Source organism: Osmerus mordax, chromosome 4 (genome assembly GCF_038355195.1).
Source record: "Osmerus mordax isolate fOsmMor3 chromosome 4, fOsmMor3.pri, whole genome shotgun sequence".
Lineage (NCBI taxonomy): Eukaryota > Metazoa > Chordata > Actinopteri > Osmeriformes > Osmeridae > Osmerus > Osmerus mordax.
The window spans coordinates 18,123,848-18,245,743 of NC_090053.1; the positions used below are offsets into that span (position 1 = coordinate 18,123,848).

General features: G+C 40.6%; 4 protein-coding genes across 5 annotated transcripts in view; 3 read left to right on the top strand and 1 right to left on the bottom strand.

Annotated features, from left to right (window-relative positions):
* Positions 1–1,910, top strand: part of si:dkey-106n21.1 (solute carrier family 23 member 2) — a 13,381-nt gene extending 11,471 nt beyond the window's left edge. Inside the window, exons 10-12 of the mRNA XM_067234801.1 lie at positions 209–317; positions 1,484–1,579; positions 1,714–1,910. Of these exons, the coding sequence (XP_067090902.1) occupies positions 209–317; positions 1,484–1,579; positions 1,714–1,910 (402 nt within the window). The remainder of the gene's footprint in view (positions 1–208; positions 318–1,483; positions 1,580–1,713) is intronic.
* A 19,669-nt stretch (positions 1,911–21,579) lies between these two features.
* kitlga (kit ligand a) lies at positions 21,580–43,199 on the top strand. The gene is made up of 10 exons (XM_067235351.1): positions 21,580–21,794; positions 35,089–35,196; positions 36,783–36,839; positions 36,965–37,117; positions 37,312–37,507; positions 38,348–38,392; positions 38,951–39,054; positions 39,303–39,412; positions 39,641–39,694; positions 39,787–43,199. Exons 1-9 carry the CDS (start codon positions 21,780–21,782, stop codon positions 39,669–39,671), a joined length of 819 nt encoding a protein of 272 aa, XP_067091452.1. The 5' UTR covers positions 21,580–21,779; the 3' UTR covers positions 39,672–39,694; positions 39,787–43,199.
* Positions 43,200–59,061: 15,862 nt separating this feature from the next.
* Positions 59,062–89,831, bottom strand: tmtc3 (transmembrane O-mannosyltransferase targeting cadherins 3). 2 transcript variants are annotated; one of them, XM_067235051.1, is made up of 14 exons: positions 89,775–89,831; positions 77,773–77,986; positions 77,189–77,407; positions 75,025–75,124; positions 73,658–73,773; positions 73,163–73,335; positions 71,307–71,559; positions 68,112–68,260; positions 67,748–67,868; positions 67,393–67,504; positions 65,920–66,023; positions 64,933–65,102; positions 63,769–63,995; positions 59,062–62,853 (listed from the first exon to the last, which is right to left on the bottom strand). In XM_067235051.1, the coding sequence occupies exons 2-14, from the start codon at positions 77,959–77,961 to the stop codon at positions 61,985–61,987; spliced, it is 2,802 nt and encodes a 933-aa protein (XP_067091152.1). In that variant the 5' UTR covers positions 77,962–77,986; positions 89,775–89,831; the 3' UTR covers positions 59,062–61,984. The 2 variants fall into 2 exon arrangements, with proteins under 2 accessions (XP_067091152.1, XP_067091151.1); XM_067235050.1 differs by having other exon boundaries at positions 67,393–67,531.
* Positions 89,832–93,190: 3,359 nt separating this feature from the next.
* Positions 93,191–117,082, top strand: cep290 (centrosomal protein 290). Its single transcript, XM_067234374.1, has 52 exons — positions 93,191–93,287; positions 93,434–93,511; positions 93,713–93,782; positions 93,951–93,997; positions 94,343–94,486; positions 94,610–94,663; positions 95,161–95,307; positions 95,653–95,835; positions 96,685–96,774; positions 96,986–97,108; positions 97,500–97,623; positions 99,771–99,943; positions 100,149–100,311; positions 100,446–100,546; positions 100,630–100,696; positions 101,161–101,270; positions 101,495–101,579; positions 101,864–101,997; positions 102,551–102,721; positions 103,217–103,366; positions 103,525–103,640; positions 103,789–103,891; positions 104,056–104,286; positions 104,502–104,675; positions 104,803–104,914; positions 105,054–105,259; positions 105,441–105,592; positions 105,676–105,787; positions 105,902–106,357; positions 106,508–106,672; positions 106,838–106,945; positions 107,145–107,279; positions 108,127–108,396; positions 108,476–108,583; positions 108,686–108,885; positions 109,132–109,345; positions 109,490–109,627; positions 109,779–110,000; positions 110,279–110,410; positions 110,525–110,670; positions 110,782–110,940; positions 111,267–111,390; positions 112,850–112,984; positions 113,207–113,293; positions 113,398–113,562; positions 113,796–113,918; positions 114,214–114,383; positions 114,527–114,668; positions 114,867–114,934; positions 115,031–115,134; positions 115,500–115,558; positions 116,007–117,082. Exons 1-52 carry the CDS (start codon positions 93,192–93,194, stop codon positions 116,193–116,195), a joined length of 7,335 nt encoding a protein of 2,444 aa, XP_067090475.1. The 5' UTR covers position 93,191; the 3' UTR covers positions 116,196–117,082.
* The last annotated feature ends 4,814 nt before the right edge of the window (positions 117,083–121,896 follow it).

A 121,896-nucleotide genomic window follows, 5' to 3' on the forward strand; every position in this document is an offset into this window, starting at 1 on the left:
GCTAAATGACTAAATGTAAATGTAAATGTATAATTACATGGTATTAGGGTTTGATAGTATAAGTTACAAAACCCATACTGTTGGTGTATGACGATTCCTTTGTATTCCTGTATTGTTGTCCACTACAAGTATTGTCATATAGTTGCTGAATGAGGAAGCTCACCCTGACTGACATCTCTATCATCTGTTCCTCTCTGACCTCTCGCAGTATGTGGATCTCAACTCCTCAAGGAACCTGCTCATTTTGGGCTTCTCAACATTCAGTGGTCTCGTCCTTCCAACCTGGTTTCACTCCAACCCAGGCATAATTGACACAGGTGATTGTCACATGCGGAAATATATTCTACCCAGACGCAAGCACATGCACAGATGTGCGTACACACACGCACACACACACTCTATATCCAATTAGGAGGTCGAAAAGAGCCTTCTTTAATACTCCCAAAGTCTAAGCAATTGCACTAATTCTCATTGTTTCCTTCTTAGTTAAACAGGTTGAATGCTTCGTTGAATAATTAGGTCATCAATTTATCCATGGCTCATTATTCCACCAGTCATAACTATAGCTGCAAAAAAAAACTAAGGATCCAAAAATGTAAAACATTGCATAAACCTCTCCCAGCCTGATCCTGCTTGATAAGTCATGTGATATGGACACTATCCAAGAGAAGGTGTAATCTTACGGGGTAGAGGAGAGGTTACCAGGAGATGAAGACTTGTCTGGCTTCCTTAGGTCTAGGCTGCTTACTTCTCCAATCCTCTTGGCTCGTCTCATTGTCACTGGCTCTAATGTGGCTGTAAGACTCGGCTTGGCTCAAGTGCCCCCCGTCTATCTTTAACAAGCCTTGCCCTATCTTCAGCCCTGTGCTTCTCACCTTTGACCCAATCCCTCCACGTCCCCTGATTTCTTAGGTTGTGCTTCTCCTACAACAAAGTAGCCTGTCTGTAGCATTGATAAACAAAGTGATCGTCATCCTGAATCCAGTTAAACATACAAAGTACAACTCATGGGAATTAAAAAGCTTAACTGTTGCTTGAACTCCTGACCGTTGTGACGGGGTTGGGGATTGGGTAGATGAGGGGTGTAGCTTATTCTGCAATGAGTCTCATACAGATTGATGTGGTTGTTCCTTGATGTACTATAACAATGCCAGGATTGTGACAAAACCTTAAAGGTGCTGTAAAGCAAATTCCATGATTTGCTTCTCAGTACATTATATACGTGTGAAATGAGTTGCTGAAAGCATGTGCAAAGCTCTAAAACTCTCTGAAATGTGGAGTTAGACAGTTTCTCACCCGTTTTCAGCTCAGGTTTTGTTTAAGCTTTAATTACACTTTAAGCAACTTCCCTAATCTACTTTTGGGAAGGAAGCTATGAAAGCAAGCATCAATTAGCTCCTAAATGAACTGGTACATTATACTGTGCAAATGGGGCCTGTGTTCATAGTAGATTTACTGGATGATTTCTTACTTAACCTCACAGGATCACAAGAACTGGATCAGGTGATTGTTGTTCTCTTTACTACGCATATGTTCATTGGAGGATTCTTTGGATTTGTGCTAGACAACACAATTCCAGGTATGCAACTGTTTTCCTACTGGCACAATTATAGTATTTTAAAATATTTTGTTGAATGTGCAATACTCATCAAATCACTAAATATTTTTCTGGTCAGGTTTTTCTCATGCAGCTTTTTCTTCCTGTCCCCATAGGAACAGAAAAAGAGAGGGGCATTAAGAGTTGGCGGAACAAGGTAGAGGAAGGCAGTAGCACTCAAACAATGGACGAGTCATGCTACGATATTCCATTCTGCAAAGGCTTTCTAAAGCGATTCAAATTCTTTCACTATCTACCTTTTCTTCCATCTTATAATTGTCCAGAACAGACAATGCCAATAATCCCAGAGTAACTAATCTACTGTTACCAGCACCAATCATCATCTTTTAAACCCTCCATTAAACAATCAGTCAATCTGCCACATTGCTTTACGTGTTTACCTGTACATGTTAAATCGAAGTGAAAGGTCTTGTGAAGTTATGACCAGGGCACCATGACTGTGACACATGGGAACAAGGAGAGGGTCCAATCTGAGCTTCTTCCCTTTTACAGAAAGAAAAAGAAAAACAATGCAATAGTTACATGGCCTACCTTTCATTCAAGAAACAATAGTAAACTTTAAATCTCACATGCATGGGGCCAAACTGGTAGATGTATTTCATGCGTTAGAATGTGCGTTAGAATGTAGGCTCCATTATAAATAACACTGTTATTTAACACTGGAGTCATCGCCAGGGGAACTGTTTAAGACAGTCAGCAATATTTCCAGGTATCAAAGGAATGAAAATATATGGCATCTACAGATTTATGGAAATAGTGTTGCTAACTTTTGCTAATCTTCTTATAAACAAACAAATTATAATTATTTTGTGTTTGTTTTACAAACTTTGTAAACAAAAAATGTATAGATAAAAACATTTTTAAGTTATGTTGCAGTTATTCTTTTTTTAAAGGGGTGATTGACTGTTTTTTGGGGGGTATTTCACACTCTTCCTTAAGGTCTCCGAATAGGGTATGTAACATTGGTTGGGCTGAAAATGGCCAGGATGCTGTTCTATGCCCCCTGATGCTTCCAGTGAATTTGTCCCATCGAAAAAACGCTAGGTTTTCTCCTTTTATGGTATGCTCATGAATATAAAGATGAGCTGCGTGCTGATTGGTTGGTTTACAACGAGTGAAGCTGCAGAGTAAAGACAAGACACTGCCAACAGCACTGAAACAAGAAGGTGGACACTTGAAATAAAAACTTATAAATAAATCTATTGTGTCTACACAACACTGTTTTAACAGATTGACTAGATATCATTTGAAATGATTACGTTAATTGTTTCCACTTCTGTTGTCGAAGCAAGCAGGATCGACTTAGGTGGGTAACGTTAGCGCTACAGTTTAGCAAACAAACTATCGTGATTCAACTTAGCTTCAGTTAGCTGTAGCTATCTTGCTGCTATCCAGAGGCATGATGTACCCCCTCAACCAGCACGTACAACCCACCCCCCCCCCACCCCCTACATGACAACACAGGTTATTTATTTGAATGAAACACAGTCAGGAACATGAAATAACGTTAGCCCCATTGCCAATAAACCAAATCATCACACATTCTACCGATGCTAGATACAGGCAGGATAAGTTAGCATTGGTAATAACTGTTAGCGACAACATAATACTACAGCTTGCGGTTGTGATGAACATAAGGTCGGAACAGGACCTTTTTTCAGCAACAGCTTCATAGCAAATCATGCTTTACATCGTCCCAGATTTTCAAAACTGTCCTCTGTGAAATAGTTAGAGGAAATGTGTAATTGAGTGTCGAACTGCACAGGGTTCTTCTCATAGACAAACATCACAGCCCGTCAAGTGTTTGGTTCCTTAGGAAGACTCTGAAAAGTGTCAGCATTCCCTGTACAGCCTGGAACACTGCATTTACCACCGTAGTCCATTTTCAATATGCTAGAAAAACGTTCTTCTTTGTAATTCTGTGGAAGTACACAGAACAGCGCGCTGCAAATTTTGGGGCGTGACAAAGGTACAGACCAGAGCCAAAAAAGGTGTAGCCACCGAACTGACGTCAGTTTGGTGACTTTTTCAAAACATACCATTTTACAGCTACATTTTTTAACCCTTGTGTTATCTTCGGGTCATTGTGACCCATCAGTCATTGTGACCCACCGTCGTATTGCGACAACTTTACAGCATACAAAAACAAAGTGAAGCATTTTCTTTTAACCGTTGGGCTGTCTCAGACCCCCCACATTGCAAAGGTTAAAAGAAAATTATTTTTATTTGTTTTTGTATTGGGTAAAATTGGGTAAACACAACGATGGTTCGTTATGAACCTTTGGGTCATGTGACCCGAAGGCAGCACAAGGGTTAATTGTGAGATTTGCATAGGAAAGAGGTGTCAATGGACTTTGGGATTCACTGTATGTCCATTTTACCCACTGAAGTGTGGTTATTCAACTGTGACAAGGTAAATTCGGTTCTGCAATCAATGACCCCTTTAAAGTTTTGTATGTTAAATTAATTGTAATACTTGTGGAAATATAACAGGGTACATTTTAGTCTTGATTGGTATCTTATCATCATTGGTCAGGGCAGTACAATTTGTAGAGCAGTGGCAAATAATGTTTGTAGCCCATTATAACTTTTGGAACATTATACTTTACTCTTTGTGGATATTTAAAATTATAACTTGATGTTATTATTAAATGTTATTTTTTGGCTCAGTATTTAGCTATATATAATGCTGAAATTTGCTGAATTGATCTGAACTTCTGAAATCCCCCTAAATGTATTTTCTTTACATTCTAAATTGTTTATTTGAAAACGTTTTGGTAACCTACAGTGCCAGTCAAAAGTTTGGACACATTTTCCCAGAACTGGTACTGTATTTATGTTCAGCCTTTATAATTAAAAGCTGTTGACAGTCAATGTTTCACAGTCAGTGTTTATTTTACAAAAATATACATTGAATTGTTATGAGAAATCCCTTCATACTAAACCAATTATAATAAAATCTTTGTGCTACAAGTTCACACCATGGGTTACCATAGTTGTTATAATTACAAGTATTGAGCATTGAGCAAACAACATTGAAACGTAGTTGTGGTGAGGGGTTTAGTCTGGTAGGGAGGCAGTATGTTCTGCGGGAAGACTCTGCCCAGACACAGGTCTCCCAGGAAGGCCGCTTGCCTAGAACTTGTGTTTGCACATGCGTCCACTTACAAAACTGGAGTATATCGAGGCCATAAGTTACTGAAGACATTGAAGTAAGAATCAACCAGGAAGGAAGAACACCAAAGCAGACACCCTCTTCCACCAGTGTGTAGCTCCAATGTCTTCAACCACTGAGGAACACATTCTACCACACGCCTGCCTTGTGGCACCTGTCAGATGGGCCACTAAAGACACCATATAACAGTCTCAGTTGTCAGACCCTTCCCCTGCCTCCAGTCCTCCTTCCAGGACTCATGTCCCTGAGTCAGTCCGTTTCCATCTCCTCCAGCTGGTTCACGCCACGCTGAGCGAACGCTCTACCTCGTGGAACGAACCCACTGATGGCCATCACAGGGCTTTCACCCTGTCGGTTGTCTGCTCCAACTATGTTTCGCGTTTTGACCTTTTGCCTCCTCCAAACCATTGTCTGAGCCTTCACTACTACAAAATAACCTTTGCATTACATCCAACTCTGTGCCCTACATCATTACAGGTCTTGTCTTTACTGTGCCAGGTCCAATCTCACCAGTCTGGTACACAGTACCAAAAAAATCACATAATTATCACTGTCATAGGTTAAAAAAAGAAAAAAAAGATGAGAAAGCAAGTATAATGAAATACTTGCGGATATTGTTCTCCAAAGTGATACACAATATCTGTTTTGTCACGTAGGACAATCTCTTGTAGATCTGGAGACTGCCCATGTGAAGAATGTCCATCAGAGCTTTTCTTAACCCTTGTGTTATCTTCGGGTCATTCTGACCCATCAGTCGTTGTGACCCACCGTCGTATTGCGACAACTTTACCGCATACAAAAACAAAGTGAATAATTTTCTTTTAACCGTTGGGCTGTCTCAGACCCCCCACATTGCGAAGGTTAAAAGAAAATTATTTTTATTTGTTTTTGTATTGGGTAAATTTGGCTAAACACAACGATGGTTCGTTATGAACCTTTGGGTCATGTGACCCGAAGGCAGCACAAGGGTTAAGAGGTTAAACCTAAACCCCTGCTCCCAGACCACAGGCATCTCCCTATCTATAGCTCCTGTAAATACCTGGCTGTTTTAGGATTCTCCATTCAAAGACATCAAAAGGACCATAACTCTGTAGGTGATTGTGTGTGTGTGTGTGTTCTGAGTGTGTAAGTGTGTGTAAAGGGTATATACTCGCTGACTCCTTAGACATGCTTTGAAGATTCTTCTGGAGCCAAGTCCAAAAAGCTTATCTTAATTGTTTGGCTTTCTTATTCCACTTTATACTATGACATATTTACAGTCTTCATCCCTGAGATTATTTGTGATCTACCGTTAAGGCATTCAACATTGTTGTCTACAGGTTTGAAAGAACTAAAACAAATAACCAGGACATATAATTAGGATTCAGGTTACCCTACAAGTTCCTTTGGTATGCAGTAACATGCAGGATCAGATAAAAGAGCTTAACCAGTGTTGCCAGTGTTGTAAAAAATCTTAAAGATCCTGTAAAGCAAAATCCATGTTTTGCTTCTAAGTACATTATATACGTGTGAAATGAGTTCCTGAAAGCATGTGCAAAGCGCTAAAACTTTGTCGCACTGAAATGTGGAGTTGGACCGTAGAACAGTTTCTCTTCCGTTTTCAGATCAGGTTTTAATGGGCGGAGCCAAAAAATACCTATCTACGGCATTTCGACCCATCTACGTCAGATCACTGAATGGCTCCTCCTGCTGTACTGTTATTGTAGCCTACATCAGCTAGCTATCAGGATGTCTCCCTCCACCCGCAACTGCATCTTCCCTGGATGCAAGAACTCCAACTGCGTTGAAAGGAAAAATAGGTGGATAGATTGTGATGCGCCACTCTCATGGAAAGCTTCGGATAAACTCCAACAGCCGCCTCTGCACTGAACATTTCACGGCGGATAGTTTTAACATGGACCAGAGACAGACGGGGTTCAGGGAAACATGGCTTCTCTTGCAGCGCGGAGCCGTACCGAGCATCGCCCTCCCGGCTGTTCCTCCTCCGGTTGCACCTGGACCGGAGGAGGAACAGCCGGGAGGGCGATGCTCCGCCAGCAGTTCATCACTCAGTTCTGTGTGCTTGTTATAATTATACTAGATAACTTTTCCAGAGGTATCTCTGCTATGAGTTAGTGCAAACCGCTAACTTGATATTAGGCTACTCGGGGTAGAATGATGGTATTTTGGTGAAATGGTAGCTAATGTGCTAGAAGTCGTTGGAGAGCTGTCTGCTGTCTCTGGTGTCCATTTTTACTCCTGTGTTACAGCTCAGGGGAACATTTCATTGATATGCATCTGTATGTTTCACTCATTGAACAAATAAATTCTAATTCTATACTGTTTTGTTCGGCTTGACGTAGCGTCCATTATCTGGGTCGTAGGTAGCCTACTTGAGAGAGGCGGCGCCTTCCAGCGATGGGCGGAGGTTCAGCTCCTTCAGGTGACACGCCCCCCCAGTCTCAAGCAGAGAAAATTGCTGATTTTCTCACGATTTCAAAACCCAATTTAACACTTGTCGTGTTTTTTTTTTCATTCGAATTTGGATGGGTAGTTAACAACACATTCTTCTGTGGTGTGGTGGACTCAAAACTCGTTTCCAATTCCACTTTACAGGATCTTTAAGAATCATACAATTAAATATGTTCTAAGATCCGTCACATAATTGCTACTCTCAAAATCAGTGTTTTCTCTCTCATCAATGTGGCTTGGGATAGAGAAGGTTGGGGCCCCCTGCTGGACCTGCTCCCCCCCGCGACCCGACTCTAGATAAGCGGTTGACGATGGATGGAAGGCGATGTATAACACCTAAAACTTAGTACAGCGGCATTCTCCATTCTGTCAATGCAATCTCATGCTGTATGCCTGAAATTGAAAATGGCAAGCATTTTGTTCACCACACCCACCCAGATTGTGTGATGGGGTCAACAGATATGCTGGGATATACTGTTCCAAACAGAAAAATCAAGACAGTTTCTTTGTACATTTCCCTACTGTGTGGTTTGAGAATCAGATTGAACACAATTCCGAATTTGCTGCAGATATATTCCTGAAGCTAGGATTTTAGTCTGATTAATTGGTTTACATTCAGTTGGGTCATTGGATGCAGAGCATACATTTAACAGCATTATTTATTAGAATGAGATTGACAGGACTGAGACATATCAACAGATGTAGGGTGAATTAGGAGAAGAGGCTGTGGTCACATCTTAAATGAGATGTTCAGAGCATGAGGTACAGTATTAGAGAAAATCTGTTGGTGCACCACCTGCCAAGCATTGGAGCATGCTTGATTCATTTGGGTTCTTGCGTCACTGTGTAATTGGGAATCATATATTTACAATCTGTCAGTACATTTAACATTTTGTTCTGATGTCCTTAACATTTACAAATACCTTTTATTTTCACACTTTGCCATAATGACAAGCATTGTATTTGCATCATTGAGCCAGGTCGGATGTTTCAATTTGATTAAGATGCATTATTTGGCCTGACAAAAGACTAATTACCCTTGAGGTCTGAAAGTGTTATCTGAAAACACTTTTAATGTGCAGTGCATCACACCCAGCTGTTATTTCTCATTTCAGTGTGAAATAACAACTACCACAAAGTTGTGCATGACACAACAAATAGACCATTGATCTAGTGTCCATCTCTTGAGCCATCTTAAGCTTCAGAATCAGAATCATTCTGATTCTGATTCTAATCTAGTGTCCAGTGCCCATCTCTTGAGCCATCTTAAGCTTCAGAATCAGAATCATTCTGATTCTGATCTAGTGTCCAGTGCCCATCTCTTGAGCCATCTTAAGCTTCTTTCTACAGCTTTACCTTAAGGTACATCGTACTCAATTAGTCTTTGGGCCAGGAGGATGGCAGCTGTTATTTTGGTACTGAATTGGGTTGTGATGCTTCTGGCATGGCTTAAATTAACGTAAGTTCAATTGACTTGTGAAAGTCGTGCAGAATTGGATATAGCAGTGCAGGGGTTGATAGACTATCACTCTAAAGTGATGCTGTTGTAATACTTCAAGTTGTTTGTGCACATGCAGCTGAACGTCCCTGGCAATAAAAGAGCAATACAAAACTTGGCAGTGGTTTATGTCACATGATGATGTGAGATTACTTTTTTGCAAGACGCAATTTACTTTCACCATCAAGTTGTCCGTGTGTGCGTCAGTCAAACAGGCCATCTGTGCTTTAAGAGGGTGTGTATTCTCTCATGTTCAAGCATTATAGTCACATTTGATCTGGGCTCCTAAAACAACATTTAGCAATCAAAGTTTTGCATGGGGGAAAGTCTCCCCTTACTATTCAACCACAACACATGGTTTGCCTCTCTTGCTGGCTGAAGTGCTTGAGAATGTTGTGGCTCTCATGAAGCTACTAAAGGGACATCTCCCAAGTTTGGATATCATCACGCCCGACTTTGAGACTACAAGCTGACTGAAGTGTACCTGTTGTAGGTCAGAGGGAAAGCTAAGTTCAAGATTTTCTCACAGACACGTAAACACAACTTTGAGGAAATAACTGTGCAATGTGACAAACCACAGTTGATGTGTTACATTGATCAACATTATTAATCATCTTCAAACAGACAGTTTTGTCCTGAATCATCGTGCTCCGTTTGCTCTGTTTGTCTCTTATCTGCACTTTTCCTCTGTATGTCTGTGAGAATTGACAAGCCATACTCAAGTCAAGTGCAGTGGCCAGGGGCCAGGAGCCCTTTTGGATGGTGGTCTGGCATGGATCTCTTTTCACTCAAAAAGTGATTTGCTTTGAGGCAATCAGGAACAATTTGTCTCTTTTTTGGAAACCATCCAAATTCAAGCCAGTGAGTTTACGTCTCCTGACGAACTGTAATCCCCTAAGCAGCAGGGATTGTGTGCACTGTACATCATATCATCACCAAGTCAGATCCTGCCACTTATATCTGCCTTGTCACAAGCATTTTCAATTGCCTCCAGTATTCCTAAAGACCTGTTGACACTTCTAAGCCTAAACAAGTTTATCATTTATGGCCACTTGTTTCCCTCTACTCACATGGTACTGCTTATAATTTCAAAGTGCATTAGCCTGAACATTTGGCGGGATGACAAAAATGGAGTGTTTGCTATAGTAAACACTTGAAAATCAATTCCATCTGACATCCTCAATTCAACCCTTATGCTGGTCCATGTGCTTTGAAGGTGACACAGTTCTTTTCCTTCAGTTTTTCAAACAAGTGGGTATTTTTGTAAATGATGTGAAGAGAGAGTTATACCAAATCCTTTAACAGGTCACAGGTCAAATTTGTGTCACACAAGGTTATGGTAAATTTGCTCTGGCCGATTACAATAACATTTCAATTGTAATTTTGTTGCCTTAATTCTATATAATATATATGAAATACAATTAAATTATTGCATAGATTTAATCAATACAAATGATTATTATCACATATTTTTTCTTTTTATGTTTGAAAGTAGGAATAACATAGAGTGAGACAGAGTAAAACACTACATTGTGCTTTTGGACTCAACTGAAGATGCTTTCTGTTAGTTGTACACATTGAAACACTGTACTAACATAACTGGGTTCCCATGCTATGTCATTTGTCAACTCACGGAATTCGATAGTTCAACGAAGCCACGCATAATAAGGCACAGTGCGGCTACTGTACTATGCTGCTCTGGATTTGTGCATGAGTCCAAAGAGGACAGTAAAGAATTGCATGTATCTGTTCATTGTCAAACGTGCCTGCTCCTCTCACACAGCTCATTTGATTGGACGTCTGGAAAGGATCAAGGGTCTGATGCTATACAACTGCACACTTTTCCAGGGGCCGATGATTCACTGTGATCTTGGGGTGGGCCCTATCCCTATGGTGGGTCATACCATAGTCATTATATAGCTTGAACATACTACTACAGTATGTGGCTGCCAAATTAACTTACTTCATATCGTTTTGCAGTAAGCAGCCAAACTGCATTTCCCATCATTTAAAAAAATTGGAAAAACTGTGTAGTGAGTCTCTTCAATTTTAACTTCTAATAAAATGGCCTCAATTCTATTTTCACTACATAAACAAAAAGAAAAGCCAGCCAAAAAGATTATTCATATTTTTGGCCAAAACCCAACCATTAGAGTGCAAACATTGTTCATGGCTCATTAAAGTTACATGATTATAAGCATTTCCTTCAAATTTGGATTTTATCAGAAAGGTGTGGTAGCATAAAATATAAATACTAGTGCTGTCAGTTAAACGGGTTGTTAACGGCGTTAACGCAAACCCATTTTAACGGCGTAAATTTTATCGCGAGATTAACGTTCTTTTTGGCCTAGCAAACTTTGTAGTTTTTTTCACATGCTGTTGCAACAACTACTGACGTTAGAAAAACTACAACACCACACCGGATCTAGCTAGACCGGAAACAAAACAACAGGCACGCTTGTTTGGGCTGAACTGGATGCCAATAAGATTCTGAATGGAAAGTTTACTTTTAAAAAGTTGCCAAATGGTTCCATTGACAAGACCAAAGTGATCTGTGTGTTTTGTCGTTGTGAACTGAGCTATCATCGCAGCACGTCCAGTCTGAAATACCACTTGATGGCCAAGCACACAGCTGATGCGAATTCTCCGCCCCCTCGTCAAAGCCAGGCGATTGTAATGTTGTTTTCAATTAAAATAAAACATTTGCACTAAGCAATCCGATCCACTTTTCCATGTTGATAAGAGCATTAAAATTAGAACAAATAATGGGACAAAAAGAAATCAAGGGACATTTAGAATAGATAAAAATGTGCGATTAATTGCGATTAATCGCGAGTTAACTATGACATTAATGCAATTAATCACGATTAAATATTTTAATCGTTCGAAAGCACTAATAAATACTCAAGCTGTACCATAAGCAGCTGCAGGGGGATATACAGTACCTTACTCATCGCTCAGTGTTGGTCTGAGGTGGAGCTTCCATTATAATGCTGTCATTATAAAACTGTGAAGGCCCAGTTCCTGTAGGTCGTCATGACTTCAAAGTCTGTCCAGACTTCAAAGTCTTGTCAATTATGTTGCATAATTGACAAGAAACTAGTTCGTTGCATGTCATAACACAATCGTTGCCATTTGTTATCCCAGAATGCCCCCGATGCATCCCTCGGCAGTGCAAAGGGAGTACTGTACTGTAGACATTTATGGGATCTTCTTTGCACAAGAGAAAGCAAGCACATGATTAATAAGACTTGAAGCATAATATACATGCAGGTAAGTAAGCAAGTGGGAATCTGAGGGGAGAGAAGGAGGACAAAAAGGACTGTCATAAGGAGGCCAACCTATGCACATGTTTTCATTGTAATCTACCTGAACCTGGAAGTGCTCTCTTAGGATCTATTTAGGGTTTTAATTCTAGTCTGGCAAGTGTCAACTGTTTCAGTCGAGTGTATATTATATGAATATCAGTTCTGAGTTTGTATTGAATGTGCGCATTAAAAAATCCTTACATAAACTCACCAGGTGGCAGTTACCTGTTTTAGAGCGTAATCTTAAAAACATGTAGATAGAGTAGCATGATGAAATCCTAACAATAGCCCATGTCTAGGCAGTGTGGTTTATTCCTGTCCCTGTAATCCTGCATGCCTTTGCTGAAGTCCCTTCACCAGGTTAACAACACTTCCTGTTGGCAACTAAATGTGGGTTAGCAGAAGAATTCAGTTGTGTGCTAACACCCCTGCTAATATGCGCTTATGTAAAGGAGATTAATGGCTAACCCTTGAAGCCTCAGACAACAGCCAATTATTAAGCCAGGCAGGGGCATTCCTATAAAACTCACTTCCTGGTGATGATTTCATAGGGTTCTTGCCTTGCTTCTTGTGCCTACCATCTCCAGTTTTTTTTGGCATTTTGTGTCCAGCAAAGAGTTCGATCAGTACACACAATGTAACTGCTGCTGAAGAGCATACTGTACCTGTCAAACCTTTTACTAGGTTGCTTTGCACTGCCGCCTCACAGCAAGAAGGTCCTGGGTTTGATTCCCTCATGGTGCACTATTTGGGCTGTCTCCCGGGTCTATACGTGTGGAGTTTACATGTTCTCCCCATGTTCACATGGGTTTCGTCTACATTTATCCCAATATGAAAACATGCATGATCGCTCTTCTGACCCTGTCCCTGGCCCAGAGGGGCGAATTGCACCGGGAACATTCTGTAGTATGTTGACCCATTTCATCAATGTTTTATCTCTTGACGGTTGTTCACCAATTAAGCATTCTGGAGGAAAACAATGTACTTTGAGAGGTGCTTAACAACAGCAAAAACAAATAAAGGACTTTGAACTGGAAATGAGTGCTACTCGCGAGATACTGTAGCCTATGTGCTACCTTATTTGATGATCATTGCACTTTCAATTATCTTATTCTGTGAGATAATAAATAAATGAGAATAAATAATAGATATGCTGGTGCATTTTATTTCTGATGTAACCAATATTTTTTGTCTACCTGAAAACAACCCATCTTCTCTTCTAGCACATGGTATGATTCAGAGCAGTCTTATGGTTCTGTTAGATGTATAGAGGTGTTGAGTGGAAACGCAGCATGTAAGCCTAATTATTATTATAAGCAAGCTAAACAGCTAGTCATCAACCACATGTGGAAGCAAGTAATTATACAAAGTGTTGTATTTAAGGAAACTATAGTGCATCGTGCCCATGATCAAATTGATGGCACACACACAGATTCCTGGAATTATAGATGCCTGTACAGCAGCTGATGATTACATTTCTTGTCTGTGGTTTTGGTAACTATATTGCTCAGGTCACAATTAAAATTGTCATCTCTGAAGCAATTGTTCAACCTACGTATCTAATCTAGTCAAATTGTCAATGCTGTGGTAGCCTACATTCATGCAATTGATTATGTATCTTTCATTTGTCTTCTGTTTCCTACGTTATAAATTGCTTATGTTATGTTGATTAAAATGTACTATATTGGTTCTCTGTTAAATTGTCCTACCAGTACAAACATGTAAACATTTAATTCATAACAGAAGTAGTTTAGGACTAATTGTATGCGTAATTCATCAAACAGCCCTTGAATATTAGCAATTTGCTTTCAGTTTTGACATCAGTACACGTAGGCCCAGGGCCGGGGTGTGTTATCGGGAGAATCGGGAGAGTTCCCGGTGGGCCGCTTCACTTTTGGGCCGGTCGAGGATTTTTTTGTTGTTGACATTTGTCACGTTAGTCTATCTTCTCTTAAAATAGGCTACACACGTTCCGCATTCTGACACCTCAGCCTCAGCATGGGTTGTACCATGTACTCCTCTCCCAAATAGAGTTGGTTGGGTCCATAGCCCGTCTTTTCCAAAAAGTTTTCCCAGATCGGCTATCGATAGCTAGGACGGGCGGCCCTATACCGTAACGATACGCGTCAGGGAGGATGGATGGGAGCAGGGCCGGAGTGATGGCATCGCTAGACAAGGTTTTACCAATTGAAAAACGTCTGTTTATTTTACATAAAGCTCAAAAAACTATTTTGCGGTCAAATAATGGCCAAAAGATTTCGCTCGCGCGCTATGCGCGCTCGCATTAAATGTAGAAGTCCATATCTTGCATCACATCAAACCCATACGCCCTAGGTTGGGGCAAAGCTCCTAATGTTTACAACGTCTGGCTCCGTGCCTGATTAACACTCGGATCGTTAAGCAGTCTCAAAAATGGTATCAATATAATCCCTTTCTGTAATCATGATACCCCCCAGAAATGTTCACTGCACCCCCAGTCAAAGCAGGCTGCATCCGGCACTGTTTGGTATACAAAAAAGGGCCGGTCTTGGGCCTGAAACTCCCGGGCTGAAAAGTGGCCCTACTCCGGCCCTGCTAACGCCTGTCTAGATTATCTATTAAGAACTGGAGAATGTGCTCTTGCGTTAGCAAGCTAAACTAGTTTGCAGGCTACAGTAGGTAGTGTAGGTGTTTTCGCTATCTAGCTGTTCTTGCATTCCTTGCAAATCAGCGTTAATAAAAAGCAGATGAGCTAGAGCTAGCTAGTCTAACTAACATTGACATTTGCTTGTTGCTTAATCAGTGATTTAGAAGACGGTACAGTTCAAACTGTCAAAGAACATTTAATGTAACGAACTAACACGTTAGCATGGTCGCGCAGCTAGCCTAGAGTACCGTATTTCTTCGAGTAAACGTCGCCCTCAAATAAACGCCGCCCTCGAATAAACGGCGCACCAAAAATGAACAATGTGTAATAAATGTAACTTTAATAGAAGAAATACAGTAATTAAGAAAAAAATAATAAGAATTGGCGACGCCAAGGGGCCCCCAAATACATTCTGCTTAAGGCCCCATAAAGGCTTGGGCCGGCCCTGGATGAAAGCAATACCTAACGGTATTATTCATTTTATGAAGGGTCATTTATCATTTGTAGAGATTACAAAGATTGAACCAAAATGTATAGTCGGTTACAAAATCATGTATGACCCGAAGTGCAGTAAGCCAGCCAAAATGATAAGAAGTATTCTCTCTTTGAGGAAAAATTCTAGTATTCGTGTCACCCCTAGGGGTAAGTTATTTTGGAATTCACAAATAGAAAATATATATTCGAAAAAAGCATGGCTTTTAGCATATAAATTCTGTATCCCCAACCAAGTTAGAGATGTGCATTTAAGAATTCTACATAAAATTTACCCTACAAATAAAATCGTATTGAAATTTGGCAATAATGAGCTGACTTGTACTTTTTGTAAAACTGATAGTGAGTCTATTGATCTTTTTTTTGAAGTGCCCTCTTATTGGTAAAGTTTGAGTTGACTTATTAAATGTCTTTACCTCCAAATTTAATTCAGATATTGTATTAACAATACATGATGTAATTTGTTATCTGTCTCACTGCAATTATAATGTAGAATATATAGGGAATGTGTTTATTTTAATGGGTAAATACTTTATTTACATTACATTTAGTCATTTAGCAGACGCTCTTATTCAGAGCGACTTACAGTAAGTACAGGGACATTCCCCCGAGGCAAGTAGGGTGAAGTGCCTTGCCCAAGGACACAACATCATTTTTCCTGGCGGGGAATCGAACCGGCAACCTTCAGATTACTAGCCCGATTCCCTAACCGCTCAGCCATCTGACTCCCAACTTTATTCATAAATGTAAATTTTCCTAAACAGTGCCTAAATTTATTCATTTTCTACATGACTGAAACTACATCATTAGAACACAAAAAACAATGCACAATGAAAAAAGTGTAAAACTGGTTGAATTGTATGAAAACTTTTGTTAATTATATTATAACTTGTGCATCTTTATTTTTTGCTGCTGAATGTTTTGTTTGTACATTTAAATAGGCCAATTTTGCCATTTAATTTACATGACATTTTTTTTAATTTTCTTTCTAGTTGTATATTGTTTAATCAGATCTTGGAGATATTTCTCACCCAATGTTCATTGCTGAATTGATTGAACTGTCATTGTATTTGTTCAAATTTTTGCAATACAAAATATATATATATAATTATTATTTTTCATTATTTAATGTTGAAATGCTTATTCAAACAACGTCAGTCCCGGCACTGCACTATGTTGGGTTATAAAGATGACGTATGCAGAATATGAACTTTGTCTGGTTGTGTCTGGTTCTTTAGTTGAGCGTGGGAAACTAAACCCATTCTAATGTGTACACGCACACACACATTTCTGTCATTATTAGAGATATAAATTACTTTCATGCTATTAACTGGCCATTTACTCTTGTTCTGGGTTGCCATAACTTCCAGGTTTATACGTTGGGTCTAACAGTTGGGCCTGTGTTTCACAAACAGTGTCAGGGATTGCTACTTTTTATTCTAAACAGGAGTATTTGCTTTTCCTCCAAGAGTTACATTTACATTAGGGAAACTTCTGATTACTAGCCCGATTCCCTAACCGCTCAGCCACCTGACTCCCAGAGGTATGTCCATAACTGGATTCATACAGTACCTACCTATAATAGATAGGTCAAAGTCTCATGGAGGGTCAAAGAAAAGGTAGTACGAGGGGGAGGTAGAAATGCCAAAAGGGTGCTGTTGTTCTTGTCAACCTGATTAATGGATGAATCTGTTCAATTCCAAGAGCACAAAGAACAATCATGCAACCTTCAATATCTTTATTCAATATCTAAATTCTAGGATATTGCTGCAAAGATGTAAAATATATGGTATATATTGAAGATGGTTGTTTTCCAGAGTTAAGTAGAAGTAAATATAAGTTTTGGTAACACAACTTTACCTGTACAATACACGTCACATCCACTGATGTTAATATGATAATGTTTGTCACTGATACATTGCACAAATGCTTTTGTCCTTAATAAGTAACAACCCTGTATGTATGGTAGAGTGTAGGTCTGTGACAAACCACTATACGTATTGTACACAAGTATATAAACCCTTTACACAGTTGCAATTGGATTATCTGCAGTCAGACAAGGGTAACTCCAACAGAAGTAGATGTCTGGCTTGACTGAAAGACGAGGCAGTGACGAGGCAATCAGTAATAGGTCATTCCAGTGCTGACTCTAAATTTGAGAAAGTTAGGGAGGTTCATGCAGTCACTTACACAGAACTGATGAATATAGTCTGCAATACTCAGCCTCCTCCACTTGATGGAGTGGATTTCATTAGTGAAAAGTATTTCCAATACTAATTGTTCAATAGTATCACCCCCAGTATATCACCCCAATGCGTAACATGACTATAATGTAACACACCAACATGGTATTGCTGGTTTTCCAATCCCCTCTGGGTGTAGATGAATTATTCAGTCATCCAGAAAGTAGAATGAAGAGACACGAAGGATACAGTAGGGTTAAATTGTATCAAATGTTTGTGGTCTCTAATAGTAATAACTGCCATTAAATACTTTGGACAGGTGTCTCAATGTATATTTGTTTAACAAGGAGAGTTTACAGCAGGGGCATCGTTAGACCCTTTTTACTGGGGCACGTGTCCCAGTATAAATCTGCAGTAAAATCTATAGTTTGAGTTTTAACAATTTACTTTATTAGTCAGTGCATTAATTTAGATTTATAAATTAAAAGTAAACGCAGTATCACAATCAAGGCTTGTAAAAGTGTTTAACCGAAAACACAAACGATGCATGCAGAATTCCATGTCAGTGCGCTCTTCTGAGCTTGCCAAATAGGCACTGCAGCACGCACACAGAAGTCCAGGTATCGGACTCGGCACACAATTCCGAATTGAGGTAGGCTAAGAAAACATTACAATACTAAAGATAGTTTCTAAATAATAGGCCTACCAATCATCTTATTTGTGTGCATCTAAAACATAGAAACAATATTACATGAAGCTCCAAATGAATGTGAAAAAATGTGTGCACTCGCATTAACTATTGATGTCCCTGCCAAAGCTGATATCAAACTTGCATCCCTGAATGGTTGTATAGTGGGTTAAGCAAGGGGAGTTTCTATAGCGTAGTAGTGCATTGTGCGCAGCAAGCTTGAAAGAAAAAAAAGGGATATGAATAGGGGCCTGTGCCCCAGTAAAGTTTTATGACAACGCCTCTGGTCTACAGCCATTAAATACTTTGCACAGGTGTCTCAATGTATGTTTGTTTAACGAGGAGAGTCTACAGTCGACTCCATTTTGGGTGGAGCTGAATTAACTCTGTTCCTAGTATGAATACAGCTCATCCACGCCTTCAAATGTATAGCTTTTCAATGGCTTTAGAGGTGTTTCCAGAGGCAATATATTTCAATGGAGTGAGGACAGAGGGTGGAAAGGCTGATCTAACCGTACCTTATGGCACATCAAAGACAAAAAAATATGATATGCAATAAATGCAATATTTACATTTAGCAGACGCTCTTATCCAGAGCGACTTACAGTAAGTACAGGGACATTCCCCCCGAGGCAAGTAGGGTGAAGTGCCTTGCCCAAGGACACAAGGCCTTTTTGCACGGCCAGGAATCGAACTGGCAACCTTCTGATTACTAGCCCGCTTCCCTAACCGCTCAGCCACCTGACTCCCTAATGCAATATTCTGAAGTACAAAGTATGTCGAAATAATACTGAACACACACAGGTTGAAATAATATTTTCAAATAATGTATTAAACTGAAGTAAAAAGAAAACAATTACCAAATTAAATAACAAATTGCAAACAGAAAATTCTTTGTTTTCAAAAAAAGATGACTGAAAAAATGACTGAGTTTTGATTCTGTATTGAAATCTAAATTAATCATATTGTGTGCAGTAAATAATCAATATGCTTTGCAAATCATGTAGCTCACACCACTTCCACGGGGAGAAGAGAGCATTAGATTGTCGTTTTGTTTGATCAGGGATGATCAATGGTGTGGGCCTCTGTTCCGTGTCCAAGGGGCTCATTTGAAGAAGATCTGGATAAAGGATGAAAATCCTGTGATGCAGAGATTATGAGTCTGAGTCTGTGTGATTTCAGTTGGAGTTTGCAATGAGTATTATGTTTTGAATTTCTTGGTAAATAGTCCTGATAATGCTTGTAAACGTCTATCCCTTCTACGGTATTGGAACTCAGGCTACCAGCGTTTTCTTGGTAATATAATCTGCTCGTGAGCAAATTCCTTTGGTCCAATGTAGATGGGTTTTGCAACAGCCCAAGTTTTTTTGCCAAACAATATTTTTTTTAATGCTCATCCTGACGGTGCTTGCTGCACTGTCATCTTGGCGGATGGAGTCAAAGATGGGTTATCATCTCAGAGTTTTCATTGAGTTCACAGTATAGGGAATGTCCCGTGTCTGAGGTCAGAAGGTGATTGGTCAAGGAGAAAGTGGGGTCATCCATCTCCCCCTTTTCCATTCACACTTACTGTAGACATGAACTGGAGTTTTAGGCTGGTTCACAAGAATGTTCATATTATTATTCTGGGCATCTTTGTATGTTTACAAAATATAGGCTAGTTATCTTGTGATTTTTGTTTCATGTAGATACCAAGGACAACAGTGGATATCTTTCAGGAAGAAGTTACTGAAATCAATACCAAAGTACACTTAACATAAGAAGAAAGTAGGCCTAGCAAAGATCACTCAAATATTGCTATAATGATTCCACATCTTATTCTCTTGTGGTAAAGGTGTGGAAGAAGGTGTCTTGGAGAATTACAGTTCTGTCCACTTCATTCAATGGAAAAAGTATGGTCCTCGGCTGCGTTTCCCGCAAACGATGGATCGTAGCAACGTTCGAGCAAAATAACGAAACCCTAACCATCGATATTTTTTACCTGCGTTTCCCAAACATGCTCGTAGGCTAATCTATGCGCTTTCAAGAGCTACGAATTTCAAGAGAAACTTTAGCTACAGTTTCTTTGGGAACGGCCTGTAAAACTAAGATTAGTCGTCCGATGGATTCTACGATCAATTTAGGCTTACGACGCTTTCGGGAAACGCAGCCCTCCTCCTTAGTTTGAAAGGCCCGCCAAGGAGGTAGTGAGGAAGAGAACTGATGACTGGAGTCAGGCTGGCTGGCTAGGAAGATCCTTTGAAGGTCCTTAGTGGAGATAAGAAAGCAATTCAATGCAAAGTGAAGGGGGTCCTCCCCCCCGTTCTTTCTTTTGAATGGCTTGCTGGTGTCAAGAAGGGCTGATTGTGTACTTCGGATGTGGTAGGAAGAGACCGCTAAAATATTGAATGAAAGTTTAACAACTGCGAATTCGCAATCGTTGGGACCATGTACGTAGGCTACGCGCTTACACATTTTGTGGACCGACCGACCGACAGAGCGAGCTAAAGAGCTACAGGTCACACAGCTAAAAAAGTAGAAATTAACGTCAATTTAATGCAATGACTGTCTAAATTCTATCAGTAGTCTATCAGTATCTCCTTGTACCCTCATGGTTGTCACTCTTTCAAAATGACACTTTGGATTCCAATGTCTCATGGATACAATTCAGCCTTGGATCAGACCTTGCTCCTAATTACGGGACGGTTTTGAAAGTGACTTAATGACAGCAGCAAGTCATGAAAAGTCTGATTTAGAAACCAGCATTAAAGAATAATGCACCTGCTACCAAGGTTCACTGTAGCATGCGAGTGATCAGACTGAAGTCAGACTTCAGGAAATCATAGACGTAAAGGATTTGCAACCACATAAAACTGCATGATGACTCAATTTTGTATATTTGCCCATTTTCTTGTAAGTCCCAAATGAGGGAACTAATGTATAGCCTATAAAAGTTTGGAATTCATATCTGGTTCATGGCTTATGGGTTTCCAAACTTCAAATATATGTTAACAGTCTTTTACCTCGTGATAACCTAATTTATGTATTTCAGATAATGTGCTTGGGACAGAACATAACTGCCCAATACTTAAGGATAGGCCTATGAGCACATTTTCCAATTCAAATGATACCACGTCAGTTAATATAATTATTTCAAAGTGTTAAACTGATAGTATTAAAGTTATTCTTTCCCAAAATTGTTTTATTGGTAGGGTAGCCTATAGATAAACTGATATGCTACCGACAGTTTCGGTGTAATCCCCTCCACACGCCCTTTCCCTCGGCGTTCAGAATAGAAAGCGAGGCACTTTCAATCACAACATTGAGTATCATGTCATTCTTGTGTCAAGTGAGCATATAGCATCTATCTTAAACCCGATCATTCAGTGTTTTTACATACTGTTTTAAAGTGGCTGAAACACAGGAAATAGGTACGCGGCTGATAAATGTGCCTTCAGTAGACTAATAGAGCGTCGGAATAAAGTGGGCGGCACTTACAAGGCTTTGCATAAAAGGGTTGTCCGGGATACATCTCAATCTTACCAGGGTTTCACAGTTCACAGTTCCGTGCGTTCGGCATGCCGTGTATTTGGATACGTATTATCACAACAGTGCTAAGGTTTAAGCTTTTATTCCTACCTGGATATTATTGACTCGAGCATTGGATATGTGCACGCGGGATGGTGAAAACCCCTTTCCTCCCCGCAGAAGTAAGATAAAATAGGGTTTCGCATACATTGGATTTACTCCTCTCGTTCCATATGAAGAAGTCAAAAGTAAGTGAACACAGACTGCACATTTATTAACATGATTGCCTGGTGATTAATTATGAGTTATATGGCAAATCTACAAAGATTTTCATTTAAGCATGAGCTTGAATCAGTAGCCCAAGCTAAATGCACTAAAAACAACAATAACAACAACAAAAAACATGGAACAACACGTTATTGACCAAACCCTATTACATTTTACACCACTTACGTGTATAAATACACCACTTATACACCATTTACATGTTGAGTGACAGTAGCTAATATCAATTCTCAAACGCGTGGGTAACATATCAGGATCGCACAAATGGGAGGGCACCAACAAAACCATTGCCCGCCTATGACATTAGTTAGTTAATTTGGAAGTAATTTTCTCCTCATCTGTTTCCAGGATATAAATGTTTTGTTGAGGTATTTTATTTTGCATAACAGTGTATTCCCCGATGCTTATTCCCCGTTGTGTTCACTTAGTTTATTTGCTTAAGCGGTTTAATCAAATGAAATAGACTGAAACTTAAATGTAAGCAGTTGATTACCCCCCCAAATCATTAAAATTATTTAAAAAAAATACATTGCATATCAAGGTCAGTCTAAATCAGCTGTCGGTTACAATTAGAGTTCCATGAATTCTTTACGTTGGCTTCAAACACCACTACAGAACGAGACAGATCACCCGCTTATCGGTGATACATAGGCTAAGTCAAGACATCCAGACTAATTAAAAACAGGGGTCTCTCTTATACTCTCTTGCTCCAGTAAAACATATCATTGACCCTGTCAGCATATTTGACCCAATCCTCTGATCACCTGATTTTGTGCCACATATGGGAAGAATTAATTGTGTGTTTTTATTTTTATTAACTGGGAGGAACATTATGCCACAATTCCAGTTATGTAAATTGTGTATTCATCATAGTAAAATGGTAACAATATTAAATAATGCATAATATATACAATAACAGTCATTAAATTGGTCCGCTATACACTGCCAAATGTCACAGCTTTATCAAAAGCGATGATGAACGAAATGCTTCAGCAGATGAGCAACCCCACAGAGATGACTCATTTACCCCCTCCTTGTTCTTTTACTGATTCAGTGAAACCTTCAAAATATCACTGGCTTTTTCGGTATGCTGAAAGGCATACTCAAGACTATTGTCTCAGAGGTCCTCAATGCCTAAGTCATCAATGCACCAAGTCAACAATAAGACAGGGTATATCAGTTTACCCCTTTATTGCTCCTCATCCACTGCCCCTTCTTAACAGCTTGATGGAAAAGCAGTATCTCTCTGGCTTTTTCAAAAGGCCCTGCCTCTGGGGACGTCTAGAGACACCGGTGCACTGAGGGGTCGCACATTGACAAGTGTTCATATACCTGCTTTATGATTCTTCCTGTGGGGAGAGCAAAGCACATTTAGAGAGATATAGTGGTCTAGTGTAGGGAGTCTACTAGGCTATAAATTAGCCTATTACTATAAAATGAGTGAGATTTATGTGAGTTTAGCTTTTTCCTGCATCTACACGCCCTTTCGGTCAGGTAGCGACCAGAGGCTAATCTAAAGCCTGGGATAGAATTAGGTGTGACATATTTTTGCACTGTCATTAAATAATTGTTGATTTAGAGGCCACAACTCTGTAAGGTTAAGCATCTAATGTCTGGGAAGTGTCACAAGCAGGCCACAAAACCTTTCACAGAGAAAGAAGGAGGGAGGGAGAAAGTGGACAGTCCAGCAGAGATGTGCACGCAAGGCAAGTGGAATGCTGTGGCCCCAGTGTCCACATGTTTAGGAATGCTAGTTGAGGGTGTGGGTTCTTTTCACTAAAATAATAAATTCAAAGAGATATATCTTTTAAAGAAATTTTTGTACACTTTGGTCAATTAAAGCTATTGTAAAGTAGACATGTAATGCTAGTGCTTCAATTCAGTGCCGTCTTTTATCTTGGTATCTTATTATCCTAAGATCTTCTATAGTGGCAGTTTATCACAATGTAGCAGTAAGGTATACTTAGCTGCTATTGTCTCATCTTACGCTAGTGGGCAGTTTTTCCGCTATGGCTTGTGTGTCAGCGTAAACCAGTGTTGCAGATCACAGGAAGATGATTACAACAGAGTAGCTACATTTGATGATTACAACAGAGTAGCTACATTTGTCAAACAAGACTGAATTGAAGTGCAGGACCGACAAGTGCAGTACAGACAAGAATAAACAAATGTTTATTTAGCTGACACCAAGTGTATAAGTAATTCTGAACTCAGTCGCTTCACTTTGATTTGGTATTACTTTTTATTGCTTTCTTCACTTTGATTTGGTATGACTTTTTATTGCTTTCTCTTTCGTCTAATACTAGTAAATAAACGGAGTGTAGAAATTGGTAAAATAATCTGACTGGATTCCTGAACATACCTCTTAGACAGTAGTTCCATGAAAACTATTTCAGAGAACATTTGATAACACTATGACCTATTTTCTCGATATAATACATATCTATTCTGTGATTTTAAACAAACAAGTTGAGGAAGGACATTTAAATAAATACCTATCAACTGAAAAACCACATACATTTAAGCAGATTTATCTGTCAGGGTATACCCTTTGATACTGCATGAGTGCATAGCACAGTGGGGAAAGAAATGTTGCAATGAGCTGGACCATGGGAGCATGTTAATTAGTCTGAAAGTTTTAAGTTACAGAAAGGCCTAGTTTACAGATGTTGAAGAACAGATAATGAAGTTCTGCAATTATTTGTACACTCCTCTCAATTGTCAATGAAGAAGTCACAAATGAATTATTATGACTGCAAAGCTTCAGAGGTTGCTGTACTTAAGCAGTGCATCAGCACTGATGGATCGTGGTCATGTTCAGAGATTTATATTCTGCATAATGGCACAAGTAATTTGCCTTCAACTCATTTGTGATTCTTGTGAAATACTGATTAAAATTATTGAAATGAAACTTATTTTGGCCCAGCTCATAAAAATGTGGGATTGTGAACAACAAAGTAGGGTATCTAGTGAGGCGAGCAGCATACATTTCCCTCTCTGCGTGACTGTAAACGCTCATTTAGGTCATTCCACACATTTGGCTGTAAATACGCATGTCATGTATGACCATGAACAGACGGAAAACCTATTCTGTGAGGCATGTGGCCAATAACACGTTATAGCAGAATACATAAGATCTTGAGATCACTTGTGTACAGAATTTTATTTTCCTGCTTTAATTTAAAGGAAAATTCAACAAAAATGGAATGCAAAGGAAGGGTTTGTCCCAAGAGGATGACATATTAAGTCATATGAGGCAGAGAAAAGTTGCTGTCAGAATAAGGATTGGTTTTCATGTCATCATCTGCTCTAAAGGGGTGTCAGAAGATAGTGGCATGACACTTTGGAGAGATGGGAACTAAGTCATACAAATAATACAGATTTTGACTGGTGTACAGAAACTAAACAGCATGATATATGGGCAAATGAAGCGACAAGGGCTATTTTGTATTAGTTGCGAAAGGGTTCTCTTATTTTGGCAAACTCTGTGAAATCCTTTGTTAGGTTTCATGGGAATGTGAAGGTTTGCCATGTAAAGTATTTATTCCATTTGCAAATAGCTGTGGAAGTGCTAACAATGGCACATATTTTTGAAGGAAACAAATGTGGTCACAGTTTTACTTATCTGGTGAGAAGTACTTCATTACCTTGTGAGTTAGTGATATTAGTTTTTAAAGTCATTCTGGTGGTTGTCATTAATCCATTTGTAAAATATGAAAAACATAATTAATAAACACATTTATATTTTCCAGAATCTGAATAATGAAATATAAAAATGTTATTCAGTCCTCAGTTTTGCGGTGAGTTATGACATATGAAGCATTAGTTACCTAATAAGCATGCTGTGTAACCTCATTTGACTCCATCATTCCACAAACGATACTGATCCTGACAAGACCACATCCTTCAACCACCTTTTTAAATGCTTAAAACAACAAGAATCATATGCATAAGATGTTTCACAATGTAGAGCTCAGTGTACACAATCTCAAACTGATATTTGGACAATAAAACAAGTTTTATCATGACTCCAGTTTCACAACCATTTCTTCTACAAACACCACCACTAAGCACAACTACATCTTTCATCAGAGCACTTTTATATGATTTAGCAATCATCTATGTTAAATAACCATCTGTATCTTGACTTAAATGACAACCACTCTTCTTTATTACTCCTAGTATTATGACATTGAGGTTCAAGTTATTTAACACCTTACTTCATTATGTTGAAGGAGAGATGAGAAAATCTTCAAGCATTGTGGCTGTGGTCTGAAGTTAAAGAAGCCTGTCTCCACCCTGCCATTGAAGCATTCATTCATCCTGTCATCACTGTAGTCAGTAGCCATATCAGATATCCCTGAAAAGCGTAAACCATTTCATTTTTCCTCCCAAGAGGAGCTGACAAGATCTAGAAGGATTACCCACAGTTGTTTTAAGAAGAAAACGACTTAAAACGGTTTTACCTGATTTAAACACCTACACCTATAACATTCTATACCTTGCCATCAACCTGTAACGTCAAGTTTATTGTGAATGGTAAAAACCAATGACTGAAACAACTGGAGAGCTCAAAGTACTATCTAACACTCCTTAATTCCTCTGCTGTCGGTTTGACAGCACTGTTTGCATTGACAGCAAAATGCTGAGATTGTAAAAACACACTGAACACAACTGACACCCTGGGTTTAGTACTCCAGTGAAGTATAAAGTAGTGTAGCTTTTCCTGTGTTACACGTTTTAAGTTGATTGTGTTTAGTCCAAGATTTTGTAAGTGCACCTGAACGAGTCAGGCAGACTCAATGCTATTTGTCAATGCAAATTTGATTTATACACATTTGAAGAGGGCACCAGTCGCTCACTGCCTTGCGGTGTAATCCATCACACTCCCATGCCTCAGGTCAGAAAGGATGCTCTTGAGCTTTTTCCTGTCATGCCTTCACCTCATCTAATTCAGAAGTGTTTTGACAAACCATAATCTTCTCCTGTCATGAGAGTAACAACTGTATAAGTCCACTCAAAATAGTAGAGGAGTTATCATGTTTTTTGTTTTTTTTATTCCTTACAGTGAGCAATGAACAGACCCAACTTTGGTCATAGACCTTATGTCCATTGGCTGTTTCCATGTTGCATGAATCTGGAATTAGTCTGGAATTAAGAGTCCCTTACAGTGAGCTTTATGGATCAAAGCTGTTGCTGTGCTGGCACAGAAATGATTTCTGCAAACAAATTGGGAACAAGGTATGCTTGCCAATAGAAAAAAACATGGCCGGATGGCAGGCATGTGACACTAATGTTATGCAAAGGGCCTTGTGTTTTTGTGTAATGAGATTATGTGGTGGAGAGGGTACAGGCCTGGGTATCTGGAGAGCCTGTTTATGTTAATGATGCCCTGGGTTCAAAGTGCCTGTTGAGAATCAGACATGGATAATCATCATGAGGAAGTGCGGCCCCCACAGATCTAGAGAGCTGTAATGTACCAAACAAAGAGGGACAAGAGGGCTTTTAGTACCCTGGATAGTGTACCTACCTACTTTCATGTCAGTCCACAACTTGATTTAGCCCACCCTACTGTGGCTCTGGACACAAAACATCATGACCTTAAAGCCTTGATTCTCTATGATTGTTGCTCCAGAACATAATCAATCTTTGAACTCCAGTTTATGGGCACACACAGCTAGTTGGTCATTCAAATTCACTGTAGGGAACACACCCCAATAACAATTTTGAATAATGTTACGCAACAGCACTGTAATTAATTATGTATGTGTGATGTTATTTATGTTCTGTTAAATGTTGCAAGAAGGATTTGATGAAATCCGGCTTGGTATATTGCACCCTGCTGACATTTCAGTCAAAATTAGGAGCCTCTAGTCAGTGAACATACACATATTTTCCAATGTTTTTCTGTGTGGGATTGAAATCTCCATTTTATAGACACATAGTCATTAATTTAATATACTCCCACTGCCATCTGTGGAAAGGGTTTTATATCGATTGCACCTCTTGTTCACTGTAATGTGGGTTGCAGCTAGCAACAGAATATGGAACACTAGAGAAACACCATGGATGTCAATGAGACTGTATGCAGAGATCAAAGCCTTTTATGATCTTTTTGTGCACTCAGAAATGTTTGAATGACCTTTTCAAAAGTGACTGCCAAATACCTTAGATATAAATTGAAGCCCTATGATAAGAATGTTAATAAATCTCTCTGCACTTGTCATGTTTCATAAGTCATAGGAAAACATTTATACATATGCAGCCTAGCAGTTGCGAAATAGTCAAAACAGTTATTATAATCACTCTTGATTATGCACTAGCCAACAAGTGCTGATGTGGGATCATGTACATGTTATTGATTTACCCTATCATACTTAAATATCCCAGTGGGAACTTACATGGAAAACAAGTGGGCTGATATCTTAGACATCGAAATGTAAATGTTTTGGCAAGCAAGGACAGTGGTTCGGGGAGAATGGGTGGACATGCAGTAACCCAACATTTGTCTCTGCAGACCCAAGTTACCTTTACAGTGATGTTTAACTTCAGACCATTTTTTTGTTCCCCCTTTGACTCTTTGTCAAGGGGGCAAGTGAAGCATTACGCTTTTTAAACAAAGTCACATATTGCTGATTTGTGTACACTATTTAGTACATTATCAGGTTCTGTGAAGGATTCACGTACTGCACACTAGTGTCACTACATTTCACAAAACACTTTTTTATAAGTGGCAAACTCCATCTTTCAATTAATAAACCGTAATGCCATGTGATCAAATAGCTGTTACCAAGTAATTACAATGTCAGAACAGGTATTAGAATGTACAATTATGGACACTGATGTAAACTTAGGGTAAAGCGGTACCAATATGACTAACATCCTCCCTGTGGAGCAAGACTTTAACTGAGTAGTGAAACATTTCATTTTTTAATTCTTTATCTCAGCATCGTGGTTGGGGTTAGGGAGAACCCTGGAAGACAAATGTTTGATAGTTGAAGAGGATATGAACCATGCTTGACTGGCATCTGGCCAGACATGTTGTAGCCAGTAGTCTCCTGCTGCTCCTCTGATTTCAGGGGTCATGATCCTGTCTCATAAAGAGCCAGGACACACAACTCTCCATGTGGCTCCCATCACCCGTCCCTCATCTCCTGCTGTACTGATTGCTCTGATCATTTGACCCCGTCTGTGGCCATCATAAAATGTACTATTTGTCAACAGTCATAAATTCTAAGGCTGTTTACTGTGTCATTGATAGTGTGTTATGCATACATGCATGAGTGTGTATGTTTGTTTACTCTCATGCATGCATGGGAGGATTGAGCTCTGTTTCTACAACACTAACATTGACATTAGAATTCTTTTTTTAACTTTTGAGTTGCTCCTGTAGGTTTGGTGCTCACTCTGATTGCAAGGGATTGCAATTTTCCAGGTGATGATTAAACCATAAGATACACTAGTTCCAAATGACAATGTACTGTCCACTCCTGTAACAATGTTGAAAGTGCTGCAGGGAATTACTAGGATAGCAAAGTGTGTTGTGGGCAGACTGCTCCTAAAAAGGCATTATTTTATACCAGGGGCAGTTTGCTATACAAAGTTTGTTTTTTACCTTCAGTAATCTTGAAAACCACTACTTTAGATGTTTTCAGGGTTTCCAAAAGGAGCTTACAGTATATGTTTTTATCTTTAGACTGAAATTCAATAGATATTGTTTAGTTTGAGAAAAAAAGTTGGAGTTGCTACCAAATAATAGGAAATATCTGTGAATCAGTTTTCCTTCTGTCTTATCTGGCTGTCAGTCTTGTTTGTAAAGCCCAAATTTTTTTGGACCATCAAAAAACTAAACAAGTATTTTTAATTGAGTCCCCAAAATTAAGAGTGTTTATATATAATTCACTTGCAATTTGATGGATCCATATTTGGAATGTGTGTTGATGAGGGGTGAGGGGGTGGGGGGGTTGTAAGGGATGGGGTCATTTTGCATGATGTTGTTTCTTATCATACTGAAGTCTGATAAATTCCTGATACTCTTGAAGATAATTTTATAATGCCTGTAATCAAGAAAATCTCATATATACTTTGAGGGGGCCAATTACATGACATTTTCTCAAGAGTAATTTTTGAGGGGGGACACCAAAGGTTGAGATGTAACACATTACCTAGATTGTAATGTGTTACATCTGATGTTTGCCTATGATTGGGGAGGTTGTTTCACCCCCATCCCCCCAGGGATTTACACCAATGCCTGTAATTACAGTGTAAAGACTGATGATAATGCGTGAATTGTGACTGAATCATAAGAGTGCCAGCATAAATTACCTTCACAATCATCAGTGGTGGTGATACAATATCAGTAAAACATTAACAGTGTGTAGGAAAATATCCTATTCTCAATCAGTATAAATCTTAATCCAGACCATAACGCTTTGTACTTTTAATATAACCAAGACCAGATGTCAGAGTACTGCTACTTTGTTACATTGTTAGGCCTTCTGCCCTACTTTATTACAGTATTTACGGAAGTTTATGTTAACTGACACTGACAAATCAAATACTTCTGAAAATACACCAGAGAATTATAAACCATGGCTGTCCTTTGGAGAATTTGTATTTGTCTCACATGGAGTATGTTAGGACTGAACCCTCAAGTGACCTGTTTGAACTTTCCCCCAATTACAGCCAAGTTTGATTTTAAGGCTAGAACATGAAGTTGTGCCAAGTTTGTGTACAGTGGAGGAACAGGGCAGCAAATTAAATGGGTTTTTAAAAAGGTCTCACCAGGAGCCAAATGTATCAAACTCTGTGTAAATGTATCCTTAAAAATGCGGAAACAACTCAACTCCACTCAACATGTTTTTCTGAGGTTTATAACGTAGGTTACGTGTACAATGAACGTTTGTCTGTATATATTATGTTGTATTGTATATTACATTGTTATATATCCCAATTTACTTGTGATTGTGTGCAGGTGAATAACGTCCTTGTCCACACACCATCAACTTTTGAATTGTACCTTAGGCTACATTGTTAACCAATAATGTGTCTGGTTTCCTACAAGGCTAGATGTATCAATACACACACACTGAGTAATTATTGTAAAGCAGATAGCTAAGGCAACCGAACAAAGGTTAAAAGCAGCAGTAGTTGTGGGTGCTGAGGTGCGCTGATAGACCTATTATTAAGTAGAACCAGTTTTGTAATGATGGCGACCTGTTGGAAGTGCTTTGGGGCGCATTGAGGATAAAAGAATGTAAGAGACGGTCTGCGTCATGTTGAAAATTTGGCTCATCTTGTCCTGTGCAGTAGTGGCTCGCTGTCCTCCAGGCTTCATGACAGGTCTCTGCCGTCTTAACAGTAAGCTAAAAGTAGGGTGCTAGTCTTTCCATTCCGGATTTGTTTTAAACTCAGCAAAATTCAGCAAGAAATCTTTAAAAAAGCTAGTATTTTGAGCCAGGATAAAAATGTACAGGAGAAGATAGTTTGGGATATTTCAACTGATGTTAATAGAATAAAACCACCAGAAAAAATTGGGTGCCAATACGGAAATGCAATACCTTACGGTAATATGAAATCAATCCGACATCAATCCGACATCTGTGGGTTTCGCAGGACTGTAATAAACAGACAAAACATTGAGTCAATCAATAAATTCCTGTTGTCTCCCGGCAGTTCTGTAGTCAGGAAGCGCGTTCATGTGTTTTGTGGGAATGGCTTTGAAGGGAGGTGGTGGGATATTATGGCTTGAATAGTTTGGAATAGAAGCTAAAATAGCTAGCTTCGCAAAACTTGCCTACACCAGCTTTAAAATGGACGGCAAAAATTGTAAGACATTGGGCCAGTCTACTGCCACTAGTAGTCTCTCTTACGCGTGTATTTGTGTTACTCTACCATTCAAGACAAAATTATAATTCAGTGGAATGGTGGGAAAATGGGTCATATAGCACCTTTACTGCACTGTTTTAAAGCCTAATTATTCAAAGCACACACTTGCAAGTGCAAAGTACACAGAAGGGTACATTTCGCCTATACCTAGAGAAGTAATGTGCATTTAAATGCAACATATTGTGCCCTTAGATCAACTCAATAATCCAGACTAGCGTTTTGGGGCCCGGTCTCTGTGCTGCGAAGCCACACTATTCGCAGATCGCCTGGCAACCCATTCCGCCTCCATACACTTTCTGTGAGATGCAAGCAAATCTCTCTGGTTTAATTGTCACATGCTACTGTCTAGCTAATTTAGATTAAGTAGCATCATGTGTGCAACACAAACATTTTGAGTTGATTGACAAACACCAGTCAACACACCCCCGAGCCAGCAATTTGTGACGGCGACGTAATATTATCCTGTGTCGTCGCATATACTTGGGGTTCCGGCCAGGGGTGATTCTAGCATCAGACCTTTAGGGAGGCTCAGCCCCCAATGAGAATGTGACTTGTGTTCTTAATCTGCACCATGAAATTAATTACCTACTTCTTCTTCTTTGGTTTTACTGGCAGACTACCAACGTTAAAGGTGCATAGCAACACTGGATATTAAAGATCCTGTAATGTGGAATTGAAAATTAGTTTTAAGTTCATTACACCACAGAAGAATGTGTAGTTTACTACCCATCCAAATTCGAATGAAAAAAAACACAAACAAGTATGTTAAATTAGGCTTTGAAATTGTGAGAAAAACAGCAGTCTTCTCCGCTTGAGACTGGCGGGGCGTGTCCCTGAAGGAGCTGAAGCTCCGCCCCCTCGAATGTACTGAATTTAGCAACAACAGCAATACTAGCTAAATCAATTGCAGATATCAGAACAGCCATACCTGCAGTCTCTGAGTGTTTTTTGTGTTAACTGTGCTTGAGCACCCCTAAAAATAGTCAAAAATCGCCACTGGTTCCGGCTGTATGGCGAGTTCCCATCAATAGCAATTAAATCCGGGGTTGTGGGAGCCCAGGGGCAGCAAGGCACGAAGTGTCTGAATTGAGCGCTGAGGCACGTAAATGTTTTTGAATTTTTGAAATGTTAACCTTTATAGTGAGCTGGGGTGCGTTAACCAATCTACAGACCCATAGATACACGTTAAGTGGATGGACGACATCAAATTATTTCTCAAAGTTGAAAAGCACAGGGATTTTTACAAGGACAACGTAGAGAGGAATCAATGCTGGGATGCTGTTGGAATAACACGTTTCCTAATTATAGCCTATGCCATGTTTATGTACCATGTCAGCGTACATGTGAAAAGGGAAAGCTCAGAGTAGCCTACCTGAAAGGCTTGGTGAACAGCGCGGAGAAATGCGCGTCTGGTGTGAACATCCTTGAGCCAGTCATAGCCGATCGTGACGCTTCCGGGCGCTTCCAGGAGCTTCGCACCCGGGGTGTCCCAGGCGTTAGCAATTCCTACTTTCAGACTCAGACAATGCAAACCATTACGGTGATAGCTAAAGTACGTAAATATATAGCTGCACGTCCGATTAGAATCATACTTTTTCAACACCCACGTAGATAGTCAACACCCAAGCAATTTGCAGAAAGTCCAAGTGCCCAGCTGCTGCATGTGAATGCTCTGGTAGTCACTGTTCCAACGCACAAAGTTGCCTATGGCGTCAGTATTACGGCCATAATATATTTCACACCAAGTACGCAGGATGGATGCAGCACGTATCCTGACAAAGTATGCAGTGTATGTAAGCAATGACTTCTGCCCAAAAGGCATCAAAATAGGATGGATAGAGACCGCATCACAAGGTCAGCAGTGACCTGAGAGGCAGTTCTTTCTACTCCTTCTACTTTAGAACAAAAGGAGAAGCATCCAGGATGGATGGTTGATCGGGATACCTCCAAAAATGCGCTCAATTTCAATTAATTGGTTGTAGACTATTAGGCACAATTCCTTAGAGGGCCAAATTAACACAACAATTCTTTCACACTCAAATTTATAGATATATAAATTAAGCTATTATAAGCTATAAATATGTTATCATTAATTTCTTCATCAATACATTGACAAATAACCATTGTAGACCAAGTAAAGGTACTAAGTATGAATGCAATCTCAGTACCTTTCAGCCACAGTGTCACCATAACACTGAAAAGCTACTCAAATTCTCAACTAACATTACATTAAATTTAGTCATTTAGCAGACGCTCTTATCCAGAGCGACTTACAGTAAGTACAGGGACATCTCCCCGAAGCAAGTAGGGTGAAGTGCCTTGCTCAAGGACACAACGTCATTTGGCACGGCTGGGAATCGAACTGGAAACCTTCAGATTACTAGCCCGACTCCCTCACCGCTCAGCCATCTGACTCCCTAACAGTTTTGTATTTACCATTGCTTGCTCAAAGATTTGCATAGCCAAAATGTTGTATATCTCCGATATTTTAGACCTTTGTTATTTTTCTTGGGTCAACTTTCTTCTCGAATGTAAACATTTCATAAATATTTTTGTTGTCACTTTTATTTCCAAAGATTGAGAGCTGCATAGAGAAAGCAAACACTAGGTTGTAGTCAAATCTTGTACGTCACCTCCCCCCACCACCTCTCCATTTACATCCATCCCATATATTCCTCTTATTTAAAGACAATGTTATTTGATAACCAAAAGAAGTGAAGAGGAATTTAATTACACTTCATCAACCCTAAACTTTAGTTGCATTGCCCTTAGCCTCTCTTCCATTGTTGGCTATTTGTTTCCCAGCTGCAGTATGATGATAAAGATGGCAGATTAAAAAGGAATATTACAAATCAGTTGAACTCCTTGACACAAACTAAAACAAAAACAGTACATCAACTCTCAGAAGAGCTCAGCTCTCGTCTTGCATACTCCAATCTGTGAACTTTTACCAAAAATCCCCTCCAGGTATCTAACTCAAAAGAACACTCTCCAACCTAATCTTCTGCTATGTTTTTTGTTTGGATCAGTTCCTAATCTCAGTCAAAAGGAACGGTGTCTGTTGCTTACAACATGCTCAAACCAGCAGAATCATGATGGTTGGGAAATGGAGTGACAAAAGCCTAAGGAGAATGGTGTGGTTCGAGCAGGCATTAGCTCAAGCCTCATAAAAAATACATGTTTTTAAACATGGGCTGTTATTAAATGACTGTGAACAAGAGCTTGACCAGAGGCTGCAACTTTGTACTGGGCCATAACAAAATAAATGCCAAGGTATTTTCAATAGGAGTAGAGATTGCTTTACTTGTGAGAACACCAGATTGTCGCAGATTGTGTGATTGCTTACCACTTTGTGTTTGTGTTTTTCAGATTTGGATACACGTCTGTGTCCATTTATTGCTCTGCATCACGCTTGGAGTTTACTCAAGTGAATTTGTAAACCCTGTGACAGATGACATCACCAAACTTTCACAATTAGTAAGGCATTTCCACTTATTTAACAAAACTGTGTTGATAAAGGATTTCAAGCTATAGTGCTGTCTTCATTGGTTCTTTGTTGTTGAGCAATTGTTTGTAGAAAGGAATGCAATTCTCTGGTACTTTCTTGTGTCAAAAGGATGTAAAACCCTAAGGCTTAAGAATCAAGTCTGGTACATTCATTACAAAATTACAGACTGAAGTCGATCAAGAAAACATGGAACACGTTTGATGGGAATTCATCACAACACAGATACATAATGACACTAGAATGGATTGCATATATTTCATAGACTTTATGAAATGGCTGCCATTGTCAGGACAACATAGACTGGAAACCATAGGGATAAATTAGGTGTCTTGTGAAGCCAGATGTCTTCAGTCACACACTGCATTTTGTTTCTGTTTCGACTATTGACTTGTTTTCAGCTATCAAGCCCTGTCAAAAAACATTGTCTTTGTATCTGATCCAAATTCACAAAAGTGTAAAATGTAAGTTGTGCTGTAGTTTTACATCATTTTTGGTTCATATGTTTGTAATTGTTGCATAATATTCACAAGTTTTACTCTCAGTTTATACCTTGTGTGTGAATGTAATTTATAAAGTGCAGTTGTGGGGTTGAAATGAGGCACAGGTGCTTGTTTTTTTTGTCAATTCCAAAAAGAGTACACTAGTTTGGAATTATGTTTAAGATGAACACAGTTTAGTCCCGTTCTATACTTGTGCATTACAGTGCCATCTACCAATATAGCTTAGATCTCGACTGTGCTCATATTCTGAGAACTAAAGTAACAGGGAGATATACACAACCATATTCAAACCAGTAGTGCTTTACCACTATGTAGTGATTTTCCATACAAGTACTTGGATGATAGTCCAGATCTTTCATTTGCCAGCTAAGCTTGGTGTGCAGTGGCCTCTTAAATATATTATATTGCTGGACCACCTGTTTGAATACTTGAGTTCTGGGTAATTTTCATGGTACAAGATTTGTGAAGGCTTTTAGTGACAAGCTTTTGCTCATCAAACTTGGACAGAATGGGCCAGACCTGTTTTCAAGCCTTGTACTACAAATGTGGACCCAATATTTTTTGTTACGTGTTGTTTACAGCCTAGTATTGACGCCCTAATTAAGAAAAGGTCATCCTATAATGTTATAAGGTATTATAGCATTTTAAGACATCATTTGATACTACAGTATAATTCAGGATGTGTTCTCAGCCCTCACAAAATGCATTACCTACTTGAAGGACTCATTAAACCTGAGATCTGTGGTGTAATATGTGCATATTTTTTACTAGTATTTTCCCTCTTTATTGGTACATTTATGAGATGATTATTTTTTATTTGCTATTTGTTTATTCATTTCATTAAAGCTCACAAAGATTTACAACTGTGCTAGGTTCCATCTGGTTCTGATAATGGATCAAGGCATCCTATGCAAGCATAAATGGAATTCTGTAGTAACATTCAGTTGTCCTTTTGTATGAATAAAAGGTTAATGTGGTTGCTTTGGATTGCTACTGTATAGTCACAAATAATTATTTCACTGTGCTTCATTTTCTGTATTTTCCCCTTTTAACAGAAACAAAATATTCCTAAAGATTACAAGATTCCTGTGCATTACATTCCAAAAGAAGAGGTAAGAAAAGTTTTCTTTTTGTAAGCTTCACAAAACATTTTTGAAAGTAATATTATATTATTTTTCAGATTTTTTGTTGAGTCACTAACATATGCATATCTAATTTCCTTCTTTCTTTCTTTTAGAGTGGAATGTGTTGGGTGAAGCTAAATATCTTCTACTTGGAGGAAAGTTTAATAGAATTGTCACTTAAGTTTGGAAATATATCATCTAACAAATATGATATTAGCATCTTCATCCAAATGCTGCAAGACATTCGGTTTAAGATGAGGCCTTTGGTAAGTTATAAATCTGTTGGCTATTCAAACTCATTGTAATGTAATACATTTAGTACATTCCGGTAACAAGTTCTAACAATCACAATAAACATGATCTATACAGTAGCCAGATCAATGCCCAAGAAAATGCTTGCAACACCTCGAAAGTCTACCCAGCTTCAATTTTTCCACCCGCAATGTTCTTGTCTTTACAGGAGGCTTTGATGTTAGATTTTGAGTGCCACTACAGAAAGGAAAGATGGCAGACAGGGCGTTACTTTGAATTGGTGGAAGATTTCCTCAAAACAGCAAGTCAAGAAGAATCAAGGAGAGATTTGACAGACTGCGAGCCACCTTCCTGTCCCACAATAACAACGACCACAACAACAACAACAACAAAATACTCAACAGGTCAATATCTGATCAGCTTGAGAAACAAGGCTGCTAATAAATTATTCAAGTTTACTCTGTACACCTTATTATGATTCACACTACTCTAAGATTGTTGTCACTGTTGACACTGCAGACTCATTTAGTGGTCTACTATTTACATTTAGCAGACGCTCTTATCCAGAGCAACTTACAGTAAGTACAGGGACATTCTCCCCGAGGCAAGTAGGGTGAAGTGCCTTGCCCAAGGACACAACGTCATTTTGCACGGCCGGGAATCGAACCAACAACCTTCTGATTAATAGCCCGACTCCCTAACTGCTCAGCCCTCTGACCCCTGTTACTATTTCCTGTTATCATACCCATATGGCTACAGTCTGCAATAAACATGTACTTATCTTGTTTTTCCTAGGCTTGATTGGATCTCGAAAGTTATTTCTCTCATGACCAGATAATTTGCAGGCTATATCTCTTGTGGTGTTTAAGGTTGTCTTTTTGGTTTTACACAGCAAATGCCTTTCTTTCAAGAACTTTAGGAGAAAAGAAAATGTACCAGGTGATTGGTAGGTCCATTGTGGTGTTCCTTGTTGCTAGGTCACAGGACCAAGGGAAGTTGTACCCAGGTGGACTAGATGAAAAGAAGAAAAGGACTGAAACCCCACTTGTGTTCGTGTTGATTACAGAGCAATCTTCAGATCTTCCCAAGCGCTTGGTCTTTCATTTCTAGAGAGGATAGTTTAGATCTTTTGTCTGAGGAAAAGAAAAGGTGTCAGCAAAGAGACTTTTTAGTGTCCGACAATGACGTTTTTTATAATGAGTATTAACACTGTACCTTCCTTTTTTCCTCCCGTTTGTCTTCAGTCAAGATCACAGACTGTGATGACTCAACACCAAACTGTAAATCATGTAAGTTCGTTTTCTAATGTAGGTTACTACGTAAATCCTGTAAATGAAGTTGTCTTAATAAGTAAGATGAACAATCCTTGTGGATATGACTTATCAGAAAGACACTATTGGAGCTAAAGTTAGATGCATTTGCCCATTTAGTTTAAAAGTAGGCCAACAGGATTTTCCTGATAAAACCTACTAGTGACAGTTGACTTCACTTGAGACAGTTGAGCTCACTTGACACACAGTAATATATACAGTTTGTTATAAAGAGTGATAGAATATGGTGTAATTTATTTATTGTGATCAAGTCAGCCTTGGGTAATTCTTTAAAAATAAATGTGTGAAAAGCACAAATTCTGTAAGGATCTGTTTCCTCTTGAAGTCAAGACAATTCCTTTGTAAAGTAGTCAGATCTCAGATGTTTCTAATAATAAAATGTATAGTGAAAGAGGTTCATAGCGCTTTCCTGCCAAGGTGTCCATCCAAGAGTTACGTCTTTTAAATCAATTTCATTGGAAACCCAGAAGTAACCCAGAAATAACCTAACATGAATTCACCTTGGAATCCTCATAGGGAATGAGCCACTGAGGTTCTTGCCTGAAGGTGTGGAACAAAGTCTACTGTCGCTACTACTGCTCATTCCAATCGCTGCCATTGTGTTTCTTTTAGTGTGGAAGGTGAGGCAATCTCTGAAGGACTGTTGGCAACTTAGTTATTGAGAAATTCTATTGTATGTCTACAATTCTTTGCTTGTAGATTTACCATTTGTAGCATTGGTACCATTTGTACCATCGAGTCTTACTCTATTCTAAGTGTTCTTAATACACACTTTTCTGGATGTCTGCAGTATGATAGTTACTTAAAATCTTAATGTTGGTGCTTCTTTGATTTTAACTAATTGTCATTTCGTGTGGGGGAGTTTCAGGTCAAAGCTAGGAGGAATGATGATTCACCAGGTCAGAACTCCGGAGAAGGAGTCTTATTCACAGGGACGGAAGGGAACTCCCACCAACTAACCGATGAAAGCTCTGAAAGGTAGGGTTTATAAATCTGGCCACCTTTCCTCTTCATTTCAGTTTAAGAATATAATTTAAACAAGATCCCTAAACAGTACTAGACAAAGCTCAAAATATATTTTAAATAAACGAAGATAGGTAATTAGGAATATGAATGAACAACTATCGTATATATGTATTTTCATAATTAATGTGGTGTTTCATGCACTTTAAAGTTTAAGTGTATTTTTCCTTTAATGCATTACAGAAACAGATTGACCGTCATTGAGACCGTGTAACTGTTAAACTTTGTTGGAAATTGGTGAGTTTCCCATTTTGTTTTTGAGTTAACCACTGCACAATATGGACATGTTTAACTCGAATTACAAAATTGTCCCCTTCCCCCCGCTCTAGGTGTCAAAAGGAATTCTATTGAAGAGCAAGAAAACAACACAACCATAAAACTGACAACTTAATTTAATCTATCTGATGAACGGCCTATGTTACGCGTCCTGTCTAGAAACCCGTCTTTACCTTCCTAAACTAGTGGATGACATTGCTTAGACCTGCAAGGAAATATGTACAGTTACTGCACATCACTCCACCTTGGTTCTGGATAAGCTTTTCTTTCTTACCATCAACTTGACTTCAACCACTGCCAGATTTCATGGATGTTAAGCGAAATGAGGATTCTTGTCCACCTAATGAAAACATCTTGAGACTGGCACTGTCACAAGGACTTCAACATCTGCTGCATTGACACAACTCTGCAGGAAGACTGATCCAAAAGGTTTTGTGGTCATGCTATGTGGTCATGTGGATCTGGCACCGGGTTCTCAAGAACAGAGTGGAAAACTGACATTTCTTTCAATTTAAGGACTAAAGTGTAAATGCCTACCTCTAGTCACCCTTACTTTGACCATTTTCAGTGACTTCATCTACCACTTCAATCTTGGTTTCTACTGGACTACAAGAAAAGAAACATTTTTGAACTCCTCAAACTGAATCCTCTATTTTATTTTGGGCGCTGTGCTGACGAGGTTGTATGATTAATTTATTTATTTACTCTGAATGCTAACAGCATCGTTTTGCTGCTGTTGATTACACACCTGACAAAAATCCATATGATGTAACACACTATAGTACATGGACAGGAAAAGGACCATAAGGGTGCATCTCAAGGACAAATAAGACACCCGTTAGGATTTACTTTTTGTTGCAATTGTACATACTGTAAGCATGTACAAATTGTGTTCTCATCCAAGACAACCATAGTGTGCTTGTATCACATTTAACAGTTTCACTTGCAAGTGACATACAGTACATGTTCACGTTTGATTATTTGATCATTGATGGCATTTGAGTGGATAATGTGCATGGAGATAAACAACAGTGTATACAGCATGTACTGCTTTGACTAACAAACCTTAGGCAATAACAGTTATCCATGTTGATAAGACTGGAAGATCAGAGTTTTGATATCCAGGCTTATTTCTATAAAAATCTGATAATCTGAAAACTCTGTGTTAATTGTCTGATGCGCAAACAGATATTTCCCAAATGATCCACTACATCATAATTCTAGATACTGACCAGTTGTATCAGCAAATTTCACTCATCTGCTTAGAGGTACTTCTGTACTGCTTATTCATCTATGAGGTATATTTTGTATGTTGCATGTACACAGCTACAATACAATACAAATAAATATTTTATATAATAGTAAAAATGAATTAGAGTACGACACATAGATGGTTGTTAAATAAATTTCCCTGCATGTATTAAACTGTTTTCAATATTTTTATACATTATTGGTTAAAGCGTCCCCCTAACCAACCGAAATGTCTTAACATTTGATATTGTCAAATATTAATAATTTTCCTACAGCACAACAATCTGTACATATTTATAAACAAATGATGATGTAGATTATGGTTAACATTGTTATTACTTATTTCACAAATAAAAAATCTAAAATTCCACTCTATAAAGTCTTACACCACACATACCCTAACCTAGGATATAGAATTGTTTTGATTATCAGCCATAACCAAAAATGATATCTGTTATGACAGAGTGACACATTGATTTTTGCAATTTCCTTTTCGCAGTTTACTGTGGAGGTGATCATTTGAAGTTGTACCATTTGTACCCATTCACTGATGAAAATAGAAGATATTGCAGCATTTGACACCATTTAGTCACTATCTGAGATAAAATGAATAATACCCAACCCATGATGGGACAGTCTTTACTGAGCCTCCTTTTTTTGTTCAACTTGACCATCTATTTGCTATAGTTGTAATTTGCGTTTTCTCTCTTACATGTACCTTTTGGTGTTCTTACCAGCTTGCCAGATCTTGGTTTTGTGCCTTGTTCAGAATTATGTTGTTAATTCCACTATGAACAGGTGAAACAATGATTATGCTGTTTGAACTTGAGCATGAGGGTCATTGGACCTGCTTGTAGTGAATTATTAACCATCACCAAACAAATAAGACAATCAGACTTGATCATGACCCCGTCTTTCAAAAATCAATTACTTCTGTTCAATCTGTAGTTGTTTAGTTTAGACCTGTATTTTTTTAAGTTTATTGTAAAATTCTGTCAGAATATTGATTACTCTCAGCATCTATCATCTACTATAAACCGTAAAATTCCATGTGACTTTTATGGTCTTGTGTGTTAACCCTCCACCTTTACTAAATAACAGTACAGTACAGTAAATGACCCCAACATTATGTATGCAGGATCATAAGTATTTTAAAACAATAATAATATTTCTATTACATGAAAATTCACTTAATCCTCCAAACTGTTTACCCTACTAATTTAAAGCAATGCTATTCAAAAGAAGTCGCTCCAAACTGAAATTACACCTTAAGTTGCATTGAGTTCCCTGTCTGCATGCAATGTTTTAACCATTGTCATTTTTAGGAAACCGTTCCATTGGTAAACCTGTGTCTGATTAAGCGTATATGGGCCTTTTTTATTAGAAGTTATATTTATCTTGCAAAATGGAGTCTATGTTAATAATACCACATTGGTGTTCATATACATTAGTTCTGAGCAAATGTGAGAAGTCTGTTTCAGCGTGAATAGCAGAAGATGCTTGGTATGGTTGAGTGTTGTTTTGTTCTGTTAAAGATGAAAGAAAGAAACCTTCCTTCAAATAAATCACTTTATACTGTATGTGCTGTGGAGCAAAATTAATGCAAATGAAAGTTTAGATGTCATCAAGCTTTTGGTAAAATAGGCCATAGGTGTTTAAACATTTTGTGCTCAAGAACCAAATGTTTAGCTAGACATCATCATCATCGTGTACAAAACATCAAGAATGACCACAATAAACTGACTATAAGGTAATGTCAGCTAGCTAACTTCAGCAGTGTTGCATTTTCTAAAATGTTTGAATGAATACCACAAGCTGGAACAGGTTTTAAACTGTGAAGACAAATATGATGGCATCCTTCCTGTCTTTGTAAGAGCCCAGGAACACACAGCCAGATGCGTGTAATTTATTCTGTGACTAAGCTGTTGTGCTCAGAAAGCAATTTCCATAAAGTACTGTTACCATATAAGTTCTTGTATGTGTTGTTGGGCTTTTTGACAGTGAAATGAACTGAACGGTGCTTTGGAGCTCTAGATGTTATGTGTCCCATGCATTTACAAGGGAAACCCAAAGGCTTTTGGCAGGAAATTAATCTGGGTGCCAAAAAGAACACATATATATGACACAGTTGAAAGCTGGGCGACACTCTACTGTATTCTGTATTTTTGTATACATGTAAACAAACATATATATGAGATATTAATAAAGTACACTTATCCAACTGTTGGTTAAAGATTTTATCTTTTGGACCACTAAATCATACAGTGTAGTGTACGATAAAATCAAATCATCACTTTTCTGCCTCATAATATAATTGATATCATTAGTGAATTGCTAAACAAAATTTGTAAAACCTTTACAATATTTTTTTTTTTTTCACAAATATGTCTGCATGCCTCGCAATGTAAAACCCACTTTTGGCTTTTAATAATTACCCTGTATACATCATATCACGATTATCATAGTTCAACACATCTATGTGGAAAAGCACCTATCCAACTGCAGTAACTCTTTTCATCCAGGTGGATCAATATAATACCTAATTGATTTTCTATAGTTGTTCCCATAGCTGGGGACAAGGGAAATCTAGAGGAAATCTCAAATGAGCCCAATCTTGTGATGTATCATTGTATTAGAGCTCTATTTGATCATGGACTCAAATCTCTGTGTGGACGGAAACCGGCTTCACCCGCTGTGCATGCCGGGGTTAAATGTAGGCTACGACCGCAGCAAAGTCCTTGGAGGATATGAAGAGGCTAAATTCAAGATATGACCGGAGCTCCCAGACAACTACCATAACCCCACCTCACAGCCAGGATTGGGAGCTTTCCCACCCTTCAGTGGATCGGCCCCAGCTGCACAAACCACTGAAGGAGGAGCAGCTGCCAGCTTTCTTCTGGTTTCAAAGACAAGTTGAACTTGGGGCATGTCGCTGGGTCCTTGTCCAGTATACATTATGTGTTTGAGTGTTTAATGGATAGTTCCCTTGTTTCGTTTATGGAAAAGTTTCAATGATATTTAATACAATTGCCTGAATGTGTTTCAAAAGTTTATTTGAGGTAACGCTTGGAAGGAATGGATTTATTTGTCTTTAGTTAAAGTGGGAGCTCTTCATGAGGGGATACTGAACCATCACCAGGAGACCTATCTGTGTACAATATAAAATCCTACAGATCTATATAACAGTACAGTAGCATTAAGTGGATTGGTATATTGATATGCAGTTTATGATCAGCGTGACTATGGAGCATAATGGTGATGGTAACACATTGTAAACTCAGTATGTGGGATGTAGACACAAGAGGTGGGAGTGTTCTATCCATGTGCAGCCCTCGGTCTCACACTCATACAGTCTAGTGAATGATGTCAATGAAACATTTACAGTATGTGGGCGTGCATTTGGAGTTAAGGTGTGTATGCACGTTGTGGTGTGTAGGGGTGTGCATGTCGTGGGTGTGTGTGTGTGTGAGGGCGGCCGCATAATCAAAGGGAGTGAAAGGGATCTCTGAATGGCAGGCCTTGAATACCCCCCCCCCCCTCTCTCTCTTCAATGACAGTGCATACATTGACAAAAAGGCATTATCCGCTCTCTTGAATCTGTGACAAAGGTCTTTATCGTTGTAAACTGTTTTCCCCTCTTTCTCTCTCTGCCTGAGTGTGTGTGTGGGAATCAGTACAGGACCTTAGTCACAGGTCAGCTGGGCTAAGGTTACTAATAGCCCGCACCAACAGACTTGTGATCCACGTCTTACCCTTTATGGAGCTCTTCCCCACGGCCAGGGGAGAATGCGTTCCCCCTCAGGTCGGGAATGGGGCCTAGCCAGCCCTGTCCCAAGAGGCTGTAACCGGAGGTTTATCAGAGCACCAGGCTGTGCTGTAATACTCCTGTGAAAGACCTTTCAGGCTGCCTCCCAATATTGATTTTTCTGGGCAGGAGGCTGAAATTGAGACCCCCTAGGAAGCGTGGGCTGTGTGGGAGAGGACCGTTGGGTGGGGTTCGAGCAGGGGGGACAGGTAGCAGAGACGGAGAGAAGGAAGGTATGGAGCAAGTGGACATGGGAAAAGGATGAGAGCAGTGACAAGGAAAACTGAGAGAGATGACCAGACAGGAGATAGGTTGAGTCTGCCCTGGTACAATGAAAGTGGGGAGGATGAGGTGTGTGGGATGAGGTGGACAGATAAAAGAGCCTTGAGAGCTTTTACTCAGCATCACCTTGTCGACTTGCAAAGGGTACACCTTGCTGCCATCTAATCCACAGTCAGCCCTTGTCCCTAGCGAGATTCTAAATGACTCACTGGCACCTGAATACACCTTTAGATGTGTTAAGTCTGAGTCAACACTGAATCATACCTTTGCTTTATCAATCTGGTATTGATTTCGTTTCCCAGTGGCCTCATTCATTCTTACCCTGAGGAACAGCTGTCATTGCCATGACTTAAGTAAACATTCAACACATCAAATGAGCTTGGCCATATTAACTACTCTTGAATTTCAATCAACTCCAAGTTTTCTCAATTTACATTTTAGAAATGTTAAACCATGTTCTTTGATCTCAGTTCAAATATGTGCACACTGCCATTTCATTATGTATTATTTATGTGCGGTACATGTCTCCCTTGAGGTATATCATTCAAAATATGCGTCAACAAAAGGAGGTGGATGGGATTTGTCACATTGTCTAGTCTTATAGAAAACAGATTCTCTAGATAATCTACCTTTTGAGTGATTTCAAAGGGAAACATGATAACATTGCACTTGAATGCAAACTGACAAAGAGTAAATGAAAACAAAAGACATCTTCCACTTTACTATATAACAGAGTGGACATGAAACACACCTAATCTTTCTCAGATATTATTTAAATATAATACAATGATAAAGCAAAGTGATACAAAAAACGTTTTACTACCAAATTTGACTTAATTCTCCCAGAAATGATTTACCGTACAATATCGTCAAGTATACTCACTATACGTACATGTTACTATCCTCCTAGATATCTCTAAAACACACAGGCATCTTTATCATATAAATATATATTTATTTTCCCTTCAGAAGTCTATAGTATAGAGAACATTTCTCTGTTTAAGAACATTTAAAGCATTTGAAACTCAATTCTTACAGAAAGTATTTCTAAACTCAAGACCAAAATATGGTTAAGGATTTCTTACAGTAAAATGTATTTGGGGAAAATAGGGTTTGGATTGTAATAATGCTAATTAATTTCATTATTTATTATAATGTATGATTTGTTTTGCATGACTTCAGTTTGGCTCTGTAGTTAGAGGTCAGGTTGTGTCTTCAGTTCCTGCTAGGACCATTAAGATTACATGTGTTCATTCACTGCTGCTAAGTTCATATAGTTGCAGAAGAACAGGCTTCTTACATTTACATTTACATTTTAGTCATTTAGCAGACGCTCTTATCCAGAGCGACTTACAGTAAGTACAGGGACATTCCCCCGAGGCAAGTAGGGTGAAGTGCCTTGCCCAAGGACACAATGTCATGTTGCATGGCCAGGAATCGAACCAGCGACCTTCTGGTTACTAGCCCGATTCTCTAACCGCTCAGCCACCTGACTCCCTTCTTATAAGGCTTTCAAGTCTGCATAAAAAAGGATAGAAAAAGCCTTAGCACAGGATCAACACACTGGGAAGAAAGTTTAATGTGGCGAGTTTGAGAAAAGCATAAAAAAAGCAAACTGAAGGAGCCAACAAAGAGTACAGCTAACTGTAATAATTCACATGTTTAAAAGCTGTGTAATTATGTTATAACAGTCTATCACAGTCTGTGGTGCTTCTAAGAACATGTAGGAGTATTGCGCGAGTTGTTCAAGAATCAGATTGTTTACAAGAGACCAAAGCTAGTTCAGTTGGTAGATTCTCAAAGCGCACAGTTGCAGACATCAGCTGACAGTCAGTTGGCTGCAGTATTAATTTTGTCATACATGGTACCGATCACAAACACACCACTAAACACTTTTTCAATCTTTAAATCTTCTGGCATTGCTGCTAGTTGACAAAAATAAACTAATGAGTGATTACAGCTTCTTTGTTGCTGCCAACTCCAAGGCTCTTCATTTTCTGCTGTTTCTCTCATGAGATATATGCAATAGATCAAAGCAGACCAAAAAATCATGATACAATTCAGAAAATGTAACACATGATAACTAAATACAAATTCTTGCAAAGCATTCCCTTAATTTTTTCCACCTTATATTATAGAATGAAATATTCATTTTATGTGAATTCAGTAGCATAGGGCTTAGTTCCTCAGTTAATTGGTGAGAGAAATTCTTGCAGGATTTGCATATATCTTTGGTCAGGGGAAGGATGTATATGTATCAAGTCCTGCAAGAGTGAAACTATGATGTAAAAAAAACTCTGCATAGGACCAAAACACCGTTAAAAAAAGGGTGTGGTGGTGTCATTCATCCCCAGCAACTATTTCTGCGCTATCCATTTGGTCCTGCTGCGACAGATACAGGTCCTACGAGGGTTTCAGTCCATCCAAGTTCTAATTCGGAAAAACAATTTACCAAAAAGACCATTACCTCTGATAAAATATTGCAATTTAATAATCATAACTTTCGTAAAAGCTGCAGTATTTGATCTTATGTCATGGGAAAATATTTGTCTATTATTTGTTACTACCTTGGTGTCACTAGCACCATAAATTACATTAAATGTGAGAGTGTACTTTGTGGTCGGCAATCTATAGATGGAGTCTTTATATTATTATGACTATATGGTTGGGCAACAATGACCTACTCAAAGGAGCAGGCAATTCACTACTGAGTTTATTTAATGTGGTCATGTGTGTTATTCATTGATTGAGAAATTACCTCACAGTGACAGCTAAAATATACAGTATGAGCATTATTGTTATGTTTCGGATTAATGCCAAAAGGGAATTATATCTTATATTTACTGGATGCATTAAATAGTGTCACTCACGGATGAGCTTCTATGCGTGATTTGACGACGAAACAACAACCATGAATCCTAGAGAACCTAGTGACACGGTTCAGGATATTGTCTGATATTAAGGTGCACCAGACCTGGGAGGTGAACACTCTTGAGGCTCCTGGTCCATCCTTTCCACCCAGAAAGTCCTTAAAAGCAGTCTGGAGGACGAGGTCTGTAGCTAATGTTTAACTTATTTGATATATACTTTATACAGTTTTAACTCAGATTCGACCCCCGAAAGACTTTACCTTTTTAAAGGTGACTTGCCCACAACTCTGGTTCAAAGTACAATTTAGTTGCTAGTGTTCTTCCATACGTGCAGTGCTACTCAGTGTCATACAACCTTTGCTCTTCTGATATCTTTTGAGGATGTTGGCATAATATCCTTTTAAAGAGACAACACACCCAACACTACACCGTAAAACGCTTTAAGGTTTTTTCTTAAGTTGAATCTGCGTGTAACACAATTTTTTAAAGCAAAATGAGAAACAATCATGGACAATCATCAATTTAGATATCTTAATCTAAGATGCAATGCTGATTCTAACTGCTTACTTTTGTAAGATTCAAATGCTGGGGCTAAATGCTAAACACATACTTAGTCAACTTAAATATATGATTAAGAACAGAGTGTTGCATTTCACAAAGCCAGTAAATGTTGGTGCTAGGAGTGGAAAAAGGTAGGGGGAAAACCACAGAAATAATGTGTTAACATGACTTGATCTCTTGGACCTCATGTATTTGTGAGTCTACTGACAAAGTATGCACCAAACAAACACATGCACTTCTTCAAAGGGCAGAAGGGGGCTCTCACAGAAGACCACTCATACCTGTGTTTCCAAGAGGACATTCACGTGCTCAAGCAACGACAACTTCTCACTTTATTCATGATGGACCCAACATTCTCACTTTGGTGATAGACAGCATCCTTTTTATGTAATATTTCTCACCAAACTGCATTTTTTATGCTTTTCGGAATTATTGCAGAGTAACTAGGATAAAATACTTAGCTGCTCCCTTTTTGCCGTAAGACATTAAAAAATATACACCCACAAAACTTGCTAAAGACAGGGAAATTCAGTCTGATACTTCTTTTCCTCGTGCAGATGCAAACAGTGAGCTAAGTATGTCAAGTGAGAGACATGTCATTTTGCCAAGCGTTTTAAATCAGTTTTACTGACACATGCCTTTTCTTAACAAATAGCTTGAGTTAGAAAATAGATAACATGCAAACTTTGACGTTGAAATTTGATCAACCAAGTGGCTATCTATGCCACTTCCACCAACAGGTTTAGTAATTCGCTCAGTCTTCTCCGCCTTGCTATTATCATGACACACACTAGACTCCAGCTTCCCTTCCACTCACACACACACACACACACACACACACACACACACACATGGGATGACAGTACACAAAAAAAAAACTACCATTAAGAAGTCATCGCTCTAGAAAACAGCACATTAGGACCCACTGGTATTACGGTCACATCATCAATGACTCCTTTTACAGGAACTGGAGCTATTAGCAATATGAGTGGTTTACATAGTTGTGGATTCTATACGTCATGTCTGTGTCATGGGAATAGCTGACGGAGAGTTGTTCAGATATTCCAGCTCTCCCCAGTTTTCCATCCCCTTCTCCTCTTAACCACAATGGTTGTTTATAGCCCCAAAGTGGCTATAAATGTCAATCACTGGAATGCCATTAAATACCTTTGACCACTTGGTGCCTGGTCGTCTGAAGCAGCAAATCTCATGATGCTGATATTATTATGGTCGTCACTATCTTATTATACACTGATTTGTTTTTGACAATCTTCCAGTGGGCACCAACAGCACAGGATTAAAAGTCAGTCTGTGCATGGTGGCAGGGTTTGTCACAATCTGTTGCAGATTTTATGTTCTCAAGAAATGAAACAGAAGGTCAGCCTGGGGCTTCAAATTATCAAAGAGATACTTTGATATGTGGATGCTTGAATTAGTAATAACATGTTAAGAAGTGGCCTCCAGAATTCACGAGGATTACCCAATAGTACTATGCCAGCTTGTTATGAGGGTTAGCATTTTTTTCCTTACAGTAATTTTGATGATACTATGCAACTGTAGCAAACATTCAGTTGGGGTTACACGAAAATACAAGTGTGTGGCTAATCCTTGGGTTTTGCTAGACAAGCCCAACAGGTTTTTACAAACGATGTTATGTGAATACTTTGACTGTTTCCTCCAGAGAGGATTTTTTTGCTCCACAGTTTGCATGACAGTTTGCATGACATGGTCGGTCTGTTCAAAGCCCTGAGCGTTTGGGAAACATTTAAAGACAGTCAGCTTGGTTATGGATGCTGAACCTTTCTGAGCCCCCTACCCATTTATGGTAGATACAATATCTCACAAAAGTGAGTACACCCCTCACATTTTGGAAATATTTGATTATATCTTTTCATGTGACAACACTGAAGTCACTGTCACTTTGCTACAATGGAAAGTGGTGAGTGTACAGCTTGTATAACTGTGTAAATTTGCTGTCCCCTCAAAATAACTCAACATACAGACATTAATGTCTAAAACGCTGGCAACCAAAGTGAGTACACCCCTAGGTGAAAATGTCAAATTTGGGCCCAATTAGCCATTTTCCCTCCCCGGTGTCATAGCATGAACATAGTTTTAAAATGGCCCTGCTAGGGACGATACCCCGTTATTGGTATTCTGTTCACTGTTACTTTGTTGATGATTTCAGACATTACAAATGCATAGGCAAGAGCTTTTCAATCTGGGAATGTATACTTAACAAGAAAAGATTTCCCATGTGCACACCAACAAAAGATCAACCCCTTTCCTTTCACACAGGAGATCTCCAGAGGGTGACCAAGGTCATTCTTCTTTTTTTTTTTTTGTATTTGCTGCTCATCGTTATACCCTACAATCACAGTTTTCTCTGGAGTGTCTTCAACGACTAGGCAGATGCAGTCCTCATGTGTTTGGGTAGAAATGAAAACATCCATCTTGACCTGACTGACCGTCTCAGACTGACCAAAGGCCACTCTAACAGCTCCCAGTGGTCTTGGCCTGTGTCCCCTGACCCAGACCCCTTTCTTTGAGGTAGCAATATAACGTTGACACTGTTTACTCTCGCTAGCATCTCTGGCATGCTTGTCTTAGAAACTTGCCTTCTCATGGTGCCCTGTCTATCCTAACAAACACCAAACACTGGTTGCTACTACCGCACTGAGCATTTAAAATATCAGATGAAGACTCCTTGTTGAACATTTGTTGTCAAGTTTTAGATGCCTAAAATCCTTGGATCTTTTCCCATTCTTCAAATTGCTGATCTGATTCAGAGATGTGTCTGAGAAATAAGACATGCATGCCAAATGCTCTGATAACCCTTGTGCTGCCTTCGGGTCACATGACCCAAAGGTTCATAACGAACCACCGTTGTGTTTACCCAATTTTACCCAATACAAAAACAAATAAAAATAATTTTCTTTTAACCATTGCAATGTGGGGGGTCTGAGACAGCCCGACAGTTAAAAGAAAATGCTTCACTTTGTTTTTGTAGGAGGTAAATGTTTCGCAATACGATGGTGGGTCACAATGACTGATGGGTCAGAATGACCCGAAGATAACACAAGGGATAACTAATACAAAATACATCAAGTCGGCTCTCGTGCCAAATTCCCTCACAATATCATACAGCATCAAATTAAGCATAATCCTGCACAAACCCTGTTATTATACACATAATCATTCTGTTAGGTGGCCTCATGGTTAATCAATGACACCATTAAATGAGAAAGAAGCAGCATGGCGTGTCTGCCCTTAACACTTGTGTTCTCTTCGGGTCATTCTGACCCATCAGTCATTGTTACCCACTGTCATATTGCGACAACTTTACTGCATACAAAAACAAAGTGAAGCATTTTCTTTTAACCGTCGGGCTGTCTCAGACCCTCCACATTGCGAAGGTTAAAAGAAAATTATTTTTATTTGTTTTTGTATTGGGTAAAATTGGGTAAACACAACAATGGTTCGTTATGAACCTTTGGGTCATGTGACCCGAAGGCAGCACAGGGGTTAAAGCATCAGATTAACAGTGCACCAATAACTGCTGGAGAACAGCTGTCCAAAGAAGCCAACTAATTGCTTTGTAAGCAAATGAGCTGAGCAAATTTGAAACTGTTAGAATTGTATTGGTGTAAAGGAATACTTAACAAGGCTTATACAACACGTGCATAGACATTAGTTTGATAACTTACAGAACGTTTTTCTTCTTTTTTCCCCAACATGGCTTAAAGCAGCTCCTGCTTGGTGGATTCCCTACATTGACAGCTCCTTTAAAATCTGTTTCTGGATTTTAACACCAAGCTTCACATTTCCCATATACTACTGTGGCTGCAAAAAAGGTTTTTGTTTGTTGGTTGTAGAAGACCTAATGACAATCCCTCACCCATAGCATCACAAAAACTGTACAGTGCAAACATGGGAACAGGTTTTTTTTCCTAAGCAGTTTATTGATATAAGTAGAAGATGCTGGTGTTTGCAAATCCACTTTTGGAATGTGTTCACTTTTAGACAAAGATCAGAATAGCAAATTCTTGCAATCTATTCCTTTCTGAAAATCCATGATTCAGTTCTACAGGCACAATTTCTGCTGTTGGAGGCATGGTTGTGTATGGCCATTAATAATAAAAAAAAATATTCTGCACCGCCTTTGTTAATCTTACCATTTACTTTTTCTTCTGACAAGGAAATCGTCTTAGGGTGGACAGGAAAATGAGAGCAGTGCCTCATGGAGTGAGGACAGCAATTTGACGGCTGTTTCTCGGAGGAGCAAAGAACAAACGTAACCTCTTTTTCTCTTCATCATTCTGTGGTGAAACTAATTCTTGGAGGGGATTAACCCCCTCTGAGGTGACATATTCAGTATTCAAAAAAGACTGTGTGCAGATTGAGTCAGATAACCACTTCTCTGAGGTGACAAATGATCACAATGTGCACTTGCCTTTCACAACACTTGAAAGAACCTGATTCCTGGTTAGGATTCCAAAGGTCTAAGATAAGATATATCTTTATTCGTCCCACAATGGGGAATTTTGGCAGCAGCAAAGTGAACAGAAGTATACATACAATTTACAAACTACAAGATATTATAAAAAAGATAACACCAGTTGCATATGGAGACCAAATATAAATGTGTCTTTGTGTGTCCCTGAGTTATTGTGGTTGAGTCCTGTGTGTGTTTGTTCTATTTAGAGCAGTGCTGGTTGTCTCACAACAGCAGGAAGGAAGGACCTGCGGTACCACTCCTTCACACACTTAGGGTGAAGGAGCCGGTCGCTGAAGGAGTTGCTCAGTGCAGAGACAGTGTCCTGGAGCTGCTCAGTGCAGAGACAGTGTCCTGGAGCTGCTCAGTGCAGAGACAGTGTCCTGGAGCTGCTCAGTGCAGAGACAAGTGTCCTGCATAGGGTGGGATTCATTGTCCATCATTGATGATAGCTTTGCTATCATCCTCCTCTCTCCCACCACCTGCACTGTGTCCAAGGGGCATCCTAAGACAGCGCTGGCCTTCCTGATCAGTCTGTCTAGTCTCCTCCTGTCAACTGTTGACATACTGCTGCTGCAACAGACCACTCCATGGCTGATGCCACCACCGTGTCGAAGAAGGTCCTGAGGAGCGCCCCTTGCACTCCAAAGGACCTGAATCTCCTGAGATATCCAAGGCACAGTAGACACATTATGACCGAAATGTTTACAGCATGACACAATAACAAAAATACATTCAGAAACTAAACTGTGCAATTTTACATCAAGAACATCGCTGAATTATATATATTTGAATTATAAAATAGTGTTCAATTGATTAACAGTTAAATTATCAACAGTGCTCATGTAACATATTTTACATGATATTGCATTTGCCTTCCCATGCTGTGTTTTAACCTCAGCTATGGGACCCTCTCCTTGTGCCCCTGGGGTAGAACCTCCTTTCCCTCTTCCCAGTCTACTAGCAATGTCCCATGCGTAGGTTGAGAAGTTTGAACAAAAAAGGTCCTGACTCTGTTTATTGTGATAGCCGGGTACCTTGTTCACTTTATACATGGTTCTTTTTATTCATATACAAGATTCAACATTGTGTATTCATATTGTACAGCGCTTATGATCATTGTTTCTTAGTCTACTGGCAAGTCGCATGACGTCTTACTGACTGAGCCTGCAAAGGTCCTAACTTTGTTCAATGTGATGACCAGAACGCGGCAATGAGTATAAACGGCTGCAACTTGTGTAAAACACAACCCAGACAAGTTTAACACTGCTACACTCAATTACTTAAAAGTTCAATTATTAACAGTGTCTATAACTCAAATTATAGAAAAATAAGAGTAAGAGTTTTGTTGGGCTTAGTAGCAAGGCAAGGAGGAAAGTAATAGCAATCCGGCAAATCATCATTCAGCTCACTGTTCAGACAAATCCACAATAATATTGAAAGTTAGTAGGCTACAGTACATGAAATTATCCACAGTTTAATTCCCTAGAGCATCAGTATTTGAGACAAATATTTGTGAGGAAGACATCAAAGAAATTTAGTGATTTGTTTGGGTCATGGCCAATTCAATACACAGCCGCCCACCTAGAGGTCTGTCCTCAAAAAGATTGGCAGGGAAATCAAAGATTTTATCACAGCAAGTGGTTCACTCACATCCCATTAACACTCACATGCCACATCACCATGGGGCACTATTTGACTGAAGAAGTGAAATGACCCTAGTAAATGAGAGAGTTGGCAGGGGTGTCGAGGTGGAGGGAAAAGTGGGACTGACTATCCAGGGTCCCAATGAAGGGCCAAACTGTAGCTCAAAAAGTTTGGAATGAAAATTTTCTGAAAAAACAGACATAACCAAACTGTGTGTGTGTGTGTGTGTGTGTGTGTGTGTGGGGGGGGGGGGGGGGGGGGGGGTTCAAATTGACAGTTACAAAAAAAAGTAAGGTCAAAAGGATGGGAGAAAAAGTATTTGGAATTAAGGTGGCAGCATGTGAGTGATAAAAAAAGGAGAAGGAGCAATGGTGATCTTTCATGAAATATTGCAGACCTCAGTATTACAACGGTGGGAATTGAAATAGTATTTTTTATTTTAAATTTTAAATACTAATGAGGCACTAAACAGGGTACTTAGATCTCTTGCTATTGAGTGAGATTATTGTATCCCTTGTTCAAAAACCTAGGGTCCACGAAGAATGCTTGACCCAGAGGCAAAGCCTCTAAAACTTCAAAAACACTGTATAAATTCCCACGATTGTCATGGTTGAGAGGGTGAGATCACTGTGCTATTAATAATTCTTCTCATGCAACACAGAAAATAGTTTGGATTTGCCTGTATGGAACTCTTAAGAGCAATACAGCAAAATATGTCTACCTTAGCTTTATGTGGCAGATAAAATACAGTTCTCATTGCCAAGTGAAAACAGTTATGTTTGCAAATGTGATGTATATATATATACATATATATCTTCTTCCAAATAGCTCCCCCAAAAAGCTAACTTAATATCTTATGACTGAATAAGGAAAAATTAAGATTGCACAACAACTAATTGGTAACATAATGTAGTAGTTGTATAATGATCATAACCAAGGTTTGATCATTATGTGTTCTGTTAACTTTTGGAAATCTTCCCAAACCCAACCAGAGACTCTGATATTACATTAATACTGTGTAAAACATCAGTACTTCTACTTTAATTAGTTGTATACATCCTTATATAAACCTCTTTTTGTACATAATGATTCTCTATACATAATTTGTGATGCAACCTAAAATGGCCGTGTGTGTGTGTGTGGATGTATTTGGCTCATTCAATCTGTTCTCTTTTTCTCCAGCGAGTTCATGGAATCAATCACCCACTTCTATTTCTTTGTGCATTCTCAAAAGCTACTAACCTAAATTTCAAAGCCAGAAAGATCTGAGGGATAAAAACAGGACTGAGGTCATAAGATACATACACAATGACATCATCCAAAAACATCAAATTCAACTGTGACAGATTTGTCAGAACACCATTACACTCTTGAAAGGGATTCATATGCATGGGCCCTTTCCCAGTAAATTTACGACCTTGATGGAAAGAATTTTGTAATTTAGAGACTGTTCAAATTTGAATGCAAATCCAAGAATAAAACAACAGATATTTCTATTGGGAAACGACAAAGAACACAAAGGCTACCATTATGTGAGGAATTACATTTTAAATTGAATTTCTCTGAAACAGCTTACGCAAAATCAGCTTTATCCGGCCCACCTTCCAATGCACCAAAATCTGTCTTTGGCATTTAAACATGAAACTGTAATCTACATGTTGCACAGGCCAGGTCAATAAATGAGAGGATGGTGGTTACATATTTTTCTCCTTTGTCCTTATTTAGGATCATACAAAATATTTGCTGATCAAATTCGGTCACTAATATGGGGGTACAGAAAATACATTGGCATCTTTCTGCACCATGAGAGCCCATGGTCATTTTTACATAGTGGGGATACATACAGCAATATAACATGTCACCACAAAAAGTACAAACTGTCTCTCTTCCCTTGTCGTCAATGAGACAGCTAAAGAATGTACAAACTGCAGACATGGCCATTTAAATCGTAATAGGGTATGAGAGAGTCATTGAGCATTTGATTCAATAATAGCAGGATGACTCACAGACGCAAGATGTAATCACATTAGGCTACTATGATCAAATGTCAGAGTGATCACTATCTCTGCTTAAAATCTGATCGGAGCTTCTAAAAACTATTTGGATTGTATCGGCTGCCGGAAGTCACTAACACTCTTTTATAAAGTCTGATAAGCCTGTCTGGAACATTCATAAAAATGGCCTTGAGGCAGACATAAAATAACAGTTCCAAAAATTGTAAACCATTAACAATGTTTGAAGGCAAAGCAATCATTAAGCCTTGGATTGAGTAAAATGCATACCAAGGCCTTACTGCTCAGGCCTGGGCCATTCTCTGTTTGTCCTCCCCTCTCCCTCTCTCCTCTGCATTTCCTTTCCCTTTAACCCTTGTGTTATCTTCGTGTCATTGTTACCCTTCAGTCATTGTGACCCACCGTTGTGTTGCGACAACTTTAAGATAAGATAAACCTTTATTCGTCCCACAATGGGGAAATTCACAGTAGTTTGCGCTTTAAGTGTGTCCCTGAGTTATTGTGGTTGAGTCCTGTGTGTGTTCAGCCATCATGGTAAATGGCTGATGCCACCACCGTGTCGAAGAAGGTCTTGAGGAGCGCCCCCTGTACTCCCAATGACCTGAGTCTCCTGAGCAGGTACAGTCTGTTCTGGCTCTTACCTCATACAAAAATAAAGTGAAGCATTTTCTTTTAACCGTTGGGCTGTCTCAGACCCCCCACAGCGCGAAGGTTAAAATAAAATGCTTTTTATTTGTTTTTGTATTGGGTAAAGTTGTCGCAACACAACGATGGGTCGTTGTGAACCTTCAGGTCATTGTGACCCGAAGGCAGCACAAGGGTTAAATATTGTCTCGATCCCAATAAAGCCAGAATGCCCAAAAGATATGTTCATGATATAACTGCAATGCTGCAAAGCGGGGTGTAGGGTAGTGCGCCACAACTGGACAGAGCACGCAAAAGTGCGTTCAAAAAAAGAAACTGGTTTATTTACCAACAAAAAAAAGTATTTAAGGAAGCAAACATAAGTTATTTTAGAGCAAAACATAGGCTTCATAAAGATCAAAGCTCCTCTGGCATTGAACTCAGTTTGTGCCAGTTACGCTCCCCCCTGCTTTGTGTGTGTGTCCACTCTTTTGTACTCTCTCTCTCCCACACCTGATCTCCCGCTTCAATCAGAGGGCTGAGGCATTTACACTGTCTGCGTGGTGCAGTCTGGGAGACGTAGTTCTCCCGTCAACTACCTTGTGGCATGGTAGCCACTCCTGGAGAGAAACATAACGCACCTCTCCCACACGTCCTCTTGTGATGCCACAATATACATTTATCTATGGACACCACCTGAAAATGTGTGCTAAAGTGTCAAAACAGATAGCTAAATTCCAAACGGCCTCACAAAGCAATGTCAGCACAAGAACTGTTTGTCTGGAGCTTCATGGAATGGGTTTCCATGGCCTAAGATCACCAGATGCAAAGAAAGCGTTGGCTGTAGTAATGTCCCACCCACCATGTTGTCATTATGCTACAACAACCCAGAGGACTCATGATAGAGTATGATGGCAGCTGGCAAGAAATGTGTATAGGGTGCACGAGGGAGGTAGCTGAACGCACTCCTCGGACTGATCAAGCTTTCATGAGGGTGAGCGATTTTGTCCAAGATGATGGCTAGCAGTTTGGACTGCCTCTCTGGGTTGAGTCCCAGGACCAAGCCTGCCCTACATACCAGCTTTTATGCTGCTTCCAAAGCACACAACTGCATAGAAGATTGCACTCTCTAACACAGATTGTCAGCATATTGCTGCACACATAAAAGCACCTGGCCTTCCTCAATTAGTTGTATGTGGTCTTGCCATTTCCTGTCTGTTGCTGGCAGTTGTTCAGGTGTAATCCTTGTACTTGTAATGACTAAAGCTCAACATCAACTCTCTGTATGCAAGTAAGAATCCATGGAGCTCTGGATCTCCACCACCATCTCCCTGGTCCTTCACTCGCTAGGCTGCAGGTCATTCAGTGTTAACAGCACTCAACACAGTCCTTAACCATGTCTCCTTGTTCCTCCTGTAACATGTCCCACAATCACAGAACCAAATGAGAATGTCTGCAAATGGCATGTCTTCTGAGTTATGATCCTACCACTTGCTGTGACACAAAGTCCAGAAGCCTCACATTCTGTGGACAAGATTATACCAAGATTTGGGTGTATCCAGGTATAAGTGTTTCCTCATTTTATTTGGTTGACGCCGGAAGCTAGATCGAAACAACAGATGATGTGGGAGGCGATGTGGACTAAATCCCCAAAACATTTATCTTAATTGTTGAGACCTAATAAACACACCATTCATCAACAATTATAGTAAAGGGATTACATGGTAGGAGGAGAAGAAAGACAACTGTGGAAGGATTACATTTCCTCTAAGGATTATAAATATTTTTTATTCATTTTGTGCACATCAGCCTGACCACACAAATGTTGAAGGCACACGCTGAATGCACACAGTGAAACAAAACCAATAGACCAAAGACAAGTCTTGCTAAAACAAGCGGCTGGCTATATATGAACGTCTGGATGTTATACTAATGCTGCTCGTTTTTGTTTTATAGTTACGATGGAGTTAATGATAACCATCCCTGCGTGGGTGCAACTGGATGCCTTTCAAATGTGCACTTAGGTGCTTTTGGCTGTCAAGCAATAAAATGTGACCTACAAGTGCCTTTCGACACTATATAGTATGAATTGTACATTGCATGTACATGTCATGTCTGATGTCGTTTTGTCTTCTCAGACTTCTCAATGCTGATTTTAGCACACATTGCCACAGGGTTATTTAATTGTGATGTGTTGTGGCCAACCTTTTTGAGAAAAAAGGCAATAATACTGAATAATTGAATAAAAATAAAAGAATTCACACATTAACCTCCCAGTTGATAATTGTTATTTTAAGTTATTTTAATCTTAAATGTAAAGAATATGAAACAGTTCATTTTAAAATGTTCACTATGGGAGCAATGTTTTACTTCAAGGGTAGTATGTAGTATTTTAAATCCACAAGAGTTCACTTCTAAAAGAGTTTGCTGAGAACCTCGAACGTGTGTGCATTGGCATTATGAAATCAGGAGTACCACGTTCAATTTAGTTAATTCTGTGTAAACCCCACATCTTAAAAGCCAGCCTACCATCCTATATAACTCCCAATCCGCTGCATGGCAAAAAGACTTTGAATGGAAGATAACACAGGATCGATACAAGTATACAGTTTAAGGTTTGATAATATGACAAAGTAATATGTCCCAAACAGGTAGTATTCTATGTATACTGCCTGCAGTAGTACATACTATGCAAGTTGTAGAATTAGTAGCATGTGCGGCAATGTATTGATGGTAGAAATTACAGTATTACCAATAGATAGTCATAGTGCTGAAGTCATATGCAGAAAACTGCTGGAGCAACAATCACAACTGCTGGATGTAGATGAAAGCACCCCCCTGCATGTTAACAGTCTGACATCAAAATATTTTGTTTTTGTTTTTTGTCAACCACCTTTATTTGATATCATTTCACCTGACCACCACGCCTTTGCAAGCCAAACTTGTGGTTACGATTACAAAAAAATTCAATATTGTAAAATAAATCTTCATCAAATAAACATAGATACAAACTAAGTAAACATAGATAGGTCAAGTGATGGATATGGTATTTAAAATGTTACTACTGGTATGGATATGCACAATGCACGTCAACAACGATGCAGGGGGGGAAAATGGTACCGGTCATTTTCAAGAACATGCCAAGTGGCAAACAATTTAGGGTAAGTCAGAAGCAATTACAGTATGAAGAGATCACAGTGCATGTAAAAATAATAAATAATTGACATAATCATCTATACAAAAATTCCCCACCAACATGATACACATTCTTTTGGCTGCTTATTTAAGAAGTGGACAGAAGAAGAAAAAAAACAACTAACAACACTGTAGTGCTAGTCATAAACTGTTTAGTTTCCACCATAGTGATTATGGACAGTTAACTGCCCACCACTTAGGTTCACTACATAAAAATGAAAGTGGAATAATATGACACTGCACTGTAGCATTAACAGACTGGCTAAACAGACAGACAGTTGCTACTGCATTCGCCTCAGTGATTATTGTGTAACAAACCCTGCTACAGAAAGAAAACAAATGAATCGGTGTGAGGTTTGTAACAATTTCAGGAGTCATAACACTGTTCCCAAGAAAGAAATATTTAAATAAAGAGAACACATGTTCTGGAGGATCTTTCTACATTCTGTGTGTGTGTGTCAGCTGGGTGTTTACTGTGCATCTTAAAAATCCAAGGGCGTGGAAGCTCAACAAGCTGAGAAAAGGAAGTATCTTCAGTGCAAGTGTGCTGTGAAATCAGCCAGTGAGCAGAAGGAGCCCTGGTAGATGAGATGAACCCCATGACACAGCCTGGGGGAGGGACATGGTGGTAGGGTGGGGGGTGCAATGCGAGTAGGGAGTGGGTTTTGCATGTGTCACAGTCCCCAAACAGAACAGGCACAGACCAGAACTGTAATGTTGAGACCAACGTGCCATCAGCAGCGAGCCAGAAGAAACACTGAAGAAGAGCATTGCCAGTGTGCCCCGGGGTATGGTTGGATGTATGGGGCTTTGACGGATGGGGTGTAAGTTATCTTAATCAAAGAAGGAGCCTGTGCACCCACACCACCGCGAGAGTAGGAAACACAGATGATATCAGGGAGTAGAAATAGAAAACAGAAGCTCGGCATTCACACTAAGGGTCTAGGGGCCTGCTGTAATGTGACAGAGCAGAAGCTTCAGTGAGGTGGTGCGAGTTATTTTCATGTACGTACGTTAACACAGACCATCCTGTCTGAAGTGGGGCTAGAGTAAACGTCATTTCCTTTAATTGTTTGGAATACAATCATTCAATAAAAACAAACACACACAGAAGAAAACTAAAAAGCAAATTTGGAAAATTATAATAAATCCAGTGATACACAAGGGCATCCATCTGACATAACAAAAAGTATAAATAGCTACAAATGCAAACATTCAGCACTCGCAGCTTTGCATCCGTGACTGATATTATAGCCATTAAATAGATTACTTGTGGTTCACCCCTTAAGCGGCTTAGAGTAAATAAACCAGTTTCCAAAACAAGTTTCCCTTTAATTTTGGTGATTAGTTCAAACTGTTTGTTAGTATGGCATTAAACTATTCACACATCAACAAAACAAAAGAATAAAAAGCATGCATGAAATGGGGTTTGTTCATGACAACTAAATCTCATTCTGGAGCTGTGAATAGCTCTATAAAAAAAAGAAGCAGTCTTGGGTTTAAATGGGGTTAATCACCGCTCAATATGCGCTCAATCTCTTCCAGTCTCTTTAGGGCTGCCGCCCTTTTCTTTTCTATGTCCTTAATCTCTTTTGTGGATTTACTCTTAGTCCGCTTGTCTGCCTGGCTGCCTTCCAGGTGTTCTGATTTATCCTCTCCTGCATCTCTGAGGGTCCCCACAGAAGCGGATTTCCGTGCATTCTTCTCACTCATGGCCCCCTCCCTAGCGTCAGTGGTTCCCCTCCCTTCCTTGTCCTCTTCCTGCGCCACCTTTTGTCGGGCCTCCAGCTCTTCCTTTGCTGGTACGGTGGCGCCCTCTGCGGGGCTAAGTGGATGCCCCGCTGCACTCAAAGCCGCCATCTTGTTGCGCACGATGCTCAGGTGCCGGCGCACGTACTCCTCGTGAGGCGCCATGGCAAGAGTCTCCTCCAGGCAGCGCTCGGCACGGGCCAGGTCGCGTTCCTCAAAGAAGACCACGCACAGATTGTGCTTGCCTTGAACATTGGTGGGGTCCATGCGCAGGATGTGCTCGAAGCATGCCTTGGCACCCCCGGTGTCCTTCTTGTGGTTCATCAGGATGTCTCCTTTGAGGATCAGGCCTTTGACGTGCTCGGGGTGGTGACGCAGTAGCTCGTCGAGCACAGGCAGCGCCTCCAGCTCCCGCTTGGCCTGCGAGTACAGCAGCGCCAGGTTGAAGAGCGCGCTGCGGAATCCCGTTTGCAGCCGTATGGCCTTGCGCATCCAGCGCTCGGCCTCCGTGTTCTCGTTGGCATCCATGGCGAGCATGCCAAGGTTGAAGTAGCCATTGGCGTCGTCTGGTTCCTCTTCCACGTACATGAGGAAACGGCGGTTGGCCTCCGGACGAAGCCTGGGCTCACCTGCAGCACAGGCAAGGTTTTATCCTAAAACTAAAACTAAGAATGAAGTTGTGCCTTAACCATATGGATGAGTTTTTGCAATTATCGTGAATAAAGAGGCGTGGGCACTAAGAGATGGTGAGGCGCAGTTACCCAGAAGCTCGATTTATCGTTTTGAGAAACGTAACGACAGGTTGTCTGCAGTAGGCGTACATAAGCCTTATATATGTCATTCTGTAAAACTTGTCAATAAATAAGCAACGAAACATACCTTCTGAACTTGACATAACCTATATTAAGATTGATAATATAAAAAATGGGGAGTGTGCAATTACAGTGCTAACACATGATTGACGAGCCGCATAGAGTTGAGAGAGACCTAAGTCAACAATCGCACTTAATCGCACAGGAGGTACGCCTTACCTAATAAATAAGGTTCTTACAATTCAGGTGAAGCGTGGAACATTTGGGGGAGTGCTAATAGGCTAAGGTTGAAATGGAGGGGAGGGGGGGGGGGTTATCTGGTTTTAGAGAATAGCAGCTGGTGAAAAAGGAGCTTTGGTCAACACACCTACAAGAGAGGCAGCATCAGGACAGTGAACTTTGTTGAGAAAACATCTCTGCCAAGAAAAAAAACATAGTGCTGCCTGTCTACAACTGTTGGGGAGTCTTCTTCCAAGAAACCACACCCTGCTCAGATAACCACTTTCTTAAGTTTTTGAGTGATGACTAAGCAATTGGGCAGGCAATGACCTGAAATCATATTTTTCTCGCTAATCCCTTCACCTCAGCACATTAAGACCTGGGATTAGGTTTCATTGTGACAATATCAATAACATGTCACCCTGAATTTAACTGAATATCCAAACAAATTTCAAAATGACTTTGCGTCAATCCTTCTGTAAAACCCAGGATTTGGGGTTTATGCCAACTCACCAGACTCTTGCATGAGCAAGGCAGAGTTAAATAGGGCCAGCTTGTGACGAGAGTTAAGCTCTAGCGCGTGGTTGAAGTTCTTCAGTGCCTCCGATGGCTCCTTCATCTCAATGTTGACGATTGCCAAGTTGTACCACAGGTCCGCGTTAGTGCGGTCCAGCTCCAGGGCTCTGAGGTAGGCCTCCCTCGCCTCCGTAGGCTTGTTCATCTTCAGAAGCAGCTCCCCTCTATGTTCAGAAAGATGCCAAAGAGGGTCAAACAGAGAAATATATCAGATGCTATGGATCTGGAGGGGAAAAAAACGGCATTGTCAAGTGTGGTCTTATAATTGCAAAAATACAGTAAAAAAAGGTACAAATCTGCAGAACCATAGTGTGAATTTATGATGAATTCAACCGAGTTACTCTACCGTTACCATAAAAATAAAAAAAGACACAAACTCATTTTTTAAAGTCATTATAAAGTCAAACCAGTATCACACGGTGCATCTGTGGCATTCATGCCTCACGACATTCGAATGAGGAAGTCGATGCTGTGAACATCAACACCTTGCCTATGATAAGGTCAAATAGGAGCAACAATGTTTTTTCACAATACGAGGTTGGGTTGTGTTGAAAGTGGCACATTCCTCATGCTCTGTGTACACAAGACATCAGCCAGAAGTAATTCTGCTTTCCCAACTGGGGTGAACAACGGTTAAACCACTGAACAAAGGTGTCATAATTTCAGAGAAACACTTGCGATAAAGAATAAAACAAAATACTTGATAATCCCTTTTTTAGAAATTATTTAAAAAAATATATATAATTGAAAAAAGTTATAATTGTATGATATCAAACGATTATCGCTCATACTACTGAAAGTTAATCAGGTAAAACATTCATGGATTCTGATGTAGGTTGTTGTTTTTTTCAAGGTTATAAGGAAACTGTACTGACTTGCTGAGATGGTTTGCTCGCAATACCTATGAAACAATTCCCATGAAATGTAAGGTTATGTAGGGATAAAAAAAAAATCTAGGCTAGATAGTTAGACTACACAACCTGCACATTATGTACCAATTGTGTGCCTTTAAAGATGCTTTTAATCAGACACATCCAGGATCTTAGATTCACAAACTGAAAATGTGAAATATATAGAAAAAAAGGATGCAGTGTGCCTTGCCTGCTGATGTAGGCTTGTTTAAAGTCAGGCCTCATGCTGATGGCCTGTCGATAGAGTTGGTCAGCCTCTTCCAGGCGTGAGTCATTAGTCCGGATCAGATTGGCCAGGTTGATGTACACGTTCAGGTGGTTGGGCGCCACCCGCGTGGCATACTTCTTTCCTGGAATAATCTGTCAAGGCAAATAAGGGTCTGTTTTTTATAGCAACATGTGATACAACTCTATTCACTTTTCATATGACACTAATGAATAAAAATCTATCTCTCTCTCTCTCAAAGGTGGTTGACTAAACTCTGGAGACTTATATCCAACTACAACCGGCTTGGGAGCCCTCACTGCAGTGAACACTTAAGTACGATTATTGAGACATGCAGTCTCAATAATTAAATCTCTTAAATCTGAAGTGTCAGTCCTTAGACTATGTCATCAAATAGTTTACCTCATTTTTGTGTTCAAGTGACCTTTGACTAATTGCATAGCAGTAGGTACACAAGGGCTTGTTGGGACATGGTATAGGGAATTTGCTAGGATTAGCCCTAAATCTTATGTTTTCTTGAATTGATGAATGAGGGTATGCATCAAATAGTCCTCCTAGCGACCTTGATTGTGTCAGAGGTGACGGTTGTGGCTGTTGCACCACACCACTCAGGATTATAGAGACTATTCAGGGATATCAATACATTTAAGATACACAAGAGGGTTAAAAACACTAGGTTAAATTGTCAAAACGTAATTTGCTGTGGTAATCAATAATCTGTCAACTGTGGAGATTAAACAAGTTAAATGCAACTGACACTTTGGTCTTAAAGCAGGCCCCAAGCACAATGAACAATATGCACACTGTTTCTCTGACGCTAGAAGCAGCCATCTATCAAGACTTTCAAAGGAGGACAGGGTTTTCTGCAGTCCTCCTTGAGAACAGCAAACACAACACAGATATTTCATTTAAATGCGTGCACGTGTGTGTGCGTGTGGTCTTGTCACATACCTGTGGCATGAGGGATTTGGCAACAAGGTAGGCGTCTTCAGCTTCTTTTGATTTGTTTAGGTTCTTGTATGTCCTTCCGACATTCATATGAGCCCCAATGTCATCTGTGAGGACATGCCATGGGGAACAAAGGTTATAAAAAGAAGCCCTTACTCAGAACAGACATGTTTCCTGCTGTCAAGCCAGGATAAAAAGTAAAGGGTCAGGTCGAGGTTAGACACCAGATCTGATCTATGGAACTGTTTAGGAAACAACCAAAAGGCATAACCAATTTACATATCGGAATTGAATAAGCCATCAGTACTGCAAACTAATAACACACACACACACAAAATACATATTTACATAAAAAAACGAAATAAAAATGCAAAAAGTTGCCTGCGGGAACCTGTGACCTACAGTTAAATGTTAGAAACTATTAATGTTATGAAAAGCATAATGGACAACTAAAGATAAGTGAACCAGGAAATCCTTGTCTGTTAATGTGTTTACAGAGTTAATCTTGGAAAAACACCACTTGAGTGGTGAACCAGAAAGACATTTTGAGAATATATTGAGTCCGTTACCAGGACATGTTTTATGTCTAACGAGTTGCAATCCTGCCTCCCTGCCCAAATTATATTGTCAACACACTACCTACTCAAACTATTAAAATAAACTTCATACAGGTCCTTAAAACCTATTGCTTCACAGACTATACATTTGAATTGTATCTCTTATTCAGTCCTATTACATGAACCATACAATGTTGAGAAGCCACTGTTCTGGGCCACTGTTTCTCCACTTGCTTCTTGTGATACAGTCTGAACTGTGTAGGAGCTCAGAGAGAAAGACTAAAGTCTGTAACATCGTCATTAAAGTCCTCTTCATACACTGTCCTCGTCTCTCAATTCAGGAAATACAACGCTGAGAGTAATATAACTTGGAGACATCACAATCTAAGAGGGTGCAGAGATCCAATTAAATGGCCAAATGGATACTTGAACAGTATTTACTCTTTACATACATTTTCTTTTTCAGTCAGAACAGAGAGACAAACACCGCTCACCCCACATTCTCCACACAGTGCTGATGCTGTTGAACGTCAGCCCAGTTAATTATCATTGTTCCCTTTGATTACTTGGCTAATCCCTATATTTTTTCTGTTCTTTTTTCAGATGAACTGATTTGATTTGTCCTTTTCACACGCCTAAAATGGGAACTATGGAACATCAAGGCCAGTAATAATATAAATGAGACTTGAAGAACAACAATGAGATGACTACACATACCTTCCCTGTGATTGTTGCGATCTTATCAAAAACTGTTTTTTGATAGCAAGTTCAGCCAAAATAACAGAACACAAATTGAGGCACTGAAGTATCACCTTTGAGACGGTGAAGTCATCCTGTATCAACCACCGCTTAAGATATCCAAGTTCTAAGGTTTGCTTTGAGGCAGATGATAATGATAAATCCATTATTACTTTCTTACCTGGCTGGACCCGAGTAGCCTGAAGGAAATATCTCAAGGCTTTCTCATAACTGTTTTGATTTTCCAGAGCATGGCCAACATTGTTCCATAACTTGGCATTATTCTTGTTGACCTGAGGGAGGGGCGAGAGGAAGCTAAGCTAAGATCAAGATACTTTTTTTGCTAAATATCTACAATCACATAAAAACCACACAGATTGATCTGTCTCAGGTTGACGACAAAGATGAATTATCCGGCTACCAAGTGAGTACAAAAATATTTATGGGAGTAATTTGGAAAACATTGCTCTGGGAGGTGAGCAAATATAAATTGAAAGTTGTGTAGCTGTTCATGTCCAGAAAAGACCTACACCTACTTTGAGTGCAGATGTAAACAGCGTGTACTCAGTCTCCCAGTCCCAGTTCCTGTTGAATGTTTTGACCGCATGCGTTGCAAGAAGCACGCCTATCATCAACCACGAGATCCTCTTCATGTATCTGTGAAATCAATAGACATGTTGCACATACAGTTAACAATAGAAGACAACACCTAATATTGTCTGTTTTGGTAGATATTGTCTGTATTTGTAAAATTGTACAATAACTTTCACATTAACCTAGCCTAACATTATCTGATAGCCCTCAAAAATAAATAAATGAGCGTGGCCTGCTAAAGTATTTTATAAGGGCTTTGAACTTTCTGTATTAATCAAAACGGAATTGTATTGGCCTTGTACTCACCCTTTATTGGAGACAATCCTAAATCCATGTGCCACAAGCACACAGAATCCCATGCTGGGAACATAGAGTACCCTCTCTGCCACTACAAAGCCCACAGGGAAGAAGAGGTTGGATGCAGGGATGAAAGGAAGCACAATCAAAGAAAGGGCCTGTGGAGGGGGGGAAACAAGGATTAAACTAAATTGAATTAACATAACCATTCTTTTTTGCTACATAAACTAAATATGTCAGTAGGATAACAGAAAGAATACTGTTGTCGGTGTCTGTTTAAAAAAAAAACAGAATTCTGATGTACTGAACATCGAACGCTGAACAGAGAGGTGTGCAGTATGTAGTCCAACAAAATGTTCCGCCTCGAAATCGGTGTTGACTTTTGACTGTGCCAAATTGGCATTGTGATGTGTGAAAAGCATAGTCACACCCGGGAGGCCAAACTTGTGGTCAAGAGGTAATTATGTTCAAAAACTGATGTACTGTGCTCCTAAAAATCAGTCATCTGTAAATGCTGTACAAGTATACAAAATATTGTTCATCTGAATAGACCAATACAACCCGCATTAATACAAAACATCCCAAAAAAGTAAATATTATCGCTATTTCAACATAAATACCTCTCCAACCACAGGTGCACATGACCTGACATGGAAAACAAGACGCGCACATATGTAACTCCAAAAGTTTCAAATGATTGTTTATCAACATCAATTCTTGAAAATGTCCATGTAAAGATCCTAAGGATTTCTTTTGCATAACATTCCCATATTTGTGCTAATCTGCTAGCACATGTCCTTGGACCCTAACTTCTCAGCCCCTATTTTGTTTAGACAGTGCACACGCTCAGGCTCACACTCCAAGGTTAGGATTTTCCATGAACTTCAGCAACTACACAACTTTCCAGGATATTAGTCTGTTTCCTTTATGTCACTTTGATCCAGCCAAGTTAGAGAGTAGCAATGTCGTCACTGTCTGTCAGAGATTCAAGGGTGATTTTGGTTGCACACACTGTCCTCTGATGACTTTCGTGTTGGCTGAACCTAATTACACTTTGCAAATAACATTTTCTTGTAACCAACTGTTATAAATTGAGTGTTCCTGTACCAGTCTCCTGTAGTCATGATTGTTTGGCTAGATGTCTGTGTTGTGACGTTGATGTGAATCATCAGTCTTTATTGTGTATTCTTGAATTCTTCAACTTGATACATAAAAAGCTCCAGCTCCTCTAACATAATTTAGAGAAAACACTTAAAGGGTGAGAACAAGATGGTCTCATAAGATACAAATCAATCCTTCACTGCCATAAATTCACGACTAGGCAACTGTTAACCTCATAATTTCACATCACAGGGATTGCTTTTGGCGATGGCTTCTGAGGATTGTCGGAGATTGGGTGTGTTTTATGGATCTTTTGACCACTAAAACAAGATACAGGGCCGAAAGAACGCAATACTTTATTATCAATTCATGTTTTTGGTCCATTTTCATCGCTTGGAAACATCCATGATCCAAAGTCAACCTTACTGGGAGTCTGAAAACACTGCTACCACACATGCTACCACACACACACACGGATGAACAATTAAACTACACTGGAGCATGGTCTGAACAAAAAGGACAGTTTTTAAGAGACTACCTCCAGCAGGTGTTTGTAAAAGGTTACCAAATAAAAAGAGTAAAAATAAAAAAGTGAACAAGTCATGTGGTGCAACCTCAGCATTTCTTTAAGCCCCGGACTGAACTATACTATAATGATTGACGATAATGATATCTGTCAAATCCTTGTTGTCCAACACAGACAACTTAAATTATCATATAGTAGGTCATCATCTATTCATAGTCACTGCAGCTAATATGGATTATTCACATTTATAAATAATTTTACTTTCTTGAGAGAATTTTCCCCAAAAATTGCTGGCTGTTTTTATACTTGGTTCATTTCAATTTGCTATAAGTGAACTCCTGGGTGAACATGAGAAATCTCCAAATAAACTTGCATACCTTTTTTTGGGGTTTGCCGTATGATTTACTTGTCCTACGCATTTACTGATAATTTAAGAGCATCAAGTCATGCAGTTAAATGTCCCTGGTTCTTCTTTCATCAATAGCAACCAAAACAGTCTACATACAAACAGGCCAACACTTCTCCAGGTCTGCTGAAAAATGATCAAGTTAGACTATATTTTTTACTATCAACCGATTGTCACAACTTATTTTGTCACGTGCCCCTTCATACAATACTCACAAAGTACACAAACTCCAAACAGTGTTTCCTTTCGAAAGCATTTCTCTTTTTGGGGGAAGGATTTTTTTAAAGAAGTTGTAATAAAATAAGACTGTCACGGCCTATGCAATTTCATATCCTCATAGAACCTGTTCAACAGAACTTCAGGTCATTTTTTCACTACTGTTGATTTGTAGTTGTTCTCCCTCACTGTCCGCAAGGTTAAAAGCAACAGTGTGAGGAAGTTCACTCACCCCCTTTTGAAAGTCATGGGACTGTTGCACAAGACTTGGGGGATTGAGTACCCCTGTTTCTCTAAGGGAAGACAGAGAATAGAGTGTATGCCGGCGTTCACACTGAACTTTCAAGGGCATTAAATCTGCAAAAGGGGGTCATTCAAAGGAGAACATTATTCGTACTGATCTAGGAACGAGAAAGAGGCTATCTGTTGAGTAAGACAACAACACTTATATTGGTGGGTCAAGCATAAAAAAAAAAAATAAAAAAAAATACTTGCAATGCGAGGACAAATATTGACTTTGTAAACATTCGAGAAATGTGTTAAAGCTGTGGCATCAAAAGAGAAACGTGGTACCAAGATGCATTGTACAACAAATCTACCGTCCATCTAAAACGTCCCAATAACCTTTCCAGATGATTTGGATGCACACTTGGAATAAGGAATAACACGAGAGTAGCTGCCAGGATTAAGGAAAAAAAACGACTTCAACATGAAGGTTGCACCTTCAACATTACGCTACTTAAGACTAAGCAAACATCGTTGACTATAAAACAAACAAGAGCGCAGACGGCGCAGCAGACATCACAAAGTTCAATATACCCGTACAGGAATCTACTTTAAACCGTCATCTGAACATCTAAATATCAGAAGGAAGATTTAGGAAGAGTAATCCTTTTAGAGCCAAAGAGAAGACAAGAACTTGTCCACTGATCCGTAGCCCTCCCTTTTCCCTTACCATGATGACAGTCTTGGAGGAGCTGTGGCTGTAACGCAGGCTGTGGTAGGCCAGCAGACCCAGGAGGATGTAGAACGCCAGGGTGGCCATGTTCCGCAGGTCCAGGGGTGACTCCACCAGTGGGATGGTGCCCATGGTCCAGTCACAGCAGAGCTCAGAGGGGTTGAGCAACAACCATGCATTGACGGGCAGCAAGTAGTTGAAGGTTAGCTGCCTGGTAGGCGCAGGACTGACGGCTGCAGGGTTATCAAACCTGGAGGCAGGAGAAGAGGATGAGTGGAAATGTGATGTGTGGGTGTATCAAGCATAAGAATGGTAGGAATATAAAAATGCAATATAGTATAAAGACCCCTTGATCTCTGTACATCTCTTATAGTGTTTCATTAGAAAATGAGGGGATGAGGAAGAGGGTTATTTTGAGATGCTTAATTTGTATCAAGCTGTTGTTTTGGTTGTTTTGAGCCATGGGAAAATACCTCTTGTGGATGTGGCTGGCTTCATTGCCAATGTGCTTTCTAATCAGTTGTCACAGTATGGCTAGGAGGACTACCACATTGACTTGCTTTGGCAAAACTATTGAGTTCAAATATGTAACAACTCGCATGCAATAAAAATTTAGTGTGGTGCATTGTGTGGTTAATCATTATTATGTCTAGCTTGCTATGCTTCCTGTTGTTCTGATAACACAAAATGATGTGATACAATCTGGAGACAGGCAGCGGATTACAGGGAAAAGATTAAAATAAGAGGAAATCTTTAGGAATGTTATCTTCGTCATGAAATGCCATCAACTTAAATCTGGGAGATACTCTCCCATGAAACACCAGAAAAAAAAATGGTTTGGAGGACGACTTGGGTACTATTTGCATTTAGGTTTTCACCTAGAGTCTGCAAAACATGTTTTATACCATTATTTGCAGTCCAAAAGAAACCCATTGTGAGATTTCACTTATAGCCTATAGCTATAGCGATAGGGAGTCAGGTGGCAGAGCGGTTAGGGAAGCGGGCTTGTAATCAGAAGGTTGCCAATTCGATTCCCGGCCGTGCCAGATGACGTTGTGTCCTTAGGCAAGGCACTTCACCCTACTTGCCTCGGGGGAATGTCCCTGTACTTACTGTAAGTCGCTCTGGATAAGAGCGTCTGCTAAATGACTAAATGTAATGTAATGTAAATGTATAGCCTATAAGTGAAATGTTTGTGTTGCATAAGACCTCCCACATTCTTCAATAGGCAGTGGTGACTGCCTTAGCACATTCCCATGGGAAAAGTAATCTACAGTAGCCTAAGGCAACAGCTCAGCATTCACTCCATTTTGGCATCGCCACAGAATAAACCAGTTTTTATCTCTCAGGCATTTGGGCATGACTATAACCAAAAAAAGTTGTTCAACTCTTTTTAAAATATTCCAAGTTGCCTTAGGACAGACATAAACAAATCAAGTCAGGACATACTGGAACAGGCCTTTTTGAATTTCATTTGTAACCCACACTCTATTAAATAGGACAGACTGGTGTAAGGTTCAGGTGTAGAAAGGATCAAGACCATGTGGAGCCTGGGTCACGGGTCATTCCAGAGCCTTGTTGAATTGCCTAGCACCCCTGGTGCTGAGATAACTCCCTTTTACAGGTCAAGGACAACCAGCTTAGGAGCATCGAAGGGAATGCGAAGGAGCACAGATAGTAGATCCGGTTGTGTCATTTTGTAAGTGAGCAGGATGTTTTGAGAGATTGATGATGCTACGGGTGATGTACTCAGGGTTTGTGTATGTTTATTTTTTTTACAGCTAATTTCCCACTGTTGTAGCCTGTAGGTAGCCTGATTGTTTTCCGTGTATTGTATTTGTGCTGTCACCCACCTGGTAAAAACAGGGAGCTGTGATTGGATGACCTGGACACGGATGATAACCAGCAGTAACGTGCTGATAATGAGAATGATAAGCTTGAGGAGTGTCTGCAGGACTGCATAGGGGAAACCATCTTTCCCCCGAAGTACCTGTAGTAGAGTGTCTACAAGTATGGGCAGAGTGAACTGAAAGAGCATGATAACAGAATAGAATAGAGAGGGAAGGGGGGGGCAGAATAATGGAGAGAACATAAACGGTGTGAGCTGTCTGAAAATGTATCTTTCATTTCACAGATGTTTACTTGTGACAATGATAAATAATTCCTGATCATAACTTGAACTCATGTCCTTGCATGGAAAGAAACAGAGAGGAACACATTTCCATAATAGAGGAACAAGTCCAACAGCTAATTTCCTTGGTCCATTTTATTTTTTATAAAATTATGCTACATTAGGGCTACATTCACCCTATGCTCATATTGACAGTAAGCAAGAATACAGGTCTTACCCCTTGTGCAACAAACACCTCGTGGACACAGCAGATGCCAATAACAGTGATACCCTGCTCTTTACAAAGTGTGGCTGCAGCCACCAGGACCACAGTCAGAGCAATAGGGGTCCAAACTGAAGAGAGGCAGAGAGGAAAAAGAGTGAGTGAATTGTTTTTCCCCAAAGGATCATCTCAAAGCAGTGTGTGGTGTGCTTTGTAGTGTATACGTAAACTATGATAGCACGGTAGTTTAGCTGTGCATGTTTCGGCTCCACAGTACAGTAATCACCGAAGCCTAATTTTGAGCCAGGAAAAACCCTATACATTATAGTGCATTTCATTCAATTATATTAATATGAATAAAATAGGCATTATTTAGGGTCCCATGGCATGAAAATGTCACTTTATGAGGTTACTTAACATTAATATGAATTCCCCTAGCCTGACTTCGGTCCCCCAGTGGCAAATAAATTTGATAGGTCTAAACCAAGCCCTGGGTATTCTTCTCCGCCTTTGAGAAAATGAAAGCTCAAATGCTCCAATCTGGAAAATCTTCCCCTTATGTCGTCATAAGGGGAAAGGTTACCTCCCCTTTCTCTGCTTTGCCCGCACAGAGAATTTGGCCCACCAATGAGAAAATGAGCTGTGAGCGTGTGAGAAATGGAACTTCCTAAGGAAAGCTCATTGTGGGACTGATCGTAGTGGCTGTAATTCTGCACCAAAGCTGAATTTTGGGAAAGAGACTTCAGATACAGTATTAGGGGACCTCTAAGGCCTATATAAAAGCATCCAAAAACAGCATGCCATGGGACCTTTAAACTACAATGTTATCATAACTTGGCATCGGGTCACACTGTCCCTCCACGCCACCCTACATCTACCTCCTGCTACCCCCTTATCACCCAAAGAGTGAAAATGTCTAGATCCACCCCTGGTGTCCTGTTCCATTCATTACAATGGAAGAGATAATACTCGGTCGGTCACCTTGCATCTGTCAACTGCGTACCGCCTGACGTGTGTGGTGGGTTTTAATTATTCTTAAACTGACACTGCATCCTCTAATTACGAGCTATTCCTATAGTCAACTGCCAGCTCTCTTCATCTCCTAATTTCTCAACACAGCAGCCTGCCCCCACACATACCCTGGAACAGGTTTTTTTCCAGGAACTGAGACGACGTTTGAATATGAGAAGGCTGTTGACATTATTCATCTGATGTTGAGACACTCAGAACATGCTTGCATTGTTTCTCACGAGGGGTGTTACGAAGGACACTGGCACGAGGAAGAAGGTTGGAGGAAAATGTAACATGTTTAGTCATGCGCTTCATTACCCATTTCTTGTTCCTGGTCACAATTGAATTGAGTTCAAGAATATTAGACTTACCAATCGAATGGTCTGCACCTTTGGACCTGGTGTAGGCCAAGAAAGCAGCCAACAAGAAGATTGAAGACAGAAGCTCTGCTCTGCCGACCACACCTGTAATCTGTCAATCAATCATTGAATGGATAAGAAAAAAAAAATAGCTATGTTTTATAGGTATCGAAAACAATATATTCATATTCACAATATAAAATATATATATATTCAATTTATCCATGGCCTTATACACCGATACAGTTGTGAAAATCATGTGTTTAATCAAACACATAAATCCTTTCTAAGCCGTAAAACAAAACCAAAAAATTGGGGATAAATACTGTTACAGTACAAGTGTGAAATATGACTGCCACCCTATGGAGGGACATGTAACTGCATAAGATTTGTTTTACCAGAACAGGTTGTCTGGTTAATATTGAAGTGTAGCCTATTTAGCCTTTAAGACGGTCAGAATGGTCACAATATACAACTTACTCTACACTGTTTTGACTGTCACTTAACCCATTTAGGCCGACCTCTACCACCAGTTCTTACAGTGTCATCTTATTGAAAAATCCTAATATTGTTTCTGAATGACTGAATTCTAGGAGATAACTGCACCATGGACTAATATGGAAGTCAAACCACAAAGAGCATACCAGAGTACTTTATATGTTAACTGTATGTTTGTGTTCTTGCAACTTGTAAAAAAATGGTATGGACGGTAGAGGCATAAACTATTTTCCACATCCACATTCAGACAGACACACAGACTCCCTTGAGACACTGTGTAATAAGACGGCTGGACGAAGGCACAAGGGGTCTTTGTCAATGTTGATCATGAAGGGACCTTCAGTGTGCACTACATCAAATGAAAAACAAATGATCCATTGAGAGTGAGATTCCAGACAGAGATAAAGCAAAAGGGCATCAGCTGGAGTGAGGGCTCCTTCGTGAATGTAATGGGTTCCTTTCAGGAAGTCTGTGAGAGTGGCTGCACTTAGGCCGCATGAAGGAGGAACGACATGAAGACGATTGAAGGACCAGAGCTAGATGAGTAACATTATCGGTCCTTCCTAGGTGTTGGAATGTCCCACTTTGTCTGCTTTTTCTTTTCTTTTCTCCTGTTGTCAAGCCATGTCTCGTCATTGCAACTCAACAATTAGGATGTAATTTAAGAACAAATTGGGGGGAGGGGTTTAGGTGAGAAGCCAGAAGGTGAGGTCCAGTTCAGATGTGTGCCAGTGTCTGAGCTGGATTCAGGCCAGTTGAGTTCCAGTGAATTCAAAAGACACAAAACAAAATATCATGTTTAACTGCACTGAGAAAGTTTTAAATAGCATGATAGTCTGACAAATCTGTTTTTAACTCAAAAACTGTGCACCTTGAGTTCTTGTTTATGTGCTACACTCACTATACTCACTTTGACTTAGAGTTTTAATCAGCGCTTCACACTCTTTTATAATGTTGATAAATCAACATTGCCCTGTCAAAAAAAATGCTCAACATATTTTACCGCTTCAGGAGAAATTACAAATTTGTGTGAAATTCAATGAACAAAGATATGTCTCAAAAAAGTATAGTATAAGGTTGAGCACTTAAACCTTATACTCTGGTGTTTATACAGGGAAAAAGCAACAGAAAGCTAAGAGACTTTTCAACATGCTTCACCAATCTGGTAGTTTTAGATTATATGTTAGAACTGATCTGGGACCTCATTTATACAAATGATATAGTTGTTGGCCATTAAACCCACATAAACAATATTGAGATATACATTGTATATTGCTCTTCAGACCAAAAATATAGAGATATAATTTTTGGTCCATAGGCAAAAATGAGCCCCATGGTTGCTCTGATTTTAATAATAGTGATCTTATCATTCTATATTATCTGACCTATGGACCTATTTAATGGTTTCCATGACACTAAATGGACTGATAACATTGAGTACATCGCTCAGTTTTCGTTTTCCTCCTTTCAAAACCTTGAAAAGTAGTAAAACTTAACCTTGAAACTTTCATTAAACATCTGCTCATATACAGATAACATTTTTGGGGACTTGACTTTGTGCCAACTGTCAATAACAACATGCCTAAACTGACTTGGAGGATAGGTAACATTTAGTTTGAAAGCCCCCTTTATAGGTGGTTTACAATCAATCAGGTCAAATAAGGATGTGCAGTCTTACCGCCTCAGTGTGGATGGGGTGCACTGCAAACAGCAGCGCCGCCACCAGGCTGGAGGTCATATCCAGGAAAAGGCGGCAGACACGCAGGAACAGCACACACACCACAGCGTGCAGAACAACATTGAGCAGGTGGTAGGATGAGGCCCTCAGCTCACTGAAGATGTAGTTCAGCCGGAAAGTGAGTACCGTCAGGGGTCTGTACGATTTATGGCTCCTCTCCTGTAATTAACATTGAACGTCAGTTTCCTAATCACTTGGGAATAGACGTGACATGACAAGTTGCAAACACTAGGCTGGTAAACAATAACTTAAGTATCTGAAAAATCCAGGAAGGACAGGAACTAAACCTGGTGAAATCTCAGCTCAACCACAGGACCTGTTTCACAAGAACATGTTTCTGAAACTGATTCTTATGAAAATATTTATGGAACCATTTCAACTGCTGTGTGATTGTCTTTATGATTTCTAACCACTAACCTTATTCATTAGCTGAGTGATATGTAGCAGTGCTTTAAATATTTAAAAAAACTTTTTTCTAGGGAAGTGTTTTCATGCTATACAGTCATCGAGGGAGGGAGATATACCTCAGCCATGGGAGTCCCCCAGAAGTCATTGAGGAAAAGGTTGCGGAGAGGGGTAGAGGGGCGCAGATCCTTGTTGTCGAGGATGGCTGAGACATCGTCAAACACAAAGCCACAGGACAGGCTGTTCCAGTAACAACCCACCACCAGTCCAGTCAAAAGCAAGATCTCCTTCCACGACACGACAGCCATTGCTGATCAAAGACTTCATTGATCACTGTGGAACAGAGAGTAATAAATCAGTGCCACTTTGCATGAGATTTAAATTAATTATAAGTTTAGTCCCTGTGCATCTCTCTTAATTTCAGCAATCTGTGTGTGTGAGTGTATACATTAGAATGGGTTTAGTTTCCCACGCTCAAGAAGCAGACACTGCAAAGTTCATATTTTGCATACGTCCTCTTTATAACCCAACGTGTGCAGTGCCGGGATTGACGTTGTTTGGATAAGTATTTCGACTTCACTCTGATTTGTTTCCTTTTTATAAAGGTGCAGTAAGGCGATTGAACTAATGTGATTCACAAAGCCATTCGCAATTAAATGAAACTAAGCGTAAACGGAAAATAGGGAAATTCTGTTTAGTTATTTAGAACCAAATTCGCGTAGGCTACAAATTCTGGTGAAATTGTGAGGTGGGCTTGCGTCCGTTCCAGATGGGTCAGTTTTATTACTTACATTTTACAACTTATATTTCTTCATATTTTGAATAATTAGGCCTACTTATTAGCGTATTTATGAAGATTGCCTAGATTAAAAAGCATACATGTTTTGCTGCTCATTTAGGCCTACACTTGAAAATAGTAAGAGTGAAGTGTAGAATTAAACAGGGTTTTCTTCTAAATTCCCTTAGTGAAAGAGGAAGTGGTGATAAGCTTACTGGCATCCTCACATAGTTGAAACAGTTGCATCGAATAGTATCCGAAATGATTTTCGAATATCCGGATAATCAATTTTTATTAATGCCGCTGCGGTTCCGTTATGTAATTAGCCTGACATGATGCAAAGCATACAGTAAACACTTGAACCACCACAAATTCTGGCAATAATTGTGACTGTTAAGCTATAAGATTAAATGAGGGTTAAATAAAGAAAACAAATGAAAGATCAATTTATTGAACATGACGAAAAGACAATTAACTTGAAAAAGACGTAGACGTAGGCTACCTATAGGCTCTTAAACTTGGCGGAATGACGCTTAGCCTATTATTATGTGAAATAAAAGGTTTTTTTAAATACATTGGACAAAATTAAACACATTGGGTAGGCCATCCGTGATAAAAACGAAAGACACACATGGCGAAATAGTGCATAACTTGGATATTAACTTGGAACCGTAATCCTATAGGATACGATGCGCCAACACACAAATGCAAAAATAAATTAAGCTAAATGGCTACTGGTAAAAAAATAAAATAATCCACAAATGCATTATCCCTAAGCATTTTTATTCAGGAAAATATGCATATCCACATGCTCAGGGGAGAGGCGAGGACGAATCGATTTACGAGCAGGCCAGGCAGTAGAAAAAAACTGAGCAGGAACTGCGGTTGCGGGTACTGCGAGGTACTGCTAACGCCTGGGACACACTGCCTGCGATCGGCTGCGATCTTCTGCGACGCGCTGCCTTTTTTCTTTCGGCGCCCATGTTATCAAATGGGACCGACCACACTGGCTGCGAAGCGCCGCGATTGCCTGCGATCTGCAGCGATCGTTTCGGCAGCTGGTCGAATTTTTTCGCGAGACGCTTGCGAAATCGGCTGCAGGATGATGAAATACACCATATTAGTTGATATATTTGAATAAAAAAACATGTTATTAAGATTTTACTCCATTAATTGTAGACTACGGTGACCATTTGTAAAGTTGTAGACTTTATAATTACACAATGTTGGTAACGAACGTCCTTTACATGTGGTTACCCTGATGAAAACAAATGAAAATAAACGGATAGATCCGTTGAGCTAGCATGCCCGTAGTTGTTTTGTTTGTTTGAGAGAAACGAGTTGTCACGCGTTGCACACAACACACAAGCAGACATAGCCTACCGAGAGAGAACCCCCAAGTAGATTTCTAAAATCAGCATCAAATGAATTCTCGAAGTCGCTTGCCTTCCCACAGTACACCACGCTCGGGGGCATGTTAGACAAGTTAATACAGAGTTGTAGTTCTCTAAGGTCACTGTTGTAGTCATGGCCAAGCGTGCATATTTGGGTTCATGTACTCACAATATTGATCAAAATACCACTTTTACACAACATTTATGTAAGTGCAAGATTTTACTAGTGCAAGATTACAGTAGAATACATGTTACGCCACCGGTCACTCAACCAGTCGTTTGTAGGCTGGGCTAGCGAGCTAGCAGTGGCACAGAACAGTCACGTAATGTGACGAGACTGAATTTAAAAGTAGGCTATAAAAACACACTAGGAACAATGACGACATCGGCAACCATGCACCATGCATTATTAGTTTAATGTAATCTTTAAATTCAGGCTCGTCACATTAGTAACTTTGTTCTGAACAGAACTGGGTGTGCAGACAAATACGAAAGGTTTCTCCTCCATCTTGAAATTGTGAAACCTAGAAATGTTTATCATGACCAACGGTTGCTACGTTACAAGAAACAAGAAACCAATCCGATTGGCCAACGCTAGCGTTTTCACACTCTCTGCATTTACATAAAGTTGAGAAAATCCAACTTGCAATGCTCCGCTCGCCTTCCCACAATGCCCTACGCGAGCGTCAATGCCTGGTTTCATTGAAAAATGAATTGGAAGCCGACACCCCACGCCACCCGCTCCGCTGCAGTGTGAACGCACTGTAAGCTTCTTGTACCGGTCCTGGGCTGCGTTTCCCGATAACGATGGATCGTAGCAACGATCGAGCAAAATAACAAAACCATCTATATTTCTTACGTGCGTTTCCCAAACATGCTCGTAAGGAGTAGGCTTATCTATGCGGTTTCAGGAGCTACGAATTTTCAAGACACACTTTAGCTACGGTGTCTTTGGGAACGGCCCGTAAAACTAAGATTAGTCATACGATGGATTCTACGATCAATTTAGGCTTACGACGCTTTCTGGAAACGCAGCCCTGGTTGATTCTCAACTATTAGAATTCACGACACATGGAAAGCTTATTTAATTGAAAGGTTTTTAATTAAAAAACATTCAAAAATTCAACTACGCTGGTAAGTATTCGAAAAAAGTATTTGAATACTAACTTTAGAATATTCGGATATTCGATTAACCACGCCCATCCCTATAAATAACCACCTTTTAAACAATCTGATTCTAACAACATTATCACTGTCAGTATCTTCGCTGGAATCGCGATTCTGGTTAGCCTGGCTCTGCCCTCCTACGTACTCAATTTTGATTTCGATTTTGCTGCAGTACTAGGTCTGGGATTTCGGTGTATTAGTCGGTTTTCAGAAACAATTTGTTGTAGGTCCAATCAGCGAACAGAGGGAGTGGCTGAGAACGATGATGTTGACGTTGTGTATTAGTTTGAGTTGTAGTTCAGTAATGGCAGTGGAGAAAGATGCGGGCGAAGCTATTCGGTCTGTTGTGGCAACGCTGCCAAATATCCATAAGTTAAAGCCGGAGCAAGAACAATCCTTGCTGAGTTTTGTTGGTGGCCATGATGTTGTGGCCCTCCTCCCCACGGGATTGGGGAAATGTTAGATTTTCCAGCTACGGCAGCTAGCTCCGTTACAGTAGTGGTGAAGGAGTTGGCTAAGGCGAACGCTAGCGATTGGTTATGGCAGAGCAGTAGCTCTGAGCAGATCCAATAGTTTTAAACTTCAACAGAGTACCCGCCTTCAAGAAAGTTAACGCTTGTCAATGAAGCAATCCCAGACCCTTTGTACAAATGAAATGTACGAGGGTCTGGTTAGGACCAGGCTAGATTCTGGCACCACTAGCAAACTGAAAATATGCCCCCAAAAACGTATATAGCCTAAGATTGAAATGTATTTCTGGAAAACTGGCTAAAATAACAAGTTTACTGGAAGTGATCATTGTCAGTAACAACAACAGCAAAATGCAACCATTTGGTCGCAGTCTACAGCCCTGCCTGGAGAAGCCAGCTGTGCTGTTTTACTCCTAGTTTCAGACTTCACCCCCAGAAAGTTGTAAGGCTGAGATAGCTAGCTCTAACTACTAGTCTACCACTGTGTGGGAATTGCTGGAGCTAACCAGTCGAAGAGCATACAAAAATACAGGGTGTTGATATTACAGCCTAGAAACATAACTAGCTACATGTTATCACCCTGGTCTTTGCTTGTGGCGTTTATGCAGCTGTCTTGCCATTTTAGGTAGCTAGCCTAGCTAAACTAATGTTCTACTATTCACCTTATTCCGGAAGTCACGATGGATGCGGCCATCCGCGTATTCTCATTTCCGGTTTAGATACTTTCCGCTTTATAACGGTACTAAAAGAGAATGTCTTAAACAGGCTCTGGTACTAATTTAAGGCTAATAGAGATGCCCAGCGTCAACTGCAGTTCGTGGCTGCCATAACAGCTGGAGAAAAAAGGAATCAGACCCTGTATTATCATTGTTTCGACCATTCGGACCAAGAAGAGGTCCGAGTGTTGTGGGCCGACATACTTTGCATCGACCTCCAACCAGTTGAGGATCTGCGTCCCTGGCTGAAGGCGCTGAATTTAAAAGACCCACCGAAGTTTCCTTTTGTCTGCTCGTATCACTTGCAACATCAAGTGTATAATAACAGATAAACTAGCTAGGTTGTATTTTTGTATGTTTTAGTATTCTCGATGTATGATATTAGTAGATACAAGATTATAACCAAATGTATGGGCATGGCTGTGAGCAAAATAACTGCTGCAGTGCATCTAAATGTAATGTAAAGCTTTTGAAACAACGCAGCATTAAAATGATTTAATAGTCTTTCTAATTGCCATTAGATAGGAGGGAAGATTACTAGTGCACACCCTATATCATATACAGTTAGGTCCATAAGTATTTGGACATTGACACAATTTTCATCATTTTACTGTATACCACCACAATGGATTTGAAATGAAACAATCAAGATGTGCTTCAAGTGCAGACTTTCAGCTTTAATTTCAGGGTATTTATATCCAAATCAGGTGAACGGTGTAGGAATTACAATAAATTTGATATGTGGCCCCCCCCTTTTTAAGGGACCAAAAGTAATTGGACAATTGGCTGCTCAGCTGTTCCATGGCCAGGTGTATGTTATTCCCTCATAAAGGGAGTTCGTTATTTCATTGACAAGGAGCAGATAAAAGGTCTAGAGTTAATTTCAAGTATGGTATTTGGGTTCTGTTGCTGTCAACTCTCAATATGAAGTCCAAAGAGCTGTCACCATCAATGAAGCAAGCCATCGTTAGGCTGAAAAATCAAAACAAACCTATCAGAGAGATAGCAAAAACATTAGGTGTGGCCAAATCAACTGTTTGGTACATTCTTAAAAAGAAAGAACGCACTGGTGAGCTCAGCAACACCAAAAGACCCGGAAGACCACGGAAAACAACTGTGGTGGATGACAGAAGAATTCTTTCCCTGGTGAAAAAAAACCCCTTCACAACAGTTGGCCAGATCAAGAACACTCTCCAGGAGGTAGGCATATCTGTGTCAAAGTCAACAATTAAGAGAAGACTTCACCAGAGTAAATACAGAGGGTTCACCACAAGATGTAAACCATTGGTGAGTCTCAAAAACAGGAAGACCAGATTAGAGTTTGCCAAAAAACATCTAAAAGAGCATGTACAGTTCTGGAACAACATCCTATGGACAGATGAGACCAAGATCAACTTGTACCAGAATGATGGGAAGAGAAGAGTATGGAGAAGGGAAGGAACTGCTCATGATCCAAAGCATACCACCTCATCAGTGAAGCATGGTGGAGGTAGTGTTATGGCGTGGGCATGTATGGCTTCCAATGGAACTGGTTCCCTTGTATTTATCGATGATGTGACTGCTGACAAAAGCAGTAGGATGAATTCTGAAGTGTTTCGGGCAATATTATCTGCTCAGATTCAGCCAAATGCTTCAGAACTCATAAGACGGTGCTTCACAGTGCAGATGGACAATGACCCGAAGCATACTGCGAAAGCAACCAAAGAGTTTTTTAAGGCAAAGAAGTGGAATGTTCTGCAATGGCCAAGTCAATCACCTGACCTAAATCCAATTGAGCATGCATTTCACTTGCTAAAGACAGAACTGAAGGGAAAATGCCCCAAGAACAAGCAGGAACTGAAGACAGTTGCAGTAGAGGCCTGGCAGAGCATCACCAGGGACGAAACCCAGCGTCTGGTGATGTCTATGGGTTCCAGACTTCAGGCTGTCATTGACTGCAAAGGATTTGCAACCAAGTATTAAAAGTGACAATTAGATTTATGATTGTTAGTTTGTCCAATTATTTTTGGTCCCTTAAAAAGGGGGGGGGGGCACATATAAAATGTGTTGTAATTCCTACACCGTTCACCTGATTTGGATGTAAATACTCTGAAATTAAAGCTGAAAGTCTGCACTTAAAGCACATCTTGATTGTTTCATTTCAAATCCATTGTGGTGGTATACAGAGCCAAAATTATGAAAATTGTGTCAATGTCCAGGGCTCGACAATAACGATGGCCCGATGGCCCGGGGCCAGTAAAAAGTAACGTCGGGACACTTAAACTGGCAACTCACTGGCCCGATCGGGCCACTACAAATTATTGATTGAAAAAAAAAATTCGCATTGTAAAATTTAACATCCTTCATATGTTTTGCTAAATGCATAAATAACTTCAGCTTGTGGGGCGCACAGTTGGCAAATCAAGAGTTGAGTAGTGAGTGACGAGTGGTTGTCAAATTGTAATTCTCTAATCTCCATAAATTTTTAACAACTGGCGCGAGACAATAAAGTGACGATGGTGGCAAAGTAGAGCTACGAGCTCAAACGGAAGCATATTTATTTATGGAACGAAGATGCACTGTGTCGTCTGTCGTATGTTCCCGTCTAAAGCAGACAAAAGTGGATCTTTTTACACAGGCACCGACAATTTTCGAAAACAATCCCTGACCAGCCATGCTAGCAGACAGCACCTGGTTTGCGTGACAGCTAAGCGGATGGTTGACAATCCATCTTCCAGGCCGTTGACCATGCTGGTCAGGAATTTAAATGTAGATGCCCATCGTGTTATTGCACGACTTATAACAACGGCATATCACGTAATTAAGACGGGCCAGCTGTTCACCTCGTTCCCCAGGCCATTGAACTGCAGCAGAAGAATGGTGTCGACTTGGGTATTTAGTATCATACTGAAGAAATGCTATGGAAGCTTTTATATATTAGCATTGAGAGACCAGAGGTTTCAGTTTCAGCCTGACAGAGTTGTGCAGAGATGGCTGTCAGCGGGGAAGAGAGCACGTCATGTTTGAGGTTAAAAGTCAATTGTTTTGCTGACTATTACCTTTTTATTTTTTATCACTAGAAATGTGATTTCATTTTTGTTCTTTTTATATCCAGGATGTGTTTAATAAATGGTTAAACATGTTAACAGAATAACACAACTTAGAAGTCTTTTGTTTTGTTGTAACAATGATAAATTACAACTTTTGGAGGGGGGGCCAGTAAAAATTGTCTTGGGGCCAGTAAGTTTCAAACCCACTGGCCCGGTGGTGCCAGTGCCAAAAAATGTTAATGTTGAGCCCTGATGTCCAAATACTTATGGACCTAACTGTAAGTTTTAACACGTTGCATAAAGCTTGTACTAAAGACCCTCGATGAAAAAGTTGTTACTATTTATTATTACAGCATAATTTGTGTGATTTGTCACTCATACATTTGCAGTTTATGGCTAATAGCAGAGACCTGATGTAAAAACTAGAGCCTCAAGTAGATAAACAAGAAGCTAACATTCTACTGCTAACAATGTTAGCTGGTCGGTTTTGCGGGGGAATCTCAAATTCTAGAGGACCTAAGCTTTCAAACAAAGTATAGCAAATGCATATGCCCTGCAGTGAAATTGTTAGAGCATCTTATGTTTGTGGCTAATGTAACTTATCGCAGCAGAGCGCAGGGCAGCGATCTGACCGGCAAACGAATTTGATAAACACTTAAAAGTCGTTTTCAAGCCATCCAGTGTAAGGGTGTATTGCTGACTTGTAGCACACGAACATAGCACATCTGGCACAAATCGACCTAATTATTTAACCCTCGTGCTGCCTTCGGGTCACATGACCCAAAGGTTCATAACGAACCATTGTTGTGTTTACCCAATTTTACCCAATACAAAAACGAATAAAAATAATTTTATTTTAACCTTCGCAATGTTGGGGGTCTGAGACAGCCCAACAGTTAAAAGAAAATGCTTCACTTTGTTTTTGTATGCGGTAAAGTTGTCGCAATACGACGGTGGGTCACAATGACTGATGGGTCAGAATGACCCGCAGATAACACAAGGGTTAATATTTTAGCAGTGGGACTTCTCGGCAGTTCTCCATTGAATTGAATGATATCCCCGGTAAACAAGAAGTGCCAATACAACGGAAACAGGGTTCTAAATTAACACCCGCCAAATACGGGTTAAAATTCATTTTGGCGGGTGTTAATAAAAACTCACTAGCCAGTTTGGCCGGTGATACATGAGGCATTAGATGAATGAAACATAAGGCTCTGTTCTCGGCATGGTTCTCGGTCATTTATCCCCCTGGCAGTACTTCTTAAGTTTCCCATGAACACTGTGGCGTAATGCTACGTGATTACGTTTTATACGCCCATTGGCTGCGCGCAGTTGAAGTGAAACCGGCGCGAGAAACCGTGGAAACGAACGGAGCGTCCACCAGAAAACACAAGGAAGAAGTCAAACGAAGCATAGAGGATCATTGGAGGTAATAAGAGCTAGCTAGAGTAGTAAAGTAAAGTAAAAAGTTAACTTAACCCTTGTGTTATCTTCGGGTCATTCTGACCCATCAGTCATTGTGACCCACCGTTGTATTGCGACAACTTTACCGCATACAAAAACAAAGTGAAGCATTTTCTTTTAACCGTTGGGCTGTCTCAGACCCCCCACATTGCAACGGTTAAAATAAAATAATTTTTATTTGTTTTTGTATTGGGTAAAATTGGGTAAACACAACGATGGTTCGTTATGAACCTTTGGGTCATGTGACCCGAAGGCAGCACAAGGGTTAATGCGGCGGTGGTTAGGACAAACTTCTGGGGGCGAGAAAAGGAACGAGGCAGGGGATGAGGATATTGATAGCACTAGAGAAACTAAGAAAAGAAAATGTAATGCCAAATGGCTGACGGGTCGGGAATGGCTTGTGTTTGACAATGAAAATGTTGTCATGTTTTGTAAGGATTGCCGCATGTAGTCTACGCATAAGAAAAACTATGTTGCTTACTGACACAGTCTGGTGTAATGTAAATACATTGTTCTTAATAAAGAGTATATTAGGTCAGTTGAATTAATGCCTGCTTAGGACAAAACGTTACTGTAAATGCATGGGCAGGAGTCAATCTCATCATGACGCGAATGGACATTTTAGCCATTTACAATAAATCGTGTCCTTACTTAGTCACGTGTTGGTGATTTCACATACCCTTGCATCATACTTCTGTGCTTAATTTTACTTAATTTTCTGTGTTTTTCATGCCAACAATGTTAATAAAATGATCAAATGCATTCAGTGAAACTCATAATTGTTCTTATTTTCACCGGAAAGAATTTGGCTAGTGGAAATTCTGATTGGCTGGTAACTTTAGAAAGTTACCAGCCAAATTGGCTGGTGATCAAAAAAGTTAATTTAGAACCCTGAACGGAAATGCAAAAAGATGAAAAAAGTGGGAGGAATAAGGTCAAGGTAGGTAATAGGTAATCGCACGCGGGTTTGTGACGTTGTGATGTTAATGACGTTGGTGACTGTGGATAGCTACTTAGCCACTGTTTTCTTTTCTCAAAATAAATTACATTAAACCTAAACCGTGTAATATCCAATACAAGCAACGCAATCGTGACCAAGACGAACCTTTTAACACCGACATTGTCTATGTAGTGCAAAAACTGAAGGACAAGATAGGGTGGGAAAATAAATAATAATAAATATATATGAATAAATATATATGCGACAACTTTACTGCATACAAAAACAAAGTGAAGCATTTTCTTTTAACCGTCGGGCTGTCTCAGACCCCCCACATCGCAAAGGTTAAAAGAAAATGCTTTTTATTAGTTTTTGTTTGGGTAAAAAGCGATGGTTCGTTGCGAACCGTCTGGTCATGTGACCCGAAGGCAGCACAAGGGTTAAGCTTTTTTTTTGCTTTTACAACCGATATTCAGCTGCTTTCTCAAAGGAGAAATGTCATCATAGACATCATCACAGGCACTGTGCCCTATCTATAATTCCAGGAATCTGTGTGTGCCACCAACTTTATCACAGGCACTATGCACTATCTAGAGTTCAAGGAATCTGTATGGTGTTTCACTGACATCTTAATCACCGACTGCATCACAGGCTCTGCGCACTACAAATCTACCAAGGATTGCTGGGTGGAAAGCACTGTCAAAGAGACAGCTGACATAAGATTTCAGCCAAAATTTTCAATCATTACACTGAAAAGATTTCACTGCCATCAATCCATCACCAAAGGAGGGGTTTTCTATGTTCCCTGCTTAAGTCAGACCTTATGCCCACATAAACTATTTAGACCCACTGGTAGATATATTGTTTATCTCACATGTTTAAAATCACATGTGTACACCCTTCAGTCTAAATGTAATCAGTTGACTAAATGACTGCACATCTGAACAATATGGATGTTTTTGGTCTTGATACAAATTAAGATACTTAGATGGTAAGCTTTAAGCAACAACAAACAACATTTATCTGCCAAATATTTACATTTTTTAAATACAACCTCAGTTGCATCAAGGCAGACATTATTTTAAAGCTTGTTTGAACAAACCAGGCTTTTTCTGAATGTATCCTTCTAAACGAGCCTCAGTGAACACTTTTAACAATGCAATTCCATGAGTAAGTAAGTAAACATAGACTTTTGTAAATGTTGGCTTTGCTTTTCATTTTTGGATATTATAAACAATTGGTCTGGCTTTACCGCTTTCAGTGAATCTACATTTAGAAGACTTTCCTGGGTAATCCTGTAGCAAATAGTACATTGTAAATCTTTTTTAGGTCACGTTGATGTTGAATGTACAGTTCTGTCCATCGTATCTACCTGACTAACACTGTCTGACTCCGAGTACAACTCAACAATACATTGGTCAGGAAAAACAAGCAGTGACTTATACCATGCCGAAAACGAACACAAAGTACGAGCAGATGGTTTGGTAGTGATCCCTTCAGTTGGTAGTGATCCTTCAGTCATTTAGCTTGTGTGTGTGTTTTGTCATATCCGCTTGTCACCCTGGTTTAATCAATGGAATGCCAGGCAAAGCACCAAACATGTCAGCGTAATTGTTGATGCACTCAGGGGTGTGAATACTTATGACAATTGTATCTCTGTATTTCATTTTCAGTACGTTAACGCAAACGGCGTAGCTGGCAACGCGTACTACTTAGACAATGTTCAAGCTCCCACTACTCTACTGAATCTGAAGTATGACTCTTAATGTAGCCCGTGATCTAAACGTGTTATCTATCTGTAAGTACCTAAAGAGTGTGGAGTAAATTATTATTCTGTCGTATGTTAACACAAATATGCAAAACACTGTCTGATACAGAGCTAGCTATGCATATAGCAGCAACTTGGACATCATTAGCTAACTAGTCTCGTTAAGGAATGAGCCTCGACTACGTACTGTTGAGTCGACTGGGAGCTAGTATCTCTACTGCTAAGAGCTAGCTAGCGTTTCAATCAACCAGCCATTCGTTGTTCCTTGCCTGTTGACCTTTGGCATTGTAAAACTTGTATTCAATCACATCAATATAGACAATTTACTTAAAAATCTACACAATCATATGGAGCAAAAACTCAGTTGACATTCAGAATAAAATTTTGAAACATACGTTAGAATGTTACTCGGAGATTGTCATTCCAGTTTCCTTGATATCCATGAATAATCTTACCACTTCCGGTTCACATTAAGTAGTACCGTGTAGAAGGTGAAATCAAATAGACAACATTGATAAACTTCTATAATATTTGTTTATAATGTTGAGGTTTTTCATAACCTAGTCTAGTGGTCCCACTGACCAACTGTCTCTGAACAATGTATCATTATGCTAAAATAAATATATATTTACCATTAAAGTTAACAATAAATGTGTTCTGAGTTTGTCACACCACATAAAAATGTGTCAATAACCACCCAACCAACTGGAATAATTAAAATAATCGCCAAGTAAATAAAATAAGTTATAAAACTGTTGAAAGAATAAGCAGTATTCTCTGCTCTCAAACACTAAAGGGTGTGTCCGCGGAGGGCACTGAAACCACGCCCACTACTATCTACTATCAAATACCGCTACAAAAAAAACACGTGTCAAATGTTCACTGCAGAGGCGGGTGTTGGTGGTGATCATCAGCTCTCCATTAAGGTGGCTCTTCACAAAATCAATCCACCGCTTCTTAAGCTCATCATTCTTGGAGAATTTTAATAAGGAGAGCTAACTGTTTTGTAGGCATCCAGGGAATATGCATCTGCAGGACGAAGGCATAGCTTGCTAGCAAATTGTAGGCTGTAGTGATGACTAAATAAAACAATAATTACAGTGTGTGTTCGACTTCATGCAGCGCCGCTGGCTGACTTGAAGCAGTGAATTCTGGTTAGACTTATACACAGTAGACACAGAAAGCCTGCTCTTTAAAGATGGCGTCCCCATTCATTTCCATGAAAATTAATCAGTGGCGCAGTCCAATAGGGTCCAATTGCAGCACTCCCTCCTCAGGCCCCTCTAAACCAGAACTCTCTCCTAAGACCCCTGAAGCCGGAACGCTCTCCTCAGGCCCCTCTTTTCAGGTGTAGCGAAGGTATTACCGCCACCTCCCTCTCGAGGAGGGAGCGGTGCAGTTGGACCCTACTGGCGCAGTGAGGCAAGCGAGAGCGCGAAACGGACCGCGCCATCTTTCCAGACTGACTCTTCCGGTCTTGCGAGAACAGTGGCTCGCCTTGTTCCTAGCTCCTAAGCTGGCACGCTTGCAACTAGCTGTTAATAATACTTTGCGACAACCAGTCGCGAGCGTGTTAGCTAAGGCATTGCAGTTGAGTTACAAAACTGGTAGACTGTGGTACAACTCCGATCAGGAAGCAGATAGGCTTACATCATGTGAACTTTACGAAAATCAATGCTATTAGTACTGTATAGTATTCCTTTACTTTCACTTGGTTTTTAGTAATATAAGCCTATTTTAGATAGCCTGGGTGCCAGCCGAGATTAGCCCTGCCCACAAAAAAATTTGGTCGGGAAGTTGGGTCTGGGATCGCTCGGTTGGGGAAAAACTATGTCTGAACAAGAGCTGTTCGGACCAATCAAATTGTCAGGGCGGGCTTTATACGATGATGGACAGATGATCAACAGTAACCTAATCAACCACGTCACCAAAGAGCGCTTGGGTTGAATTCGTTTTCAACAAACACTACATTGCTCTGATTGGTTGTAGGTCTATCCAATTGAGCAAAGAGGCATTTTTTTCTGGGTTCGGTTGAAACACGCCCCATACTCACAGCCCAACGGAGCGGTATCAGACTCATATTCTGACTAAAATTATGAGTATGACAACATCAGCCTATATTTTAGATGGAACATGTTCCACATCAGTAGCGGTTTTTGGCACGGGATCCGTCAGGGAGGTGGCAGCTCCCCACTATTATTTGTAATGGTTGCGGAGCTGTTATCTATATTGATTAAAAACAATGGTATTGAAGGTTTAACAGTGTCTGATAGACAAATAATAATAAGTCAGTTTGCTGACGACAAAAGTGTGTTTCTAAAAAAAGAACAACTGATTTTGCTAGCCTTACATTCTGTCAACCAGTTTTCAAAAGCTTCAGGGCTACATTTGAACCTAAAACATTTTGAAATGTTAACATTACATGAGTTTCTTTGCAGGCATTGTCTAATATACACATTAAGAAGGAATATAGGCCTAACTGTGTTTTGTGAAACAAATATTCCGAATTTAGAACATGTTTTCTTGTGTTGTGATACCTTTTTGGAGAGAGCTGGTTAGGATCTAGAGAGGTTGAACTCCCACCCCTCACTATAAAGCTAATTAGTTTTGGTATTTATCTGGAAAACAAACTCTGGAAAACAGAGTTGGATTTTGTTATTTATTTATTTTAATTAGTGGATGAGCTTAGATTATTGTGCCAATCTATAAAATTAGTTAAAAACCAGAAAGACCTCAAATTTATTTATCTTCTGGATACATATAAAATATATATTTTTTTTAAACGGTATTTTATCATATTTTTTTATTTGTTTTGCTGTTTGTTTGTTTGGTTTACTGTGATCTTTCTCTTTTGATATTGGATGTGCTCAACCGTAGACTGAAGTGTTGTTATATTCAGAGCCTTGATTTTGTTTGTATTGTGAAGACATAATTAAAAAAAATAAAAAAAGATTTTCATAGAAATGAATGGGGACGCCATCTTTAAAGAGCAGGCTCGCTGTGTCTACTGTATATAAGTCTGTGAATCTTACCATCCATACTATGTAGCCCATAATGCAGCTCAACTATGTAGCCTATAGTGTCACCTCAACTATAGCGGAAACGGATAAATTGTGAAACTGGCTGCGAATTATTTAGTATCTCGACGCGCTATCCCCCAAAAAAGTCCAACGAGGCACCGCTCGTCCTTGTGTTCTTAAATGAACACCTGAGAAATCACAACTTCGCACATACAAGGTTCTTGAGATAAGCTTTAAACAATCGTTTCCCTAAAAATCCAACTATAAAATGTCCACAGACGCACAGACATTTCTGTCATTATAGCGTAGATGTGCAACCTCTCTTCTGTCGTAAAATTAGTAATCGCTTTACGATTGTTGTCAGCTGTAACCGGGCAACGGGAGCATCGGTTGAGGATATGTCTGGCATACTAGCTAGCACGATAGCATAGAGTTACTTTTACACATGATGTAAAAGATTCAAGGCAACAATTACACAATTAAATGTTTTGAAAACAAGATTTTTTGGTGGCTAAAGCTAGTTTGCTAGCTTACTAACAAGCTCCGAAAGCCAAAGCCTCGGTAAATCTGAGTTTTTTCCACTTTGTTGGCTAGCTCAGCTTGCTCGTTGCTGGTTTTCTTGCTAAATAATGTAATTAGACTCAGTGATTTCAAAATGGATAATCTGCATGTCGTCGGTAAACCATCCCATGTTGTAGCTATCCTGTCGAGCTCGTTCTGTTTCACGTTGCTTTCTTTGGAAGAGACTCATATGATCACACTCTGACAAACCATCAACACACGGTTGTCACGATGCCTCCAAAACTTGATTGGGGTGAAGTGATGGGAGCCGACCCAGACAAACTGCCAGACAAAGAAGTAGAGATTTTCTACAACATGCTCTCAGAGGTACTGTCCATGTGTTAAAAGAATAGACTGTCTGCCTTTTAAGTCTTGTCCGCATGCCCCCCACAACAATAACGAGTAGACACAACAGAACCAAAGAAACAGAAATCAATGAACTGCACGTTTTAATATAACTTTGTCCTCCATAGGTGAAAGAGTGGGAGCTGACAGGATGCACCCCAGACAAAATGGTTCAGCTATTTCGAGTGTCACAGACTGTAATGAAGGTGCTCAAATAAAGCCCCTACGTACATTAAATTTTTCTAACAGACCCCATTCCAAGCACAAAGTGAAAGATTCATTTTTATTTCACAAATAACAAAAATGTTTCAGTGCATAGGCTATTGCCTTTGCATTTGCCTTCTGCAAAGTTACCCATTAGTCATTGTATGTAGACTAATGTATTAATACCTTTTTTTCTTTTTCAGATGAAGGGTCAGGAAGCTACTGTAGCCTATGAACTCATTGATAACGCTGGCTCAGACCAAGCAATAGTTGGTAAGTCCAACATGAAATGCTTTTGATCGAGCACTGTTATACATTTACATGTATTCATTTAGCAAACTCTTTTAATCCAAAGCGACTTCCAAGAGAAAGCTTTACAAAAGTGATATAGAAGTTTTAGAAGTGACTCACAAATAATTACACATTTTCTGTGTCTTACAGAAAATGAATTAAGGGCCCGGGCATTCAAGTTGGAACAAGAGCTAGAGGTAAACTCAGTATTACAAATGTCTGTATAGTCTTCTGGAAAGGGGTTTTAATTGACTAGACTATATCATTTAGAATCTTTGCTGATTGTATTCTGGTAATAGTACTTCTATGTGTAGCCAATAGTCAGAGGCTACAAAGAAGATTACATCATGTGACCACAGAAGATAGCATGTAAGAAGATTAGAGAGGTAGCTAATTCCTCTATGTTGTTCACAATAGTTCTGTTGGTCTGAGAACGTTGTAATTGGTGTGTACAGTGCAAGTGGATGGTGTAAACAGATGGAGGCTGATTAAGTCTGACAGTTTACTTGTGGGGGTGTTTGTTTGGTTCGTTTCCTGTCCAGATGGCCCAGCGCTCATCAGTGGGACGAGACACCCGCTTCTTACGGGATGAGATTCGCCAACTGGAGACTCAGTTGGAGCAAAGGGAGAAGGAATACAGCCAGTTGGAGAAGGAAATGAGCAAGGAGAAAAAAAACAACGAGGAAGTATGACCTCACTGCGCGTCATTCCATACATACATGTGTCTGATATGATCTATTCTCTCATGTGGCTTGATGCCCTTGGGGATGTTGTCCTTTCAATGTCCATGTTCTCATGTGTCTCTACAGTTGATATTTCGGGCAGAGGAGGCCGAGGATGAGAGCAGGAAACTGAAACGAGAGGTTAGTGGTTGTCATCATCTTATCAGGTGTACTTTTCTGTAGTTTTGTTTTTAGAATTGCATCATTGCTCCCGTCTCTTTAGTAGCAATGTTTTATTTTGTTCAGTGGTTTCTTGCATGCCATTTTGTCTCTCTTACATTTGTTCTTGCATGTTTTTCGTTTTTTCCATCTTTTTTTCTTTCACATAGATAAAACAGCTTAAGAAAAAGGTAAGATGTTGAGTGTAGTGAGGAAGCAAGGTAAAAATACATGTTGTAGGAGTACCAGGCTACTTTGGGTTATATAATATACAGTCCATTGGCTTGTAGAAACTATTAGTAGATGAAAATCACATAACAGCCTGTCGGTCTGTGTGGGTGTTGTATTTTTTGTTTGCTAACTCATAGTGGGACCAACTCCTTTAAGTATTAGTAACTACTGTGCATATACCTATAACTTCCGATACTAATATCTGGAAATATCAATCATTTCTGTACATGTTTCGTCTGGTGTGTCAGAACGAGCAACTTCAGCAGGATGCAGACTTCTACCGCCGGGAGCTGGACCAGACGGAGCCAGTCCAGTCCAGAAAGGAAGGCAGTGAGACCCAGCGGAGGCTCAACTCAGCCAATCGACAGCTCTATCAGTGTATGGAGGACATCCAGGTACTGGGATTTGTAATTGAAAACACTTCCACAGATACCCACCGGCCTTGAACGTTTGTTTAAAAAAAACGAAATCTTGACCGATCAGATTAAGGTCCGTGAATCTATGACTGGATACTCTCAGATAGAAAAGATATCAAGCAAATGATTGCTTTCGTTAATTAACGCTGTGATAATTTTGGGGGAATTCATTAACAATAATCTTTTGACAAACTAACATTTTGAGGGACAAAGTATTGTAAAATATATACAACTATAACCTTGATTATTTAAGATATCATGTCACGTTATTGAATTTGACTTGCATTCAGGCCTCATTCAAGGACTAACAATTTATTTCTGTAGCGGGCAGAAGACGAAATAGTGCACCTGAAAACACAGAATGAACAGATGAAGAAGAGTCTTGAGGAGTCTGTAAAGGAGATGGAAAAGATGACAGACGAGTATAACAAGATGAAGATTGTAGTGCAACAAACCGACTCCATCATGGACCAGCTCAGGAGAGAGAGGGATAGTGCCAAGCTGCAGGTAAATCTTCTCTTGCATGCTTAGACTACCTCTTGTATACCCATTTAGGCAGTGGAGTAACCAAACCCACTTGAGATATTTGATATTAGTGCTGTCAGTTTAACGCGTTATTAGGTGCGTTTGACTTCATGCAGCGCCGGTGTTGTCTGCAGCCGCCTGCGGCCCGGCTGACTTGAAGCAGCCAATGGCATTCTCAGATTTGCCGCCTGCGCTGCGTGAAGTCGAACACACCTATTAACGGCGTTAACGCAAACCCATTTTAACGGCGTACATTTTTTTTGATCGCAAGATTAACGTTCTTTTTGGCCTAGAAAACAAATGGTTCCATTGCCAAGACCAAAGTGATGTGTGTGTTTTGTCGTTGTGAACTGAGCTATCATCGCAGCACGTCCAGTCTGAAATACCACTTGATGGCCAAGCACACAGCTGATGTGAATTCTCCGCGCCCTCGTCAAAGCCAGGCGATTGCAATGTTGTTTTCAATAAAAAAAACATTTGCACTAAGCAAGCCGATCCACTTTTCCATGTTGATTAGAGTATTAGAATGAAAAAAAATAATGGGATAAAAAGAAATCAAGGGACATTTAGAATAGATAAAAATTTGCTATTTAGTTAACTATGACATTAATGCGATTAATCGCAATGAAATATTTTAATCGTTTGACAGCACTAATATATATACTTGACATATTCGAAAAATCTAGCTTCTTTTTTCCGCATTGACATTTGTAAAGCATATTGTGTCAAATTGTAACTCTAACTGAAAACTTTGAGTGGATCAAATCCACTAGATGGTACATGTAAAGCAAAGCCTTTTTGAATGAATGAGTTTGTGTGCTCCACCTCAAGGTCAGAGAGCTGAGTGAGCAGATCCAGAGCCGGGCCGAGGAGGATGACCCGGTTATGGCAGCAGTCAATGCAAAGGTGGAAGAATGGAAGGTAGGGTTCTAGGGCTGCACTTTTCATCCTCCTGAAGATCCTTAGAGGATCCTTTGGGAGCACACATCTTGTTTGGATATCATACGCATGTGGCCCAGCAAACTGAACATCCAGACTGCTCTGACATCTAGTTTCTCACAGGAAACTAGAAAACATCTAGTTTCCTGTGAGTGAGCTCTGGATGTGCTGTTTCCGTTTCCCTAACTTTCAGAGAGTGCTGGTAGCTAAGGATGAGGAGATCATGGAGTACCAGCAGATGATCCACGAGCTGAGGGATAAGCTACGGAGCGCCCAAATGGACACAGACAAAAGCAATGTCATTGCCCTGCAGCAGGTGTGTTTCAAATGTTGATCTTCTTCGATTGACTCGTAGGTGACAACATATCAATGCAGCTTGACAGGGTTGAGGTTTTTCTTTTCTTCTCTGGTTACTTCCATGGCTTCTTCTGTTTCTCTACTATACTATTGTGTTTTATCATTCTGTCCTTTTGCACTTCCATCTCTGGCTTGGGCCAGGTCATATACGAGCTATGCAGTGTAAGTTGAGCCTTTTTCCATACTTGTTTTATGATCATCATCATTTTATGTATCTTCTTTCTTTTCTTTCTCTAGCTTGTCTATTAATCATAGCCCTCTCTGTACTGACAACAACATTCACTGCAGTTGGCTCAGTAGGGTCATTTCGTCTCATCAATCCAAACCTATGAAATGTTTATGAACTTAAGGCAGTGCAAGAGAGGGATAATCAAATCAAGATGCTGACGGAACAAGTGGAGCAGTATACGGGAGAGATGGAGAAGAATGCGTTGCTCATAGAGGAACTGAAAAAGCCCACAGCAAAGGGCAGAGGTGAAGCACTCTTCTTCAAACTTGTGATGTGCTAGAAAATGAATTTTGTGAGAGAGATGGTAAGGCTTAGGATTCAAGGCAGATAATCAGCAGAAATGGTCACACAATTGAACATGTTTGCGACATATTTACTTTGGATACGATGTTGCGGACCAGCATATACAGTTAGGTCCATAAATATTTGGACATTGACACAATTTTCATCATTTTGGCTCTGTATACCACCACAATGGATTTGAAATGAAACACTCAAGATGTGCTTTAAGTGCAGACTTTCAGCTTTAATTTCAGGGTATTTACATCCAAATCAGGTGAACGGTGTATGAATTACAACACATTTTATATGTGACCCCCCCCTTTTTAAAGGGACCAAAAATAATTGGACAAATTAACATAATCATAAATCTAATTGTCACTTTTAATACCTGGTTGCAAATCCTTTGCTGTCAATGACAGCCTGAAGTCTGGAACCTATAGACATCACCAGACGCTGGGTTTCGTCCCTGGTGATGCTCTGCCAGGCCTCTACTGCAACTGTCTTCAGTTCCTGCTTGTTCTTGGGGCATTTTCCCTTCAGTTTTGTCTTTAGCAAGTGAAATGCATGCTCAATTGGATTTAGGTCAGGTGATTGACTTGGCCATTGCAGAACATTCCACTTCCTTGCATTAAAAAACTCTTTGGTTGCTTTCGCAGTATGCTTCGGGTCATTGTCCATCTGCACTGTGAAGCGCCGTCCTATGAGTTCTGAAGCATTTGGCTGAATCTGAGCAGATAATATTGCATTTTACATTTACATTTTAGTCATTTAGCAGACGCTCTTATCCAGAGCGACTTACAGTAAGTACAGGGACATTCCCCCAAGGCAAGTAGGGTGAAGTGCCTTGCCCAAGGACACAACGTCATGTGGCATGGCCGGGAATCGAACCAGCGACCTTCTGGTTACTAGCCCGATTCTCTAACCGCTCAGCCACCTGACTCCCCGATCTGCCTTGACTTGCCCGAAACACTTCAGAATTCATCCTACTGCTTTTGTCAGCAGTCACATCATCGATAAATACAAGGGAACCAGTTCCATTGGCAGCCATACATGCCCACGCCATAACACTACCTCCACCATGCTTCACTGATGAGGTGGTATGCTTTGGATCATGAGCAGTTCCTTCTCTTCTCCATACTCTTCTCTTCCCATCATTCTGGTACAAGTTGATCTTGGTCTCATCTGTCCATAGGATGTTGTTCCAGAACTGTACAGGCTCTTTTAGATGTTTTTTTGGCAAACTCTAATCTGGTCTTCCTGTTTTTGAGACTCACCAATGGTTTACATCTTGTGGTGAACCCTCTGTATTTACTCTGGTGAAGTCTTCTCTTAATTGTTGACTTTGACACAGATACGCCTACCTCCTGGAGAGTGTTCTTGATCTGGCCAACTGTTGTGAAGGGGTTTTTCCTCACCAGGGAAAGAATTCTTCTGTCATCCACCACAGTTGTTTTCCGTGGTCTTCCGGGTCTTTTGGTGTTGCTGAGCTCACCAGTGCGTTCTTTCTTTTTAAGAATGTACCAAACAGTTGATTTGGCCACACCTAATGTTTTTGCTATCTCTCTGATAGGTTTGTTTTGATTTTTCAGCCTAACGATGGCTTGCTTCATTGATGGTGACAGCTCTTTGGACTTCATATTGAGAGTTGACAGCAACAGATTCCAAACACAAATATCATACTTGAAATGAACTCTAGACCTTTTATCTGCTCCTTGTCAATGAAATAACGAACTCCCATGAGGGAATAACATACACCTGGCCATGGAACAGCTGAGCAGCCAATTGTCCAATTACTTTTGGTCCCTTAAAAAGGGGGGGGGCCACATATCAAATGTGTTGTAATTCCTACACCGTTCACCTGATTTGGATATAAATACCCTGAAATTAAAGCTGAAAGTCTGCACTTAAAGCACATCTTGATTGTTTCATTTCAAATCCATTGTGGTGGTATACAGAGCCAAAATGATGAAAATTGTCGAAAATGTCCAAATATTTATGGACCTAACTGTACATATACAGCATATAACAGTTAGCATATCGACATGTTAGACATAATTTATGTTTTATTTTTCGTGACTGTACCTTGACACATAAAGCCCATGTCCCCTAGGCCTGTCCTCGACCCCCCAGCAGAGGAAGATTGAGGAGCTGAACTCAAAGCTGCAGGCTGCAGAAACAAGAGCCCGGGATTCAGAGCGTGTGGCAGAGTTAGCTGAGGCTGACGCAAGAGACAAAGACAAAGATCTCAGTGAAACACTCAATCGCATGAGGACATACGAGTCTGTAAGTCTGCCCAGGCGCACACATTCTGAATAGCCTCTGGGGACAAACTTACAAAATGGCTTTTTATCTATGATAGTTGGGGCCAAGACTAATTCAATGTCCTCAACCACAATGGTCTCTGTGGCCATTTAAGGCCAACTTGGCTGTCAGACCTTGTATTCTGGTCAATGTCAATATAAAGATGAGGTTCTGTTTTGTATTTCAGGGAACCGATGGCCTGGAGGCTGCAATTGCTGAGATCAAGGAGTGTAAAAACCAGATAAGATTGCGAGACCATGAGACGGAAGCCATGACCAAAGAGATCAACCAGCTAGAGATGCGAATCAATAACCTACTGGATGAGAATGAGGATCTTAGGGAAAGACTCGGTCAGTAATTCTAGATTTGTTCAGGAAAACCTTTTGTGTTTTGAAAAGGTTTCAAGAATAAGTGATACTGCCTAGTTGTTAAAACTGGGGTTTGAATTTACTTGTTTATTCATCCTTCATCCATGCCTGTTTAGGTCTAGATCCGAAAGAGGAAATAGATTTGTCAGAATTCCGAAGAACCAAAGATCATAGACAACGGCAGTACAAAGCAGAAAATCTGGTCCTCACAAAAGAGGTGATTATTTGGGTGGGAGGACACATGAGGTAATCTTGGTTGGGTTTGAAGTCAGCGTGCCCCTTATTTGTCCTTCTTTACAGATTGAACGCCTGGAAGAGGAAAGACTTGAATTGAAAATACAAATTCGACGCATGGTGAAGGACAGGGGTAATTGCAGTTTAGTCTTTCTCTCTCTCTCCCTCTCTCTCCCTCTCAAGTGCCTTTAATTGTCCGCTCTGCGAGCCTCTCGTCTCCTCTGACGACCCTTAGGAGCACCTACAACTTCTGGGATGTGTTGTGTGACACGTGTGGTCGAGAAGGATCTTTTTGTTTGTTTTTCTCTTTAAGCCATTATGCAATTGATTGTCAAATTTACATTTACATTTAGTCATTTAGCAGACGCTCTTATCCAGAGCGACTTACAGTAAGTACAGGGACATCCCCCCCGAGGCAAGTAGGGTGAAGTGCCTTGCCCAAGGACACAACGTCAATTGGCATGACCGGGAATCGAACTGGCAACCTTCAGATTACTAGCCCGATTCCCTCACCGCTCAGCCACCTGACTCCCACGCAAATTAAAACGAGTAATGCCACTTTCAGTCCATTATCATTTGTTGTTGACACACTTTTAGGGATAACACTGACCAGTTCAGTGCTAGAAGATGATATCATTACCAGCAAACACATCCAGATGACAACCAAGCAGACCTCCACTTTTGCAGATGAGGAGATAAAACGCAAGGTATGTTCTTTTCTCAAATTCCAGACCTAGATCAGCATATCTATGAGCTAGTTAAAGAATCAATAACTTGATTATTCATGTATGTATGTGTTTCTGTATTTATACTTAAAATATATTCAACTTGAGTAAAAAACAACCTTGGAATGATTCAGGTTTGAATATGAACCAATAGGCCTACATAAGGTATATTTATAATTATTTTTACCTTCTCTTGTTTTGGGCAGTATGATCATCTGCTGAAGGACCTCAACACCAAGGAGAGAGAACTAGAGCTCCAGAAAACTCAGTCATCTGAGTTAAAAGCCAAATGTAAGTAGTAGACTGGGCCTATCTCCTTATCTCAATGATAGTGGATATAGTCATTGTAATATTTGACACATGCTTTCTTTCCAATACTTTTCTTTGAGTAATTTTTTTATGCTCACATAAGTGGTTCAAATGATTGAGTTATATAGTTGTGACATATCAACAATCATTCTAAAAGCATTAGGTAATTATTCCATTGTTATTTTATGCCAGTGTGAATCCACAAATGAATAAATTCTTCACATTGTTCAAATGTTCCACCCATATGAAAACATATGTTATCATAGTGGAAGACTTATCAAAGGACAAGAAGCAGTTTGAAGAAGGAATGACTGAGATCCTTCAAGCCCTAAAGGATGCTCAACAGAGTGCCCCCGCTGGAACAACCGTTACTATTCCCAGTCTAGAGAGGCTGGTCGATGTAAGTGTTGTCTCTTCAACCTGTGTAAAAGCTGTTAGTCGGTGTGGTGTAGGCATTGTTCATCAAAACATGCATATAATTCATTTTCATTGTTTTGATAATGTTTTCAGAACCATTCACTTTTCCAGATGTTTACATAATACAGCCTTATTCAAAAAATAAATATACACAGGGTTTTTTTTGTTCCCTCAATTAAACAGTTTTTTGTTTTTTTTACAATTCGTACATTGTTCCTTACATTTAGACATTTATCAAAAACAGGGTCCATGGCTGAGGCACTCAAAGACATTCTTATAATTCTCATGAGTCCTTCAGAAGCCTGTTGGTAAACTAAAAGAAGCTTCTATGTGTCTTTAACTCAGATAAGACACATAACTGATTAACTGTTAACTGATTACTACCAAGGGGTCTGAATACCTGTGGTTTGTGGGTTGATGTTTTGGCACATATAGTGCACTACACATGGTTGTGCTGCTACTTTTAATGCCTTTGTGGTAGATTACTGTTATTATAATGTGCCAATACATACACTGCTCCTATATTAATGTTTCAGGCAATAGAGATTAAGAACTTCACGTTGGCGGGAAAGTTTGACGCCAACCTGCACCTAAAGGCCCAAGTAAACCAGCTGATTGGCAGAAATGACGAGCTCAGACAGGAAATGAGGTTGGCCCGGGACGAGGCCGCCAGCACCTTGAGTCAGCTTGTCAGAGCAAGAGAAAATGTCAGTAATACATGTCTACAGTATTTACATATAACTGCGGACTTGCTTGTTATTGATGAGAGTTGAGAACTGAACACTGTCCCCAAGGACCTCATTATTTTATTTGATCTTTGGCCAACTTTGTATTTTAAATGATTGGCTAAACAAAAAGGCAGTGTTTTTATAGTCCAATTTCTAGAGCCATAAATATATGGAGTAATACAACATAATGTAGTTTTTGTATTAAAAATGATTTCAACTTTTTGTATACTGCCAAAGGATGTTCCTCGTCACTGTAATATTGTAAACATTACTGAATGTTTCAGTATATTATTTATGTACCGTCTGACTTCTTAAAATGAATCAGTAATCAGTCAAACTTATAAATAAAATGTTATACAATGTTTTGATGAACTTGAGAATAGGGATAATCTATCACTTATTAGATGTCAGTTGAAAAGACCGTAATGGCAGGTTCAGTTTTCAAAGATCTTACTAAGATGTCTTCTGTACCAGGTTGTCCATTTACAGTGCGAGGTGGAGGCACTGAGGAAGTCTGGAGGCACTGGGACCATCTTTAGGACCCTGAATCTCCCCGAGGACATGGCTCCATCCAGCACTGAGGCCATCAGTTCCCTGAATGAGTATGCTGTCAGACTGCTACAGGTCAGTTTTACAAGTCGTGCACTCTGAACAACAGTCAATATTGTAAAAAAAAAAAACAATCTGTGAAACTATTAATAAAGGTTATCCCATCCATATAGCCCATATTTAACTTACTTGTTTCATTGAATCCTTAAATTTTTTATAAAAATGCATTCTAGGAGATCAAAATCAAGGAGGAGTCCAATAAGAAGCTTGTGTTGGCCTTGGAGGAGTACCAGAGGAAGTTTTCTGTAATACGCCACCAGCAGGGGCTCCTCTACAAAGATCACCAGAGGTAGGGGCCTACCTAAAGTATGACCGTCTTTCAGATGACTAATTAGCTTATTGCTAACAAAAAGGGTGGTTGAATCCCTTTACACAGCCTATAATTTGTCGAACGATGCTACACGATTTTCAACCCAAACAACCTCCTTTGTGTTTAGTGAGAAAGAGTGCTGGCAAAAGGAAAGGGAGGTGTTTACAGAACTAAAGAACAAGCTGGAAGAACAAAAGGAGGTGGACACAATCAAAGTCAAAGAGTTCAATGTGAGTACACCTCTAATAGGTGGACAATCAGTTTAAAATCAGCAGGTGGCCAAAACAATAAACTTAAGTGACGTAAGCAGAGCCCATTTGTATTTATTTGATCAAATGAGTCTTCCCTTTTTTTCCATAGACCCTCACTAAATGTGTCTTCTCCTGTTTACCAGCATTGGCTGGACGCCCTACAGAAGGACCCGGAGGAGGTCCGCAGGCATGCGGCCGAGGCAGCCCGGAAGCTGACAGTGCTGCGGGTGAACGAGACGTGTCTGACGCGCTGCTACACGACCCTGCTGGAGCAGGAGCACCACCTCCGCAAGGAGAACGCCAAACTCAGGGAGGACTTCACCGCCATGCAGGCCGCGGTCACCCAGCAGATGGGCTACTTGCAGAGATACAAGGTAGTCCGACAGGGATGCCATGGTGTTAAACCGCACACACTTGATACTTGATGCCGTACGTGACATATTCTTTAAGATATAGGATGGAGGCTAAATGTGTGTCCCTTGGTTTCCCAATATGTTTTGTAACTGTACGATTTACGAGTGTATACATACATGGTATTTTATGAGGCTGTATATATTATATTATGTCACGCACGTGTCCTGATGGGTAGGAAATGGCTGCATACAAGATGGCAGCGCTGCAGAGGGCCTTGGATGAAAGCGTTCCTTCTTCAGAGCTAGAGAGGGCTAACAGGCAGTACACAGAGCTGACGGTGAAATACAGGGACATGCTTCAGAGGGACAATCACCTCGTCCAGAGGACCACCAGCCTTGAACATCTCAACGTAGGAAAACCAGCGACACGCTTTTGTTTTGCTCCTCCTGTTATCCTTGATTGGTGTCGTAGCGTACTGCTTATCTTCGAGTGCTGACGTCCCCCCCCCCCCCCCCCCCCCCCCCTTCGCCTTTAAGAACGAGAACGAGTGTCTACACGAGCAAATCTCCGGTCTCAACAAGGAGCTGGCGATAACCAAGGAGAAACTGCATACGTTAGAGCAAGCTTGGGAGCACATCAACACAGTTGGTCCGTCGGCACCTTTTTGAACACAAGAAATAATAATTAGTTTGAACATGTATAGTTGTTCTTGGTTCCGTTTCCCCAGGATGGTGGACAGGTATCTGCATCAGAACCGCTTATGTTGTCTTTGGCCGTTAACGGACAGGTGGGGACAGCGGCATGGACAAAGCGGCCAAGGCGGTGGCCAACAGTGAGATCGTGTCTGCCTCTAGAAGGATCACCACGCTGGAGATGAAGGAGCTGAACGAGAGGCAGCGCGCCGAGCACGCCCTCCAGATGTACGAGCACCTGAGGAAGTCCCTCAGGCAGGTGGAGGAGCGCAACGCGGAGCTGGAGACCAAGTTTGCAGAGGTCGGGGGAGACGTAGCTTAAACCGTTTCGTTTTCGTTTATTATTACAGCACATTTGATGGAGCGTAATGGTTGAGACAGACATCATCCGCAAGTCGTTTTTATCAAAATAAATGTTAAAAAACGACAGAAGGAAAGCACATGCTATTGAACTCATTGAACACCTGTCGTGTGTCCCTCAGCTGACCAAGCAGAACCTGGAGGCCCAGAAGGTGGAGTGGGAGCTGAGGGACGAGCTGACCAACAGCGTGAGCAAGGCAGCGAACGATGCAGACCGCGCCAGGATCAGCGAGCTGGAGGAAAGCGAGGCCCAGCTCCGGATCGAAGCCTCTAAGTATGATCCGTGTTTCGATGTGGTGATGGATGGGGCCCTGTAGGATCCAGACGGAAATGCTGAGGTGGTTTGTGCCTGCGCAGGTTGCGGGAGGTATCGGACGTGGCTAAAATGCAGGTGGCGGCTTTCGAGGCACGGCAGCAGTCCAGAGAGAAGGAAGTGGAAGCCCTACGGAGACAAGTTCTAGACTATCAGGCAAGAAAACACAATGGTCTTACACATAACTCATTACAAGAACCTATTGGTAAACGTTCCCCCTGTCATTCTTATTGTAATCAACTATTGTTTACGGTTTTACCTGTTACTCAGTCCCAGTCAGATGAGAGAGCCCTCATTGCCAAACTACACCAACACATTGTTGCGTTGCAACTCAGCGAGTCAGCCGCCGTGGGGAAACTGGAGGTCGCCACCACCCGCATCCAACAACTGGAGGCCTACAAGCTCCGCGCGGAGCAGAAGCTGGATGCCGGCGAGAGATCCCTGTACCACGCTCGCCAGGCAGGACAAAATCGTGTCCGGTATCTACGCCAAATCATTCAGTCTTTGCGCAGGCAGTTTGCCGGAGCCCTGCCCTTAGCCCACCAGGAGAAGTTTTCTCAGACCATGATGAACCTTCAGGACGATCAAGAGAAGGTGCAGAAAGAGAAGAGGTTGGCGGTCGATGAGAGGAGAAAGGCTGAGGGAAAGGTGCAGGAATTGGAGGTCAAGCTGAGAGGACTGGAGGAGCTTATATCTACACTGAAGGACGTGAAGGGTGCTCAGAAGGTTTGGGAGTTTCTCAACCTCAGTTTTCCTTTCTACCGTCGAGGTCACTGACCATTAATGAATACAAACTACAGCTCAGGATGACTTAAATTTCTTGGGGGGGTGCCAAAGGTCCTTAATTTGAAGTGGCTTCATTTTGGATGTTCACAGGTGAATGAGTGGCACAAGAAGATGGAGGAAGTTCGTCTGCAGGAGTTGAGGCGGGGCAGGGAGCTGGGCGTCCAGAAGGAGGAGCTCAGACACCTGAAGAACCTGGTGGCCGAGCAGGAGCGCACTATCCAGACCTTGGAGGAGGACATAGTCCAGCAAAACACTGTGAGAGAGACAAACGGACACACACACATAAACAAAGGGGACATTAAGAATCACCACGCACCCACGTTTATAGGGGCTGGGAATCGAATTCTTAGCATACCTGTTCATTTTGACACACTCCCTCCCTCAGACAAACAGCCGTCCCTCCTTCCTTTGCCCCCTCAGATCCAGGAGGAGCGCCAGCTGTCCTGGGACCAGCGAGAGGTGGAGTTGGAGCGCCAGCTGGACCTCTATGAGAAGCAGCAGAATGAAATCCTTGGCACTGCCCGAAAGGTAGGAACATGACTCCACTGCACTGTCCAAAACTGTCGTTCATGACGAAATGATTATTTTGGGGTTGGTTGGCAGTGGTTTACTGCTTTTTGTTTAATCAAGGTTATCCTGATGCTGTTATAGTGACGGCCACAGTCACTATACTGTGGCCACCATGCATGCTCCATGATGATAAGCCCACTGTCTCCACTTGTTGTAGCTTGAGGAGACCACAGGTGCCCTGCTAGACCCAAGTCTTCCACTGGCCCACCAGTTAGATTTTGCGCTGGGTAAAATCAAAGAGCAAGTCCGCACCATCCTGGAGACACAAGCCACCTGCAAAACTCTGGACGAGGTACCGCTCTTTGCATTTTTCATTTAACACTCTGCAATTAATGTTATTACATTTCCATACCCCAGACATTGAAAAGGCAGTTGAATAAAAAAAATCTACCTAGTGTTATATTACATCATGTTGCGAGCAGCATTCATTACCACCTAGAAGCATCAAATACGGCTAACCACTCCCCCTGGTGGCAAATCTGTTCACCAGGGCACCATTTCATTATGAGTCACAGGAATTCATCACAACAACCAGGAATGAGGAAGAAAAATATAATAATATGAAAGACACAGTAGGGTTCAGGAATTGAAGACTGCATTCTGTGATATCACAAGAAGCTCTTTGGAGCATTGTCAAATCATGCTGGGATGTCATAGGTCATCAAGTTTAGAACAAACTTGTGGAGTCTGTGCATGCTGTTATCAGCAAAAAAAAGTGGGACATACGAAATACTAAGATATTCTGGCATGCAGTTTCCCCAAAGATTCTCGAATTTCTCTACAATTTTTAAGCTGGTATTATCATTTATAATGAAAACATTTGTATAACATTCAAAACAAATCCGAAATAGAAGTTTTTTGACTAGTGGTCTTGAAAATGTAATACATTCTTAGCCATCCATATATATGTATATATATATATATATATATATATATATGAGCACACTCCCTGGAATCTGCATCCAGTTGCGTAATTTCTTTTAATATGACCCTTATTGCACAATTTCTTTTTTTAATAAAACAAAAAATCTCTTGGTAGACTTTGAATGTTGCAATACGTGGCTAATGTCCGGAAGGGGTTGCTGAAATATAATGATGTAACTTACAGACACATCAGAATATCTCTTTCCCTCATATAGAAGCTGAAAGAAAAAGAGGCAGCCCTTTGGAAGGCGGAGCAGAATGTCCTGTCTCGGGACAAGGTCATCAACGAGCTGCGACTCCGCCTCCCTGCCTCTGCGGACCGAGAGAGGCTCCTGGCCGACCTCTCTAAGCACCAGGAGGACCAGTCAGAAAGCCAACCTGCCCTTAAAGTGGCCCACCAGACCATCAACAATCTGCAGGGTCGTCTGGATCAGAAAGAGGAGGTTCTCAAGAAGTATCAGAACTTGCTGGCAAGAGCTAGACAGGTACGTCCTTGTGTGTACAGTGTGTGTCTGTGTGTCTGTCCATGCACAGTTATAATAGTTCTTTCTCTCTAACCACCAGGAACAAGAGGACATGACCAAAAAACACAAGGAGGAGGTGAGGATTCTGAATCAGAAGCTGGACTTACACACAGACACTTCCCTGGACCGCTTCAAACAGACTGCGTTGGTAAGCGTCGCTCCCACTGGGAATCGAGGTTCCAAGTGCCCCATTCAAGACTGTCTTCCAACCAACAGCAGATCCTGACCGGTCTCTCTATGGCGTCTCCAGGAACTGATGAAGAAGCCCAGCATCGCCGTGCCGACCACCAAGCACCTGGTGCGGCTGGCTGAGATGGAGCAGACCGTGGTGGAGCAGGACAGCTCTCTCTCCACCCTCGACAACCGGCTCAAGGCCGTCAGCAGCGAACTGGAGCGCCAAAGGGCTGCCGCCATCATGCAGGCCAAGGAGCACGCTATCGAGAGGTCAAAGTTAGTATCCGCCAATATACTCCATCCTAAGGGATATTTTCAGTCACGACTTAATTTGCAGTGGCCGGCATGACGAGTAAGAGGCAGACAAGGCCTGTTGTCTTTTATTTCCACTCCTGTTTCAAGGTGGTGTACATGTACTGTACGTAGCCTATCGGCCATTTCGAAATTTCCGTATCACGCATCAAGTTGTGTCTTTGAGATGAAGCGGGTTGATTCCAGTCTAAATGAGCCGAACTGCTCCAGGTTGGAGGAGCACCATGCGTCCCAGGTGAAGGCTCTGTCTGGGGAGGTGGAGGAGCAGCACGCCCACATGGCGCAGATGGAGAAGGAGCTGCACTACCTCCGCGCCGAGCTGGAGGCCCAGAAGGAGGCTAACATCCGCTCGCCCAGCAACACCATGAAGAGCCTGGTGGAGCGGCTGAAGGCCCAGCTCCACCAGAAAGAGAAACAGCTGAAGGTGCGGTTGAGCCACTGCCTGACTTCTTCGAACGACGTCTCTCTGACAGCAAACGTGCTGGCCATTTTAGTGCCGTAGGTGACGAGTCAGTTATGTGTCTTCATGCATTTCTTTCTTTTTTCTCTCTGTCTCTTATCATGTCAGGCTCTCAGCAGAGCATTGTTGGAGCTGAGGGCAGAGATGACCTCCCACGCTGAACAGCAGATTATATCTAATGCAGCCCACAAGGAGGAGAGCCATAACATCCAGAGTCTGGTGGACAAACAAACAAAAGACCTTAAGGTAAGACCTTAACATACCCCCGCGTCCCATCAAAACATTCCATACACGAGAACCAAACAAGCCACCTAACCCCGCCCGAGTATTTATTGTTTTTGTTGACGTGCTGTAGTTGCTCCACGTAAACCTGTAACACGACAGGCTTTCATTTCAGGCCGTAGTACTGGAGCTGAAGGAGGACCTCCAGGGAGCCAGAGAGTCCCTGAAGGCGGCTAAGGGGCGAGAGAACGCCCTCAGTGAGAAGCTGGAGGGTCTGAGGAGAGGCCTGCAGAAGAGCCAGCGAGCGGAGAGCTGTCTGCAGGGAGAGAAGGAGGAGCGCGACCAGGAGATCCAGGTGCTGAGGCAGCGAGTCAAGAGGCTCAACAGCGGCCTGCAGGTGATTTGCACACAAGGCACTTGTCCATCGCGATGCCTACCAACCTCCCTGACTGTGACAGGCCAGGGCGTCGCATTTACTTTAACTGCATCTCGGTTGATTATAGGTTAGGCTGTGCTGGATTTGAAAGTACAGTTAAAACAGTAACATTGGGGGATCTTAATGAAATGAAAATGAAGAGTAAAAGTCAATTGGGGGGGAAAAAAACGTTTGGATTTTCTAACGTGTTAGTTGATCTGTGTTAATGAATACCTGTATGTGTGTGTGTGACGGGACAGAATCAGTCAGAGGCTGATTTGAAGGGGCCCACAGTGGAGGCACTGCAGAAGAAAATTCGAAAATTGGAGGCAGAGCTGGAGAAGAGAGGTGTTCCAGACCCTACAAAGAGGAAGAACTTAAACGATGACAAGGTAAATGTCACATGTTGACCGTATATCACTTAAACCTAGTGGAATGGACGTATGAACGTCCTGGGTTACTACAAGGTCGAAGGTAAGATAACGTCTCACTGTTGCGTCCGTCAGTCATCGAAAGAAGAAATAGCGCGCTGGGAGGAGGGCAAGAAGTGGCAAGCTAAGATGGAGAAAATGAAGGGCATGCTGAAGGAGAAGGAAAGAGAAACAGAGACTCTCGCTAAACAACTCGGCACCCTCAAAGAGCTTTATGGCAGGTCTGTAACACACATACAACCCCACTTATATCGGTTGTACCGATGATCACATCAAATAGAAATAGGTGGACTAAATGCCAACTTTGGTCGTGCACTTGGCTGCGTGTTCAGACTGGACCAGGAGAAGGCTTCCCTGCTGAGGAAGCTAAAAGGGCGCGTTGCCGTGACAGCCGATCAGGTGGTCGGCGCACGCCACCTGGAGACTGAGAACGAGGTGGAGGAGCTGAGGAGGAGGAACGCAGAGCTGGAGCAAGATCTCCTCAGCGTGAGGTACATGACACGTTTATATATGCCACATAGGTGCTCATTCTGCGGGATCGATATTTCATCGAAGCAGGGCATGAAGGGATATCATATGCACCCTAGTCAATTCAACTGAGGGGCTAAAACAAGGAATTGTAGTAGCAGGTGCCAGAACTTCTTAACTGGCTATATAACTGGTCTACTGGATAGGGTGTAGATGTAATGTGACTATGGATCATTTCAACACTTACTGATCCAAACACCGCCACGCCACTTAAAATGCCGCTCGTATCGAAGGAGTTGAACGCAAGTGTTTGCACTGTAATCAGTCGATGCGTATTTCTCCCTAACAGACAGAAGCAGGCCTTACCTCGAGACACTGCCATGGAGGAAATGAACCGGAGGAACCGCCAGCTGGAGGAGAGGCTTCACTCACTGGAGGGCAAGATGTCCGTGGAGCCCCCCTCGAGACCCTCGGTAATTATACCAACAAACACACTCTAGTCCTGTTAGGTCACAAGTACTGTCATCACCAATGGATGTCATTTCTTTCTCCTTTTTTATTTTTTTCCTCTTTCACTACATTTCATCCCCAGGGTGTTTGCATTTGAATTATTTTTTTTTTGTCTTTTTATAAGTCTAAAACTCTTCTCTGTGTTCTCCTTTACTTCACTTTCCATTCCTGTTTTTCTATCCTCTTCCTTCCTTCCTTGTCGTAATACCACAACGCACGTAATGAAGACAAAGGGTTTGGCGTCCCTGTCTCTGAGAGAGTTGCGTTGTCTTACATTCGATGCCAGGGTTGGGCCTGGGGTAGAGGACGAAACCATGGAGGTTGTCCGTCTCACTTCGGCTCAGACTGAGGTGGCTGACGGTCCGTCTGACAAGCCAACAACCAGCCCAAACCAGACAGAAAGGCGGACCGACCTTGCAGGCATGTGGGATGTGAGCGAGGCTGAGCCTCAGAAACCAAATGGAGCAGAACACAGAAAGCGTGACGGAACGGCTCCAACAAGCGGCGAGAAAGATGAAGACACAAGAACGTACAGTATCGGGGAGGACGCACGGCAGGTGGACGACGCACGGCAGGGGGACGACGCAAGGCAGGTGGACGACGCAAGGCAGGGGGACGACGCACGGCAGGTGGACGACACAAGTGGCGAAGAGTCCCAGGACACCAAAGCCGGCGTTGCTGCCGACAAAGCGGATACGACCGCAGGAGAGGGTTTCAATCCTGCGACAGACCTCCTAGGAGGCTCAGAGCGAAGCAGGAGTGAATCCCAGAAGGGCGACGCTGAACCCCACATGTCCCAGAGCCCGAACAAAGGGGAGCCAGACACAGCTGGGCTATCAGAAAGATCCGAATCATCCAAATCCTTTCCTGGAGCAGGCAGTGAAACCAGGACAGAGGACAGAACGGACAGAGAGGAAGAGGGCGGTGATGAAGAGGAAGTTGGTGAAACTGCTGAGGACACCTCCATGGTGGAAGGCGAAGTCGAGGACAGCACATCCACAGGACCAAAGGGGGCAACTGGGAAACCCGAGGAGTCCTCTGTAACCGACGCAGACACAGACCCCAGCGTCGTCCTTAGTGAAGATCTCGACATTTTAGAGTCCGAGCTAGAAAGTATCTGCAGTCACCCGGGCTTGGAATCTGTTGTCGCCAAAAGAGAGCGAAAGGGCACATCCAAATGTAAACTTAAATCCGCCAAGGTATTGATGGACATCCCACTCCCTCAGCCAAATGTTAGGGGGATAGTCGCGCAGGAGTGGCATTAGCAGTGATTGCACTTAATAGTGTAGCATCTGTGATTTGTTTGATAGTCTCAACTCTCCCTGTCTTGTCTTCCTTCTCTCAATATCCAAGTTGTTTGTCTCTTATGTCCTGGTGAGTTTGTTATCTCCTGGTATAAGATCTGCAGAACTTTCCTTGTAGACGTCTGGACGAGGCACCAGCACCCCTGCTCAGAAGGAACACGAGCTGCAGAGGGAGAACCTGAAGCTCTCCTCAGAAAACCTGGAACTCCGCTTTCAGCTGGAACAGGCCAACAAGGATCTGCCCAGGCTAAAGGTACAACCAGGGATCCGATATCAAATCAAATCAAATTTATTTGTATAGCCCTTTTTACACGCAAGCATGTCACAGAGGGCGATATGATCCACCCTGGTCCATATATCTTTTCACAGGCCAAACCAGACTCCTGTCTTATGAACAAAAGAGAATCCTGTTTTCTTGCAAATGTTTGCTTAGATGCTTGTATTCTCTCTTCTCGACTTGCTTACGTACCTCCAGGACCAGGTTGCAGACCTTAAAGAGCTGTGTAATGCCCTGAAGAACGACAAGGCTGAAGTGGATAGAAAGCTAAGCCACATTCGTGGAGTAGGGCCACCTATTCCTTTTACAAGCACGAAAGCTATAGAGGATTTCCAAATCAAATGGTCCATTAAGACTCTAAGTTGCACTGTTTTTCATGTTTTGTCCAGGCGGGTCGCAGCGGTAAGACTGTGCCAGAACTGGAGAAAACCATTGGACTGATGAAGAGGGTGGTGGAAAGGGTGCAGAGGGAAAATGAGGCTCTCAAGAAAAGTCCTGCAACTCCGACACAGGAGCAGTTCACCACTCTGAAGCAAGCACATGATAAACTCAAGGTGAACAATACATTAAACTGTGTACAAATGGCCAGGTTTAATTTGTATTTATGTACATGATGGTGCATATCTGAAAGTTTATTTTAAATACTTCATAGATGTTCATAACATTTTGGTAAGTTACAAAGATGTTATAAGCATGTGTCCTATGAAACAGTATTCTGTATATGTACATTTTTTAAGGTGACGTTACACAGTTTCTAATACACCTCCTTACTCAACTTTATTCCTAGATTGATTATGGGCATCTCAAGGAACAAACCGCAGCACAACTAAGCTCCAGACAAGAGTCCAAAACCAAAGAAATTGAGAAAATTGTGATGGAAAATGAACGTTTACGAAAGGAGATTAAAAGGGTAAAGGTCTTGTGTATATATAGAACAACTGGACTGGATAAAAACATCCAGTTTGGCAAAAGCTAATCCTATTACTGAAAATGCCAATTACTGAATTTTATTTCAAATCAACACTGAAGAAAGGGAATTTAGACAGCCGGGTGTTTCAAATATGGTTCAAAAAATAATAAAAGGTTTGCTTGATTTGTCTCAAAAAGATCACGTGACAGTGAATTACATTTGTATAATACCAGCGTACTTCAAAGCTAATTCAGACTTGCAATACCAACCATATCTAAGCCTTTTTTCCATGCAGGAGACAGAGGCTGTGGAGAAGCTTAGAGTGGCCAAGACTAGCTTGGAGGTAACTAATGACAAGCTGGAGACTGAGCTTGATGAAATGAAGCAAAGACTACTGGCAGCACAGTCCAGAACCATCCCCGAGGGAGCCGACAGTAAGACCTGGAAGGCAACTGTGATATCTAGGTAAAGTGCCAGTTCGTTGTCATGCACCAAGCCCTTTTCTATTCAATGTAACCTTGTAGCCTTCTTGTGTACCATTTCCATCCTCACATTTCAGGGAGGATTTGAGTAGTGTAGTCATTTGAATACTGGTTCCCCTTCCTCAGACTGTTTGAGAATAAGATGAAGGAGTTGGAGAAGGACAACGCTCAGAAGACGTCCAGTCTGTCAGAGCTCAGGCAGCAGCTGCGTCAGGCCAGCGCCACGGAGGAGCGAGCGCAGCATGCGCTCAGACAGCTGGAAGACCAGGTACGACCTCACGAACCGTGCGGAGCTCCACTCTGCTGTCTCCCTGACGACTGTTCATCCTGGGTCTTCCTGTGTCGAGAGGTCTTTGGTGATCTCTGTGACAGGGATAAACTACGCGTCCATTTTGCGATGGTGTGACCTACGTGTATCGTGTGATCTTTGTGATGGCATGAAGCATTGTGGGTGTTCGTTCTCCAGGTGGAGGTGTTGAAGAACTTTCCCACTGGAGAGCAGACGGATCTCTCGAAGGACCTTCAGTCAGCTAGGTGAAAAAATAATATATTGCAATATATAGCAAATAATGTAACATACTAAAACAAATTGCTCATAGCACTTCTAAATATGTACTTGCTGTGTCCTAGATTGACCAATAGAAAGCTGGAAAGGGAAAAGGCAGATTTGGTTAAGAGGCTCCATGAGTTAAGTGAGCGGCATGGGACCACTTCTGGTGACTCTGCTACACCAGGTGAGACACGCTGACCTTTTATACACATGATCAGCATCTGTGTACTTGACCAATACTGTTGTTGAAATAGTTCAACCAGCCACTCTGTAGCCTTATGGTGACTTGAAGTTGTCTGCAAATGTACACATTAAAACCAACTATATTGAGAATTGTCAATGTGACAAATTCCATATGAAACATTCCATATGCTATTGCGAAACTCCTCCTTACCCCTAATCTCAAAACTCCCTTAACTTGCTCCTCTTCACTGGCTACATGTACAGACTAAACAAACATGCCTGAGGTAACATGAACAATTGAAAATGCCCAGTGCCTTGGATATTTTGTTGAAATGTATAATTAAGATCAATCATTTTTGTTGTCAGGTTACGAAGAGCTGCAAAATCTACTCAAGGCAACTGACCTAGAGAAAAGACAGTTAAAGGTATTGATTCTACAACTATACAAAGCCTTTCAATTAGTGATGCACCGAAATTAACATTCTGGGCAGAATTCCAAAATTATTATTTGATTTTTTTGTATTAATAATATACTTTAACATGTATTTAAATGTAGGCACCCTACCCCCTCTTGAAATTTCTGTTGAACAAACACTGCATATTGCAAATTTGATGTCCTTATCAGAAACGGTGAAGTATTTCCACACCGCTGACATGATCACCCTTTGCTGGGTAGCACTGTAATAATGGCTAAATCGAACAAGCGCTTGAAATCTGAGTGCTTTTGACACTTATTTCTGGCCTTTTTTCTCTTGCCATTTTTGGCTGAAAATCTTCGGGGGCCGAAATGTAGGTGCATTCCTACTTCAATAAACACATTTAGTGTTTATTTTGTATGATAAGAACTTCATTGGTGTGCCTTTATGTTTCCAGGCTCAAGTAAAAAAACTGAAGACAGAACTGGAAAACTTTGATCCAACATTTTTCGAGGAAATTGAAGACCTGAAGTTTAACTACAATTTAGAGGTGAAGAAAAATATTGTTTTGGAAGAACAGCTAAAGAAGGTTTGTGAGCAGTTTGGTGTGGTGGCGGATATCCCTGCTAATGTGTCCATCAGCTAACCCAGGATGAATGTGCCTTTTAAAGCAGACTTTTATATGTCTATGGTTTTGCACTATATCAGAAGACCCCTACAGTAGGTGACATTTAGATCTTGAATGTAATTGTGTTTTCTGTAGGACTTTTTATTTATAAATGTTTTTTCTGATAATAATGGAGCTGTATGAAAGAGCTGTGTAAAATAGTGTACTTGTGCCAATCACATTCTTGACACAATCAACATTAAAGTTATCTAGCTCTGCTTTAATTCAAACAAATGTAAACAATCTTTGCATTTTTGTAGTAGAAAAGTTCCAGTAGAAAGTTATTCAACATCTCTCCCTGGGGAAGCCCACCCATTCAAATGCCTATTTGTGAGAGGAAGGCCTATTATTATTTGCAGGTCACAACATGGCTAATAAATAGCGATGAAGAATCTTCATAGTTATATTCCTTTTGCTCAGCATTCAAAACATTTGTATTTATACATTTTGTTTGAGGAGGACTGTTACAGTCACATCTACTCATTGTATATACCATATCCAAACCCCTTTAAATGTTCTAATTAGAAATAATTGCAGCTTTCTTCTCCATCAGAGATACACAATGCGCTTATCTGGGCTGGAAAGCTCAATACTGGTCCTCTAGATGGCGCTGTAATCTAAATCAATCTGGTATGGCCACTGTTGCCAGTGAAGACATCAGTGAATGTACAACAGCCATGTAAGACAACTGGTAGACTTGTGAAGTATGTTATCCCCTCTAATTGTGTGCTTATGTTGACTGCTGATGATGACAGCAGTATTGTAAGTTGCTGCCAGTTGGTTCCGGAGATGGTTTACATTCTTTCATTTGATAGTTTTTTCCATAATTGTGTGTGACCTGGAAGCTTAAAATAAAATGTCTATAATATTTACACCAGATGTCAGTTGCTCTTACAAACAAACAAACAAACACACAATTGTACAGTCCAATATAGTACTATGGTACTGGCCTTGCGTAAGTCCTAATAAGGTATCTTAAACAAAATGTCCCACTATTGAAAAGTGAATTAAATACTGTCTGTGTCCTCCTGGTGAGGTTCAGTTCTGTATAACCCTCAGACTGAGGCAAAGACCTGTCATAGATGTGGTTACATGTTGAACAACCCCACACACTGACTGCACATCATGTTGAGAGAAGCACATAGACAACATAATTATCCGACAATCGCAGACTGTAGACACATACACACATAGGCAAGCATTTTCAGACTGACCCCTGCACAATTGTTTTCTCTTTTTTTCTTGGAATGGTGGGTACCATGGCAACACTGTCTCAAAACTATCTCAATTGAAAAAGATGAGGAGACAGAGGTGCCATGAGAGACAGAGAACAGGAAAGTAGAGAGAATGAGAGCTAAAAAGAAAACAGGAAGTGAAGAACAGAGAAAAAAAAACTTGTATAACCCAATCAAATGTACAGTGTACTTATGGCCAATTGTCTTCTTTTTTTTTTTTTTTTAACCATTCACACATTTACATTGAGGTTAAATTAATGCCAACCCGCAATACCATTTCATTACACAGCAATTCCTATTTACTTACAATGTTGTTAAGATAGAAATGTTGGTAATATATGCTATGTAGTTACATGGTAGTTGATGTACACATTACAGTATGAGCGTTAATAATATTCTTCATAGTAATTTTTCCAGAAAACAAGCGCAGTCCTTTAATCCAACAGTTAATGCATTAGTTAAGTGATGTATAGACGTAAATAGCAGAACTAGTGAAATGCTATGGGCTTTAGTTTTCCCCAAATACATATGAGAATGATCAAACCAACTACAAGGATAACTCTAGATTAAACTTGTGTTCTTTCAGAGTGAGTCATGAACATAAAAACAGTTAGAAATTCTGTAAATACTTTTCTGTCCTTCCTGAATGGGGGTAGTTCAAGGTCTCCTCCAAAAATTGGGGGATTTTTTTCCATAATTGAACTGCTCTCGACCTGAAACCCTCCACTGTACCTTGCTGCAGGGAATATGCCCCTGTACTTGTAATTGTACACTGTCATAATGTACTTTGTGATACTTCACAAAATAATGTTTGTCAGGTGAAAAACACAACACACATAAAACATTGAATTAATACATTAAAGAAGACATACATAATCAAACAAACAGTTACTCAGGCAACTAAAGGATGCCTACATACAATTTTATAAATAAAAAAACATACTGTTAAGTAAACAACAGCCATACATAGAGTAAACAATTCCAAAGTCCAACCCCTCATGGACAGCAAGACAAAGATACTTTAGTACTTAACATTTCAGACAAGAGCCCACAATTAAAATACAGTCACATAAGCTTGCAAGAAATGGTCTGGCATTAAGCGCGTGCCAGTTAACAGACCCTGTGCAGCAATGTGTGTTTCTCAGTTTCCACTTGCACAGGAAGTGGGTCAGGTGGCAAAACCCCAAGGACATTCTGTCTAGAGGCAGTGTAAATATACATCTAATCATATTTCAAATTTGAGAATGGGCTGATAATGGAAACGGTTGTCCTTTTGACCAGGCATACTCCACGGTGACATGTGAGGGTTGTATGTGTTTCTGTATGCTTTTCCTTGCAGTGTTTCAATTTCTCCAGAGGGTTGGCAGTGCGTCCATGTCTGCTCACACTAATCAGGTCAGATTAAAATGGCCAATCAATACCCCAGTGTGCATTCTCACACACACACACCGCACACGCACACACTCACACACACTCATACTCTCCCCTTCTCATGGCCACCCAAAACATTGTGTATGTGACATAGAAACAGAGACAGCCCTTCATTGAAGTCACTGTAGCAACACACCCTCTACAGTTTGAATTTATTGGGCATTAAGTACTGTAACATTATAGGTTAGAAATGTGTCCAATTGACCATATGAAACCAGATATGACATTTTGTTCCAATTTGCTGTTTTATTAAAGATAAAGTTATGCAAGACTTTTACGGGGGATTTTTCTGAAAATAAGTGCTTCAAAGCAGGATTTAAATAAAACCTTGAAAATGTGGACACTACCAATGAGAAGGAAATAATTTGGTTGATTTAGGTGGCTAGAGGGATTTTTCAGTGGTCAATCTCTTTTGCACTACTATTTATTGATAGTGTTTGTGTATTTGTGTCTATTGGAACACTTTGTAGTTATTTGAAGTCAAATGTAATATATGTACAATTTGGGTCAATGATTTAGTTGCCATGGATTCTCCATCCATTTGGAAAATGTTCCCTTAAACAGAACAACAGTTTTGCCCTAATATTGTTAGATTTTTCATATTTCATTTTTTTCTGTAGAAAAATAAATATTTGTCTCTACTACCTCCAGTCTTTACTCACAATCCCAATCTCAGTCTTTTCATAACAATGCATTGGGTATGAAATGAACCAAGTACAAATGTGCAAGCACATTTACATCACAGCATACAGCTAACCTAACACTGGCTAACTCTTTCACTCCACTATTTTGTTAGGGATATAGGAATGATAACACTCGAGTACACGCTGACATTTTCCTGTCTGTCTCTTCCTCATCCCTTCCTCTCCATTTATTCATGTTTTGCAGACACACAAGACTCCTATCTTCCACTGTTCTCCTCCATCCTGCCTCCTCACAGCCATCGCCCTAACTGCAGGTTGCTTCTCTGTGTTTTCCTCAGTGAGCTCAGACATCACGCAGGCACACTGCAAGACGTCGCTCTTCTTCCTCCCCTCTCCTCTCCAGGCTTTCAACCTGCTTCTCTTTTTTCTCTCCTCCATGTAGGATGGATGAACACATGAGCACATTTCCTTTGAAGACAGACATTATATCCCCTCCCACTCTCTGTCTCTCGCTCTCTTTGGGGTTCTGTCTTTGCTGTCAATCTCTCTTGCACATTTCCACAGTCTCCCTGTTTTTGTTTTTCTTGAATGAACATATGGTAAGAACCCCCCCCCCCCCCCAGCGGAGGTACAGCTGTCTCTGTCTCTCTTTCCTTCCCCATAATGATGGAGGTCACCGTCGTTAAAATGAGATAAAAACAAGTCTGTCTTTTTCTTTATTGCACACACATATATATCATACACACACAGCGCAAGGATTACAGCCCGTAATCTGCACGGCAACAGCACAGCCTCACTCCATGCAGAACAGAGAGGAGGAAAGAGAGAGTGCTGTGTAAGCGAGTGAACATGAGCAAAAGGGAAGGAGAGAGAGAGAGAGAGAGAGAGAGAGAGAGAATGAAGAATGGCTGCTGATTCATTCATGATTTCCCCTTCAATCAGATCCCCTGTTAGCCCGCAAGCAGGCCAGATCACCCTGTCACATGAGCCAGAGAGAGGAAGGAGAGGAATACTCAGGATCCAATACCCTTATATCATCCATCATTACACCGCCTGGCACTGTGGTCACCTCACAGGGAAGGATAACGATGGTGTGTGTTCTTGAGTGTGTGCCGGGGTTTGGTGATGTCACAGCTTGGTGATGAGTTGCTGGCAGAACAGACTGCGGAAAGGGAGCAGGGCTGGAGTGTGTTTGCAGGCAGCAGCAGTGATGCAGTGCACCACATCCATTTGGACTCTTTTTCTTTCGCGCACACACATAAACAAACATCATGGATGCACAGCTTTCAGTGAGGTATTAATGTTGACACAGCGCAATGAATTCTTGCATACAGTATGCAGCACCCTACTGTATTCACACTATTTAAATACCTATATAGAAATTTTGTATGATTTATACATCAAAGAGCAGTTTTATAATTGTTTTAAGCTCAAAGTTATCGCCAAACACAACAACAAAGGCATATCTCTTTTATTAACTGCAGATAAAGTGAGTTAATTCACAGCAAGTAAACTCTGATGACAGTTTCTAGCTTGTCAAAGGGGATTTCCATAAGAATGATGTAGTCACTGCTGCTTACAAATGCCTACTTTAATGTTAACTGAACACTGAGACAGCTACACTTCACTGAGTCAACCCTTAATGTATTGGAGTCAGGTGGCTGAGCGGTGAGGGATTCGGGCTGGTAATCCGAAGGTTGCCAGTTCGATTCCCGGTCATGCCAACTGACGTTGTGTCCTTGGGCAAGGCACTTCACCCTACTTGCCTCGGGGGAATGTCCCTGTACTTACTGTAAGTCGCTCTGGATAAGAGCGTCTGCTAAATGACTAAATGTAAACGTAATGAAGGTTGTACTCATGTCTCATGACCCAGAATCTTACTTTCCACCCACTGGGTCAAAGAAGCCCACATCTCCATCTCTCAAAGAAGCACATTTGCTAAGACAAGTTTTTAAAGTCAGACTGATGGTGGGGGGTAGAGAAAATGAATCATGCCATGATGATGACTAACAGTTTACATAACCACAGAGGATCCTTTCTATCGCTTATCAATTAGCACCAGGAATGTTTCATAACCCTCCCACTGATTTCGACATCAAAGATCAAATCTACCTATACACAGTAAGTCACATGTAAACAAGGTTGGGTTCAGGCTAAGTCTACTTGAATTTGTATAGATTTGTAAAGGGTGTAGTAGTAACGGGAGATATGGAACTTTAAATAGTGAACCATAGCCATCTTTAGCTAATGTTGAGTAGTGATATTCTTAAGAGTACATCTCATTGTAATGACTAGCACAAAGCTTACTTCGAGGCTTTTCTACCTTTCCCCCCTAACTCACCCCTGACCTCCACCCCAGATGGATGCTAG

What these genes read in the sequence shown, in the direction of transcription:
- tmtc3 (XM_067235050.1), bottom strand. Translation starts at nt 77,961, where the DNA reads ATGGCTGTCGTGTCGTGGAAGGAGATCTTGCTTTTGACTGGACTGGTG. An exon ending in CCTCCAAGACTGTCATCATG is followed by an intron (nt 68,261 to 71,306) that starts GTAAGGGAAAAG and finishes CCCCCTCCACAG; the next exon opens with GCCCTTTCTTTGATTGTGCT. An exon ending in AAACAAGCCTACATCAGCAG is followed by an intron (nt 63,996 to 64,932) that starts GCAAGGCACACT and finishes TTCTGAACATAG; the next exon opens with AGGGGAGCTGCTTCTGAAGA.
- kitlga (XM_067235351.1), top strand. An exon ending in ATTACATTCCAAAAGAAGAG is followed by an intron (nt 36,840 to 36,964) that starts GTAAGAAAAGTT and finishes TCTTTCTTTTAG; the next exon opens with AGTGGAATGTGTTGGGTGAA. An exon ending in TGTTTCTTTTAGTGTGGAAG is followed by an intron (nt 39,055 to 39,302) that starts GTGAGGCAATCT and finishes GGGGAGTTTCAG; the next exon opens with GTCAAAGCTAGGAGGAATGA.
- cep290 (XM_067234374.1), top strand. Translation starts at nt 93,192, where the DNA reads ATGCCTCCAAAACTTGATTGGGGTGAAGTGATGGGAGCCGACCCAGAC. An exon ending in GACAAGTTCTAGACTATCAG is followed by an intron (nt 105,788 to 105,901) that starts GCAAGAAAACAC and finishes CCTGTTACTCAG; the next exon opens with TCCCAGTCAGATGAGAGAGC. An exon ending in AGCTAAGCCACATTCGTGGA is followed by an intron (nt 113,294 to 113,397) that starts GTAGGGCCACCT and finishes TGTTTTGTCCAG; the next exon opens with GCGGGTCGCAGCGGTAAGAC.